The following is a 128,171-nucleotide window of genomic DNA, read 5'->3' on the forward strand; positions in this document are numbered from 1 at the left end:
AGAGTAATAAATATGTACAATCATAGTGCTTGGCACATAGTAGGCGCTTAATAAGTGCCATAATGATTATTAAAGGGGGGGGGAATGCAGAGTAATAAATATGTACATAGTGCTTGGCACATAGTAAGCGCTTAATAAATGCCATTATTATTATTAAAGGGGGGAATGCAGAGTAATAAATATGTACAAACATAGTGCTTGGCACATAGTAATGGCTTTATCAATGCCATTATTATTATTAACGGAGGGGGAGGGAGAGGCCTAGGAAGGGGAATGCAGAGTAATAAATATGTACATAGTGCTTGGCACATAGTAAGCGCTTAATAAATGCCATTATTATTATTAAGGGGGGGGGGAATGCAGAGTAATAAATATGTACAAAGATGGTGCTTGGCACATAGTAATGGCTTAATAAATGCCATTATTATTATTAAGGGGGGGGAATGCAGAGTAATAAATATGTACAATCATAGTGCTTGGCACATAGTAGGCGCTTAATAAGTGCCATTATCATTATTAAAAGGGGGGGGGCGAGGCCTAGGGAGGGGAATGCAGAGTAATAAATATGTACATAGTACTTGGCACATAGTAATGGCTTAATAAATGCCATTATTATTATTAAAGGGGGGGGAATGCAGAGTAATAAATATGTACAATCATAGTGCTTGGCACATAGTAGGCGCTTAATAAGTGCCATTATCATTATTAAAGGGGGGGAATGCAAAGTAATAAATATGCACATAGTGCTTGGCACATAGTAAGCGCTTAATAAACGCCATTATTATTATTAAAGGGGGGGAATGCAGAGTAACAAATATGTACAATCATAGTGCTTGGCACATAGTAATGGCTTAATAAATGCCGTTAGCATTATTAACGGAGGGGGAGGGAGAGGCCTAGGAAGGGGAATGCAGAGTAATAAATATGTACATAGTGCATGGCACATAATAAGCGCTTAATAAATGTCATTATTATTATTAAGGGGGGGAATGCTGAGTAATAAATATGTACAATCATAGTGCTTGGCACATAGTAATGGCTTAAAAAATGCCATTATTATTATTAAAGGGGGGGAATGCAGAGTAATAAATATGTACAATCATAGTGCTTGGCACATAGTAATGGCTTAAAAAATGCTATTATTATTAAAGGGGGGGAATGCAGAGTAATAAATATGTACAATCATAGTGCTTGGCACATAGTAGGCACTTAATAAGTGTCATTATCATTATTAAAGGGGGGGAATGCAAAGTAATAAATATGTACATAGTGCTTGGCCCATAGTAAGCGCTTAATAAATGCCATTATTATTATTAAAGGGGGGAATGCAGAGTAATAAATACGTACAAACATAGTGCTTGGCACATAGTAATGGCTTAATAAATGCCATTATCATTATTAAAAGGGGGGGGAATGCAGAGTAATAAATATGTACAAACATAGTGCTTGGCACATAGTAATGGCTTAATAAATGCCGTTATCATTATTAAAGGGGGGGGAATGCAAAGTAATAAATATGTACATAGTGCTTGGCACATAGTAAGCGCTTAATAAATGCCACTATTATTATTAAAGGGGGGGAATCAATCAATCAATCAACCGTATGTATTGAGCGCTTACTATGTGCAGAGCACTGTACTAAGCGCTTGGGAAGTACAAATTGGCATCACCTAGAGACAGTCCCTACCCAACAGTGGGCTCACAGTCTAAAAGGGGGAGACAGAGAACAGAACCGAACCTACCAACAAAATAAAATAAGTCGGATAGAAATGTACAAATAAAATAAATAAATAAATAGAGTAATAAATATGTATGCAGTGTATGTATGTAATGGATGTAATATGTAATGGCTTAATAAATGCCGTTATCCTTATTAAAAGGGGGGGGGAATGAAGGGAGAGAGGGATGAAGGGTGAGGGTGGGTGAGGAGGAGGAGGGTGAGTGACTGACCAGACCATGCCGTAGGCGCCCTCGCCGATGTAGGAGAGGTTGGTGTATCGCGGGCCGACGTCGAAGAGCTGCCCGCGGACCATCTCCGGTCCGGCGGCGGGGCCCCCCGCTCCCCCGGCCGGTCCTGTCAGCCCCGACGCCGCCATGATGGCCCTCTGTCTGCCGCGCTCGGCCTCCTCTTCCGGTCCTGCCTCGCCCGCCGGCGCCGCTGACGGCCACCGCGCATGCGCGCCCCCCCCCCACCCGCGAGAGGGAGGGGCACCGCGCATGCGCGCCCCCACCCGCGGGAGGGAGGGGGCCGGCGCGCGTGCGCGCCCCGCCCGGTGGGAGGGGGAGCGCGCGCCGGCGTCACGTGCCGGGGGGCGGCCCACGTGACGAGGCCGCGCAGCCGCAGACCGACCCCGCGGCCTCCCCCCCCCCCTCTCCTGAGCCCCAAATCAATCAATCAAGCGCTTACTGTGTGCAGAGCACTGTACTAAGCGCTTGGGAAGTACAAATTGGCAACATCTAGAGACGGTCCCTGCCCAACAGCGGGCTCACAGGCTAGAAGGGGGAGACAGACAACAAAACCAGATTAACAAAAGAAAATAAATGGAATAAACATGTACTAGTAAAATACATAAAGTAATCATCATCCTCATCAATCGTATTTATTGAGCGCTTACTAGGTGCAGAGCACTGCACTAAGCGCTTGGGAAGTACAAATTGGCAACATCTAGAGACGGACCCTACCCAACAGCGGGCTCACAGTCTAGAAGGGGGAGACAGACAACAAAACCAGATTAACAAAAGAAAATAAATGGAATAAACATGTACTAATAAAATACATAGAGTAATCATCGTCATCATCAATCGTATTTATTGAGCGCTTACTAGGTGCAGAGCACTGCACTAAGCGCTTGGGAAGTACAAGCTGGCAACATCTAGAGACGGTCCCTACCCAACAGCGGGCTCACAGTCTAGAAGGGGGAGACAGACAACAAAACCAGATTAACAAAAGAAAATAAATGGAATAAACATGTACTAATAAAATACATAGAGTAATTATCATCAATCGTATTTATTGAGCGCTTACTGTGTGCAGAGCACTGTACTAAGCGCTTGGGAAGTCCAAATTGGCAACATCTAGAGACGGACCCTACCCAACAGCGGGCTCACAGTCTAGAAGGGGGGAGACAGACAACAAAACCAGATTAACAAAAGAAAATAAATGGAATAAACATGTACTAGTAAAATACATAGAGTAATCATCATCCTCATCAATCGTATTTATTGAGCGCTTACTAGGTGCAGAGCACTGCACTAAGCGCTTGGGAAGTACAAATTGGCAACATCTAGAGACGGTCCCTACCCAACAGCGGGCTCACAGTCTAGAAGGGGGAGACAGACAACAAAACCAGATTAACAAAAGAAAATAAATGGAATAAACATGTACTAGTAAAATACATAGAGTAATCATCATCCTCATCAATCGTATTTATTGAGCGCTTACTAGGTGCAGAGCACTGCACTAAGCGCTTGGGAAGTACAAGCTGGCAACATCTAGAGACGGTCCCTACCCAACAGCGGGCTCACAGTCTAGAAGGGGGAGACAGACAACAAAACCAGATTAACAAAAGAAAATAAATGGAATAAACATGTACTAGTAAAATACATAGAGTAATCATCATCCTCATCAATCGTATTTATTGAGCGCTTACTAGGTGCAGAGCACTGCACTAAGCGCTTGGGAAGTACAAGCTGGCAACATCTAGACACGGTCCCTACCCAACAGCGGGCTCACAGTCTAGAAGGGGGAGACAGACAACAAAACCAGATTAACAAAAGAAAATAAATGGAATAAACATGTACTAGTAAAATACATAGAGTAATCATCATCCTCATCAATCGTATTTATTGAGCGCTTACTAGGTGCAGAGCACTGCACTAAGCGCTTGGGAAGTACAAGCTGGCAACATCTAGAGACGGTCCCTACCCAACAGCGGGCTCACAGTCTAGAAGGGGGAGACAGACAACAAAACCAAACAGATTAACAAAAGAAAATAAATGGAATAAACGTACTAATAAAATACATAGAGTAATCATCATCCTCATCAATCGTATTTATTGAGCGCTTACTAGGTGCAGACCACTGCACTAAGCGCTTGGGAAGTACAAATTGGCAACATCTAGAGACAGTCCCTACCCAACAGCGGGCTCACAGTCTAAAAGGGGGAGACAGAGAACAAAACCAAACATACTAACAAAATAAAATAAATAGAATAGATAGGTACAAGATAATAAATAGAGTAATAAATCTGTACAAACATGTGTACATATATACAGGTGCTGTGGGGAAGGGAAGGAGGTAAGATGGGGGGATGGAGAGGGGGACGAGGGGGAGAGGAAGGAAGGGGCTGAGTGTGGGAAGGCCTCCTGGAGGAGGTGAGCTCTCAGTAGGGCCTTGAAGGGAGGAAGAGAGAGAGATTGGCGGATGGGCAGAGGGATTGGGGGCATTCCAGGCCCGGGGGAGGAGGTGGGCCGGGGGTCAATCAATCCATCGTGTTTATTGAGCGCTTCCTGTGTGCAGAGCACTGTACTAAGCGCTTGGGAAGTACAAATTGGCAACATATAGAGACGGTCCCTGCCCAACAGCGGGCTCACAGTCTAGAAGGGGGAGACAGACAACAAAACCAGATTAACAAAAGAAAATAAATGGAATAAACATGTACTAATAAAATACATAGAGTAATCATCATCAATCGTATTTATTGAGCGCTTCCTAGGTGCAGAGCACTGCACTAAGCGCTTGGGAAGTCCAAATTGGCAACATCTAGAGACGGACCCTACCCAACAGCGGGCTCACAGTCTAGAAGGGGGAGACAGACAACAAAACCAGATTAACAAAAGAAAATAAATGGAATAAACATGTACTAGTAAAATACATAGAGTAATCATCATCCTCATCAATCGTATTTATTGAGCGCTTACTAGGTGCAGAGCACTGCACTAAGCGCTTGGGAAGTACAAGCTGGCAACATCTAGAGACGGTCCCTACCCAACAGCGGGCTCGCAGTCTAGAAGGGGGAGACAGACAACAAAACCAGATTAACAAAAGAAAATAAATGGAATAAACATGTACTAATAAAATACATAAGAGTAATCATCGTCATCATCAATCGTATTTATTGAGCGCTTCCCAGGTGCAGAGCACTGCACTAAGCGCTTGGGAAGTCCAAACATCTAGAGACGGACCCTACCCAACAGCGGGCTCACAGTCTAGAAGGGGGAGACAGACAACAAAACCAGATTAACAAAAGAAAATAAATGGAATAAACATGTACTAATAAAATACATAGAGTAATCATCGTCATCATCAATCGTATTTATTGAGCGCTTCCTAGGTGCAGAGCACTGCACTAAGCGCTTGGGAAGTACAAGCTGGCAACATCTAGAGACGGTCCCTACCCAACAGCGGGCTCACAGTCTAGAAGGGGGAGACAGACAACAAAACCAGATTAACAAAAGAAAATAAATGGAATAAACATGTACTAATAAAATACATAGAGTAATTATCATCAATCGTATTTATTGAGCGCTTACTGTGTGCAGAGCACTGTACTAAGCGCTTGGGAAGTCCAAATTGGCAACATCTAGAGACGGTCCCTACCCAACAGTGGGCTCACAGTCTAGAAGGGGGAGACAGACAACAAAACCAGATTAACAAAAGAAAATAAATGGAATAAACATGTACTAGTAAAATACATAGAGTAATCATCATCCTCATCAATCGTATTTATTGAGCGCTTACTAGGTGCAGAGCACTGTACTAAGCGCTTGGGAAGTCCAAATTGGCAACATCTAGAGACGGACCCTACCCAACAGCGGGCTCACAGTCTAGAAGGGGGAGACAGACAACAAAACCAGATTAACAAAAGAAAATAAATGGAATAAACATGTACTAATAAAATACATAGAGTAATCATCATCAATCGTATTTATTGAGCGCTTACTGTGTGCAGAGCACTGTACTAAGCGCTTGGGAAGTCCAAATTGGCAACATCTAGAGACGGACCCTACCCAACAGCGGGCTCACAGTCTAGAAGGGGGAGACAGACAACAAAACCAGATTAACAAAAGAAAATAAATGGAATAAACATGTACTAGTAAAATACATAGAGTAATCATCATCCTCATCAATCGTATTTATTGAGCGCTTACTAGGTGCAGAGCACTGCACTAAGCGCTTGGGAAGTACAAGCTGGCAACATCTAGAGACGGTCCCCTACCCAACAGCGGGCTCACAGTCTAGAAGGGGGGAGACAGACAACAAAACCAGATTAACAAAAGAAAATAAATGGAATAAACATGTACTAGTAAAATACATAGAGTAATCATCATCCTCATCAATCGTATTTATTGAGCGCTTACTAGGTGCAGAGCACTGCACTAAGCGCTTGGGAAGTACAAGCTGGCAACATCTAGAGACGGTCCCTACCCAACAGCGGGCTCACAGTCTAGAAGGGGGAGACAGACAACAAAACCAAACAGATTAACAAAAGAAAATAAATGGAATAAACGTACTAATAAAATACATAGAGTAATCATCATCCTCATCAATCGTATTTATTGAGCGCTTACTAGGTGCAGACCACTGCACTAAGCGCTTGGGAAGTACAAATTGGCAACATCTAGAGACAGTCCCTACCCAACAGCGGGCTCACAGTCTAAAAGGGGGAGACAGAGAACAAAACCAAACATACTAACAAAATAAAATAAATAGAATAGATAGGTACAAGATAATAAATAGAGTAATAAATCTGTACAAACATGTGTACATATATACAGGTGCTGTGGGGAAGGGAAGGAGGTAAGATGGGGGGATGGAGAGGGGGACGAGGGGGAGAGGAAGGAAGGGGCTGAGTGTGGGAAGGCCTCCTGGAGGAGGTGAGCTCTCAGTAGGGCCTTGAAGGGAGGAAGAGAGAGAGATTGGCGGATGGGCAGAGGGATTGGGGGCATTCCAGGCCCGGGGGAGGAGGTGGGCCGGGGGGTCAATCAATCCATCGTGTTTATTGAGCGCTTCCTGTGTGCAGAGCACTGTACTAAGCGCTTGGGAAGTACAAATTGGCAACATATAGAGAGAGTCCCTACCCAACAGTGGGCTCACAGTCTAGAAGGGGGAGACAGAAAACAAAACCAAACACACTAACAAAATAAAATAAATAGAATGGATATGTACAAGTAAGATAGAGTAATAAATATGTACAAACATATATACTATATACAGGTGCTGTGGGGAAGGGAAGGAGGTAAGATGGGGGGATGGAGAGGGGGACGAGGGGGAGAGGAAGGAATTGCTATTATTATAATAGTAATAATGGTGGCATTTATTAAGCACTGGGGAGGTGACAAGGGGATCAGGTTGTCCCACGGGGGGCTCCCAATCTTCATCCCCATTTTACAGAGGAGGGAACTGAAGTTAAGTGACATAATAATAATGATGGCATTTATTAAGCGCTTACTATGTGCAAAGCACCATTCTAAGTGCTGGGGAGGTGACAAGGAAGGTGACAAGACAATGAATGACAGCCTGTGTCCAACCTGATTTGCTTGTATCCACCGTACTGCTTGGCTCATAGTAAGCTCTTAATATTCATTACTCTATTTATTTTATTTGTACATATTTATTCTATTTATTTTATTTGTTAATATGTTTTGTTCTCTGTCTCCCCCTTCTAGACTGTGAGCCCGCCGTTGGGTAGGGACCGTCTCTATATGTTGCCAACTTGGACTTCCCAAGCGTTTAGTCCAGTGCTCTGCACACAGTAAGCGCTCAATAAATATGATTGAAGGAATGAATGAATGAATGAACAAGGGGATCAGGTTGTCCCACGGGGGGCTCACAGTCTTCATCCCCATTTTACAGAGGAGGGAACTGAGGCAGAGAGATGATAAATGACATAATAATAATAATAATAATGGCATTTATTAAGCGCTGACTATGTGCAAAGCCCCGTCCTAAGCGCTGGGGAGGTGACAAGGAGATCAGGTGTCCCACGGGGGGCTCACAGTCTTCATCCCCATTTTACAGAGGAGGGAACTGAGGCATGTTAAATGACATAATAATGGCACTTATTAAGCTTTTACTATGTGCAAAGCACCTTTCTAAGCGCTGGGGAGGTTACAAGGGGATCAGGTTGTCCCACGGGGCGCTCCCAGTCTTCATCCCCATTTTACAGAGGAGGGAACTGAGGCACAGAGAAGTTGTGACATAATAATAATGATGATGGCATTTATTAAGCGCTTACTATGTGCGAAGCACCGTTCTATTCATTCATTCATTCAGTTGTATTTATTGAGCGCTTACTGTGTGCAGAGCACTGTACTAAGCGCTCGGGATGTACAAGTTGGCAACATATAGAGACGGTCCCTACCCAACAGTGGGCTCACAGTCTAGAAGGGGGAGACAGAGAACAAGACAAAACATATTAACAGAATAAAATAAATAGAATAAATATGTACAAGTAAAAGAAATAGAGTAATAAATACGTACAAACATATATACATATATACAGGTTGTCCCACGGGGGGTTCACAGTCTTCATCCCCATTTTTCAGAGGAGGGAACTGAGGCAGAGAGAAGTTAAGTGAGTTATAATAATAATGATGGCATTTATTAAGCGCTTACTATGTGCTAAGCACTGTTCTAAGCGCTGAGGTGACAAGGTGATGTGGTTGTCCCACGGGGGGCTCACAGCCTTCATCCCCATTTTACATATGAAGGAACTGAGGCAGAGAGAAGTTGTGACATAATAATAATAATGATGGCATTTATTAAGCGCTTACTATGTGCAAAGCACCGTTCTAAGCGCTGGGGAGGTTACAAGGGGATCAGGTTGTCCCACGGGGGGCTCACAGGCTTCATCCCCATTTTACAGTTGAGGGAACTGAGGCTGAGGGAAGTTATGTGACATAATAATAATTATAATGATGGCATGTATTAAGCGCTTACTATGTGCAAAGCACCGTTCTAAGCGCTGGGGAGGTGACAAGGGGATCAGGTTGTCCCACGGGGGGCTCACAGTCTTCATCCCCATTTTACAAAGGTGGGAACTGAGGCAGAGAGAAGTTAAGTGACGCCGCAGCCTTCTCCCCTCCTGGCCCAAGTAATAATAACAATGATGGCATTTATTAAGCGCTTACTATGTGCAAAGCACTGTTCTAAGCGCTGGGGAGGATACAAGGTAATGCGGTTGTCCCACGGGGGGCTCACAGTCTTCATCCCCATTTTTCAGATGAGGTAACTGAGGCACAGAGAAGTTAAGTGACTTGCCGCGGCCTCCTCCCCTCCTGGCCCAAATAATAATAATAATGATGGCATTTATTAAGCGCTTACTACGTGCAAAGCACTGTTCTAAGCGCTGGGGAGGTTACAAGGTGATCAGGTTGTCCCACGTGGGGCTCACAGTCTTAATCCCCATTTTACAGATGAGGTAACTGAGGCCCAGAGAAGTTAAGTGACTTGCCCAAATCTGGGATCTCGGGGCCGGGATTTGAACCCATGACCTCTGACTCCAAAGCCCGGGCTCTCTCCACTGAGCCACGCTGCGTCTCATGAAATGAGCCATTCTAATTCATTCATTCATTTATTCAATCGTATTTATTGAGCGCTTCCTGTGTGCAGAGCACTGTACTAAGCGCTTGGGAAGTACAAGTTGGCAACAGATAGAGACGGTCCCTACCCAACAGCGGGCTCCCAGGCTAGAAGATGACGGGAATTATTATTAAGCGCTTTCTGGGCTGTACCAAGCGCTGGGGTGGATGGAGAAGCAGCGTGGCTCAGTGGAAAGAGCCCGGGCTTTGGAGGCAGAGGTCATGGGTTCAAATCCCGGCTCCGCCAATTGTCAGCTGGGTGACTTTGGGCAAGTCACTTCACTTCTCTGGGCCTCAGTTCCCTCATCTGGAAAATGGGGATTAAGACTGTGAGCCCCCTGTGGGACAGCCTGATCACCTTGTAGCCTCCCTAGCGCTTAGAACAGTGCTTTGCACATAGTAAGCGCTTAATAAATGCTATTAATAATAATAATCCTGGCTTCGCCACTTGTCATTCATTCATTCAATCGTATTTATTGAGCACTTACTATGTGCAGAGCACTGTACTAAGCGCTTGGGAAGTCCAAGTTGGCAACATCTAGAGACAGTCCCTACCCAACAGTGGGCTCACAGTCTAGAAGGGGGAGACAGACAGCAAAACAAGTAGACAGGTGGGCACTGACTATGTGCTGAGCACTGTAGTAAGCACTGGAGTAGATGCAAGCTAATCAGGTTGGACCCAATCCACATCCTCCAGGGAGCTCCCAGCCTTAATCCCCATTTTATAGATGAGGTAACTGAGGTACAGGGCAGTTATGTGACTCACCTTAATCCCCATTTTACAGATGAGGTAACTGAGGTACAGAGCAGTTATCATCATCATCATCATCAATCATATGTATTGAGCGCTTACTGTTTGCAGAGCACTGTACTAAGCGCTTGGGAAGTACAAATTGGCAACAAATAGAGACAGTCCCTACCCAACAGTGGGCTCACAGTCTAAAAGGGGGAGACAGAGAACAAAACCAAACATACTAACAAAATAAAATAAATAGAATAGATATGTACAAGTAAAATAGAGTAATATACATGTACATGCACATATACATATGTATATATACATGTACATATATACATGTACATATATATGTACATGTATATATGTACATATATGTATATATATGTATATATACATATATACAGGTATATATGACATCCAAGGTCACACATTAGACTCGTAGCGGAGCTGGGATTAAGAATAATAATAATAATAATAATGGCATTTATTAAGCGCTTACTATGTGAAAAGCACTGTTCTAAGCGCTGGGGAGTTCACAAGGTGATCAGGTTGTCCCACGGGGGGCTCACAGTCTTAATCCCATTTTACAGACGAGGTAACTGAGGCCCAGAGAAGTGAAGTGACTTGCCCAAAGTCACACAGCTGACAAGTGGCGGAGCCAGGATTTGAACCCATGACCTCTGACTCCAAAGCCCGGGCTCCTTCCACTGAGCCAGGTCCTCCTGACTCCCAAACCCAGGCTCTATCCATTAGGCTCCCCTGCTCCTCTGGCATTTGTTCCGCATTTGACTCTTACTTTCACTGCATCCATCTAGAGAAGCAGCGTGGCTCAGTGGAAAGAGCCCGGGCTTTGGAGTCAGAGGTCACGGGTTCAAATTCTGGCTCTGCCAATTGTCAGCTGGGTGACTTTGGGCAAGTTACTTCCCTCCTTCCTCTCCCCCTCCTCCCCCTGGCCTTACCTCCTTCCCCTCCGCACAGCACCTGTATATATGTATATATGTTTGTACATATTTATTACTCTATTTATTTCACTTGTACATATCTATTCTATTTATTTTATTTTGTTAATATGTTTGGTTTTGTTCTCTGTCTCCCCCTGCTAGACTGTGAGCCCGCTGTTGGGTAGGGACCGTCTCCATGTGTTGCCAACTTGGACTTCCCAAGCGCTTAGTCCAGTGCTCTGCACACCGGAAGCGCTCAATAAATACGATTGATTGATTGATTCTCTGGGCCTCAGTTCCCTCATCTGGAAAATGGAGGTAAGACTCTAAACCCCCCGTGGGACTTTGGGCAAGTCACTTAACTTCTCTAGGCCTCAGTTACCTCATCTGTAAAATGGGGATTATGACTCTGAGCCCCACATGGGACAACCTGATCACCTTGTAACCTCCCCAGCACTTAGAAAAGTGCTTTGCACATAGTAAGCGCCGAATAAATGCCATCATTATTATCCCCTCCCCATCCGCCCCACCCTACCTCCTTTCCCTCCCCACAGCACCTGTATATGTTTGTACAGATTTATTACTCTATTTATTTTACTTGTTCGTATTTATTATTCCATGTATTTTACTTGTACATATTTACTATTCTATATTTTATTTTGTTAATGTTTTGTTTTGTTGCCTGTCTCCCCCTTCTAGACTGTGAGCCCGCTGTCAGGTAGGGGCCGTCTTCACATGTTGCCGACTTGTACTTCCCAAGCACTTAGTCCAGTGCTCTGTACACAGTAAGCGCTCAATAAATACGGCTGAATTAATAATAATAATAATAATGATGGCATTTATTAAGTGCTTACTCTGTGCAAAGCACTGTTCTAAGCGCTGGGGAGGTTACAAGGTGATCAGGTTGTCCCACGTGGGGCTCACAGTCTTAATCCCCATTTTACAGATGAGGGAACTGAGGCACAGAGAAGTTAAGTGACTTGCCCAAAGTCACACAGCTGACAATTGGCAGAGCCAGGATTCGAACCCATGACCTCTGACTCCAAAGCCCGGGCTCCTTCCACTGAGCCATGCTGCTTCTCTGAATGAACCTCCACACCTGGGGCCTCCCCACAGCACCTGTTTATATGTATATATGTTTGTACATATTTATTACTCTAGTTATTTATTTCTTTATTTTACTTGTACATATCTATTCTATTTATTTTATTTTGTTAGTATGTTTGGTTTTGTTCTCTGCCTCCCCCTTCTAGACTGTGAGCCCGCTGTTGGGTAGGGACCGTCTCTAGATGTTGCCAACTTGGGCTTCCCAAGCGCTTAGTCCAGTGCTCTGCACACAGTAAGCGCTCAATAAATACGATTGATTGATTGATTGATTAATTGATTACACCCTGCTTCGGCACCTGTGTACTCCGCTGCTTTACTCTCTCTTCTTTCCGCACTTTATTTTCACGTCTGCTTTCCCACTGGGGCAGGGATGGATGCTACTCTGCTCTCCCGAGTGCTCGGGACGCTGCTTGGCCCGCAGAAGGTGTTCAAGTGTTGCTGATCGACAGATGGGGACGTGGACGGGCAGCCTGGCAGAGCGCTTAGTCCAGTGCTCTGCACACAGTAAGCACTCAATAAATACGATTGATTGATTGACTGATTGAAACACAGACAGGAGCACATTGACAGGCTGACACACACAGAACAGGCTTTTAGAACAGGCTTTTAGACTGTGAGCCCACTGTTGGGTAGGGACTGTCTCTCTATGTTGCCAATTTGTACTTCCCAAGTGCTTAGTACAGTGCTCTGCACATAGTAAGCGCTCAATAAATACGATTGATGATGAACAGGCGGACAGATGGAAACACCCACAGGTAAGCACCCAGAGACTGATAAACAGACAGACAGAGACCATGAGCCCACTGTTGGGTAGGGACCGTCTCTATATGTTGCCAACTTGGACTTCCCAAGCGCTTAGTACAGTGCTCTGCACACAGTAAGCGCTCAATAAATATGACTGATTGATTGATTGATCAAACAAAAACTCCTCACCACTGACTTTAAAGCTGTCCAACACCTTGCCCCCGCCTACCTTTCATTCATTGGCACTTAGTAAGCGCTTAATAAATGCTATTAAAAAAAAGTCCCTTCTCTGTGCCTCAGTTCCCTCATCTGGAAAGTGGGGATTAAGACTGTGAGCGCCCTGTGGGGCAACCTGATCACTCTGTAACCTCCCCAGCGCTTAGAACAGTGCTTTGCACACAGTAAGCACTCAATAAATACGACTGATTGATTGATTGATCAAACAAAAACTCCTCACCACTGACTTTAAAGCTGTCCAACACCTTGCCCCCTCCCACCTTTCATTCTTGGCACATAGTAAGCGCTTAATAAATGCTATTAAAAAAAAGTCCCTTCTCTGTGCCTCAGTTAGCTCATCTGTAATATGGGGATTAAGACTGTGAGCCCCCTGTGGGGCAACCTGATCACTCTGTAACCTCCCCAGCGCTTAGAACAGTGCTTTGCACACAGTAAGCACTTAATAAATACGACTGATTGATTGATTGATCAAACAAAAACTCCTCACCACTGACTTTAAAGCTGTCCAACACCTTGCCCCCTCCCACCTTTCATTCTTGGCACATAGTAAGCGCTTAATAAATGCTATTAAAAAAAAGTCCCTTCTCTGTGCCTCAGTTAGCTCATCTGTAATATGGGGATTAAGACTGTGAGCCCCCTGTGGGGCAACCTGATCACTCTGTAAACTCCCCAGTGCTTAGAACAGTGCTTTGCACACAGTAAGCACTCAATAAATACGATTGATTGATTGATTGATCAAACAAAAACTCCTCACCACTGACTTTAAAGCTGTCCAACACCTTGCCCCCTTCTACCTTTCATTCATTGGCACTTAGTAAGCGCTTAATAAGTGCTATTAAAAAAAAGTCCCTTCTCTGTGCCTCAGTTCCCTCATCTGGAAAATGGGGATTAAGACTGTGAGCGCCCTATGGGGCAACCTGATCACTCTGTAAACTCCCCAGCGCTTAGAACAGTGCTTTGCACATAGTAAGCGCTTAATAAATGCTATTGAAAAAAAGTCCCTTAACTTCTCTGTGCCTCAGTTCCCTCATCTGGAAAATGGGGATTAAGACTGTGAGCCCCCTGTGGGGCAACCTGATCACTCTGTAACCTCCCCAGCGCTTAGAACCGTGCTTTGCACATAGTAAGCGCTTAATAAATGCCATAAAAAGAACCCACCCTCATCCTCAGCCTCATTTGCAGCCGGATGGACCACGGACCGGCTTCCCGGGGGAAGGGGCGTCTTCCCCCTGCTGCCAAGAGGAACCCCATCCCGTGGCATCTGGTGGGCAGAATCAATCAATCAATCATATTTATTGAGCGCTTACTGTGTGCAGAGCACTGTACTAAGCGCTTGGGAAGTACAGTTACAGTACAAGTACAGTACAAGTACTTCTCCCCCTTTTAGACTGTAAGGCCACTGTTGGGTAGGGACTGTCTCTATATGTTGCCAATTTGTACTTCCCAAGCGCTTAGTACAGCGCTCTGCACACAGTAAGCGCTCAATAAATACGATTAAAAAAAAAAAAAGTACAGTACAAGTACAGAACCCCCGGGACAACCGTTAAAATCATCAATCCCACTTATTGAGCCAATTTCTACTTCCCAAGCGCTTAGTACAGTGCTCTGCACACAGTAAGCGCTCAATAAATACAATTACAAAAACAAATACAATTAAAAAAAAAAAGTACAGTACAAGTACAGAACCCCCGGGACAACCATTAAAATCATCAATCCCACTTATTGAGCCACGTTCCCTACCCACGGGGAGCTTCCGATCGACACGGAGAGACAGACATTCAACTCAACGTCGCACCCGCACCCAGGACCAGGCGGCGGGAAAGGTAAGTCTTTGCGCACGGTAAGTGCTCAGATAAGTACAGCGCCGTGCACACAGTAAGCGCTCAATAAATACGATTGATTGAAATACGGCGCCCGGCGGATGGAAGCAGCGGAACCGTCCGGAGTACAAAGCGTTTTTAATCCCGATCCAATGAAAATACGGTAACACTGCAAACCCCGGCTTCCCGCCCACGAGGCCGCCCGGGACGCCGATTCCCGGTTCCGACGTCCCACCCGCTTGAGGCCGGGGCCGGGAGCGATCCGGCCTGGCGGTTTTCCTGGGGCGGCCCCGAATGTGGGGAGACCCTGATGGCGGTGGGTGGGGGGGGGGTCTCCCCCGCGGCCCTGCCTCGTCGGCTGCTTCGGCCCGAACCCCTGAGACGCGGAAGCGCTGACCCTCTCCGGGCAACGCCGGGATCCGGATCCCGTCGCTCTGGATCCTGGTGGGAAAGAGGGGGAAGGAGGCCTCGCGGAGACCTGATGATGCCGACCGTGTGCTCGTTCGGCCCTCACTCCGTACCCCGCACTGTATTGTTCCCTCATCTGTAAAAATGGGGGTTAAGACTGTGAGCCCCGCGTGGGACAACTTGATCACATTGTATCCCCCCAGCGCTTAGTGCTTTGCACATAGTAAGCGCTTAACAAATGCCTTCATTATTATTATTATTATTATTGAGCGCCGGGGTGGATAAAAGCAACCGAGTCGGACACAGGCCCAGTCCCACGCGCCGGCTCGACCGTCTCTCGGCCGCAGAACCGAGGCGTCGGCCGGTCACGGGGCCCCCGCTCAGCGCCATCGAGGCAACTCTCACCCCGTCCCGCTTAGTACAGTGCTCTGCGCACAGTAAGCGCTCAATAAATACGCCCGGGCGGGAGAGAGGATCCATATCAGCAGCAACGAGGCCTCGCGAGGACCTCGGGAAAGCTAAAGGCCGCGACGGCCGGGGCTGCGGGCCCTGAGCCCCGAGGAGCTGGAAATTCAGCCGCTCTCTAGTGACTTCTGTTTTTCTTCTGAGTATTGTGTATTTGTCCGGTCCCTTTATAATAACGATGGTATTTGTTAAGCGCTTACTACGTGCAAAGCACTGTTCTAAGCGCTGGGGAGGTTGCAAGGTGATCGCGTTGTCCCCCCTTCTAGACTGTGAGCCCACTGTTGGGTAGGGGCCGTCTCTATATGTTGCCAACTTATACTTCCCAAGCGCTTAGTACGGCGCTCTGCACACCGTAAGCGCTCAATAAATACGACTGATTGGTTGAGTTGTCCCACAGGGTGCTCACAGTTTGAATCCCCATTTTCCAGATGAGGGAACAGTTTTAATCCCCATTTTCCGCTGAGAGAAGCGAAGTGACTTGCCCAAAGTGACGCAGCTGACAGGCGGCGGAGCCGGGATTTGAACCCATGACCTCCGACTCCGAAGCCCGGGCTCTTTCCACTGAGCCGCGCTGCTTTATGCCATTTTAACGCTTCGTTGCTCCTCCAGAGTCCGCCTCCGGTCCTCTCCCCCACTAATGTTCACAGTCCGGAAACCCCCGAAGGGACTTGTTTAATATAACACAGCGAAGCAGCGTGGCTCAGTGGAGAGAGCCCGGGCTTGGGAGTCAGAGGTCGTGGGTTCGAATCCCGGCTCCGCCACCTGTCAGCTGTGTGAGGTTGGACTCTCTGGGCCTCAGTTCCCTCATCTGTAAAATGGGGATTAAGACTGTGAGCCCCTTGTGGGACAACTTGATTACCTGGTATCCCCCAAAAGCTTAGAACACTGCTTTGCACATAGTAAGCGCTTAACAAATACCATTATTATTATATTATTAATTCCCTTCTAGACCGTGAGCCCGTTGCTGGGTAAAGACTGTCTCCATATGTTGCCAACTTGTACTTCCCAAGCGCTCAGCACAGCGCTCTGCACCCAGTAAGCGCTCCATAAATACGACTGAAGGAATTCCCACCTGCCTCCTCTTTCCCGGCGCTTACTACGCTGATCTGCCCCAGAGTGAGCGCCCAGTAGACACCATCACCGGTACTGCTGTCAAAGAGCGAGGACGGGTGTTTTCTCCCCGTTTTACAGGCGAGAAAACCGAGGCACGGAAGTCGAGCGGCAGGGCCAGAGTCGCGGGGAAGTGAAGCGGCCCGCCTTCGAAAGCTCCGAGACGGCAGGCCAAACGGCCGTTAGGTTATTCGCGGGGCGGCCGGCCGCCCTCGGCTCGTCCCCGTTTTACAGGCGAGAAGACCGAGGCGCAGAAGTTGAGTGGCAGGGCCAGGGTCAAGGAGACGTTAAGCGACCGGCCTTTGAAATGTCAGGGATGGCAGGCGGCGCTGCCGTTAGCTTATTCGTGAGTCGCCCCGCGCCGACCGCGGGTCGTGACCCCCTCTCCCCCCACCACCCGCCTCGATGACCCCGGGCCCGCGGCGGCCCTCATGGAGGGCTCGGGCCGGGGAACACCACCGGCGCCTCCCCCGGCTCCCCGCCGGCCAGGAGGTCGCGGGGGTCGCGGAGGAACGCCACCAGCACCGTGATGTTGTCGCCGGAGCCGCCCTCCCGGGCGGCGGCCACCAGGCCCTCGGCCACGCCGGCCTCCGCGCCTCCGCTCGTGGCCAGGTGCCGGCGGACCAGCTCGGCGGCCTCTTGGGGCTCGACGGCGTCGAAGAAGCCGTCGCAGGCCAGGAGGAGGTAGTCCTCGGAGCCGCTCAGCTCCCGCGTCGCGCTGTCCGCCTCGCCGGACACGTACGGCTTCTGGGACGCGTCCCCTGTGGCGGGGACAGCCCGGTCACCGCCGGCCCCCCGGGGGGGGGGGAAACTGAGCGAAGGACGGGACCGTGGGGGAGGCTCTTTTACAGTCCTCTAGTGAATTCTGTTTTCGTTCTATTGTGCGCTTGTCCTGTCCCTTTATACTAATCATCATCATCAATCGTATTTATTGAGCGCTTACTATGTGCGGAGCACTGTACAGAGCGCTTGGGAAGTACAAATTGGCAACCTATAGAGACAGTCCCTACCCAACAGTGGGCTCACGGTCTAGAATTGTTACTAATCATAACAATGGTGTTTGTTAAGCGCTTACGACGTGCAAAGCCCTGCTCGAAGCGCTGGGGAGGTTGCAAGGTGATCGCGCTGTCCCCCCCTTCTAGACTGTGAGCCCGCTGTTGGGTAGGGGCCGTCTCTAGACGTTGCCGACTTGGACTTCCCGAGCGCTTGGTACAGTGCTCTGCACACAGTAAGCGCTCAATAAATACGATTGATGATGATGATGATGATGATGAGGGGTCCGTGCTGGGTCCTGTCTCCGTGTTTGGTTTTGTTGCCCGTCTCCCCCTTCTAGACTGTGAGCCCACTGTTGGGTAGGGACCGTCTCTAGATGTTGCCCACTTGGACTTCCCGAGCGCTTAGTCCAGTGCTCTGCACACAGTAAGCGCTCAATAAATACGATTGATGATGATGATGATGATGAGGGGTCCGTGCTGGGTTCTGTCTCCGTGTTTGGTTTCGTTGCCCGTCTCCCCCTTCTAGACTGCAAGCCCGCTGTTGGGTAGGGACCGTCTCTAGATGTTGCCCACTTGGACTTCCCAAGCGCTTAGTCCAGTGCTCTGCACACAGTAAGCGCTCAATAAATATGATTGATGATGATGATGATGATGAGGGGTCCGTGCTGGGTCCTGTCTCCGTGTTTGGTTTTGTTGCCCGTCTCCCCCTTCTAGACTGTGAGCCCACTGTTGGGTAGGGACCGTCTCTAGATGTTGCCCACTTGGACTTCCCAAGCGCTTAGTCCAGTGCTCTGCACACAGTAAGCGCTCAATAAATACGATTGATGATGATGTTGATGATGAGGGGTCCGTGCTGGGTCCTGTCTCCACGTTTTGTTTCGTTGCCCATCTCCCCCTTCTAGACTGGGAGCCCGCTGCTGGGTAGGGACCGTCTCTAGATGTTGCCCACTTGGACTTCCCAAGCGCTTAGTCCAGTGCTCTGCGCGCAGTAAGCGCCCAATAAATGGGACTGAATGAATTGGGGACGGTCAGGGACGGAGGGGCAGAATCGGAGGGTGGGCTCACTGGGGGAGAGCCGGTCCCTCTCTAAAGACGGGGGTGGGCGTCCAGCAAGGCGGCCAGCACGTGGCTGCTCCCGGCATCCGGCTGCCCTAGCCACGGACGGGATCTTGGGCCGAGGGACGGGAGATGGGCCACCCAAGCCCACCGCCCTTTTCGACTGTGAGCCCACTGCTGGGTCGGGACTGTCTCTCTATGTTGCCAACTTGGACTTCCCAAGCGCTTAGTCCAGTGCTCTGCACGCAGTAAGCGCTCAATAAACGCGACTGATGATGCTGACGGCCTTACCGATGGCCCTGGACACGGCCAGCGTCCCGTTGACCCTCCAGCAGTCCACGTACGACACGAAGCCCCCGAGGGCCTCGACGCGCTCCTTCTCGTCCTGGGAGGAAGAGCCCGACCAGGCCCGGCGGCGACCAGCGGGACTTGGGTTCGGTTTCCGGTCCTCCTCCCCCACCCCGGGGGTCCCACCCCCGCCCCAGACCCCCCTCGCCCCGGCCGCCTGGCCCACCCGGGGGTCCCAGGTGGGGCGGGCGGACCCACCTGCCTCTCCGGCCTGTGCGGCTCCATGAGCGTCAGGGCCTCCCCGCGCCGCACGAGGACCACCTGCGAGTCGCCCAGCCAAGCCACGTGGACCGCGGGGCCCGCCAACAGGGCACAGACCCCCGTGCTGCCGCTCCGCAGGCCCTGTGGGCACAGGACGGGGCGTAAGGACCGGGTCACCCGGACGACCCAATAATAATATTCCCTTCAAAGCCTTACTGAGAGCTCACCTCCTCCAGGAGGCCTTCCCAGACTGAGCCCCCTCCTCCCCATCCTCCCCGCCTTACCTCCTTCCCCTCCCCACAGCACCTGTATATATGTTTGTACTTTTTATTACTCTATTTGTACACATTTATTCTATTTATTTTATTAATACGTTTTGTTTCGTTGCCTGTCTCCCCCTTCTAGACTGTGAGCCCACTGGTGGGTAGGGACCGTCTCCAGATGTTGCCAAATTGGACTTCCCAAGCGCTTAGTACAGTGCTCTGCACACAGTAAGCGCTCAATAAACACGAATGAATGAATGAATAAGGACCCCCTCACCCTCCCTCCCAAAACGCCCGTGGGCCTCAGTTTTCCTCATAATGATAACAATGATGATGGCATCTAGTAAGCGCTTACTACGTGCAAAGCCCCGTCCTAAGCGCTGGGGAGGTGACAAGGCGATCAAGTTGTCCCATGGGGGGCTCACAGTCTTCATCCCCATTTTCCAGACGAGCCCAGAAAAGTCAAGTGACTGGCCCAAAGTCACCCAGCTGGCAATTGGCGGAGTCAGCATTCGAACCCAGGACCTCTGACTCCAAAGCCCGGGCTCTTTCCACTGAGCCACGCTGCTTCGACAGCTTAATACCATCCTTATTATTATGCTCGAGCACTTACTGTGTGCACAGCAATGATAATGATAGCATTTATTAAGCGCTTACTATGTGCAAAGCACTGTTCTAAGCGCTGGGGAGGTTACAAGGTGACCAGGTTGTCCCAAGGGGGGTTCACAGTCTTAATCCCCATTTTACAGATGAGGTAACTGAGGCCCAGAGAAGTTAAGTGACTTGCCCCAAGTCACACAGCTGACATGTGGCGGAGCCGGGATTTGAACCCATGACCTCTGACTCCAAAGCCCGGGCTCTCTCCACTGAGCCACGCTGCTTCTCTAACTGTACTAAACATTCAGAAGAGTGCGATATAAGCAGAAGGCAGCACGGCCTAATGGGTGGAGCACGGGCCTGGGCATTGGACCCGGGTCCGCCCCTTGTCTGCTGCGTGACCTTGGGCAAGTCACTTCACTTCTCTGTGCCTCTGTTCCCTCATCTGTAAAATGGGGATTAAGAATGGGAGCCTCACGTGGGACAGGGACTGTGTTCAACCTGGTATAATAATAATGATAATAATAATAATAACAACGGCATTTATTAAGCACTTACTATGTGCCAAGCACTGTTCGAAGCGCTGGGGAGGTTACAGGGTGATCGGGTTGTCCCACGGGGGGCTCACAGTCTTAATCCCCATTTTCCAGATGAGGTAACTGAGGCACAGAGAAAGTGACTTGCCCAAAGTCACACAGCTTACTCATAATAATAAGAACGATGATGGCATTTAGTAAGTGCTAAAGAGTCTGGATTCGCTAAAGCGCTGGCAGAGTCGGGATTGTTGTATTCATTCATTCATTCAATCCTATTTACTGAGCGCTTACTGTGTGCAGAGCACTGTGCTAAGCACTTGGGAAGTACAAGTTGGCAACATATAGAGACTGTCCCTACTCAACAGCGGGCTCACCTCATTCATTCATTCATTCAATAATTCGTATTTATTGAATGTATTTATTGAATTTGAAATTGAATTTATTTATTGAATCGTATTTATTGAGCGCTTACTGTGGGCACGGCACTGTACTAAGCGCTTGGGAAGTACAAGTTGGCAACATTTAGAGACGGTCTCTACCCAACAATGGGCTCGCAATATCTATCCCATCCCTTCATATGCTGCCTGGCACATAGTAAGCGCCTAACAGATGCCATTTAAAAGAAAAATCCTTCTAAGTACAGTATAAAACCAGGGCAAAGAGCTGTATTAAGGGCTTGGGGGAGTCCAATAGTTGGAGGAAAGATGTTTTCTGCTCACGGACAAGGACGATCAGCCATCTAACTCAAACTGCCAAGTCAGGAATCAGTTAATTGTACATTAAATATAATGTAATGTAATTAAATGTAAATGTACATTAAATGTAATAAATTGTACATATTTATTACTCCATTTATTTATCTATTTATTTTACTTGTCCATATCTATTCTATTTATTTTATTTTGTTAGTACGTTTGGTTTTGTTCTCTGTCTCCCCCTTCTAGACTGTGAGCCCGCTGTTGGGTAGGGACCGTCTCTATGTGTTGCCGACTTGTACTTCCCAAGCGCTTAGTCCAGTGCTCTGCACACAGTAAGCGCTCAATAAATACGATTGATTGATTGATTGATACGCTGCCTGGCACACAGTAAGCGCCTAACAGATGCCATTTAAAAAAAAAATCCTTCTAAGTACAGTAGAAAACCAGGGCAAAGAGGTGTATCAAGGGCTTGGAGGAAAGATGTTTTCTGCTCACGGACAAGGAGGATCAGCCATCTACCTCAAACTGCCAAGTCGGGAATCAGTTAATTGTACATTAAATGTAATGTAATGTAATTAAATGTAAATGTACATTAAATGTAATAAATTGTACATATTTATTACTCTATTTATTGATCTTGCTTGTACATATCTATTTATTTTAATATTATTATTAAACATATTATTCTAATATGTTGCCAATTTGTACTTCCCAAGCGCTTAGTACAGTGCTCTGCACATAGTAAGCGCTCAATAAATACGATTGATGATGATGATGATGATTTATTTTATTTTGTTAATATGTTTGGTTTTGTTCTCTGTCTCCCCCTTCTAGACTGTGAGCCCGCTGTTGGGTAGGGACCATCTCTCTGTGTTGCCGACTTGGACTTCCCAAGCGCTTAGTCCAGTGCTCTGCACACAGTAAGCGCTCAATAAATACGATTGATTGATTGATTGATACGCTGCCTGGCACATAGTAAGCGCCTAACAGATGCCATTTAAAAAAAAAATCCTTCTAAGTACAATATAAAACCAGGGCAAAGAGCTGTATTAAGGGCTTGGGGGAGTCCAATAGTTGGAGGAAAGATGTTTTCTGCTCACGGACAAGGACGATCAGCCATCTAACTCAAACTTCCAAGTCGGGATCCGGCCCGCAAAACCAGAAGCAGCGTGGCTCAGTGGAAAGAGCCCGGGCTTTGGAGTCGGAGGTCATGGGTTCGAATCCCGGCTCCGCCACTTGTCAGCTGGGGGACTTTGGGCAAGCCGCCTCACTTCTCTGGGCCTCAGTTCCCTCACCTGGAAAACGGGGATGAAGTCTGTGAGCCCCCCGTGGGACAACTTGATTACCTTGTATCTACCCCAGCGCTGAGAACAGTGCTTTGCACCTAGTAAGCGCTTAATAAATGCCATCATTAAATGAATTATCAAAACCTGGAGGGTCGGCTGAAGTTGGAATGCCGCGGGAAATTTCAGACACCGGATCAGGCCCGCGCTCCCGTCCGTGGCCGGGGGGTCCTCACCTCCCGCTTGGCTTTCCGGAGGAACATGTCGTCGGTGAGGCGGAAGGCGGCCCGCAGGGCCCCGGCCGGGTCGGTGCCCAAATCCGGGTGCCTGGCAAGGTGGACGTGCAGCTGGGCGGCGGCAAAGTCGGCGGCGTCCGCGCCCCCGTGCCCGTCGAACACGGCCAAGTAAGCGCGCTCCGGCTCGTCCTGCGTGGGGTGGGAAAAGTCGGGAGGGTGGGGGATCAATCAATCAATCAATCGTATTTATTGAGCGCTTACTGTGTGCAGAGCACTGTACCAAGCGCTTGGGAAGTCATCATCAATCGTATTTATTGAGCGCTTACTATGTGCAGAGCACTGGACTAAGCGCTTGGGAAGTACGAGTTGAGGTACGAGGGATGGGAAAAGTTGGGAGGGTGGGGGATCGATCAATCAATCGTATTTATTGAGCGCTTACTGTGTGCAGAGCACTGGACTAAGCGCTTGGGAAGTCATCATCATCATCAATCGTATTTATTGAGCGCTTACTGTGTGCAGAGCACTGGACTAAGCGCTTGGGAAGTACAAATTGGCAACATATAGAGACGGTCCCTACCCGACAGTGGGCTCACAGTCTAAAAGGGGGAGACGAGTTCAAGTTGGGAAGACGGTCGGCAGTTCCCCCGGCACCGCAGTGCCACGGGGCTTCAGCCCTGGGGTCCCCCGGGCGACCCCCCAATGGCAGCACGGGGGGCCGTGGGGACACTCGGAAGGTGAGGGCCTCCCACCCCTCTCCCCCACCTCTGGGCAGACCCTCCCGGCCGGGGGCAGCATCCCAGAGATGGGGCTTGAAACGTGGGAAACTGAGGCACGGAGGAGAGGCTGCTTGTGGAGGAGGCGAGACGGAAAGGCAGGGTAAGAATCCCCCCACACCCCTTCTCCTCTCCAAGTGACCCTCGTGGGGGTGTGTACGTTAGCGTCGGGGGGCACGTGTCTGTGCATCTTCTCTCTCTGGGGCGCAGCGGCTGAGAGAGAGCGGGGGAGTTCCCCACATAGTAATAATAATAATGGCGTTTATTAAGCGCTTACTATGGGCACAGCACCGTTCTAAGCGCTGGGAAGGTTACAAGGTGATCAGGTGGTCCCTCGTGGGGCTCGCAATGGAGAAGCGGCGTGGCTCAGTGGAAAGAGCCCGGGCTTTGGAGTCGGAGGGCAGGGGTTCAAATCCCGGCTCCGCCACTTGTCAGCTGGGTGACTTTCGGCAAGTCACTTCACTTCTTTTAGACTGTGAGCCCACTGTTGGGTAGGGACTGTCTCTATATGTTGCCAACTTGGACTTCCCAAGCACTTAGTACAGTGCTCTGCACACAGTAAGCGCTCAATATATACGATTGATTGATTGATTCTCTGGGCCTCAGTTCCCTCATCTGTAAAATGGGGATTAAGACTGTGAGCCCCTTGGGACAACCTGATCACCTTGTAACCTCCCCAGCGCTTAGAACGGTGCTTTGCACAGAGTAAGCGCTTAACGCCCACTGTTGGGTAGGGACTGTCTCTATATGTTGCCAATGTGGACTTCCCAAGAGCTTAGTCCAGTGCTCTGCACACAATAAGCACTCAATAAATACGATTGACTGATCGATTGATTGATTCTCTGGGCCTCAGTTCCCTCATCTGTAAAATGGTGATTAAGACTGTGAGCCCCTTGGGACAACCTGATCACCTTGTAACCTCCCCAGCGCTTAGAACGGTGCTTTGCACATAGTAAGCGCTTAACGCCCACTGTTGGGTAGGGACCGTCTCTATATGTTGCCAACTTGTACTTCCCAAGCGCTTAGTACAGTGCTCTGCACACAGTAAGCACTCAATAAATATGATTGATTGATTGATTGGTTAATAAATGCCATTATTATTATTCACCCCCATTTTCCAGATGAGGTCACTGAGGCCCAGAGAAGTGAAGTGACTTGCCCCAAGCCACCCAGCTGACAATTGGCAGAGCCGGCATTTGAACCCGTGACCTCTGACTCCAAAGCCCCGGCTCTTCCCACCGAGCCCCGCCGCTTTGGGAGAAGCAGCGTGGCTCAGTGGAAAGAGCGCAGGCTTGGGATTCAGAGGTCACGGGTTCAAACCCCAGCTGGGTGACTTTGGGCAAGTCACTTCACTTCTCCGGGCCTCAGTTCCCTCATCTGGAAAATGGGGATGAAGAACGGGAGCCCCACGGGGGAGCCGGGTTGTTGGGTAGGGACCGTCTCTAGATGTTGCCAACTTGTCCTTCCCAAGCGCTTAGTCCAGTGCTCTGCACACGGTAAGCGCTCAATAAATATGATTGAATGAATGAATCCCGCCACTCCCACCCACCCGGGCCCACTTTGGCCTCTGGGATGGATGGTCGCCGGCGGGATTGTCCCGTCCCCCGGTCCCCCCGAGGCCGGGGCACCCCGCGTGTCCCAGCTCCGCCGCCGTGCTGGTTGGGCCCCCGCTTGGACCCCGGCGGCCGTCCTCTCCGGGGAGACGGGGCGGATTTTTCCCGCCCGCTCCCAGGAGAAGAGAGGCGGCGGCCGTGAGGACACGGCATCCCAGGCTCCTTCCTCGCGGAACGCCGCCCCCCCCGCCCCTCGGACACCGGAGGGGTCCACCCAAATGGGAAGCCCCGGGCCCCCGCCACGTACCGCCAAGCCGAAGAGCTGGTTGAAGGCGGGCAGGGCCACGTGCCGGTCCTCCATCTTGCGGCGGGAGTTGCGGATGGCGTGGACGGAGATGGGCAGGGGCCGGCCCGGGGCGGCCGGGGGCCCCGGGGCCCGCCACTGGCGACACACGTCCCACAGCTTGCTCAGGAAGCGGGCTTGCAGCGGTCCGGCCTCCAGCACTGGACACGGGATAATAACAATAATAATGACTGCATTTGTTAAGCGCTTACTATGTGCCAAGCATTGTTCTAAAGCGCTGGGGGGGATACAAGGTGATCAAGTTGTCCCACAGCTTGCTCAGGAAGCGGGCTCGCAGCGGTCCGGCCTCCAGCACTGGACACGGGATAATAATAATAATACTAATAATGATGGTATGTGTTAAGCGCTTACTATGTGCCAAGCACTGTTCTAAAGCGCTGGGGGGGATACAAGGTGATCAAGTTGTCCCACAGCTTGCTCAGGAAGCGGGCTCGCAGCGGTCCGGCCTCCAGCACTGGACACGGGATAATAATAATAATACTAATAATGATGGTATGTGTTAAGCGCTTACTATGTGCCAAGCACTGTTCTAAAGCGCTGGGGGGGATACAAGGTGATCAAGTTGTCCCACAGCTTGCTCGGGAAGCGGGCTGGCAGCGGTCCGGCCTCCAGCACTGGACACGGGATAATAACAATAATAATAATAATGATGGCATCTGTTAAGCGCTTACTATGTGCCAAGCACTGTTCTAAGCACTGGGGGGGATACAAGGTGATCAAGTTGTCCCACGGGGGGCTCACGGTCTTAATCCCCATTTTACGGATGAGGTAACTAAGGCTCAGAGAAGTCATCACTCGTATTTATTGAGCGCTGACTGTGTGCAGAGCACTGGACTAGGCGCTTGGGAAGTCCAAGTTGGCAACATAGAGAGACGGTCCCTACCCAACAGTGGGCTCACAGTCTAAAAGTGAAGCGACTCGCCCAAGGTCACACAGCAGACACGTGGCAGAGCCGGGATGAGGCAGACGGAGGGGATGGGTCACGGGGCTGCCCGGATTCCCGCCTCGGGGCGATGCTCCCAATCACTGCGCCCAGGACCGCCGGACGGCCTCTATGGCGGGGGGGTCCCGATGCCCCATAGGGTCCGTCCGGGTTGGCCCGGTGTTGGGCGCTCTGGGATGCAAGGCTGATACTGCATCAGCCTTCTCTCTGATCTCCCATCCTCGTGTCTCTCTCCACTTCAATCCATACTTCATGCTGCTGCCCGGATTATCTTTGTCCAGAAACGCTCTGGGCATGTTACTCCCCTCCTCAAAAACCTCCAGTGGCTACCAATCAATCTGCGCATCAGGCAGAAACTCCTCACCCTGGGCTTCCAGGCTGTCCATCCATCCCCTCGCCCCCTCCTACCTCACCTCCCTTCTCTCCTTCTCCGGCCCAGCCCGCACCCTCCGCTCCTCTGCCGCTAATCTCCTCACCGTACCTCGTTCTCGCCCGTCCCGCCATCGACCCCCGGCCCACATCCTCCCCCGGGCCTGGAATGCCCCCAATCCCTCTGCCCATCCGCCAAGCTCGCTCTCTTCCTCCCTTCAAGGCCCTATTGAGAGCTCACCTCCTCCAGGGGGTCTTCCCACACTGAGCCCCTTCCTTCCTCTCCCCCTCGTCCCCCTCTCCATCCCCCACACCTTACCTCCTTCCCTTCCCCACAGCACCTGTATATATGTATATATGTTTGTACAGATTTATTACTCTATTTATTTTACTTGTACATATCTATTCTATTTATTTTATTTTGTTAGTATGTTTGGTTTTGTTCTCTGTCTCCCCCTTTTAGACTGTGAGCCCACTGTTAGGTAGGGACCATCTCTATATGTTACCAATTTGTACTTTCCAAGCGCTTAGTACAGTGCTCTGCACATAGTAAGCGCTTAATAAATACGATTGATGATGATGATGATGATGATGCAAGGAGGCTCCACTGTGGTTTGGTGGGGGCATCTACGCTGGGACACCGGGGGACAGTCGGAGATGGGGCGGGTACAGTCCGGGATGCGGGATGGTCCATGCTGGGTCACTGAGGGACTGAGCCCCCTTTGTCCTCACAGCATGTCCCCATTCCCCCCCCTGCCCCACCTCCTTCCTCTCCCCACAGCTCCTGTATATATGTTTATACAGATTTATTACTCTATTTCATGTGCATATTTACTATTCGACTTATTTTGTTCATTCATTCATTCATTCAATCGTATTTATTGAGCGCTATACAGATTTATTACTCTATGTCATGTGCATATTTACTATTCTACTTATTTTGTTCATTCATTCATTCATTTAATCATATTTATTGAGCGCCTACTGTGTGCAGAGCACTGGGCTAAGCGCTTGGGAAGTCCAAGTTGGCAACATCTAGAGACGGGCCATACCTCACATTCATTCATATTTATTGAGCGCCTACTGTGTGCAGAGCACTGGACTAAGCGCTTGGGAAGTCCAAGTTGGCAACATCTAGAGGCGGTCCCTACCTAACATTCATTCATTCATTCAATGGTATTTATTGAGGGCCTACTGTGTGCAGAGCACTGGACTAAGCGCTTGGGAAGTCCAAGTTGGCAACGTATACAGACAGTCCCTACCTAACATTCATTCATTCATTCAATCATATTTACTGAGCACCCACTGTGTGCAGAGCACTGGACTAAGCACTTGGGAAGTACAAGTTGGCAACATCTAGAGGCAGTCCCTACCTAACATTCATTCATTCATTCAATCATATTTATTGAGCGCCTACTGTGTGCAGAGCACTGGACTAAACGCTTGGGAAGTCCAAGTTGGCAACATCTAGAGGCGGTCCCTACCTTTCATTCATTCATTCATTCATTCATTCATTCATTCATTCAATCGTATTTATTGAGCACCTACTGTGTGCAGAGCACTGGGCTAAGCGCTTGGGAAGTCCAAGTTGGCAACATCTAGAGGCGGTCCCTACCTAGCATTCATTCATTCATTCAATCGTATTTATTGAGCGCTTACTGTGTGCAGAGCACTGGGCTAAGCGCTTGGGAAGTCCAAGTTGGCAACATCTAGAGACGGTCCCTACCCGACAGCGGGCTCACAGTCCAGAAGCAGCAGCAGCAGCTGTAGAGAAGCAGCGTGGCTCAGTGGAAAGAGCCTGGGCTTTGGAGTCCGAGGTCACGGGTTCAAATCCCAGCTCCACCAATTGTCAGCTGTGTGACTTTGGACAAGTCACTTCGATTCTCCGGGTCCCAGTGACCTCATCTGTCAAATGGGGATGAAGACTGTGAGCCCCCCGAGGGACAACCTGATCACCTTGTATCCCCCCCAGCGCTTAGAACGGTGCTTTGCACATAGTAAGCGCTTAACAAATACCATCATTATTATTCTCAAGCGCTCAGTCCAGCGCTCTGCCCACGGCAAGCGCTCACTAAATCCGATTGAATGGATGAATGAGGGACAAGGAGCGGGCCTGGTGTCCGACAACGGCCACCCGCGCTGCCTCGGCACGTCCATCGCACCGGTCCCAACTGGGCCGTTTCTGTGCCCGCTCGTGGGCCGCCACAGAAACGGCTGTTGTCCCCCGCAGCTTCCAGTGGGCAGCTGTGCCCGGCCCGGCCGTGCCCGGCGGGCACAAGGAGGCCATTGAGGCCGTCCCCTGCGGCGGCGGCACAGGGAGGAGCCGGGCTCGGGCTGAGACAGCGGCTCTGTTGTGTCCTCCACCCACCGCGTGCCCACTGGACGTGGCATTGTGCCCTCGCCGGCCAACGCGGAGGGGGTGGGGGACCACCGTAAACACCCGGGACCCTCCCCCCGGCCCCGCACGGCCTGCATGTCCAGGGTTGGGGGGCCCGTCTGGGGCAAGGAACACGCGTCCGTTACACGGTACTCTCCCCAAGCGCTTAGTCCGGTGCTCTGCACACCGAATGCGCTCAATAAATACGACATTGATTCATTCACTCATTCAATCGTATTTATTGAGCGCTTACTGTGTGCAGAGCACTGTACTAAGCGCTTGGGAAGTCCAAGTTGGCAACAGAGAGACGGTCCCTACCCACCAGCGGGCTCAGAGTCTAGAAGGGGGAGACGGAGAACAAAACATATTAACAGAATAAAATAAATAGAACAAATACGTACAAGTGAAATAAATGGACAAGGGGGGGGCTTGGGGTCAGGAGGGGTGGCCGAACAGACTATAAACCCGTTGTGGGCAGGGATTGCCTCTCTTTACTGCTGTAATGTTCTTTCCCGGCGCTTAGTCCAGTGCTCTGCATACTGAATGCGCTCAATAAATATGACTGATTGATGGACACGGGGGGGGCTTGGGGCCAGGAAGGGTGGCCGAACAGACTGTAAACCCGTTGTGGGCAGGGATTGCCTCTCTTTACTGCTGTAATGGACTTTCCCAGCGCTTAGTCCAGTGCTCTGCACACCGAATGTGCTCAATAAATACGACTGATTGATGGACACGGGGGGACTTGAGGTCAGAAGGGGTGGCTGAACAGACTGTAAACCTGCTGTGGGCAGGGATTGCCTCTCTTTACTGCTGTAATGGACTTTCCCAGCACTTAGTAACTTTGATATTTGCTAAGTGCCTACTATGTGCAAAGCACTGTTCTAAGCACTGGGGAAGATACAAGGTGATCGGGTTGTCCCATGTGGGGCTCACAATCTTCATCCCCATTTTCCAGATGAGGTAACTGAGGCCCAGAGGAGTGAAGTGACCTGCCCAAAGTCACACAGCTGACAAGTGGCGGGGTGGGGATTTGAACCCATGACCTCTGACTCAAAAGCCCGGGCTCTTTCCACGGAGCCTTAGTTTATTCTGGATTTAAATTTTGCTTCCTGTGGAAGTTTCACAATTTGACCACCCAGTTGAGTGAGACAATGCAGGTTTGGACCTGGACCTCTTGCTGTAGTTTCTGTAATTAAAATGTAAAGGAGACCTTGTAAAATAGGTTTTACACACTACAGCGGGCAGAAGTTAACAAAACATATTAATGGAATAAAATAAATAGAACAAACACGTACAAGTAAAATAAATGGACAAGGGGGGGGCTTGGTGTCAGAAGGGGTAGCCGAACAGACTGTAAACCCGTTGTGGGCAGGGACTGCCTCTCTTTACTGCTGTAATGTTCTTTCCCGGCGCTTAGTCCAGTGCTCTGCACACCGAATGCGCTCAATAAATACGACTGATTGATGGACACGGGGGGGGCTTGGGGTCAGAAGGGGTGGCCGAACAGACTGCAAACCTGTTGTGGGCAGGGATTGCCTCTCTTTACTGTTGTAATGTTCTTTCCCAGCGCTTAGTACAGTGCTCTGCACACAGTAAGCGCTCAATAGATATGACTGAATGAAAGAACAGGGGGTGGCTGGCTCCGCTCTCCGGATGGCAGTTGGCGCCGACGGCCCAGGCCGGACCCGGAGCTCTCAGGGCCACATATTTACTATTCTATTTATTTTGTCAATGATGTCCATCTAGCTTTACCTCTATTTATTCTGACGACTTGACACCCGTCCACATGTTTTGTTTTGTTGCCTGTCTCCCCCTTCTAGACTGTGAGCCCGCTGTGGGGTAGGGATCGTCTCTAGATGTTGCCCACTTGGACTTCCCAAGTGCTTAGTACAGTGCTCTGCACACGGTAAGCGCTCAATAAATAAGACTGACTGAATGAATGAATATTTACTATTCTATTTATTCTATTAATTTTGTCAATGATGTCCATCTAGCTTTACTTCTATTTATTCTGAAGACTTGACACCCGTCCACATGTTTTGCTTTGTTGTCTGTCTCCCCCTTCTAGACCGTGAGCCCGCTGTCGGGTCGGGACCGTCTCTAGATGTTGCCGACTTGGACTTCCCAAGCGCTTAGTCCAGTGCTCGGCACACGGTAAGTGCTCAATAAATACGATCGAATGAATGAATATTTACTATTCTATTTATTTTGTCAATGATGTCCATCTAGCTTTACTTCTATGTATTCTGATGACTTGACACTTGACCACGTTTTGTTTTGTTGTCTGTCTCCCCCTTCTACACCGTCTGTCTCCCCCTTCTAGACCGTGAGCCCGCTGTTGGGTAGGGACCGTCTCTAGATGTTGCCGACTTGGACTTCCCAAGTGCTTAGTACAGTGTTCTGCACACGGTAAGTGCTCAATAAATAAGATTGAATGAATGAATGAATATTTACTATTCTATTCATTTTGTCAATGATGTCCCTCTAGCTTTACTTCTATTTATTCTGAAGACTTGACACCCGTCCACATGTTTTGTTTTGTTGTCTGTCTCCCCCTTCTAGACCGTAAGCCCGCTGTCGGGTAGGGACCATCTCCAGATGTTGCCGACTTGTACTTCCCAAGCGCTTAGTCCAGTGCTCTGCACACAGTAAGCGCTCAATAAATACGATTGAATGAATAAACGTTTACTATTCTATTTTGTCAATGATGTCCATCTAGCTTTACTTCTATTTATTCTGACGACTTGACACCTGTCCACATGTTTTGTTTTGTTGTCTGTCTCCCCCTTCTAGACCGTGAGCCCGCTGTCGGGTAGGGACTGTCTCTAGATGTTGCCGACTTGGACTTCCCAAGCGCTTAGTACAGTGCTCTGCACACACAGTAAGCGCTCAATAAATACGATTGAATGAAGGAACGAATGGTGCCTGGGACGCAGGCGCTGGCGAGGCCAGGGCCCAGGCAGGGGTCTGCGTGGATGGGACTTCTAGACTGTGAGCCCACTATTGGGTAGGGACCGTCTCTATATGTTGCCAGCTTGGACTTCCCAAGCGCTTAGTCCAGTGCTCTGCACACAGTAAGCGCTCAATCCATACGATTGAATGAATGACTGAATTACTCAATTTATTTTATCAATGATGTATATATAACTATACTTCTATTTATCATGCTTAGTACAGTGCTCTGCACACAGTAAGCGCTCAATACGACTGAATGAACGAATGAATTAATCTATTTTATCAACGATGTGTACATAGCTATACTTCTATTTATTATGCCTAGTCCAGTGCTTGGAACACAGTAAGCGCTCAATCAATATGATTGAATGAATGACTGAATTACTCAATTTATTTTATCAATGGTGTGTATATAGCTATACTTCTATTTATTAGGATGGTATTGACACCAGTCTACTTGTCTTGTTGTCTGTCTCCCCTTCTAGACTGTGAGCCCGCTGTTGGGTAGGGACCGGCTCTATATGTGCCAACTTGGACTTCCCAAGCGCTTAGTCCAGTGCTCTGCACACAGTAAGCGCTCAATCCATACGATTGAATGAATGACTGAATTGCTCAATTTATTTTATCAATGGTGTGTATATAGCTATACTTCTATTTATTATGATGGTATTGACACCTGTCTACTTGTCTTGTTGTCTGTCTCTCCCTTCTAGACTGTGAGCCCGCTGTTGGGTAGGGACCGGCTCTAGATGTTGCCAACTTGGACGTCCCAAGCGCTTAGTCCAGTGCTCTGCACACAGTAAGCGCTCAATCCATACGATTGAATGAATGAATTACTCAATTTATTTTATCAATGACATGTATATGCTATACTTCTATTTATTATGATGGTATTGACACCTATCTACTTGTCTTATTGTCTGTCTCCCCTTCTAGACTGTGAGCCCACTGTTGGGTAGGGACCGGCTCTAGATGTTGCCAACTTTGACTTCCCAAGCGCTTAGTCCAGTGCTCTGCACACAGTAAGCGCTCAATCAATACAATTGAATGAATGACTGAATTACTCAATTTATTTTATCAATGACGTGTATATAGCTATACTTCTATTTATTAGGATGGTATTGACACCTGTCTACTTGTCCTGTTGTCTGTCTCCCCCTTCTAGACTGTGAGCCCACTGTTGGGTAGGGACCATCTCTATGTGTTGCCAACTTGTGCTTCCCAAGCGCTTAGTCCAGTGCTCTGCACACAGTAAGCGCTCAATCCATACGACTGAATGACTGAATTACTCAATTTATTTTATCAATGATGTGTATATAGCTATACTTCTATTTATTAGGACGGTACCGACACCTGTCTACTTGTCTTGTTGTCTGTCTCCCCTTCTAGACTGTGAGCCCGCTGTTGGGTAGGGACCATCTCTAGATGTTGCCAACCTGGACGTCCCGAGCGCTTAGTCCAGTGCTCTGCACACAGTAAGCGCTCAATCAATACGATTGATTGATTGATTTCTTCATTCATTCATTCAATCGCATTTATTGAGCACTTACTGCGTGCAGAGCACCGGACTAAGCGCTCCCGCGAGAGCCAGATGACCACCCGACGCCACGGACGAAGCGAAGCAGGGAGCCCCCTGCCCCGGCCCCGCTAGGCGAGCCCACTCACGGACGCGGTCGTCGGGGTCCGGCTCGGGGGGCTCCTCGGCGGCCGGATCTGCCGGCGTCAGCTGGTCGACGGCGGCCCGGGTCAGCGACGCGGCGAGGCGCGGCGGGGCGTCCCTGCGGTGGGGACGGCACACGGGAGCGGGGGGTCGTCAGTACACTGCAATGGAGGCCGCGAGCGGCAGCGTCCGGGCACGCTGGGCCGACGGAGGGTGGGAGCCCGCCCCGATGCCCGCCCCCCTGGAGGGGACACCAGGGCCCCGGCGTGGCGAATAATAATAATAATAATGGTATTTGGTAAGCGCTTCTAAGCGCTGGGGGGGATACAAGGTGATCAAATGGTCCCACGTGGGGCTCACAGTCTTCATCCCCATTTTACAGATGAGGGAATTGAGGCTCAGAGAAACTAAGTGACTTGCCCAAGGTCACGCGGCGGACATGTGGTAGAGTCGGGATTCGAACCCTTGACCTCTGACTCCAAAGCCCGGGCTCTTTCCACTGAGCCACGCTGCCTGCTCCCCGGGGCTCCCAGGCGCGCACGATCCACGCCCGCTGTTGGGTAGGGCCCGTCTCTCTATGTCGCCAACTTGGACTTCCCAAGCGCTTAGTCCAGTGCTCTGCACACAGTAAGTGCTGACTTTGGGCAAGTCACTTCACTTCTCTGGGCCTCAGTTCCCTCATCTGTAAAATGGGGATGAAGACTGTGAGCCCCCCGTGGGACAACCTGATCACCTTGTAACACCCCCCCCAGCAATTACACTTCTCTGTGCCTCAGTTCCCTCATCTGCAAAATGGGGATGAAGACTGTGAGCCCCCCGTGGGACAACCTGATCACCTTGTAACCTCCCTGGTGCTTAGAACAGTGCTTTGCACTTAGTAAGCGCTTAATAAATGCCATTATTATTATTATTATATTATAAATACGATGGAATGAATGAATGAATGAATGATACCGTGCCAGCCGACCCGCCCCTCTGCCCAGACCGATAAGCTCGTTGCGGGCAGGGAACGTGTCTGTTTATCGCTGTCCTCTCCCAAGCGCTCGGTACCGTGCTCTGCACACAGTAAGCGCTCAATAAATACGACTGGACGAATTTATTGAGCGCTTACTGTGTGCAGAACACTGTGCTAAGCACTTGGAAAGTACAATTCGGCACCAAACAGAAAGGCAGAATGGCTCAATGGAAAGAGCCCGGGCTTTGGAGTCAGAGGTCGTGGGTTCAAGCCCCAGCTCCGCCAATTGTCAGCTGTGTGACTTTGGGCAAGTCACGTCACTTCTCTGGGCCTCAGTTACCTCATCTGGAAAATGGGGATGAAGACTGGGAGCCCCCCGTGGGGCAACCTGATCACCTTGTAACCTCCCCAGCGCTGAGAACAGTGCTTTGCACGTAGTAAGTGCTTAACAAATGCCGTCATTATTAAATAGAGGCAATCCCTCCCCACAGCGGGCTCACAGTCTAGACGGACCCGGGCCACACGCGGACCGGCTGGACCGTCTCTCTATGTCGCCAACTTGTCCTTCCCAAGCGCTTAGTACAGTGCTCTGCACCCAGTAAGCGCTCAATAAATACAACTGAATGAATCACCCGGCGCGGCATGGCTAGAGAAGCAGCGTGGCTCGGCGGAAGGAGCCCGGGCTTTGGAGTCAGAGGTCGTGGGTTCAAATCCCGGCGCCGCCGCTTGTCGGCTGGGTGACTTTGGACAAGCTCTGGGCCTCGGTGACCTCATCTGGAAAATGGGGTTGAAGACTGTGAGCCCCCGCCGTGGGACCACCTGATCACCTTGTAACCTCCCCAGCGCTTAGAACGGGGCTTTGCACGTAGTAAGCGCTTAATAAATGCCTTTATTATTATTATTTATTATTATTTATTATGTGATGCCAATTTGTACTTCCCAAGCGCTTAGTACAGTGCTCTGCACATAGTAAGCGCTCAATAAATACGATTGATTGATTGATTGATTATTATTAGATATTATTATTATTAGTAGTAGTAGTAGTCGTACAGTGCTCTGCACATAGTAAGCGCTCAATAAATACAATTGATGACGATTAGAAGAGTGCTTGGGGATCGGAGCCTCGGTGATGGGAGACTGGTAACGCTCCACAACTTTGTGGGGCGTCTCCGCGGAGCTTGGGGGTCCAGCGGCCGCCCCGACACAACCGCGGACCCCACAACCGCCAGCCGTCCTGGCGGCAGCCGGGGGTGAGTCAGTCCCCGGACCGGCCACCAAACAGGAAATCGGGGAACGGCCGGGAATTGTCTGGGGTCCGGAAACAGGAAGCCCCCACCCCCGGCCCTGCCCCGGACACGCGGATAACCGTCGGCCCGTCCCCGCCATCCCAGGGATCTCCGGCCCCCCGAGACTCTTGTAGGCCGGACCCCCAGCGGGCTGGGCGGCGGGCGAGGGGCTGGGCCTGGACTTTTTTTTTTAATAGCATTTATTAAGCGCTTACTATGTGCAAAGTACTGTTCTAATAATAATAATAATAATAATAATGATGGCATTTATTAAGCGCTTACTATGTGCAAAGCACTGCTCTAAGCGCTGGGGAGGTTACAAGGTGATCAGGTTGTCCCACGGGGGGCTCCCAGTCTTCATCCCCATTTTACAGATGAGGTCTCTGTGGCCCAGAGAAGCAAAGTGACTTGCCCAAAGTCACCCAGCTGACAAGTGGCGGAGCCGGGGTTTGAACCCATGACCTCTGACTCCAAAGCCCGGGCTCTTTTCCACTGAGCCACGCTGGTTATTTATTTATTTATTTTATTCGTGCATATTCCAGCGCTTAGAACAGTGCTCCAGCGCTTGGAACAGTGCTTTGCACATAGTAAGCACTTAATAAATGCCATTATTATTATATTTATTTGGTTAATATGTTTTGTTTTGTTCTCTGTCTCCCCCTTCTAGACTGTGAGCCCGCCGTTGGGTAGGGACCGTCTCTCGATGTTGCCGACTTGGACTTCCCAAGCGCTTAGTACGGTGCTCTGCACACAGTAAGTGCTCAATAAATACGACTGATTGATTGATTGACTGTTGGGTAGGGACCGTCTCTCTATGTTGCCAACTTGGACTTCCCAAGCGCTTAGTACGGTGCTCTGCACACGGTAAGCACTCAATAAATATGATTGATTGTTGGGTAGGGACCGTCTCTCTATGTTGCCAACTTGGACTTCCCAAGCGCTTAGTACGGTGCTCTGCACACAGTAAGCGCTTAATAAATACGACTGAATTCATTCATTCATTCATTCATTCGTATTTATTGAGCGCTTACTGTGTGCATACAAGGTGATCAGGTTGTCCCACGAGGGGGGGGGCTCACAGTCTTAATCTCCATTTTCCAGATGAGGGAACTGAGGCCCAGAGAAGTGAAGTGACTTGCCCAAAGTCACCCAGCTGACAAGTGGCGGAGCTGGGATTCGAACCCATGACCTCTGACTCCAAAGCCCGGGTTCTTTCCACTGAGCCACGCTGCTTCTCTTCTCTTAGGGCTCCTCCCGTTTGCAATGCGCTACGCAGAGCGCTGCGCTGGACACCTTCCACGCACAGGGCGCTGGACTGTACTGGCTGCCTGCCTTGAAAGGGCGCTGTACTGGATGCCTATGGCAGGCAGAGCGCTCTGTTGAGCTCCGAGAGCGTTCCCGCCATTAGAGAATCCAGATGCCAACCCCCACTTGGTGCCGATGTGTCTCCAATTCCCCTTCTGTCAGCCCTGCTCAGCAGACCGGAATAAATCTTCTAGACTGCGAGTCCGCTGTTGGGTAGGGACCGTCTATGTTGCCAACCTGTACTTCCCAAGCGCTTAGTACAGTGCTCTGCACACCGTAAGCGCTCAATAAACGACTGAATGAATGAATGAATGAACCACCCCGGTCTGAGGCAGGGAGGCCTAGTGGGGAGGGGGAATCACGAGACCCACCGGGCTGTAACCGTGGCTCTGCCCCTGGCAGACTGGGTGACCTTGGCTAAGTCACTTGCCTTCTCGGGGGGGTTCGGATCTGCAAAATCCCCGCTCTCCCGCCTTGGAGGCCAAAGCCCGGGCAGGCAGCAGTGTGCGGGTCCCTCCGTTTGGACGGAACCCACTCTCCAGTCGCCGCCGCCCGTCTCCCGGAGCCGACGGGGCCCGGCAGGCCAGACGTCGGATAATAATAATATTGGCATTTATTAAGCGCTTACTATGTGCAAAGCACTGGTCGGATCTCGGGGACGGACAAAATCCGCCGGACAGGGACCCCGGGGAGACGCCGGTCACCGGTCCTCAGTGGGGAAGAGACGCGGTCGGGGCCGGGAGAAGTCCGGCCCGGTCGTTGAGTTTGGTTTTCCTGCTGGCTGCTTCCTGGCCCACCCCCCGGGGACCACAGCCGTCCCCCACCTGGTGCCCCCGTCCCCACCGCGCGGCCCCTCCTACCTGCTGCCCAGTACGGTCAGCGCCAGCTCCACCAGGACGCCCTCCACCTCGTCGGGGGCCACGCGGGCATCCCGGAGCTTCCCGGGCAGGGGGCCCCCCGGGCCGGGCGGAGCGGGGAACTCCCGCAGGAAGGCTTCCAGGAAGGTCCGTTCATCCTCCGGCCCCCGGGCCATGGCCCCGCTGGTCACTCCGAGCCCACCCGGGGCCTGCGCGGGCCTTCTGTCCTGCCAACAGATGCGGGTGTCAGAGAGGATGGCGCCTGGCCCGTGCCCGCCCGCCCATCTACTGGGCAGAGCCCCAGGCCCCCGCCGGCTCCACCTCCTCTTCCTCCTCTCCACCCCTGGCTGCTGCCCACGGCTCAGAGGGGTCCGGGGCCCGGGCCGGCCCCCCGCGCGCCCCCCGGCCCCGGGGCACAGGCGCAGGCCCCCACCGAGGGAATCGGGTCGGGGTTTGGCCCCAGGTGGCGGGAGGCAAGAGGGAGGGCGGAAACCCGGCCCTAGGGAGCCGGTGGCGGCGGCAGCTGCGGGAGGGAGGGAGGTCTAAGAGGAGGAGGAGCAAGAGGAGAAGAAGAAGGAGGAGGATGAGGAAGAGGGAGGAGGAGGAGGACGAGGAAGAATGGGGGAAGAGAGGAGGAGGAGGAAGAGGAGGACGAGAAGAGAAGAAGGAGGAGGAGGAGGAAGAAGAAGGGGGACGGAGGAGGAAGAATGGGGGAAGAGGAGGAGGAGAGAAGAAGGAGGAGGAGGATGAGGAGGAGGACGAGGAAGAATGGGGGAGGAAGAGGAGGAGGAGAAGAGAAGAAGGAGGAGGAGGAGATGAGAAGTAGGAGGAGGAGAGGAGGAGAAGGAAGGGGGAAGGATGAGGAGGAGGAAAGAAGAAGAAAGAGGAGGATGAGGAAGAGGATGAGAAGGAGGAGGAGGAGGAGGAGGAGATAGAGGGGGAGAAGGACGAGAAGGAGGAGGAGAGAAGGAGGAGGAGAAGGAGGATGAGGAGGAGAGAAGAAGAAGGAGGAGGATGAGGAGGAGGACGAGGAGGAGGACGAGGAAGAACGGGGGAAGAGAGAAGGAGGAGGAAGAGGAGGAGAAGAGAAGAAGGAGGAGGAGGAGGAGGAAGAAGGGGGACGGAGGAGGAAGAATGGGGGAAGAGGAGGAGGAGAGAAGAAGGAGGAGGAGGAGAGAAGAAGGAGGAGGAGGAGGACGAGGAGGAGGAAGAATGGGGGAGGAAGAGGAGGACGAGAGAAGGAGGAGGAGGAGGAGGAGAAGAGAAGGAGGAGAAGAGGAGGAGGAGGAAGGGGGAAGGATGAGGAGGAGGAAAGAAGAAGAGGAGGATGAGGAGGAGAAAGGGGGAGAAGGACGAGGAGAGGGTGAAGGAGGAGGAGGAGGAAAGAAGAAGAAAGAGGAGGATGAGGATGAGGACGAGGAGGAGATAGAGGGGGAGGACGAGAAGGAGGAGGGGAGAAGGAGGAGGAGAAGGAGGATGAGGAGGAGAAGGAGGATGAGGAGCAGAAGGAGGATGAGGAGGAGAAGGAGGATGAGGAGGAGAGAAGAAGGAGGAGGATGAGGAGGAGGACGAGGAGGAGGAAGAAGGGGAGAAGGATGAGGAAGAACCGGAGGAGGAAGAGAGAAGGAGAAGGAAGAGGAGGAAGAAGAAGGGGGAAGGAGGAGGAAGAATGGGGGAAGAGGAGGAGGCGAAAAGGAGGAGGATGAGGATGAGGACGAGGAAGAATGGGGGGAGGAAGAGGAGGACGAGAGAAGGAGGAGGAGGAGGAGAAGAGAAGAAGGAGGAGGAGGAGGAGAAGAGACTGAGGAGGAGGAGGAAGGGGGAAGGATGAGGAGGAGGAAAGAAGAAGAAAGAGGAGGAGGAGGAGGAGGAAGAAGGGGAGAAGGACGAGGATGAGGAGAATGAATGGGGGAGGAAGAGGAGGACAGAAGAAGGAGGGGATGAGGAGGAGGACAAGGAGGAGGAAAAAAGGGAGAAGGACAAGGATGAGGACAAGGAAGAATGGGGGAGGAAGAGGAGGAGAGAAGGAGGAGGAAGATGGGGAGGGGGAAGGAGAGGAGGAGGAGGAGGGAGGAGAAGAGGAGGAAGGAAAGGAGGAGGAGAGGGGAGAAGAGGAGGAGGAGGAAGGAAAGGAGGAGGAGGAGGAAAGAGAATAGTGCTTTGCACATAGTAAGCACTTAATAAATGCCATCATTATTAAGGGGAGGAAGAGGAGGAGGAGGAAGAGGAAGCTCTGCATGAAACCTCAGGACTTCTTCCACTTTCAGTGGCCGCTCCCAAGTGCCCTGCACAGCGCTCAGCGCAGAGTGGTCGCCTGGCCCTGTGCTTGGCACACAGCAGGCCCTCGCCATAGCGCTTGGCACACGGTGGGAACCCGGCCCAGCGCTCTGCGCACATGGGCGGCCCATAGAGTGATCCGCACACAGCGGACGCTCAGCACAGCGTACCGCACTCGGAGTGAGCCAGGCACAGCGCTCTGCACACAGTGAGCGCCCAGCTCAGCATCCTGCAATCCCAAAGGGGCCCCTACTGCTTGCGGAGCCCCAACCGAGCTCCTGCGGAGATGTTATGAGCAGCATAGCCTAGTAATAGTAATAATAATAATAATAATAATAATAATAATAATGGCATTTATTAGGCGCTTACTATGTGCAAAGCACTGTTCTAAGCGCTGGGGAGGTTACAAGGTGATCAGGCTGTCCCACGGGGGGCTCACGGTCTTCACCCCCGATTTTACAGATGAGGGAACTGAGGCCCAGAGAAGTGAAGTGACTTGCCCAAAGTCACACAGCCGACAGTTGGCAGAGCCGGGATTTGAACCCATGACCTCTGACTCCAAAGCCTGGGCTCTTTCCACTGAGCCCCGCTGCTTCTTCTCAGGCCGCTGCTCCCTAGTACCTAGGGCCGGGCCTGGGGGTCTGAGGCCATGGGTTCTAATCCCGTCTCCGCCCCTTGTCTGCCGTGTGACCTTGGGCACATCGCTTCGCTTCTCTGGGCCTCAGTTGCCTCATCTGTAAAATGGGGGTTGAGACTGGGAGTCCCATGTGGGACGGGGAGTCTTCTAGACTGTGAGCCTGCTGTTGGGTAGGAACCGTCTCTATAATAATAATAATGACGGAATTTATTAAGCGCTTACTATGTGCAAAGTGCTGTTCTAAGCGCTGGGGAAGTTACATATACAACCGACTTATAATAACAATAATGATGGCATTTATTAAGCGCTTACTATGTGCAAAACACTGTTCTAAGCGCTGGGGAAGTTACATATACGTCCGACTTACAGTCTTTTAGACTGTGAGCCCACTGTTGGGTAGGGACTGTCTCTATATGTTGCCAACTTGTACTTCCCAAGCGCTTAGTACAGTGCTCTGCACACAGTAAGCGCTCAATAAATACGACTGACTGACATAATAATAATGATGGCATTTATTAAGCGCTTACTATGTGCAAAACACTTTTCTAAGCGCTGGGGAAGTTACATATACATCCGACTTACAGTCTTTTAGACTGTGAGCCCACTGTTGGGTAGGGACTGTCTCTATAAGTTGCCAACTTGTACTTCCCAAGCGCTTAGTACAGTGCTCTGCACACAGTAAGCGCTCAATACGATTGATTGATTGACTTATAATAATAATAATAATGATGGCATTTATTAAGCGCTTGCTATGTGCAAAGCGCTGGGGAAATTACATATACATCCGACTTATAATAATAATAATAATAATAATGGCATTTATTAAGCGCTTACTATGTGCAAAGCGCTGGGGAAATTACATACACATCCAACTTATAATAATAATAATAATAATAATGGCATTTATTAAGCGCTTACTGCGTGCAAAGCACTGTTCTAAGCGCTGGGGCGGTTACAAGGTGATTAGGTTGTCCCACGTGGGGCTCACAGTCTTCATCCCCATTTTCCAGACGAGGTCACTGAGGCCCAGAGCAGGGAAGTGACTTGCCCCAAGTCACCCAGCTGACAAGGGGCGGGGCCGGGATTCGAACCCACGACCTCTGACTCCCAAGCCCGGGCTCTTTCCACTGGGCCCCGCTGCTTCTCCATCCCAAGCGCTCAGTCCTGGCCTCTGCCCACAGAAAGCGCTCAATAAATCCGATCGAGCGAATGAGTAAATTCATCCACTCGTATTTATCGAAGCAGCGTGGCTCAGTGGAAAGAGCCCGGGCTTTGGAGTCGGAGGTCATGGGTTCAAATCCCGGCTCCGCCACTTGTCAGCTGGGTGCCTTTGGGCAAGTCACTTCACGTCTCTGGGCCTCATCTGTAAAATGGGGATGAAGACTGTGAGCCCCCCGTGGGACAACTAGATCACCTTGTCACCTCCCCAGCGCTTAGAACAGTGCTTTGCATATAGTAAGCGCTTAATAAATGCTATCATCATTATTACTGAGCGCTCACTGTGTGCAGAGCACTGTACTAAGCGCTTGGGAAGGACAAGTAAACATGGTCCATTCATTCAATTGTATTTATTACAGTGCTTCGCACATAGTAAGTGCTTAATAAATGCTATCATTATTATTACTGAGCGCTTACTGTGTGCAGAGCACTGTACTACACGCTTGGGAAGGACAAGTAAATGTAGTTCGTTCATTCATTCATTCAATCGTATTTATTGAGCGCATACAGTGTGCAGAGCACTGTACTAAGCGCTTGGGAAGGACAAGTAAATGTGGTCCATTCATTCACTCACTCATATATCCTGAGCGCTTACTGTGGGCAGAGCACTGTACTAAGCGCTTGGGAAGGACAAGTAAACGTGGTCCATTCATTCATTCAGTTGTATTTATTACAGTGCTTTGCACATAGTAAGCGCTTAATAAATGCTACCATTACTATTACTGAGCGCTCACTGTGTGCAGAGCACTGTACTAAGCGCTTGGGAAGGACAAGTAAACATGGTCCATTCATTCAATTGTATTTATTACAGTGCTTCGCATATAGTAAGTGCTTAATAAATGCTATCATTATTATTACTGAGCGCTTACTGTGTGCAGAGCACTGTACTACGCGCTTGGGAAGGACAAGTAAATGTAGTTCGTTCATTCATTCATTCAATCGTATTTATTGAGCGCATACAGTGTGCAGAGCACTGTACTAAGCGCTTGGGAAGGACAAGTAAATGTGGTCCATTCATTCACTCACTCATATATCCTGAGCGCTTACTGTGGGCAGAGCACTGTACTAAGCGCTTGGGAAGGACAAGTAAACGTGGTCCATTCATTCATTCAGTTGTATTTATTACAGTGCTTTGCACATAGTAAGCGCTTAATAAATGCTACCATTACTATTACTGAGCGCTCACTGTGTGCAGAGCACTGTACTAAGCGCTTGGGAAGGACAAGTAAACATGGTCCATTCATTCAATTGTATTTATTACAGTGCTTCGCATATAGTAAGTGCTTAATAAATGCTATCATTATTATTACTGAGCGCTTACTGTGTGCAGAGCACTGTACTACGCGCTTGGGAAGGACAAGTAAATGTAGTTCGTTCATTCATTCATTCAATCGTATTTATTGAGCGCATACAGTGTGCAGAGCACTGTACTAAGCGCTTGGGAAGGACAAGTAAATGTGGTCCATTCATTCACTCACTCATATATCCTGAGCGCTTACTGTGGGCAGAGCACTGTACTAAGCGCTTGGGAAGGACAAGTAAACGTGGTCCATTCATTCATTCAGTTGTATTTATTACAGTGCTTTGCACATAGTAAGCGCTTAATAAATGCTACCATTACTATTACTGAGCGCTCACTGTGTGCAGAGCACTGTACTAAGCGCTTGGGAAGGACAAGTAAACATGGTCCATTCATTCAATTGTATTTATTACAGTGCTTCGCATATAGTAAGTGCTTAATAAATGCTATCATTATTATTACTGAGCGCTTACTGTGTGCAGAGCACTGTACTACGCGCTTGGGAAGGACAAGTAAATGTAGTTCGTTCATTCATTCATTCAATCGTATTTATTGAGCGCATACAGTGTGCAGAGCACTGTACTAAGCGCTTGGGAAGGACAAGTAAATGTGGTCCACTCACTCATATATATTGAGCGCTTACTGTGGGCAGAGCACTGTACTAAGCGCTTGAAAAGGACAAGTAAACGTGGTCCATTCATTCATTCAGTTGTATTTATTACAGTGCTTTGCACATAGTAAGCGCTTAATAAATGCTACCATTACTATTACTGAGCGCTTACTGTGTGCAGAGCACTGTACTAAGCGCTTGGGAAGGACAAGTAAATGCGGTTCATTCATTCATTCAATCGTATTTATTGAGCACTTACTGTGTGCAGAGCACTGTAGCAAGCGCTTGGGAAGGACAAGTAAATCTGGTTCATTTATTCATTCATTCAATCGTATTTACTGAGCGCTTACTGTGGGCAGAGCACTGTACTAAGCGCTTGGGAAGGACAAGTAAATGTGGTTCATTCATTCAATCGTATTTATTGAGAGCTTACTGTGTGCAGAGCACTGTACTAAGCGCTTGGGAAGGACAAGTAAATGTGGTCCATTCATTCACTCACTCATATATCCTGAGCGCTTACTGTGGGCAGAGCACTGTACTAAGCGCTTGGGAAGGACAAGTAAACGTGGTCCATTCATTCATTCAGTTGTATTTATTACAGTGCTTTGCACATAGTAAGCGCTTAATAAATGCTACCATTACTATTACTGAGCGCTTACTGTGTGCAGAGCACTGTACTAAGCGCTTGGGAAGGACAAGTAAATGCGGTTCATTCATTCATTCAATCGTATTTATTGAGCACTTACTGTGTGCAGAGCACTGTAGCAAGCGCTTGGGAAGGACAAGTAAATCTGGTTCATTTATTCATTCATTCAATCGTATTTACTGAGCGCTTACTGTGGGCAGAGCACTGTACTAAGCGCTTGGGAAGGACAAGTAAATGTGGTTCATTCATTCAATCGTATTTATTGAGAGCTTACTGTGTGCAGAGCACTGTACTAAGCGCTTGGGAAGGACAAGTAAATGTGGTCCATTCATTCACTCACTCATATATCCTGAGCGCTTACTGTGGGCAGAGCACTGTACTAAGCGCTTGGGAAGGACAAGTAAACGTGGTCCATTCATTCCTTCAGCTGTATTTATTACAGTGCTTTGCACATAGTAAGCGCTTAATAAATGCTACCATTACTATTACTGAGCGCTTACTTTGTGCAGAGCACTGTACTAAGCGCTTGGGAAGGACAAGTAAATGCGGTTCATTCATTCATTCAATCGTATTTATTGAGCACTTACTGTGTGCAGAGCACTGTAGTAAGCGCTTGGGAAGGACAAGTAAATCTGGTTCATTCATTCATTCATTCAATCGTATTTACTGAGCGCTTACTGTGGGCAGAGCACTGTACTGAGCGCTTGGGAAGGACAAGTAAATGTGGTCCACTCATTCAATCGTATTTATTGAGCGCTTACTGTGGGCAGAGCACTGTACTAAGCGCTTGGGAAGGACAAGTAAATGTGGTCCATTCATTCACTCACTCGTATGTACTGAGCGCTTACTGCGGGCAGAGCACTGTACTAAGCGCTTGGGAAGGGCACATAAATGTGGTCCATTCATTCACTCACTCGTACGTATTGAGCGCTTACTGTGGGCAGAGTACTGTACTAAGCGCTTGGGAAGGACAAGTAAACGTGGTCCAGTCATTCAATCGTACTTATTGAGCGCTTACTGTGTGCAGAGCACTGTACTAAGCGCTTGGGAAGGACAAGTAAATGTGGTCCATTCATTCAATCGTATTTATTGAGCGCTTACTGTGTGCAGAGCACTGTACTAAGCGCTTGGGAAGGACAAGTAAATGTGGTCCATTCATTCACTCACTCGTATGTACTGAGCGCTTACTGTGGGCAGAGCACTGTACTAAGCGCTTAGGAAGGACAAGTAAATGTGGTCCATTCATTCACTCACTCACTCGTATGCACTAAGCGCTTGGGAAGGACAAGTAAATGTGGTCCATTCATTCAATCGTATTTATTGAGCGCTTACTGTGTGCAGAGCACTGTACTGAGCGCTTGGGAAGGACAAGTAAATGTGGTCCATTCATTCACTCACTCGTATGTACTGAGCGCTTACTGTGGGCAGAGCACTGTACTAAGCGCTTAGGAAGGACAAGTAAATGTGGTCCATTCATTCACTCACTCGTATGTACTGAGCGCTTACTGTGGGCAGAGCACTGTACTAAGCGCTTGGGAAGGACAAGTAAATGTGGTCCATTCATTCACTCACTCACTCGTATGCACTAAGCGCTTGGGAAGGACAAGTAAATGTGGTCCATTCATTCAATCGTATTTATTGAGCGCTTACTGTGTGCAGAGCACTGTACTGAGCGCTTGGGAAGGACAAGTAAATGTGGTCCATTCATTCACTCACTCGTATGTACTGAGCGCTTACTGTGGGCAGAGCACTGTACTAAACGCTTAGGAAGGACAAGTAAATGTCCATTCATTCACTCGTATGTACTGAGCGCTTACTGTGGGCAGAGCACTGTACTAAGCGCTTGGGAGGGACAAGTAAATGTGGTCCATTCACTCACTCACTCATATGTATTGAGTGCTTACTGTGGGCAGAGCACTGTACTAAGCGCTTGGGAAGGACAAGTAAATGTGGTCCACTCACTCATATATATTGAGCGCTTACTGTGGGCAGAGCACTGTACTAAGCGCTTGAAAAGGACAAGTAAATGTGGTCCATTCATTCACTCACTCGTATGTACTGAGCGCTTACTGTGGGCAGATACTGTACTAAGCGCTTGGGAAGGACAAGTAAATGTGGTCCATTCATTCAATCGTATTTATTGAGCGCTTACTGTGGGCAGAGCACTGTACTAAGCGCTTGGGAAGGACAAGTAAATGTGGTCCATTCACTCACTCACATGTATTGAACACTTACTATGTGCAGAGCACTGTACTAAGCGCTTGGGAAGGACAAGTAAATGTGGTCCATTCATTCACTCACTCGTACGTACTGAGCGCCTACTGTGTGCAGGGCACTGTACTAAGCGCTTGGGAAGGACAAGTAAATGTGGTTGCACTCAGGCCAGCGGCTAGCCCAGCGCCTGTCACGTAGTAAGCGCTCGCCAGCCTCCCCCAGTGTCGCGCCGGAGCAGGCCGGCGGGGTCAGGGGTCAAGGGTCAGGGGTCGCTCACCACATCCCCGTGGTCTCGCGCAGGACTCGGCGGCCGGGCAGGCCCCGCCCCCCCCCCCCCGCCTCCCGCGCGCACAAACCCACTTCCGGCGGAAGCGCCTCTCGGGCCCCCCCCGCGGGAGCCGTCGAGTCGAGCCCTCTCCCGCCCCCTGGCGGACACAGGAGGGAAGGTCGCGCCGCCGGGCCCCACTACCGCACTTTTTCCCTCTCTCCTTCCCTCTCCCCATCTTTCTCTCCCCCCCTTTCTTTCTTTCTTTCTCTCTCCATTTTCTCTCCCTCTCTAACTCTCCTTCCCTCTCCCCATCTTTCTCTCTCCTTTTTTTCTCCCCCCCTTTCTCTCTCCATTTTTAGACCTTTTAGTCCTTTTAGACTGTGAGCCCACTGTTGGGTAGGGACTGTCTCTATGTGATGCCAATTTGTACTTCCCAAGCGCTTAGTACAGTGCTCTGCACATAGTGAGCGCTCAATAAATACGATTGATTGATTGATTTTTCTCTCTCCCTCTCTCTCTCCTCCCATCTTTCTCTCCCTCTCCCGTTTTCTCTCCTTTTCTTTCTCTCGCCCTTTGTTTCTCTCCCCCACTCCCTCTCCCTCCATCTTTCTCTCTCCCTCTCTTCCCTTTTCTCCGCTTTTCTTTCTCTCCCTTTCTCTTTCCTCCTTTGTTTCTCTCTCCCTCTCCCCTTTTCTCTGCTTTTCTTTCTCTCCCTTTCTCTTTCCTCGTTTGTTTCTCTCTCCCTCTCTCCCCCACACTCTCTCCCTCCCCATCTTTCTGTCCCTCTTCCCCCTTCTCTCCCTTTCATTCTGTCCCTCTGCCCCACTCTTTCCCTCCCCCCCACTCTCTCTCCCTTTATTTCTCTTCCCCCTTCTCCTTCTCTCCCCCTTTACCTCCCTCCCGCCCCATCTCTCTTCTTTCTCCCTCTCCCCCACTCTCCCCTTCTCTCCCTCTCCCCCACTCTCTCTCCCCCCATCTTTCTCTTTCTCCCTCTCTCCCCCTCTCCTTTTCTCTCTCTCCCTCTCCCCTTTTTCATTCATTCATTCAATCGTATTCATTGAGCGCTTACTGTGTGCAGAGCACTGGATAAGCGCCTGGGAAGTCCAAGTCGGCAACATATAGAGACGGTCCTTACCCGACAACGGGCTCAGTCTAGAAGGGGGAGACAGACAACAAAACAAAATGTGGAGACAGATGTCAAAATCACCTTTTCTTTTTCTCCTTTCCCCCTCTCCCTCTCTCTCCCCGTCTTTCTTTCTCTTTTTCTCTCCCTCTTTCTCTTTCCCCCACTCTCTCTCCTCTCTCCTTCCAAGCAGCGTGGCTCAGTGGAAAGATCCCGGGGTTTGGAGTCAGAGGTCATGGGTTCAAATCCCAGCCCCACCAATTGTCAGCTGTGTGACTTTGGGCAAGTCACTTCACTGGACCTCGGTTACCTCACGTGTAAAATGGGGATGAAGACTGTGAGCCCCCCGTGGTACAACCTGATCACCTTGTAACCTCCCCAGCGCTTAGACCAGTGCTTGACACATAGTAAGTGCTTAATAAATGCCATTATTATTATTTCTCTCCCCCCTCCATCTTTCTATCTCTCCCCCTCTCCCTTTTTCTCTACCTCCCTCCCTTTCTCCCATTTCTCTCTCCTCCTTTCTTTCTCTCCGCCTCCCCTTTTCTCTCTCTCTCAGAGCAGAAGGCACAAGCCCTGCGCATTCTTCCACACCTCAAGCCGAAACTCCTGACTTCTGGCTTTGCTACACACTTTCCACTGCTCTGGGCCTCAGTTTCCTCATCCGTAAAATAGGGATGAAATCCCTGTGCTCCCTCTTCTTTCGTGGGTGAGCCCCTTGCGGGGCAGGGCATGTGACTGATCCGATTACCTTGTGCCTCTGGCAAACACTTAGCAAATACCATAATAATAATAATAATAATAAGCAGCGTGGCCTAGTGGAAAGGGGGCCTGGGTCTGAATTCCAACTCTGCCGGTGACCTTGGACGCGGGACTTCACTTCTCTGTGCCTCAGTTCCCTCACCTGTAAAATGGGGATTAGGACTGTGAGCCCCATGTGGGACCACCTTTCATTTCATTCCATCGTATTTACTGAGCGCTTACTGTGTGCAGAGCACTGGACTAAGCGCTTGGGAAGTCCAAGTTGGCAACATCTAGAGACGGTCCCTACCCAACAGTGGGCTCACAGTCTAGAAGGGGGAGACAGAGAACAAAACATATTAACAAAATAAAATAGAATATGTACAAATAAAATAAAGAGTAATAAATACGTACAAACATAAACCTGATTACCTTATAACTCCCCCAGCGCTTAGAACAGTGCTTGGCACATAGTAAGTGCTTAACAAATACCATTTTAAAAAATGGCACAACCTCTTCTTCGTCATCTTCGTTGCTGGTGACTCATTCTGGGGGCTCCCAGCTCCAACCTCTCACTCACTTCCTTCCCCCCTTAATTATTATTATTATCCTTCCCCCCATTATTATTACTATTATTGTATAACGATATAATTATTATCATTATTATTCCCCCCAGCTCAGACTGCATCCCTCCTTCCCACACACACACACACACATTTAAGTTCAGCTGACCACACTTCTCCCCATCTTCAAATCCCTTGCGAGATTCATGCAATCATATTTATTGGGCGCAGATGGTAAGCGCATAACAAATACCACCATTATTATTGTTCTTATGCTTTTAAAGGAAAAAAATAAAAGATCTCCAACAGGCCTGCAAAAAACATCTCGCTCCCTTCACTTCTCTGGGCCTCGGTTACCTCCTCTGTAAAATGGAGATTAAGTCTGTAAGCACCTGGTTGGATCTGATTACCTTTTATCTACTCTAGTGCCTGGAATACAGTAACAAATGCCACAAAAAATGAGGACTAAACCTATTATAATGATAATTATGGTATTTGTTAAGCGCTATGTGCCAAGCACTGTTCTAAACGCTGAACTGAACGTGTTTCTCTTTCAAAATACCTTCCCAAGCCCCTCAATCTCCTGCCCTATTCGCCCTCCCTTCCGCATTACTGTTGGATTTGGAGCTGTACCCAACTAAGCAATCGATCCGACATATTTACCGACTGCTCACTGCGTGCGGGGTGCTATACTAAGCGCTCGGGAGAGGACTTGTCCATATTTACTATTCTATTTATTTTATTAATACGTTTTGTTTTGTTCTCCGTCTCCCCCTTCTAGACTGTGAGCCCATTGTTGGGTAGGGACCGTCTCTATATGATGCCAACTTGGACTTCCCAAGCGCTCAGTCCAGTGCTCTGCACACAGTAAGCGCTCAATAAATACGATTGAGTGAATGACAATATAACAGAGCTGGTGGACCCGTTCCCTGCCCGCGATGAGCTTACCTGATGCGTGGGGGAGGTGGACATCTCTCGACCCCATCCGATTTTCTCGCCGTCATTTAAGCCTCCATACTACGCTACCTTCCCTTGACGACCCAAGAGACGTCCTCAACACCACCCTCTCTACTGGACTCCCTCCTCTGTCCCTTCGTCGCTGTCGTTCCACTAACCCGCGGCCCTGGATTTTCCGCCTCCTTCCCCCCGATTCCTCAATTTTTCAGAGCGTTGCTGCCGGAAATCTAGATAACGGGCCGACGTGGCCCGCTCCGGAGAAACAGCCTGGCTTAGTGGCAACATCCCGGGCTTGGGGGTCAGAGGACGTGGGTCCTAATCCCGGCTCCGCCGCTCGTCTGCTGTGTAACCTCGGGCGAGTCACTTCCCTTCTCTGTGCTTCGGTTACCTCATCTGTAAAACGGGGATTAAAAGGGTGAGCCCCACGGCGGGGTACGGTGCTCAAGAACAGTGCTCGGCACATAGTAAGCACTTAACACATACCATTATTATTATTATTACTACTTCAAATTAATCCTCAGGCGCTTTAACGCTGCCCGGCAAAATTATTTTTCCATCTTTAGTGGCTCCCGTGCCCACTGTCCTGAAGTTTCACCTCCTGCTTCCCTCTCCACCCATCACTTGCCCCTAATGACCTGGTTACCTATTTGATGGAAAAAATTGACACTATCAGGTGTGATCTCCCCAACATCTCTCCCGTTCCTCCCTTCCCTCTCCTACCCATTCAACTCTCCCAATCTTTCCCAGCAGTATCTCTAGAGGAGATCTCCTGTATACTCTCCAAATGCACCTCCAGCCCCATCCCTTCACACTTTATCAATACACTCGCCCCCCTCCCTCCTTTCCTCCCTGACGGCCACCTTCAACTGTTCTCTCTCTCCGACGGCTTCTTTCCCACTTTCAAACACGCTCACGTCAATCCACCCTAAAGAAATCCTCCCTTACCCCACCTCCCTCCTACCTTCCCTCTCCAGACTCCCCAAGCGAGTTGTCTACTCCCGCTCCAAAGTTCCTCTCCTCCAATTTTCTCCTTGATGCCCCTCCAATCCGCTCCAAAGTTCCTCTCTTCCAATTTTCTCCTCCAATCTGGCTTCCACCCCCTTCACTACATGGGACCCGCCTTCTCAAAACGCCACCGATGATCTCCTTTTTGCCAAATCCAACGGCCTCTACCCCATCCTAACCTTCCTCGACGGCTCAGCTGCCTGAGGAATCGTCGACCAACCCCTTCTCCTGGAAAAATTATCCAACCTTGGCTTCGTTGACCCCGTCCTCTCCCGGTTCCCCTCCTATCTCTCCGGCCGCTCATTCTCAGTCTCTTTCACGGGCTCCTCCTCTGCCTCCCGTCCCCTAACCGTGGATGTCCGTCGAGGTTCAGTTCTGGGTCTCCTATTCTCCATTCTACACCCACTCCCTTGGAAAACTCATTTGCTTCCACGGCTTCAACTGCCACCTCTTTGCGGACGATTCCCAAATCCGCATCTCGGCCCTGATCTCTCTCTCTCTCTGCAGTCTCACGTCTCTGTGTGTTGCCAACTTGGACTTCCCAAGCGCTTAGTACAGTGCTCTGCACACAGTAAGCGCTCAATAAATACGATTGATTGATTTCCTCCTGTCTTCAAGACATCTCTATTTGGCTGCCCCACCATCCCCTCCAACTTAACGTGGTCAAAACAGAACTCCTTATCTTCCCATATGATTGAAGGAATGAATGAATGAAAATCCTGTCCTCTCCTTGACTTGCTCATCACTGTAGACGACACCACTATCTCTCGTCTCACAAGTCCAAAACCTTGTTATATCTCTGACTCCTTTCTCTCATTGAACCCACATTTTCAGTCGCTAAATCCTGTCAGTTCAACCTTCTCGATATCCTGAAAATCCATCCCTTCCTCTCCTTAAAAGCTGTTACCGCAGTAGTCCAAGAACTTATCCTCTCCCGCCTTGATTAGCGCATCAGCCTCCTTGCTGGCCTCCCTGCCTCCCCTCTCTCCCCACTCCAAGCCATACCGCACTCTGCTGCTGGGTCATTTTTCTACAAAAACGTTCGGCCCGTGATTTTTGGATCATTCTTCCACAAAAAATGTTCAGTCCAGGTTTCCCCCCTCGTCAACAACCTCCCGTGGTTGCCCATCCACCTCCACCTCAAACAGAAACCCCTTTCCATCAGCTTTGAAGCCCTCAATCCCTGTAGGTTCCACCTTAATATCACTAAAATCCGCCCTTTTCGCTCCGTCCAAATTGCTAACACATTAATACATTCAAATCCCGGCCCTGCTGTGTGACTTTGGGCAAGTCATTTCACTTCTCTGGGCCTCATCTGTAAAATGGGGATGAAGACTGTGAGCCCCCCGTGGGACAACCTGATCACCTTGTAACCTCCCCAGCGCTTAGAACAGTGCTTTGCATATAGTAAGCACCTAATAAATGCCATCATTATTATTACTATTCACTCATCCTCTCCCACCTGGATTACCGCACCTGCCTCCTTGCTGACCTCCCTGCCTCCCGTCTCTCCCCACTCCAGGCCATACTTCACTGTTGCCCGGATCATTCTTCCACAAAAAATGTTCAGTCCAGGTTTCCCCACTCCTCAAGAACCTCCCGGGGATGCCCACCCATCTCCGCATCAAAAAACCCCCTCCTCACCGTCGGCTCTAAAGTACTCAATCACCTCACCCCCTCCTACCTTATCTCGCTGCTTTTCTATTACAGCCCAAACACTTCGTTCCTCTGACGCCAACACTGCACCTCAATTTCGTCCATCTCACCACCGACCTCCCACCAAAGTCCTGCCTCTCGCCTCCAACACCCTCCCTCTTCAGAGCCAACAGAGGATGGCTTACCCCACCTTCAAAGACGTGTTAAAGGCCCATCTCCTCCAAAAGACCTTCCCTAAGCCTTCATTTCCTCTTTTCCCACTCCCTTCTGCAGTCACCCGGACTTGCTCCCTTTATTTGGTTTAGTTTATTTATGCTCCCTTTATTTAGTACAGTGCTAAGCCCTTAGTACAGTGCTCTGCACACAGTAAGTGCTCAATAAATACGATTGATTGTTCAGCCCAACACTGCACCTCAATTTCGTCCATCTCGCCGCCGACCTCCCACCAAAGTCCTGCCTCTCGCCTCCAACACCCTCCCTCTTCAGAGCCAACAGAGGATGACTTTCCCCACCTTCAAAGACGTGTTAAAGGCCCATCTCCTCCAAAAGACCTTCCCTAAGCCTTCATTTCCTCTTTTCCCACTCCCTTCTGCAGTCACCCTGACTAGCTCCCTTTAATTTATGCTCCCTTTATTTAGCACAGTGCATAAGCCCTTAGTACAGTGCTCTGCACACAGTAAGCGCTCAATACGATTGATTGTTCAGCCCCCACAGCGTTTCTGTACATCTCTTTAATTCATTCATTTATATTAATCAATCAATATAATATTAATCAATGTTAATGTCTGTTGCCCTTACCCTAAGGTTGCTGTAAGCAAAGAATGTGTCTGTTATACTGCGTTGTACTCTCCCACTCAGTACAGAGCCCGGCACACAGTAAGCACTCAATAAATACAATTGATTCATTAATATAAATTAGGAGTCCATACGTAAGTGCTGCGGGGCTGAGGGAGGGGTGAATAAAGAGGGCAAATCAATCAATCAATCGTATTTACTGAGCGCTTACTGTGTGCAGAGCACTGTACTAAGCGCTTGGGAAGTACAAGTTGGCAACATATAGAGACAGTCCCTACCCAACAGTGCAAGGGTGACACAGAAGGGAGGGAGAAAAGAGGAAATTGAGGGCTTAGTCGGAGAAGGTTGGGGATGGGCACTTACTAAAGTTTTGAAGGTGGGGAGGGCGATCATCTGCCGGATATGAAGAGGGGAGGCCGTTCCAGGCCCGAGGCAGGGTGAGAGATGGGTAGCGAGATAAATGAGATGGAGGTACGGTGAGAATAACGCTGGCATTAGGAAGAGCAAAATGTGCGGGTTGGGCTGTAGTAGAAGAGTAGTGACGTGAGGTAGGAGGGGAGCAAGGTGACTGAGCACCTTAAAGCCAACGATGAGGAGTTTCTGTCTTGACGCGTAGGCGGAACTGGAAATTCTCAAGGAGACGTGAAACTGAACCATTTTTGTAGAACAGTAACCGGGGCAGCCAAGTATCCACTGGAGTGGGGAAGAGACAGAAGGCGGGGAGGTCGAGGCAGGGCAGGATAAATGCTTGGACTCACGTGGCAGCAGTGGGGACGGAGAGGAAAGGGTGGATTTGGGGGTTGTTGTGAAGGGAGGACCGAGATGACCTGCTGACATATTGAATTTGTGGGTGGAATTAGAGAGAGGAGTCAAGGGTACTTCCCAAGCTCTGCACACAGAAAGCGCTCAATAAATATGATTGAGTGAATGAATAAGACCACGGTTACAGGCTAGCAGACAGGGAGGAGGAGGATGTTGCCTACGGTGATGAGAAAGTCGCGGGGAGGACAGGGTTTGGGTGGGAAGATGAGGACTCCCGTTTCGGACACGTTAAGCGCGAGGGGATGGGAGGACGTCCAAGTTGAGATGCCTCGAAGGCACGGGGAGACGCGAGACTGCAGCGAGGGAGAGAGATGAGGGCTGGAGATTAGTACAGTGCTCTGCACACGGTAAGCGCTCAATAAATACGATTGATGATGATAATGACTGGGGAATCGTCTGCGGAGAGGTGGGAGTTGAAGCCGTGGGAGCAGATGAGTTGGAGAATAGAAGGGGATCTGGAACTGAGCCTCTGAACTAAGCACTCTGATTACTCAGAGAGAGAAAGAGAGAGAGAGCAGGCTGTGAAGAAGTCACACGGAAGCAGGGCGGCTTAGTGGACAGAGGACGGGCCTGGGAATCCGAAGGGCTTGAGTTCTAATCCCCGCTCCACCCCATCCCGGCTGAGTGTCCTTGGGAAAGTCACTTTGCTTCTCTGGGCTTCCGTTCCCTCATCTGTAAAAAGGGGATAAGAGTGTGAGCCCCACGTGGGACGGAGACGGTGTCCCATCTCATTACCTTGTATCTCCCCCAGTGCTTAGGACAGTGCCGGGCATTCGTCCATTCATTCAATCGTATTTATTGAGCGCTTACTGTGTGCAGAGCACTGGACTAAGCGCTTGGGAAGTACAAGTCGGCAACACGTAGAGACGGTCCCTGCCCAGCAACGGGCGGGCTCACAGTCTAGAAAATCAATCAATCAATCAATCGTATTTATTCATTCAATCGTATTTATGGAGCGCTTACTGTGTGCAGAGCACTGGACTAAGCGCTTGGGAAGTACAAGTCGGCAACACGTAGAGACGGTCCCTGCCCAGCAACGGGCGGGCTCACAGTCTAGAAAATCAATCAATCAATCAATCATATTTATTCATTCAATCGTATTTATGGAGCGCTTACTGTGTGCAGAGCACTGGACTAAGCGCTTGGGAAGTACAAGTTGGCAACACGTAGAGACGGTCCCTGCCCAGCAACGGGCGGGCTCACAGTCTAGAAAATCAATCAATCAATCAATCGTATTTATGGAGCGCTTACTGTGTGCAGAGCACTGGACTAAGCGCTTGGGAAGTACAAGTCGGCAACACGTAGAGACGGTCCCTGCCCAGCAACGGGCGGGCTCACCGTCTAGAAAGTCAATCAATCAATCGTATTTATTGAGCGCTTACTGTGTGCAGACCTTGGGAAGTCCAAGTTGGCAACAGAAAATCATAACGATGGCGTTTGTTAAGCGCCTACTACGTGCGAAGCACCGTCCTAAGCACTGGGGAGGACACAAGGTGATCAGGTTGTCCCACGTGGGGCTCCCCCCGTCTTAGTCCCCATTTTACAGACGGGGGGAACTGAGGCTCGGAGAAGTGACTCGCCCCAAGTCACAAGGCGGCAGAGCCGGGATCAGAAGTCCCAAGCCCGGGCTCTTTGCGCCGCGCCGCGCCGCCCTCCCCGCGGCGAGCGTTTAACAAGCGGCACCGCAGTTATCCTTACAGCGCGTCAGCGCTGTCGTTTAATGGCAGGCGAGGCCCGTCCTCCCGGGGAGGGCTATACGAAGTAGGCGGCCAGGGCGGCCATCTTATCCTTGGGCCTGCGGGGGTTGGGCCGGGGTCCGGGCCGGCGGCCCCGGCCCCGGCCCTGGCCCTGGCGCCTGCCGGCCCCGCGGTGGGCCGGGTGGCGGGCGGCGGCGTGCCGCAGCTCCACCAGGTCCTGGAAGACGGGGTCGCAGAACACGCAGCCGCAGTGCTGCGTCCGGCCGGCCGGCAGCGGCGAGCGGGCCTTGTTGAAGTCGACGAGCACCAGGGCGGCCTCGCAGGCCTCGCAGGCCTCGGGGGCCACCCGCACGCGGTGGGCGTTCTCGAAGAAGTGCACCACCACGCTGCAGCGGTTGCAGGCCATCTTCCACTTGGGGCCCGACGTGGGCTCCAGGACCAGCACGCCGCTCTCGCACTCCACGCACTGGCCGATGCCCAGCATGCCCAGGGAGTGCTGGCACGTCGGGTGCGTGCACTCGTTGCAGCCCCCGCCTGCGGGTTGGAGGGGGGAGCGGGCCGTGCCGCATCACCGGGAGAGAGTCCTCGCCCCGTCCCCTCGCCGCTCTTCTACTGCAACCCACCCCACGCACCTCACTCCCCGTCCCTCCTATCTCACCGCCGACCTCTCGCCCAATTCCTCCCCTCCTTCCTCTTCCCCTGAGCCACGCACGGAAAAGCAGCGTGGCTCGGTGGAAAGAGAGCCCGGGCTCTGGAGTCAGAGGTCACGGGTTCAAACCCCGGCTCTGCCTACTGGGCAAGTCATTTAACTTCTCTGGGCCTCAATTAGGACTGTGAGCCGCCCGTGGGACAACCCGATCACCTTGTAACCTCCCCAGCGCTTAGGACAGTGCTTTGCACGTAGTAAGCGCTTAATAAATGCCATCATCGTCATTATTATTACTATTATCATCCACCCGACCATCACTCTCCCCACCTTCCGGGCCTTATTCAAATCCCATCTCCTCCAAGAGGCCTTCCCTGACGGAAGCCTCGTTTCCTCCTGATCCCTCTCCTCTCTGTGTGGCCCTCGCGGTGGGATCTGCACCTTTCATCGCGCCTATGTCCACACGGGTAACCTATACTGTCTCCCTCCCTCTCCCGACCGTAAGCCCCTTGGGGAACGGGTCAACCGGCCCGGCTCCGCCGTCTTCTCCCAGAACGGCCGCCGGCGGGGCCCCCATTACCTTTCTTCATGTCCCGGAAGGGCGGGTGGTTGTAGCAGTAGGGGCACAGGGGGTAACTCTTGCCGCGGGAGCCCGAGGTCCAGAGCACCAGCTCGAACTCGTCCAGCGGGCAGCGCAGCTCCTTGTACAGCTTGACGGGGCCGTTGGGCGGCAGCGAGTAGGTGTCGTCGCAGTGGGAGCAGTGCAGGCGGCTCGGCCGGGCCTGGGGACGATCGGCGGGGCGGGGGCGGGTGCCCCGAGTCACGGCGGACCCGTTTCGGGGGGCCCAGAGAGAGCAAGGGCCCGGCCTGACGTCACCCGGGGCCCCGAGACCCCGGGCCCGCCGCGGCCCCCACCTGAATGTACTTCATGAAGCGGCGACATTTCCCACAGCGGGACAGCGGCTTGCCGGTGGCCGCCAGCGGGGAGAAGGACACTTCCATCAGCTCGTCCATCCCTGGGCGGGAGGGAGGGCGGGCGGGTGAACCGGGGAGCGAGCGGCTCCCTGCGCCCCTCTCCCCTCCCTCCGGGCGCCGACGCGGACGTGGCACGCCGGGGGGGCGAGGGGCCCGGGCCTCACCCGCGATGGAGTCAACGAAGTAGTGGAACTTGCGCTTGAAGATGTCCAGCGCGTGGTCCAGCACCTGGCGGAAGTCGGCCTGGCCCCGGGCGATGAGGCCGAGCTGCTTCTCCACGGCGCTGCGGATGGTCGGCAGCACCAGCTCCGCGTCTGCGGGAACCACGCGCTGGCACCCACGCCACGGCCGCCCATCCGGGCCTCCCCCGGGGCCGCTCACCCCGACCGACCCGCGCCGACCGGCGTGGGGATGCCCGGGCTCAGGAGGGACACGCTAACACGGAAACTCAGCCGTGAATGCCCCACACCCCCGACCCGATCTGTGACCCTCTCAGCCCATATACGCAGATAATAATAATAACAATATTTGTTACGCGCTTCCTATGTGCAAAGCACCGTTCTAAGCGCTGGGGTACAAACAAGGTGATCAGGTTGTCCCACGTGGGGCTTACAGTCTTAGTCCCCATTTTACTGACGAGGCAACTGAGGCCCATAGTCCCACATGGGGCTCACACTCTTAATGCCCAGTTTACAGATGAGGGAACCGAGGCCCAGAGAAGTTGCGTGACTTGCCCCAAGTCACCCAGCTGACAAGTGGCAGAGCCGGCATTCGAACCCACGACCTCTGATTCCAAAGCCCCGATCCCCGCAGATAAGAGAGGCAGCGTGGCCTAGTGGACAGGCTCAGGACTTGGGAGTCAGAAGGACCTGGGTTCTAATCCCGGCTCTGCCACATGTCTGCTGTGTGACTACGGGCAAGTCACCTAACTTCTCTGGGCCTCGGTTCCCTCACCTGTAAACTGGGCATTAAGAGCGTGAGCCCCGTGTGGGTCAGGGACTACGTCCAACCTGATTACTTTGTATCTACCCCAGATCTTGGAACGGTGCTTGGCACATAGTAAGCGATAATAAATCAATTAATCGTATTTATTAAGCGCTTACTGTGTGCAGAGCACTGTACTAAGCGCTTGGGAAGTACAAGTTGGCAACATATAGAGATAGTCCCTACCCAACAGTGGGCTCACAGTCTAAAAGGATAATAAAGTGACGGTAATGATAACAACGGTAAGGGCTGACGTGCCCCTTCGTTCCCCCGGTAAGGTCACGCACAATCACGGGCCGCCCCTTTCCGTGAGGGTCTCCCCTTTCCGGGGGCCGGCTTCGGCTCCGGGAGGGAGTACGGGCCGGGGGCCCGGGGGTCACTGACCGATCTTGTAGTAACCGTGCACGAGGACGATGCCGAGATTGGTGGGTTTGAGCCTGCGGCCGCTCTCCACCATCACATAGTTCCGCTGGCAGATGTTGTTGATGTGAACGGGGATGCTGGCGTCCGTCCCTGAAACCGCCAGCCACCCCCGCCATCAGCGGGACCCCACGTGCGGCCCCCAGACCGTCCCCCCCGGTGAACGGGACGCTGGCGCCCGTCCCGGAAAGCTCTCCCCGGCTCCCCTCCCACCGGGAAGTGGGGTCTCATCCCCGCCTCGCCCCCCAAGTGTCCGTCCACGAACGATCGCGCCAGTGCCCGCCCCGGGGTGGAGAGGCGGGTGTGGATGGCGACGCGCTGACGCCGGGCCCTCCGTGGGGCCCCGCGGGCCGTCTGCCGGCAGGGATCCAGCGCGAGGGTCCGGGGGTGGTCCCTACCGATGCCGTGCTTCTCCATGAGGGTGATGAGCTCGGCCTCCGTCAGGTAGTCGGGGGGGCCGGTCTGCTTCTCCAGCAGTTTGACCTCGCCCACCGTGGCCACGTCCCCGCGCTCGCAGGGCGGCAGGCTGTCCTCGGGGGGCACGCTCTGCCAGGGCATGATCTCCGTGTACCCTGCGGGGAGATACGGCGTTGCCGCGGGCGCCCTGGGGCGAGAGGACGGGGGGAGAGGGGGATCGGGGCGGGAAGCCACCTGCGGACAGCACGGTCTTGCCGGTGCAGGTGAAGCGCTCGGGGCCGAGGCTGAAGGAGATGGTGGTCTGCAGGAAGCGGCAGTCGGGGGCGAGGGTGGCGATGAAGTGCCGGGCGATGTACTCGTACAGGCGCCACGCGTCCCCGCCTGCGACGGGCACACATCGCCCCGTGCGCTGGTCGGCCGAGGGCGGCGGGACGCCCCCCTCCCAGCCGCCCCGCCCTCCCCTCGAACCCCGAGTCGGGACGGAGCCAGGGGGACCGTCAGACACGGACCCAACTCCGCCTCCGTGGCCGCCCGCATGGGCGTGATGGGGGGGTGGTCCCCGGCGTCGTGACCTTTCCGGGGGCGATTGATGCCTTCCGCCAGGAGCGCCTTCACCTGGGGGGAGAGGGCGGAGGTGAGCGGGAGCCCCTCTGGGCCTCGCCCGTCCACGGAGGCCGGTCATCGCGGGGCCCCGAGGGATGTGGGCGTCCGGTCCGCTTTTCATCAGCTAATTCTACTGTTCTCTCCCGGGGGCTCGGTGCTCTCCACGAGAGCTCCACGGCGAGGACGGGGCCGGCGACGGGACGACGGAGGGCCCCCGTAGGGCCCCCGGCCCCGGCCGTACTGACCGTGTCGGCCCAGTAAGGGTGGTTGGCCTGCAGGCGCAGGGCTCCTTTGAGGTCGAAGTTGTCGGGGTAGTGGGTGGTCTCGGTGCGAGGATAGCTGATGTAGCCCTGCGTGTAGAGCCGCTCGGCGATCTGCATGGTGTGCTGAGGCCCCAGCCCTGCCGCCCACCGAACCCCACCGCGGGGAGGGGGCGTCAGCGACCGCCACGGGGGCAGGGCCGCTGGCCTCCGCCTTCCGCCTCCTCCCGCCCTCCCTTCCCTCGGCTTTCCGCCCCCGGCCGACCCACCCCGGCCCCGTGGCTCACCCAGGGAGGCACTGGCCACTCTGAGCATCTCCACCGTGTTGAGGGCCAGGGGCCTCTGCTTGGCCTTTTCCTTCCTGCTGACCGACTCCACCTGAAAACCCGGGAAAGGGCGGAAACCCCGTCACCCCCAGGCTCCCCTCCACCCCCGCCCCACCTAATAATAATAACGGCATTTATTAAGCGTTTGCTCTGTGCAAAGCACTGTTCTAAGCGCTGGGGAGGTTACAAGGTGATCACGTTGTCCCACGGGGGGCTCATCTCTGGATTCCCCCCACCCCGCCCAGCCGGGGAGGGAGGGGCGGCCGGGGCCGGGCTGGAGCCGCTCCACGGGCTCCTGGCGGCGAGAGAGACCGTGCCCACCCCCCCCCCCCGCAATCCCCACCCTGCGTCCCCCGCGGCCACGGGCACCTGGGCTTTGGTCTCCAGCTTGGTGATGTTCAGGAACATCTGGGCGATCTCGCGGTCGAATACCCGCACGCGGTCCCAGTCCAGCGTGAGGACGTGATCGTCCTTGGTGGTCACCTGCCGCGGGGGCATACGAGGGGTGAACAGTCAACCCCGAGGCGGAGATGCCCACCCCTGCCCACACGGAAACGCCGTCCTTCGACCCCGCTGCAGCCCTCTCCCGCCCTCCGTCCTCCAGCCCCGGGCGAACCCCTCCTCCCCGCCAGGAGAATCCCCGGCCCCGACCTTGGCCTGAAGCACCCAGTACGTCTCGGGCTTGAAGGACTGGATTCTGTCGTGGCGCTCGACACAGAAGCCCAGTGTGGGGGTCTGGCAGGGCCCGAAGGAGATGAGGGAGCTGTCCAGGTCTCCGTATTTCCCCTGGAAGTACTTGGTCTGGAACCTGGGCCGGGAGCGGGAGCGACGGGGGAGGGCCCGGAGGGTTAGGGGGGACGGGCGGCCGCAGGCTCCCCTCCCTCCGCCCCTGGGGCGGGGGCCGAGCAAGCGTCCCGCCCACCTGGTGAAGGCACAGCCGATGCGCAGGTCCAGCTCCTGGCGGGCGTCCACAGACAGGGCCTCGTTCTGGTTGGGCTCCCCGAGCCGGGCCATGGCCCCGCAGATGTCCGTGTCCGTGATGGCGCTGAATTTGGCCCGGAACACGGTGCGCTCGGGGCCCCGCGCCTTGGTCATGACGGGCAGGACGGCGTCCAGCACCTGCGCCCGCCGCACCGGGAGCCCCCACGGGGACGCTGAGACCCCTCCCGGGGCGCAGCGGCCCGCCTCCCGCGCCCCCGTGGCTGAGGGTGCCCCCCCGGCAAGGGTCCGGGAGGGGAGGTGGCCGGAAACCTCACCTCAAAGCAGATGTTCTCCCCTTCCTTGTCGCAGTCGAGCCACAGGACGACGTAGTCGCAGCCGCGGCCCTCCGCCTCGGGAACCCGACCGGAGGGGGAGAGGTGGGATCCCGGCCCCGCCCTCGCCACCCCGTCGGAATCGCTTCCCGCCGACGGCGCCTCCCAACCCGCCTCCGGACGGATACCTGCAGGAACTTGACCATGTTCAGTTTGGGATTGGCTTCCTTCTTCTCCGTCTGGGCCTTGCTGAACAGCTCGGCGGGGTCCACCTTGTCCCAGCTGTTGTACTTGCCTGCGGCGGGGGGGGCCCCGCTCCGTCAGCCCCCGCCCCCCTCGAGAGCCAAGGCGGGACCCACCCCCCGCCCCCCGCGGGTACCCACCGATGAAATCCAGGGCCATGACGTGGCCGCAGACCGAGGTCATCTTGAAGCGGACGGACTGCCCGGCGAAGGAGCCGTGGTACTCGTGGACGGAGCAGGCCCCGTTCAGCCCCTTGCGGGACGTGGCGCTGCCTGGCCGGGGGGAAGGACGGGACACGGCCGCGGTGACGGGAGGGCCTCGCCCCGTCCCCCTCGCATTCGGGGGTCGCTCAGCGTTGGGGGGGTTATCGTCCTCGGCCCAGGAGCGGCGACACTTTGGCCAGCCCCCGGGACTCCTGGCCGCGACCGGACTCCCAAGCCGGCGGTGGGGCCCGTGACTATCCATCAATCAATCAATCGCATTGATCGAGCGCTTACTGTGTGCAGAGCACCGGACTAAGCGCTTGGGAAGTCCAAGTCGGCAACATACAGAGACAGTCCCGACCCAACAGCGGGCTCACAGTCTAAAAGGGGGAGACAGAGAACAAACCCAAACATACTAGCAAAATAAAATAAATAGAATAGATATGTTTGGTATGTTTGGTTATGTTCTCTGTCTCCCCCTTTTAGACTGTGAGCCCACTGTTGGGTAGGGACTGTCTCTATATGTTGCCAATTTGGACTTCCCAAGCGCTTAGTACAGTGCTCTGCACATAGTAAGCGCTCAATACATACGATTGATGATGATGATGATGATATGTATAGATAAACAGAGTAATAAATATGTACATGCATATATACGGGTGCTGTGGGGAAGGGAAGGAGGTAAGATGGGGGGGATGGAGAGGGGGACGAGGGGGAGAGGAAGGAAGGGGCTCAGTCTGGGAAGGCCTCCTGGAGGAGGTGACTAGCCCCTCTTACCCCTGGACAGGATCTTGGCTATGGACTGAGCCAGGGACGGCTTCTCGGCCACCATGAGCACGGTCTTCATCCTCGCGGCCGGCCCCCGGGCGCTCCGGCCCCGCCTGGCGAACGATCAGATGGCCGGGCACCGCCTCGGCCTCCGCCACCTGCAGAGAGGGGCCGGGCCAGGTGGGAAACTGAGGCAGACTTCCTGGCAGGGAGCAGGGTCACTTGGAATCTGGGGGGACAGGAGGTGGCAATACCTGTGGCACTGGAGAAGCAGCGGGGCTCAGCGGAAATCAATCAATCAATCAATCAATCGTATTTATTGAGCGCTTGAAGAGCCCGGGCTTGGGGGCCAGAGGTCGTGGGTTCTAATCCCGGCTCTGCCGCTTGTCAGCTGGGTGACTCGGGGCGAGTCACTTCACTTCTCTGTGTCTCGGCTGCCTCACCTGGAAAATGGGGATCAAGACTGTGAGCCCCAAGTGGGACAACCTAATAACCCTGTATCTATCCCGGCGCTTTTTTTTTTTTTAATGACATTTGTTAAGCACTTACTACGTGCCAAGCACTGTTCTAAGCGCTGGGGAGGTTACAAGTGCTTAGAACAGTGCTCGGCACATAGTAAGCGCTTAATAAGCGCTTATTAGTAAGCGCTTAATAGAAGCAGCGTGGCTCAATGGAAAGAGCACGGGCTTTGGAGTCAGAGGTCATGGGTTCGAATCCCGACCCCGCCACATGTCTGCTGTGTGACCTTGGGCAAGGGACTTAACTTCTCTGAGCCTCATTTATCTCATCTGTAAAATGGGGATTAAGACTGTGAACCCCACATGGGACAACCTGATCACTTTGTACTCCCCCACCAGCGCTTAGAACAGTGCTTTGCACATAGTAAGCGCTTAACAAATGCCAACATTATTATTATTATTAAATACCAAAATTATTATTATTACTTGTTAAAAGCTATGTCCCCAGCTCTACATGAACGGCGGGGGCCACTACAGCAAAATCAGATCAGAAAAGTTTGTGTTTTTCGGTTTCTCTTTTTTTGGTATTCATTTGACACTTACTAGTTGCCAAACAATGCCCTAGGCTCTGAGGTGGGTACACGCTAATTACGCTCGATACAGTTCCCGTCCCATATGAGACACCCAAACTAAGAGAAAGCCAGACAGGTATTTTATCCCCATTTTACAGATGTAGTAACGGAGGCGCAGAGAAGTGATTTGCCCAGTAAGCAGGTGGCAGAGCCGGGATTAGAACCCAGGGCCACCAGGCCCACACTCTACTAATGGGCCTACCAACTCTCTTGTACTGTCCTCTGCAAGCGCTTAGTATAGTGCTCTACACATAGAAAGCGCTCAATAAATACCATTGACCATTAGAGAAGCAGCGTGGCTCGGTGTAAAGAGCCCGGGCTTGGGAGTCAGCGGTCACGGGTTCCAATCCCGGCTCCGCCACTTATCAGCTGTGTGACTATTTATTTTTTTTTATTTGTACCTATTTATTTTATTTTGTTAATATCAATCAATCAATCGTATTTATTGAGCGCTTACTGTGTGCAGAGCACTGTACTAAGCGCTTGGGAAGTACAAGCTAGCAACATATAGAGACGGCACCTACCCAACAGTGGGCTCACGGTCTGAAAGGGGGAGACAGAGAACAAAACCAAACATATTAACAAAATAAAATAAATAGAATAGATATGTACAAGTAAAATAAATAAATAGAGTAATAAATACGTACAAACATATATACAGGTGCTGTGGGGAAGGGAAGGAGGTAAGTTCTCTGTCTCCCCTTTCTAGACTGTGAGCCCACTGTTGGGTAGGGACCGTCTCTATATGTTGCCAACTTGTTCCCAAGCGCTTAGTACAGTGCTCTGCACACAGTAAGCGCTCAATAAATACGATTGAGTGAATGAATGAATGACTATGGGCAACTTCTCTGAGCCTCAGTTACCTCATCTGTCGATCGGGGATTAAGACTACGAGCCCCGCGTGGGACAACCTGATTACCTTGTATCTCCCCCGGTGCTTAGAACAGTGCCTGGCACATAGTAAGCGCTTAATAAATGCCATCATTACTATTATTATTATTGACCGAAAGGCTGATAGACCCCCATCTGGAATATGGACAGGGAGGGCACAGCAGCAGCTGGGGTAGGGGGTCGGGAGTGGAAATCGGGGGCTGACGGATGGCACGGGCTTCCCACCACCCTCCACACCCAGCGGAAATGGAGTTTCTATCGCCGACCCCTCAGGACCACGATGAGGTCCAGGGACTCTGTCTAGTTAATAATAATAATAAATAATAATAATAACAACGGCATGCTAAGCACCTACTACGTGTCAAGCACTGTTCTAAGCGCTGGGGTAGATACAAGGTCATCAGGTTGACCCAGGTCAACAAACGTTGACTCGGTCTTCATTCATTCATTCAATTGTACACATCCCCATTGTACGGGTGAGGGAACTGAGGCACGGAAAAGTGATGTGGGAGCCCATTGTTGGGTAGGGCCCGTCTCTATCTGTTGCCGATTTGGACTTCCCAAGCGCTTAGTACAGTGCTCTCCACCCAGTAAGCACTCAATAAATACAACTGAATGAATGAATGAAGTGACTTGCATTCATTCACTCAACTGTACACATCCCCATTTTACAGGTGAGGGAACTGAGGCACGGAAAAGTGAAGTGTGAGCCCGTTGTTGGGTAGGGACCGTCTCTGTTGCCAATTTGGACTTCCCAAGCACTTAGTACAGTGCTCTCCACCCAGTAATTACTCAATAAATACAACTGAATGAATGAATGAAGTGACTTGCGTTCATTCATTCAACTGTATACATCCCCATTTTACAGGTGAGGGAACTGAGGCACAGAAAGGTGAAGTGTGAGCCCATTGTTGGGTAGGAACCGTCTCTATCTGTTGCCAATTTGGACTTCCCAAGCGCTCAGTACAGTGCTCTCCACCCAGTAAGCATCAATAAATACGACTGAATGAATGAATGAAGTGACTTGCGTTCATTCATTTAATAATAATAATAACGTTGGTATTTGTTAAGCGCTTACTATGTGCAAAGCATCCCCATTTTACAGGTGAGGGAACTGAGGCACAGAAAAGTGAAGTGTGAGCCCGTTGTTGGGTAGGGACCGTCTCTGTTGCCGATTTGGACTTCCCAAGCGCTTAGTACAGTGCTCTCCACCCAGTAAGTGCTCAATAAATACGATTGAATGAATGAATGAAGTGACTTGCATTCATTCATTCAATTGTACACATCCCCATTTTACAGGTGAGGGAACTGAGGCACAGAAAAGTGAAGTGTGAGCCCGTTGTTGGGTAGGGACCGTCACTGTTGCCGATTTGGACTTCCCAAGTGGTCTCCACCCGGTAAGCGCTCAATAAATATGACTGAATGAAGTGACTTGCCCAAGATCACCCAGCAGACAAGTAGCGGAGCCAGGATTAGAACCCACGCCCTCTGACTCCCAAGCCCGGGCTCCTGCCACTAAGCCACGTTGCTTCTCCAATTCCCACGCGTGCCTTCCTCACGGCCTTTAACACAGTGTTTTGTGCACACTAAAGCACTTAGTAAATGTTCATTCATCCAATCGTACTTATTGAGCGCTTACTGAGTGCAGAGCACTGTACTAAGCGCTTGGGGAGTAGAAGCCGGCAACATATGTTCCTGCTACTACTACCAGGAGAAGCAGCGTGGCTCAGTGGAAAGAGCCCGGGCTTTGGAGTCAGAGGTCACGGGTAAAAATCCCGACTCCGCCAACTGTCAGCTGTGTGACTTTGGGCAAGTCACTTCATTCATTCATTCAATCGTATTTATTGAGCGCTTACTGTGTGCAGAGCACTGTACTAAGCGCTTGGGAAGTCCAAGTTGGCAACATAGAGAGGCGGTCCCTACCCAACAACGGGCTCACGGTCTAGAAGGGGGAGACGGACAACGAAGCAAAACAGGTGGACGGTCGTCACGCCATCAGAATAAATAGATTCACTCTTCTGGGCCTCAGTTACCTCATCTGTAAAATGGGGGTGAAGACTGTGAGCCCCCCCCGTACTAAGCGCTTGGGAAGTCCAAGTTGGCAACATAGAGAGGCGGTCCCTACCCAACAACGGGCTCACAGTCTAGACGGGGGAGACGGAGAACGAAACAAAACATGTGAACGGGCGCCACGCCATCAGAATAAATAGATTCACTCTGCTGGGCCTCAGTTACCTCATCTGTAAAATGGGGATGAAGACTGTGAGCCCCCCGTGGGGCAACCTGATCACCCTGCGCACCTCCCCAGCGCTTAGACAGTGCTTTGCAATCGATCAATCGTATTTATTGAGCGCTTACTGTGTGCAGAGCACTGGACTAAGCGCTTGGGAAGTCCAAGTTGGCAACCTATAGAGACAGTCCCTACCCAACAGTGGGCTATTCACTCTTCTGGGCCTCAATTACCTCATCTGCAAAATGGGGATGAAGACTGTGTGCTCCCCGTGGGACAATTTTATCACCTTGTAACCTCCCCAGCGCTTAGAACAGTGCTTTGCACATAGTCAGCGCTTAATAAACGCTATTATTATTATTAGTAGTAGTAGTTTGGGACCCGAGAGTCCCCGCCGCCCGGCCCACCCTGAGGATACCACCAGGCCTCACCTTCAGCACAACTCAGGGCAAGGGCTGCCCATCCTCGGCGAACCACTTCCGGGTCAAGGGTCACCCCGTCAGGACGATGCCCCCCTCTAACCGTCCCCTTCCCCCGGGCGCTGCCGTTCCGCCTGCGGGCGGGCAGTCACTCACTCGTATTTATTGAGCGCTTACTGTGTGCAGGGCACTGTACTAAGCGCTTGGGAGGTCCATACAGAGGCGGCCCCTACGCAACAGCAGGCCGCAGGGACAGTTTCTGTCAGCAGGCCCGATTGCGCATGCGTACTAGGCCGCGGGGGCCGGTTTCTGTCGGGGAGACCCGAGTGCGCATGCGCACTTGGCCGCGGGGGCGGCCTCCACAGACGACGCGCCTGCGCCGTGCCGCGCGCGCCCGGAGCGTTGGTTGATTGACGGGTCGACACAAGGCGCGGGCTCCGCATTGCGCATGCGCACTCCCTGCACTGCGCAGGCGCGCCCCGACGCCCCAGTGCGGCGACGCCTGCCCCTTCATTCATTCATTCATTCATTCATTCATTCATTCATTCATTCATTCATTCAATCTCCCTGATTGGGCTCCTACTACGTGCGAAACACTGTATTAAGCACTGGGGAAAGTACAGTAGAACAATAAACAATAAGCCCACAACGACATCACAATCAAAAGTATTTATTGAGCACGTGGCTCTGTACTAAGCGTTCGGGAGCATACAGTCTGACACATTCCCTGCCCACAATGAGCTTACAGTCTAGAGGGGGAGACAGATATTTTTAAAAAATCAATTAATGACCGATATGAACAATAAGTGCTGTGGGGCTGGGGCGACTAAATGATGATGATGGTGATGATGATGATGGCATTTGTTAAGCGCTTACTATGTGCCAGGCACTGCTCATTCATTCAGTCATACTTATTGAGCGCTTACTGTGTGCGGAGCACTGTACTAAGCGCTTGGGAAGTCCAAGTTGGCAACATATAGGGACGGTCCCTACCCAACAGTGGGCTCACAGTCTAGAAGGGGGAGACAGAGAACAAAACATATTAACAAAATAAAATAAATAGAATAAATATGTACAAATAAAACTGTTCTAAACGCTGGGGAAGATGCAAGGTCATCGGGTTGTCCCACGTGGGGCTCACAGTCTTAATCCCCATTTTACAGATGAGATAACTGAGGCACAGAGAAGCGACTTGCCCAGAGTCACACGGCAGACAAGTCGTGGAGCGGGATTAGAACCCATGACCTCTGATTCCCAAGCCCAGGCTCTTTCCACTGAGCCACTCTGCTTTCAGTGTGAGGTTCAGTACCATTTTTTTAATGGTATTTGTTAAGCGCTTACTATGTGCCGGGCACTGTTCTAAGCGCTGGGGAAGATGCAAGGTCATCAGGTTGTCCCATGCGGGGCTCACAGTCCTAATCCCCATTTTACAGATGAGGTAACTGAGGCACAGAGAAGCGACTTGCCCGGAGTCACACAGCAGACAAGTGGCGGAGCTGGGATTTGAACCCACGACCTCTGACTCCCAAGCCCGGGCTCTTTCCACTGACCCACGCTGCTTTCAATCAATCAATCAACCAATCAATTGATCAATCGTATTTATTGAGCACTAACTTTCAGTGTGAGGTGGAAGGGAGTTCCTTTTTTTAACGGTATTTGTTAAGCGCTTACTATGTGCCAAGCACTGAGCACTGCGGGAGATACAAATTCATCAGGTTGGACACAGTCCGTGACCCACACGGGGCTCACCGTCTTAATCCCCATTGTACGGGAAAGGAAACTGAGGCACTGAGAAGTGAAGTGACTTGCCCAAGGTCACACAGCAGACCCGTAGCACAGTCAGGATTAGAACTCATATCCTTCGGACTCCCATACCTGAGCTGTCTACGTGAGGCTACTCTGCTGCTTCTTCTGAGGTTTCCTCAGTTTATCTTCTCAGTAGCCCTGGAAAGCTTTCAGACCTCAGTAGTACTGACATAAAGATCATATAATCAATCAATCAATCAATCAATCAATAATATACTTTATTAGTCCCTGTTACCGGTGATTTACAATATATTAATATCTGTCTCCTCCTCTAGACTGCGAGCTTGTTGTGAGCAGGGAATGTGTCTGCTTGTTGTTACACTGTACCCTCCCAAGCGTCTAAGACAGTGCTTCGCACACTGTAAGCGCTCAATAAATGTGATCGAATGAGTGAATGAATGAATAATAACTACTGTTATTTTTTAATAGCGTCCGATAAGCACTTATTACGTGCCCGGCACAGGACTATGGGCTGGGTAGAAACAAGTCAATCAGGTAGGACACGACCTAGGTCCCATATGGTGCTCACAGACTTAATCCCCATTTTACAGATGAGGAAAGTGAGGCGAAGTGAAATAACAATAATATAATAATGATAGCATTTATTAAGCGCTTACTATGTGCAAAGCACTGTTCTAAGCACTGGGGAGGTTACAGGGTGATCAGGTTGTCCCACGGGGGGCTAACAGTCTTCATCCCCGTTTTCCAGAAGAGGGAACTGAGGCCCAGAGACGTGAAGTGACTTGCCCAAAGTCACACAGCTTACAAGCGGTGGAGCCGGGATTTGAACCCACGACCTCTGACTCCAAAGCCCGGGCTCTTGCCACTGAGCCACGCTGAAATGAAGTGACTTGCCCAAAGCCACACAGCAGGCGAGGGCGTTTATTCAGCGTTATGTGCAACCGCCGCGCTAAACGCTGAGATAGACACTGTAATCAGATCAGACACAGCTTTTTCCCCACGTGGAGCTCAGGGTCAGAGAAGCAGCGTGGCTCAGTGGAAAAGAGCCCGGGCTTTGGAGTCAGAGGTCATGGGTTCGAATCCCTGCTCCACCACTTGTCAGCTGTGTGACTTTGGGCGAGTCACTTCACTTCTCTGGGCCTCAGTTCCCTCATCTGGAAAATGGGGATGAAAACTGTGAGCCCCCCGTGGGACAACCTGATTGCCTTGTAACCTCCCCAGCGCTTAGAACAGTGCTTTGCACATAGTAAGCGCTTAATAAATGCCATCGTTATTATTTATTATTAGAAGGGAGGTACTGACTCCCTGGATCACCGATGAGGAAATTGAGCTTCCCTTTATCACTGTCAATCAATCGATCGTATTTATTGAGCGCTTACTGTGTGCAGAGCACTGTACTAAGCGCTGTCCTGTCACTGTCCTGTTCCTGACCCAATCACGGCTCCTCTTTGCCATCGCTTTAGCGGCAGAGCCCGGATTAAAATCCAGATTTCCCATCTCCATGTCCCGTGCTTTTCCCACTAGGCCTTGCTGCTTCTTTATTCATTCTTTTAAGGGTCGGGATCTCCCGCTAGATTGTAAGCTCACTGAAGGCAGGGATTGTATCGACGCCTTCTATTGTACTTTGCACACAGTAGGTGGTGATCTGGACAGGAGAAAGCAGGATGGATTAAAGAACCCAAGACCCCAGTCTTTGAATCAATCAATCAATCAATCAATCGCATTTATTGAGCGCTTACTGTGTGCAAAGCACTGTACTAAGCGCTTGGTAAGTCCAAGTTGGCAACATATAGAGACAGACCGACTAGACTGTGAGCCCACTGTTGGGTAGGGACCGTCTCTAGATGTTGCCAACTTGGACTTCCCACGCGCTTAGTACAGTGCTCCGCACCCAGTAAGCGCTCGATAAATACGATTGATTGATTGATTGATTGACTAGACCCTCATTTTCCCTCCTCCCATCTCATTCATTCATTCATTCAATCGTATTTATTGAGCGCTTTCCGTGCGCAGAACACTGTACTAAGCGCTTGGGAAGTAGAAATCGGCAACGTATAGAGACGGTCCCTACCCAACAACGGGCTCACAGTCTGGAAGGGGGAGACAGACAACAAAACAAAACATGCAGACGGGTGTCAAGTTGTCATTCATTCAATCGTATTTATTGAGCGCTTACTGTGTGCAGAGCGCTGTACTAAGCGCTTGGGAAGTACAAGTTGGCAACATCTAGAGACGGTCCCTACCCAACAGTGGGCTCACAGTCTAGAAGGGGGAGACAGGGAACTAAACAAAACATATTAACAGAATAAAATAAATAGAATAAATATGTACAAATAAAGTTGTCTTGTGGCTAGAGCACGGGCCTGAAAATCAGCAGGACCTGGGTTCTAATCCCAGCTCTGCCACTTGTCTTCTTGGTGACCTTGGGCAAGTCACCTCACTTCTCCGGGCCTCAGTTCCCTCATCCGTAAAATGGGGATTGAGACTGTGAGCCCCATTCGGGACAGTTACTGTGTCCAACCTGATTAGCTTGTATCTCCCCCAGTGCTTAGTACAGTGTCTGGCACATACTGAGTGCTTAACATATGCCTTTTTTAAAAAAAAAACACCTCAAAGTGGAGCCAGGGGGACAGAAGTTGAAGGCAACCAGTAGTTGTACAAGTTGATGGTTTGGATTTCCAAGAAAGAGAGATCGATTTATCCACAGTATCGATTGAGCAAATACCCTGTGCATTCATTCATTCATTCAATCATATTTATTGAGCGCTTACTGTGTGCAGAGCACTGGACTAAGCGCTTGGGAAGTCCAAGTTGGCGACATATAGAGAAGCTGTGAGAGCAGCACTGAAGAGCAAGAAGAAATCGATCAATCAATTAATAGTATTTATTGAATGTTTGGAAAAATACAACAGACTGGTAGATGTGATTCACTCATTCATTCCATCGCATTTAGTGAGCGCTTACTGTGTACAAAGCACTTTTTCCATCGTATTTATTGAGCGCTTACTGTGTACAAAGCACTGTCATTCATACAAGTTGGCAACACATAGAGACGGTCCCTACCCGACAGTAATAAATAATAATAATAATAAGTACTCTATTTTACTTGTACATATTTACGTCGTCATTCATTGACTCAATCCGATTTATTGAGCGCTTACTGTGTGCAGAACCCTGTGCTTAAGCGCCTGGGAAGTACGGCAACATATAGAGACGGTCCCTACCCAACCGCGGGCTCACAGGCTAGAAGGGGGAGATGGACAACGAAACAAAACCTATTAACAAAATAAAATAAATAAATAAATAAATAAATAAAATGGGGACAGATGTCAAGTGGTCACAACCAATAGAATTAAAGCTAAATGCACATCATTAACCAAATAAATAGAATAGCAAATATGTACAAGTAAATAAATAAATAAGTAAATCATTAACAAAATAAATAGAACAGCAAACATGTACAGGTAAATAAATAAATAAATAAAATGTGGACAGATGTCAAGTCATCACAACAAATAGAATTAAAGCTAAATGCACATCATTAACCAAATAAATAGAATAGCAAATATGTACAAGTAAATAAATAAATAAGTAAATCATTAACCAAATAAATAGAATAGCAAATATGTACAAGTAAATAAATAAATAAATAAAATGCGGACAGATGTCAAGTGGTCACAACAAATAGAATTAAAGCTAAATGCACATCATTAACCAAATAAATAGAATAGCAAAACTGTACAAGTAAATAAATAAATAAGTTAATCATTAACCAAATAAATAGAATAGCAAATATGTACAGGTAAATAAATAAATAAATAAATAAAATGTGGACAGATGTCAAGTGGTCACAACCAATAGAATTAAAGCTAAATGCACATCATTAACCAAATAAATAGACTAGCAAATATGTACAAATAAATAAATAAGTAAATCATTAACCAAATAAATAGAATAGCAAATATGTACAAGTAAATAAATAAATACGTAAATCATTAACCAAATAAATAGAATAGCAAATATGTACAAGTAAATAAATAAATAAATAAAAGGTGGACAGATGTCAAGTCGTCACAACCAATAGAATTAAAGCTAAATGCACATCATTAACCAAATAAATAGAATAGCAGATATGTACAAGTAAATAAATAAATAAGTAAATCATTAACAAAATAAATATAATAGCATATATGTACAAGTAAATAAATAAATAAAATGTGGACAGATGTCAAGTGGTCACAACAAATAGAATTAAAGCTAAATGCACATCATTAACCAAATAAATAGAATAGCAAATATGTACAAGTAAAATAGATAGAGTAATAAATCGGTACAAACATATATACAGGTGCTGTGGCGGGAGGGGTGGGGAGGAGGAGAGGAAAAAGGGGGCTCAGTGTGGGAAGGCCTCCTGGAGGAGGTGAGATCTCAGTAAGGCTTGGAAGGGAGGAAGAGAGATAACTTGGCGAATGTGTGGAGGGAAGGTTTTTCAGGACGGGGGAAAACGTGGGCCGGGGGTCGACGAGTGGACAGGTGAGAAGAGAAGCAGTATGGCTCAGTGGAAAGAGCGTGGGCTTTGGAGTCAGAGGTCATGGGTTCAAATCCTGGCTCCGCCAACTGTCACACAGCTGACAATCGTCTTCCCACCCTCCCTTCTGCATTAGTGAATGCACTTGGTTGTGTCTCCCTTCGCCTCTTCGATCCACACCTGAGCCCCATTGATACTTATGTAAAAGATCCTTACACGCTAAGCGCTTACTACAGTGCCCTGCACATAGTAAGCGCTCAATAAATACGATTGATGATTTTGCCAATCCTTAATCTAATTTGATGACCCTCTCCCTGCCCTGCTGTGAGCAGAGATCAGGGCTACTCTTTTCCTCTCCCAATCGTTTAGTCTAATGCTCCGCAGGTGGTAAGCGCTCAATAAATACCATTAATTGACTGAATGCTTCCTCCTTCTCCTCCTAGCTATCAATTATCCATCATTGATATTTATTGAGCACATGCGGGCAGAGCACAATTTTGACAGTTTAGGAGACTCTAACACAGTAGAGTTGGTAAAAATGATCCTTGCTCTCAAGGAGCTAATGTCCCTCTAAACTGGAAACACTTTGCGGGCAGGGAATGGGTCTGTTTATTGTTACAGTGTACTCTCCCAAGCGCTTAGTACAGTGCTCTGCACAAAGTAAGTTTCAATAAATGTGACTGAATGAATGATTGGGTGAATCTGTCGTCCCAGCTGGGTAAGCGCTTTGAGGGTAGGGATGGCAGCTACTAACTCCAGAGGCAGCGTGGCTCAGTGGAAAGAGCCTGGGCTTGAGAGTCAGAGGTCATGGGTTCAAATCCCGGCTCTGCCACTTGTCAGCTGGGTGACTTTGGGCAAGTCACTTCACTTCTCTGGGCCTCAGTTCCCTCATCTGTAAAATGGGGATGCAGACTGTGAGCCCCCTGTGGGACAATCTGATCACCTTGTATCCTCCCCAGTGCTTAGAACAGTGCTTTGCACAGAGTAAGCGCTTAACAAAAGCCATTATTATTATTACTATTACTAACTTGAGTGGCAGCATGGCTTAGTGGAAAAAGCCCCGGCTTGGGAGTCAGAGGTCATGGGTTTTAACCCCGGCTCCGCCACTTGTCTGCTGTGTGACCTTGGGGAAGTCACTTCACTGGGCCTCAGTTTCCTCATCTGTCAAATGGGGATTAAGACTGTGAGCCCCACGTGGGACAACCTGGTTACCTTGTAACTACCCCAGCCCTTACAACAGTGCTTGGCACATAGTAAGCGCTTGACAAATACCATCATTCTTCTTATTATTATCCCTAGCGCTCAGCGCAGTGTTCTGCATCGAGTAGGAGTGCAATGAAGCAAAGTGGTTCAGTGGAAGGAGAGCGGGCTTTGGAGTCAGCAGTCATGGGTTCAAATCCCGCCTCTGCCCCTTGTCAGCTGGGTGACTTTGGGCAAGTCACTTCACTTCTCTGGGCTTCAGTTCCCTCATCTGTAAAATGGGGGTGAAGACGGTGAACCCCCCCGTGGGACAACCTGCTCACCTTGTAACCTCCCCAGCGCTTAGAACAGTGCTTTGCACATAGTAAGCGCTTAATCAATGCCGGTATTATTATTATTAATGAATAGCTGACTGTCCCAGGAGGCACAGACCCCATCAGTGACTTGCCCGAGGGCTCAAAGGGAGGACTGCTGACCTGGCCAGGATTAGTAGTCGGGTGTCTCTGTGCTTCTTCCCCCTCTGGGGATACCAGTGCACCTCCCTACCAGTCTTTGCCATGGTAGGGGGGTCCGGGGGCAGAGAGCAGTCATGCGGCCCCCCTGCGGGCTCTGTCTGGGTGGGCGAAGTCGGGGTGTGGACCAAGTTGGCATCCAGGCCCTGGTTCCAGTCCTCCCACGCACATACACACGAGCCCGGCAGTCGGAAGGACCTGGGTTCTAATCCCAGCTCCGCCCCACGTCTGCCGGGTGACCTAAGGCAAGTCACTTCCTTTCTCTGGGCCTCGGTTCCCTCGTCTGTAAAATGGGGGTTGAGCGTGAGCCCCGCGGGGGACAGGGATCGTGTCCAAACTGACTTGTGTATCAGCCCCAGCGCTTAGAACAGTGTGGAGGTGTCGAGGGTAGGAAAGGGGTCGCGGTGAAGTCCTGGGGGCCGCCCCGACACCGCCAAGTCCCTGACGGTGTCACGGCCCTGCTTGGACCCCCCAAGGCCGTCCCGTGCCGCCTCGCCCACGTCCACCCTCCAGCCTGGCCACCGGAGAGCAGGGACAAAGGGGAAAGACCCCTCTTTCCCAAGCCCCGGCCCCCCGGCCCTGCTTCCCTCCGACCACACGCTGGAGGCCCCAGGGCCAGCGTCTGAAGATTTAATGATCTCTGATCCTTAGCGTCGAGGGTCCGGGCTCCCAGGGTGTCGGGGTCCGGGGATGCGGAGGTCCGGGCCTGTTCAGTCGCTGTCTGCGTCATCCTTCGGGCGGGAGCCAGCGCTGGGGCCGGGGCTGGGACATCTGGGCACCGGTCAGGGAGCGAGGCCCACGCTTCTCCCCTTCCAAACCCTCCATCCTTGCCCGGCCTTCCCCGTGGCGAGCCCCCAGCCCCTCTCACACCTCTCCCACCCACCCTGGGGTCCGGGGGGCAGCGTACCGCGGATAGGTGCAGGGCCCGCGGGCCTTGTTGGGGCCGCCGGGCAGACGGGAGGAGCGGAAGCCTCCAGGGTAGAGAACCAGCGGGGTCAGGTTCAGTAGGCCGCTGTGGGACGTGGGAGGAATCAGGGGGTCGGCGGAGGCCAGGGCTGGGGCCGGGACACTGGGATCAGGGTCCGGAGAACCAGGGATGGGATCCGGGGGCCGGGGACAGTGGACGTCGGACCGGCCCCCGGCCCCAGCCCAACCCCGGTGCCACCGCCGAGCCCCCTCCGCACCCTGCCCAACCTCTGGGGGTGAGCTGAGGAGTTGGTGCAGGTCAGTTTCAGCTCTGGAAGGGATGCGTTCTCGCCCTGCGAGGAGGGAGAGAGGGACGGGAGGGAGAGCGGGGCAGAGAAGAGAAGGGGGGACACCCGGAAGGAGCATCCGGGGCGAAGCGGTGGGCAGGGAGGGAGAAGAGGACGGAGAGACGGAGGCAAGGAGGGAGGAAGAGAAACGGAGAGAGAGCCCAATTAATTCACTTGGCCTGTGAACCCCAGGAGGGGCAGGGCCTGTGTCCAACCTGATATTCCTACCTCTTCCCCACGGTACGTAGAAAATGCTTAACAAATGCCCCCATTCTTATTATTCTCAGCATGCCAAATCAAATAAAGCCATCTCTAGCCCTTTCTGATACCCTTCCTCAGCCCGAACGATTTTAAATATATAAATATATGTATAATCTCTTCAACCGTACATTGATGTTTTGATTACTCAGTGTATAAATACTTCTATGTCTAATAATAATAATAATGATGGCATTTATTAAGCACTTACTATGTGCAAAGCACCGTTCTAAGCTCTGGGGAGGTCACAAGGTGATCAGGTTGTCCCACGGGGGGCTCACAGTCTTAAACCTCCCATTTTACAGATGAGGGAACTGAGGCCCAGAGAAGTGAAGTGACTTGCCCAAAGTCACACAGCCGACAGTTGGCGGAGCTGGGATTTGAACCCACGACCTCTGACTCCAAAGCCCGTGCTCTTTCAACTGAGCCACGCTGCTTCTCTGTGTCCATCTTCCCCATTAGAGGATTGGGGAGGATGTATTTCTTACTCTATTTTATTTGTACATATTTATTCTATTCATTTTATTTTGTTAATATGTTTTGTTTTGTTCTCTGTCTCCCCCTTCTAGACTGTGAGCCCACTGTTGGGTAGGGACCGTCTCTAGATGTTGCCCACTTGGACTTCCCAAGCGCTTAGTACAGTGCTCTGCACACAGTAAGCGCTCAATAAACACAATTGATTGATCGATTGATTCCCAAGCGCTTAGTACAGTGCTCTGCACACGGTAAGTGCTCAATAAATACGATTGAATGATGAATGAATGAATTGGCTTCTTGTGGACGGGGATTGTGGACACTTGCTTGTTTTCTAGTTCCTAAGCAGTTAATATAAGGGCACATTGCATTCAGGGGGAAACTCAATAAATGCTATTACTATAACTAGGAGGGAGGGGGATGAGGGAGAAGGGAGCAGGGGAGAGGAGCAGAGGGAACAGGGAAGAGGGGAGCAGAGCTTGGAAGAGGGCGGTGGAGGGAGGAAGGAATAGGGAATAGGAGGGAGGAGGGAATGGGGAGAGGGGTGGAGGGAGCAGGGGAGCAGGGAACAGGGGAGAGTGGAGCAGAAGAGTCAGGAAGTAATAATAATAATAATAATGTTGGTATTTGTTATGCGCTTACTATATGCAAAGCACTGTTCTAAGCGCTGGGGTAGATACAAGGTAATCAGGTTGTCCCACGGGGGGCTCACAGTCTCAATCCCCATTTTCCAGATGAGGGAACTGAGGCCCAGAGAAGTGAAGTGACTTGCCCAAAGTCACACAGCTGACAAGTGACTGTTTTTAGACTGTGAGCCCACTGTTGGGTAGGGACTGTCTCTATATGTTGCCAATTTGTACTTCCCAAGCGCTTAATACAGTGCTCTGCACATAGCAAGCGCTCAATAAATACGATTGATGATTGATGAAGTGACGGAGCCGGGATTTGAACTCACAACCTCCGACTCCAAAGCCCATGCTCTTTCCACTGAGCCGCGCTGCTTCCCCTAGAGAAGGGGGAAGCAAGTAAGGAAGACTGGGAAAGGGGGGGCAAGAGAGTGGGACGGAGGGAGCAGAGGAGAGGGATTGGGGGGTGAGGCAGAGGGAACAGGGAAGAGTGGGGATCCCCTGGGGAAATAGAGGCTTCTCCAGACTCATGGATCCGGGCCAGAGATGGGATGGGAACCCAAGGAGGCAGACCTGCTGGTGGGTTGGCGGCGGGAAGGGGCCGAACACCTTTGGCATGAAGACCGGGGCTGGCACGCTGGAGGGCCCGGGTGGTGCCGGAGACAGCGTGGGGTCCGCGGCCGGCACAGCTCCCTGATGCCTCCGTCTCTTCCGACTGTGCCCCGGCTCTGCCGCGCAGAATAATCACAATAATGATGGTGTTAAGCGCTTACTATGTGCAAAGCACTGTTCTAAGCTCTGAGGGGATACAGGGTGATCAGGTTGTCCCACGTGGGGCTCCCGATCTTCATCCCCATTTTACAGATGAGGGAACCGAGGCCCAGAGAAGTGAAGTGACCGGCCCAAAGTCACACAGCCGATAAGCGGAGCGCCAGATGAGCCGGGCTGACCCCGAGCAGGTGTGGAGGACCGTGCAGGCCCGATCTCGGGGCAGGGAGGATGGGTGATGCAGTCGGGGAACCCCAGAGGATGTTCCATCACCCAAATCAGGCAGCGGTCGGGGCGGTCGGTGGCGGGGGGCGGTTTGGGGGCAACGCGGGGAGGTGTGGGGTGGTCACCTCGGGTGTAGATGTAGACTCTCTGCATCTCCCGCTTCAGCTGGTCCAGCCTCCAGCGCTCCTCGGCCGCGTCCATGCGGTTGCTGTAGTTGAAATCCCCCTGCAGGGCCTGGCACAGCCTGGCCTGGGGAGACGGGGAATGGGGCTAGGGGCGTCCCGGGGGCCGAAGCCCGGCCTCGACGCCCCCCCAACCGATCCGTCTGTCCAGGCCCGGGACCCCGGCCCGGAGGCCCGTGCACCTTGACGAAGGAGGCCCAGCCGCGGCCCTCCCGCTCCCGCTGCTTGTGCCACCGCACGACCCGCTCGGCCAGCGCGGGGTCGCGGTCCAGGCTACGGAAAAGGCGGCGCAGGGCCCGCTTCGTGTGGGTCGTCGCCTGCCGCTCGAAGGTTTCGGTGGAGATCAGCTGGCAGAACGTGGCCCGGAGCGGCACCGGAGCGTCGTATTCATCCAGAACCTCCATGGGCCCCGCCCTGCGGGGGCAAGCACGGGGGGCGGGATGAGAGAGCCAGGGCCGGGAGGACCGTGGGTGGGAAGGCCAGGGTTAGGAGGACCGGGGATAAGAGGACTGGGCCTGGGAGTGCTGGGAATGGGAGGGCCGGGACTGGGGGTACAAGGGATGGGAAGATGGGGATGAGAGGCCTGGGGATGAGAGGCCCTCGGATGATAGGGCCGGACCCGGAGGACTGGGAACGGGAGGGTTGGGAATGAGAGGGCCGGGGCTGGGAGGGCCGGGAGGACCATGGGTGGGAAGGCCAGGGATAGGAGGACCGGGGATAAGAGGACTGGGCCTGGGAGTGCTGGGAATGGGAGAGCTGGGGACCGGAGGACCGGGGATGGGAGGACTGGAACTGGGGGTACAAGGGATGGGAAGATGGAGATGAGAAGCCCCGGGGATAAGAGGCCCTCGGATGATAGGGCCGGACCCGGAAGACTGGGAATGGGAGGGTTGGGAATGAGAGGGCCGGGCCCAGGGATGGGAGGGCCGGAGCCGGGAGAGCTGGAGGTGGAAAGGTCGGGAGTAGGAGGGCCGGGAATGGGAGGTCTGGGGCTGGAAGGGCTGGAGATGGGCCGGAGCTGAGAAGGCTGGGACTGGGAACTTGTACTTGTAACTTGTACTTCCCAAGCTCTTAGTACAGTGCTCTGCACACAGTGAGCACTCAGTAAATACGATTGGATTGAATTGAATTGGGAAGGCTGAGGCCAGGAAAGCCGGGAATGGGGGAGCTGGGGCTGGGAATGGGAAGGCTGGGGATAGGAGGACCAGGAATGGGAGACTTGGGGATGGGAGGGCCGGAGATGAGAGGCTCGGGATGAGGAGGGAAGGGTGGGGAGAAATGGAGCGGCCAAAGAGGGGAAGGGGAAGGTCGGGGGGAGAGGGCACCTCAGGGTGGGGAGAAGTGGGGCACTGAGAGAAGGGGTCAGGGGTTGGGGCAGGGGCACCTGTTCCCCCCGGGGATCTTCAGGGCTAAATAGGTGGGCGGCTGCCACTGTGCCCTTGGGGTGGAAGCCCACCACCCCTCGGGGGGCCCCGGGCCAATCCAGCAGCCCGTGATGTGACAATGCCTAAGGGGTCATCGCCTGATTCAGACAGCACCCCTCTGCCCCCTCCCATTCATTCATTCAGTCATCCCATTGTATTTACTGAGCGCTTACTGTGTGCGGAGCACTGGACTAAGCGCTTGGGAGAAGACAGAACAACACCAAACAGATACATTCCCTGCCCTTGACGAGCTTACCATCTAGCGTGGCTCAGTGGAAAGAGCCCGGGCTTTGGAGTCGGGGGTCATGGGTTCTAATTCCGACTCCGCCAACTGTTATATGTATATACATATATACCTGTATATATGTATATATGTTTGTACATATTTATTACTCTATTTATTTATTTATTTTACTTGTACATATCTATTCTATTTATTTTATTGTGTTAGTATGTTTGGTTTTGTTCCCTGTCTCCCCCTTTTAGACTGTGAGCCCACTGTTGGGTAGGGACTGTCTCTATATGTTGCCAATTTGTACTTCCCAAGCGCTTAGCACAGTGCTCTGCACATAGTAAGCGCTCAATAAATACGATTGATGATGATGATGATGAGCTGTCAGCTGGGTGACTTGGGGCAAGTCACTTCGCTTCTCTGGGCCTCAGTGACCTCGTCTGGAAAATGGGGATTAAAACTTTGAGCCCCCCGGGGGACAACCTGATCACCCTGTAACCTCCCCAGTGCTTAGAACAGTGCTTTGCGCATAGTAAGCGCTTAATAAATGCCATCATTATTATTATTATTAGAGGGGGAGACGGATAGTAATAGAAATAAATATAGACATAAATGACAGATGTGGAGATAAGGGGTGTGGGGCTGGGGGAGGATGAATAAGTGCTTAGTACAGTGCTCTGCACACAGTAAGCGCTCAATAAATACGATTGATTGATTGAATAAAGGGAGTCTGGGTGACGCTGAAGGGAGTGGGAGGAGAGGAAAGGGGGGCTTAGTCAGGGAAGGCCTCTAAGAGGTGGTGGGCCTTCCTAGAGAAGCAGCGTGGCTTAGTGGGAAGAGCCCGGGCTTGGGAGCCAGAGGTCGTGGGTTCTAATCCCGGCTTCGCCGCTTGCCTGCTGTGTGACTTTGGGTAAGTCACTCACTTCTCTGTGCCTCAGTTACCTCGTCTGTAAAATGGGAATTAAGACTGTGAGCCCCACGTGGGACAACCTGATCACCTTGTATCTACCCCAGCACTTAGAACAGTGCTTGGCGCGTTGTAAGCGCTCAACAAATACCATCATTATTATAAGGCTTTGAAGCGGGGGACAGTCATTGTCTGTGGTGGTTGGGACGCCCCCGCAACGGTGGGATTTCCGATGCCTGGAGGCCCGCGTCTTCAGGCTCCAAGGACGCTGTGTGACCCTGGCCAAGGAATTTAACCTCTCTGGGCCTCAGTGGAAGAATAACCCCTGCCCCCCACCCCCCCAGCCCAACTCCCGAGTTTGAAAGCCACTTGTCTGCTGTGTGATCTTGGGCAAGTCACTTCACTTCTCTGGGCCTGTGACCTCATCTATAAAATAATAATAATAATAATGATGGCATTTGTTAAACACTTACTAGGTGCCAAGCACTGTCGGGGAGATACAAGGTCATCAGGTTGTCCCACATGGGGCTCGCAGTCTTTATCCCTATTTTACAGATGAGGTCACTGAGGCACAGAGAAGTGAAGTGACTTGACCAAAGTTACGCAGCTGACAAGCGGTGGAGTCGGGATTAGAACCCATGACCTCTGACTCCCAAGCCCGGGCTCTTTCCACTAAGCCAAGCTGCTTCTCTGGGGGGTTGAGACTGTGAGCCCCATGTGGGACAGGGACTGTGTCCAACCCGATTTGCTTGTATCCATCCCAGCGCTTAGTAATAATAATAATAATAATAATAATAATAATAATAATGGCAATTTATTAAGCGCTTACTACATGCAAAGCACTGTTCTAAGTGCTGGGGAGGTTACAAGGTGATCAGGTTGTCCCACGGGGGGCTCACAGTCTTAATCCCCATTTTACAGATGAGGGAACTGAGGCACAGAGAAGTGAGTGACTTGCCCAAAGTCACACAGCAGACAAGCGGCGGAGCCGGGATTAGAACCCACGACCTCTGACTCCCAAGCCCGGGCTCCCAGTCTCAATCCCCCTTTTACAGATGAGGTCAGTGAGGCCCAGAGAAGCGACTTGCCCAAAGTCACCCAGCTGACAATCGGCGGAGCCGGGATTAGAACCCACGACCTCTGACTCCCAAGCCCGGGCTCCCAGTCTTAATCCCCATTTTACAGATGAGGGAACTGAGGCACAGAGAAGTGAGTGACTTGCCCAAAGTCACACAGCAGACAAGCGGCGGAGCCAGGATTAGAACCCACGACCCCTAACTCCCAAGCCCGGGCTCCCAGTCTTAATCCCCATTTTACAGATGAGGTCAGTGAGGCCCAGAGAAGTGACTTGCCCAAAGTCACCCAGCTGACAATCGGCGGAGCCGGGATTTGAACCCAGGACCTCGGACTCCAAAGCCCGGGCTCTTTCCGCGGAGCCGCGCTGCTTTTCTAGTACAGTGCCTGGCACGTAATAAGCACTTAACAAATACCACTGTTAATACCAAATACCATAATAATAATAATAAAGTGCTTGGGGGTGGGAAATGGGGGGGATGAAATGCTCCAAAAAAGCGGTTACAAGTTTCAGCCCTTCGGGCCGGGCTGGGGGGGGGGGTCGCTGGACCACCCAGACGACTTTCCGGGCAATTTCTGTCCTTGGCACGGCCTCTGCCCGGCGAAGCCCCCTCCCTTGGGCATGGAGGGAGAGAGATAGAGGATGGGGTGTGTGTTTGTCTATAAGTGTGTACTGTGGGCATTGTTGCCCTCCTGGGTTTGGGTGGGCATGAGTGTGGAGTTTCTGGCTGCCTGGCTGGTGGGGGGAAGGGGCTCTCTCCGGGCCCGGGCGATCGCGGGCCCCCAGCTCCCGGCCCCCGGCCCCACATTCCTGGCATTCCGGTGTCGGCGGTGGGCCCGACGGCCTGCCCTTCCCTGCCCGGCAGGAATCTGTCGCTTTGAACTCCTTGGTGGGCTCCACCTCCATAGGCCTTTCGGGGGGCAGGGGCAGGAACAGGGGCGCAGCCAGGCCGGACCGGAGGGAGGTTGGCCCGGGGGTCTGGGAAGGGGGACCCGCCAGGCCCTTTTCATCCGCACCCCGGCAGATGTGCGCGTGATCAACCGGTTGATAGCGGTTGAGGGCCGCCACTAGCACGGACGTGCGAACGCAAGGCTTTGCACACGTGGTACCCACGGCCTCCATTTGCACACGCCAAGTTTGGTTCCGAGGCTGGCCTGGCCCCCTCTCTGAGGCTGTCCCCCTTCTCCGGCCCCCCGGGGTCCTGCCCACCCCCCGGCCACCGGGCCGTGGCCCTTCGGCCCCTGGAGGTCACGGTGGGCCGCCCACGTTGGGGGGCCTCGGGAGGGAGAGGCCCAGGCAGGGCGAAGGGGGGAGGTGTTTCCTTTTGATCTCCGCGGCCCCTCGGCCCCTCGGCCTGGGCTGAGCGGTTCCAGACCCTGAGCCGTTCCCACCTGGTTTGGGATTTCTCCCCCCATGGTCCTCCCGCCGGCTGCCCTCCCTCCCCTGCCCCGCCACGCGTGCAGAGGGGCCAGGATTTCGGGCCCGCTCCCACCTTGGGCAAGTCACTTAACTTCTCCGGGCCTCAGTTACCTCATCTGTAAAATGGGGGTTGACTGTGAGCCCCCCGGGGGACAACCTGATCACCTTGTATCCCCCCAGCGCTTAGAACAGTGCTTTGCACATAGTAAGCGCTTAATAAATGCCATCATCATCATCATCTCCCCGGGCGAGTCACGCGTGACAAAACCCCAACCCGGGGAGACTCCCCTTCCGTCAGCCTATAGATTACGAGAACTTGTACTTCCCAAGCGCTTAGTACGGTGCTCTGCACACAGTAAGCGCTCAATAAATATGATTGATTGATTGATTGATTGGTAAGCGCTCAATAAATACAACTGGATGAATGAGGGGACAGGCCCAGGCAGCGTGGCTCAGTGGAAAGAGCCCGGGCTTGGGAGCCGGAGGTCGCGGGGTCTCATCCCGGCTCGGCCGCGTATCAACTGCATGACTTTGAGCAATCACTTCACTTCTCTGGGCCTCAGTCACCTCATCTGGAAAATGGGGATGAAGTCTGTGAGCCCCACGTGGGACAACCTGCGTATCTACCCCGGCGCTTAGAACAGTGCTTGGCACATAGTAAGCGCTTAACAAATACCATCACCATCATTATTATTATTATTATTACTATCCCCAGCCTGACAACAGGCTTCCCCGGTGAACAGAGACCTCCCCGGCAAATAAACAGATGGACACCTCTGCGAACCACATCCCGGCTTTCCCCGTTTCTTTTCTCCGTGTGTCGTCCTCCCTGATTTTCCACCCTCTGGGACTCACAGTCACCCGCGGCAGGTTTGTATCTACCGACTTACACGTTCTGCTGTTTTGGAGCTCTTCTTCCTCATAACTGTAAATTATCGCGCGTTTGACTCCCTCTTTAGAACGGAGCTCTGGTGTCTCCTCCGGCTGCTGGACTCTCTCGGGTGCTCCATCCAGGGCTCTGTACTAAGTGCCCCACAAATACTACTGCTTGATTGCAATTCACCGAATGCTTAGAACAGTGCTTGGCACATAGTAAGCGCTTAATAACACATACCATTATAAAAAAAGTACCCGTATAGTGAGAAGGGAAAGGTGGTACTTATAATAATAGTAGTAACGGAACTTGTTAAGTGCTTACTATGTGCCAAGCACTGTTCTAAGCACTGGGGTAGATACAAGGTCATCAGTTTGTCCCACGTGGGGCTCACAGTCTTCATCCCCATTTTCCAGATGAGGGAACTGAAGTCCAGAGAAGTGGACATATCGACATGGGGCGGAGCCGGGATTAGAACACCCCGGTCCTTCTGATTCATTCAATCATATTTATTGAGCGCTTACCGTGTGCAGAGCACTGTACTAAGCGCTTGGGAATTACAAGTTGGCAACATATAGAGACGGCCCCTACCCACAGTCTAGATTCCCAGGCCTGGGATCTGTTCACTACGCCCCATTGCTTCTCTACATAACTGGTAAGAGGAAAAAGTAAGCAAATAATGAGCGAGTAAGTTAATTAATGAAATGACAGCCACAGGAGCTCTGAGGCTGGTGGATGGGGTGATGTGTCCTGGGAGGGGCCAGGGTAGCTATGGGGTGGGGGTCACAGCGCTTAGAACAGTGCTTTGCACATAGTAAGCGCTTAATAAATGCCTTTATTAAAAAAAAAAAATTCTGGTGGCCCCAGGGGCAAAGTTCGGGCCCAGGTGCCAAGACACGTGGCAGGCAGCTGCACAATGGAAAAATGTGGAAAAATGTGCGAATCCAAACCGGCAGGGCTCTGTGTCCAAGACAGCCAGTCGGTGGATCGTATTCCCCGAGCACATGCTGTGTGCCGAACACTGTACTTGTACTTAGCGCTTAGTACAGTGCTCTGTACACAGTAAGCGCTCAATAAATACGATTGATGATGCTGATGATGTACTAAGGGCTGGGGAAAATATAACAATAAACAGACACATTCCCCGCTCACAAAGCGCTTACTATCTAGGGAAGCGGCGCGGCTCGGAGGAAAGAGCCCGGGCTTCGGAGCCGGAGGTCATGGGTTCAAATTCCAGTTCCGCCAGTTGTCAGCTGTGTGACTTTGGGCAAGTCACATCCCTTCTCTGGGCCTCGGTGACCTCATCTGGAAAACGGGGATGAAGGCTGGGAGCCCCACGTGGGACGATCTGATCGCCCTGGAACCCCCCCAGCGCTCAGAACAGTGCTTTGGACTTAGTAAGCCGTCATTATTATTAGAGGGGGAGACAGACACAGAAAAAGAATTTACAACTGTGGACATGAGCCCACTGTTGGGTAGGGACTGTCTCTATATGTTGCCAATTTGTACTTCCCAAGCGCTTAGTACAGTGCTCTGCACACAGTAAGCGCTCAATAAATACGATTGATGATGATGAAGTCCAGTTCAGAGGCTTGGGCTCAAAGGCCCGGGGTTGGGCTGGGAATGAGGGACTGGGGCTGGGCTAGGACGGACCAGGCCGGGGCTACGATGGGGCTGAGCCGGGGTGGGATCGTATCAGGATCTGATCTGGATTCCGTGACCAGGGTTCGGCCCAGGCCCCCCGAGCCCCGCGCGGGTCACGATCCCTCCGGCCATTGGAGACCGAGGCCCCCGGAGACCCCAGCATCCCCCTGCCCCCCGACCCCGGCCTCTGGGGCTGAAAGGGGGCTTTGTCCAGGCTCCTCCTGGAGTCCGGGCTCGGGGAGGAGGACAACTCGTCTCCCGGCCTCTGCAACTGATTAATCCCAGGCCCCCACATTCCCACCAACCAGGAATCTCAGGATTGGGAGAGCAAGTCACCGTTCCCATGGCAACCCCGTGCCCCCGGCGAGCTTGACCCTTGGACCCTGTGTTCGGGGAGGGGGGAGGCAAGGGTTATCATTCATCTCAGGATGGGCCCGGCTTGGGGACACCCCCTCACCGCTCCCACCTTTAGCCCGCTTCCCAACCAGGAGCTGAGTTGGGCCTGGGGCTCCGTTGGGATCACTCTCCCCCCACTTCAAATCCTTTTTGAAAGCCCATCTTCTCCAGGAGGCCTTCCCTGACCCTCCTTTCCTCTTCTCCCACTCCCTTCTACATCCCCAGAGAAGCAGCGTGGCTCAGTATTAAGCGCTTACTATGTGCAAAGCACTGTTCTAAGCGCCGGGGAGGTTACCAGGTGATCAGGTTGCCCCACATGGGGCTCCCAGTCTTCATCCCCATTTTCCAGATGAGGTCACTGAGGCCCAGAGAAGTGAAGCGGCTTGCCCAAAGTCACACAGCTGACAGTTATCAGAGCCAGGATTTGAACCCATGACCTCTGACTCCAAATCCCGTGCTCTTTCCACTACACCAGGCTGCAGAACACTCTACGACTCTGTTGTATTGTACTTGCCCAAAATTTTAATAGAAATCTAATAATAATAATAATGGCATTTGTTAAGCACTTACTATGTGCAAAGCACTTTTTTAAAATAGCATTTATTAAGCGCTTACTATGTGCAAAGCACTGTTCTAAGCACTGGGATGGATACAAGGTGATCAGGTTGTCCCACGTGGGGCTCACAGTCTTAATCCCCATTTTCCAGATGAGGGAACTGAGGCCCAGAGAAGCTAAGTGACTCGCCCAAAGTCACCCAGCTGACTAGCGGCAGTGCCGGAATTAGAACCCATGACCTCTGACTCCCAAGCCCGGGCTCTTTCCACTGAGTCACGCTGCTTCTCAATCTAGACTGTGAGCTCGCAGTGGGCAGGGATTGTCAGTCCTTATTGCTATACCGTACTTTCCTACGCGCTTAGTACAGTGCTCTACAGAGAGTAAGTGCTTAATAAATATGATTGACTGAATGAATGAATAATAATAATAATAATAATGGCATTTATTAAGCGCTTACTATGTGCAAAGCAATGAATGAAAGTAGAGGTGACCTCCGCTCTCAAGGAGCGTGCAGTGGAGAGGGGGGAGAGACACTGAGAAGCAGCGTGGCTCAGTGGGAAGAGCCCAGGCTTTGGAGTCAGCGGTCATGGGTTCTAATCCCTGCTCCGCCATTTGTCAGCTGGGTGACTTTGGGCAAGTCACTTCACTTCTCTGGGCCTCAGTTCCCTCATCTATAAAATGGGGATGAAGACTGCGAGCCCCCCGTGGGACAACCCGATCACCTTGTAACCTCCCCAGCGCTTAGAACAGTGCTTGGCACATAGGAATCAATCGTATTTATTGAGCACTTACTGTGTGCAGAGCACTGTACTAAGCGCTTGGGAAGTACAAGCTGGCAACATAGGAAGTGCTTAATAAATTCCATTTTTTAAAAAAAAACTTCTCTGAGCCTCAGTTCCCTCATCTGTAAAATAGGGATTAAGACTGTGAGCCCCCCATGGGACAATCCAATCACCTTGTAACCTTCCCAGTGCTTAGAACAGTGCTTTGCACATAGGAAGCACTTAATAAATGCCATTTAAAAAACAAACTCTGTGCCTCAGTTCCCTCAACTGTAAAATGGGGATGAAGACTGTGAGCCCCCCCGTGGGACAACCCAATCACCTTGTAACCTCCCCAGCTCTTAGAACAGGGCTCTGCACATAGTAAGCGCTTAATAAATGCCATTAAAAAAACCTCTGTGCCTCAGTTCCCTCATCTGTAAAATGGGGATGAATCAATCAATCGTATTTATTGAGCGCTTACTGTGTGCAGAGCACTGTACTAAGCGCTTGAGAAGTACAAGTTGGCAACATATAGAGACAGTCCCTACCCAACAGTGGGCTCACGGTCTAGAGGTCTAGAAGGCGAGACAGAAAACGAAACCAAACATATTAACAAAATAAAATAGAATAGATACGTACAAGTAAAAAAACTGTGAGCCCCACGTGGGACAACCTGATGACCATGTATCTACCTCAGTGCTTAGAACAGTGCTTGGCACATAGTAAGCGCTTAGTAAATACCATTATTGTTATTATTATTACATAATAAGCGCTTCGAACAGTGCCTTGCACAAAGTAAGCGCTTAACAAATGCCAACATTAATTTTTTTAGCAAGTTCCCAGACTGAGCCCCCTCCTTCCTCTCCCCGTCTCCATCCCCCGTCTTACCTCCTTCCCTTCCGCACAGCACCTGTATATATGTATATATGTTTGTACATACTTATTACTCTATTTATTTATCCATTTATTGTAGTTGTACAAATCTATTCTATTTATTTTATTTTGTTAGTATGTTTGGTTTTGTTCTCTGTCTCCCCCTTCTAGACTGTGAGCCCACTGTTGGGTAGGGACCGTCTCTACAGGTTGCCAACTTGGACTTCCCAAGCGCTTAGTCCAGTGCTCTGCACACAGTAAGCGCTCAATAAATACGATTGATTGATTGATTGATTGATTACTATCACTCTGCTTCAAACCAGCTGCCCGTCTCTTGATTGCCGGCATCACGGTGGTCTCGCCCAGACAACTGACCCCCCAGTTTTTCAGTAAGGCTCCAACCCAGGCCCGACGCCAGGCCCGGATCAAACATTTCTGCGGCCTCCCAGTTGTGCCCCAAGGTGGGCCCAGGGAAACGCCATCTCTTCCCCAGAACAAAACCGTGGTTTCCGCCCCGCTGGTCAGGAATGCGGATTTCACAGGCCGCTGCCCCCCGCCCAACGCTGGGGCCCCTCCTGACCCTCCTTCCTCCCATCCCCTCTGTCCCAGAGCCAGGCCGGAGCGGGTCAGGCCCCGGGCCAGCTTCTGGACCCAACTCCGCATCCCCGGGGGGGAAGAGCTGGGGTGGTCCCGGGGGCCTCCGGGGGCGGGAGGGCAGAGAGGGGCACATGGAGAGGCGCACAGTTGGGGTGGAGAGCTTGGCAAGGGCAGGGAGAGGGGTAGAAAGCCTGGAAAGGGCAAGCAGAGGGGCAGAGAACTTGGCAAGGGCAGGGAGAGGGGCAGAGAGCCTGGAAAGAGCAGGGAGAGGGGCAGAGAGCTTGACAAGTGTAGGGAGAGGGGCAGAGAGCCTGGAAAGGGCAAGCAGAGGGGCAGAGAGCTTGGCAAGGGCAGGGAGAGTGGCACAGAACTTGGCAAGTGCAGGGAGAGGGTCAGAAAGCCTGGAAAGGGCAAGCAGAGGGTCAGAGAGCTTGGCAAGTGCAGGGAGAGGGGCAGAGAGCCTGGAAAGGGCAGGAAGAGGGGCAGAGAGCTTGGCAAGGGCAGGGCGAGAGGCAGAGAGATTGGCAAGTGCAGGGAGAGGGGCAGAAAGCCTGGAAAGGGCAAGCAGAGGGGCAGAGAGCTTGGCAAGGGCAGGGAGAGGGGCAGAGAGCTTGACAAGGGTAGGGAGAGGGGCAGAGAACTTGGCAAGTGCAGGGAGAGGGGCAGAAAGCCTGGAAAGGGCTAGCAGAAGGGCAGAGAGCTTGGCAAACACAGGGAGAGGGGCAGAGAGCTTGGCAAGGGCAGGGAGAGGGGCAGAGAGCTTGGCAAGTGCAGGGAGGGCAGGGAGAGGGGCAGAGAGCTTGGCAAGCGCAAGGAGAGAGGCAGAGAGCTTGGCAAGCGTAGGGAGAGAGGCAGAGAGATTGGCAAGCACAGGGAGAGGGGCAGGAAGCCTGGAAAGGGCATGCAGAGGGGCAGAGAGCTTGGCAAGCGCAGGGAAATGGGCAGAGAACTTGGCAAGCGCAGGGAAATGGGCAGAGAACTTGGCAAGCGCAGGGAGGGGGCAGAGAGCCTGGTAAGGGCAGGGAGAGGGGCAGAGAGCTTGACAAGCGCAGGGAGAGGGTCAGAAAGCCTGGAAAGGGCTAGCAGAAGGGCAGAGAGCTTGGCAAGCACAGGGAGAGGGGCAGAGAGCCTGGAAAGGTCAGGGAGAGGGGCAGAGAGCTTGGCAAGCGCGGGGAGAGAGGCAGAGAGATTGGCAAGCGCAGGGAGAGGGGCAGGAAGCCTGGAAAGTGCAAGCAGGGGGCAGAGAGCTTGGCAAGCGCAGGGAGAGGGCAGAGAAATTGGCAAGGGTAGGAAGAGGGGCAGAGAGCTTGGGAAGCACAGGAAGAGGGGCAGAGAGCTTGGCAAGTGCAGGGAGAGGGGCGGAGAGCTTGACAAGTGCAGGGAGAGGGGCAGAGAGCTTGGCAAGTGCAGGGAGAGGGGCAGAGAACTTGGCAAGTGCAGGGAGAGGGGCAGAAAGCCTGGAAAGGGCAAACAGAGGGGCAGAGAACTTGGCAAGGGCAGAGAGAGGGCAAAGAGCTTGGCAAGTGCCGGGAGAGGGGCAGAGAACTTGGGAAGCACAGGAAGAGGGGCAGAGAGCTTGGCAAGTGCAGGGAGAGGGGCGGAGAGCTTGGCAAGCGTAGGGAGAGGGCAGAGAAATTGGCAAGGGCAGAAAGAGGAGCAGGGAGCTTGGCAAGGGCATGGAGAGGGGCAGAGAGCTTGGCAAGCACAGGGAGAGGGGCAGAGAACTTGGCAAATGCAGGGAAAGGGGCAGAGAGCCTGGAAAGGGCAAGCAGAGGGGCAGAGAGCTTGGCAAGCACAGGGAGGGGGCGGAGAGCTTGGCAAGCGCAGGGAGAGGGGCAGAGAGCCTGGAAAGGGCAGGGAGAGGGGCGGAGAGCTTGGCAAGCGCAGGGAGAGGGGCAGAGAATTTGGCAAGTGCAGGGAGAGGGGCAGAAAGCCTGGAAAGGGCAAGCAGGGGGCAGAGAGGTTGGCAAGGGCAGGGAGTGGGGCAGAGAACTTGGCAAGCGCAGGGAGAGGGGCAGAGAGCCTGGAAAGGGCAGGGAGAGGGGCAGAGAGGCAGGAGCAGGGAAAGGGGCAGGGAGGAGGTGGGCAGGAAGAGACAGGACAGGGACAGAGGAGGAAAGGGACAACGGGGGAGGGAGACGGGAAGGGGCGGGAGCCAGCGGGGCTCAGTGCAAAGAGCCCGGGCTTGGGACTCATTCATTCATTCATTCATTCAATCGTATTTATTGAGCGCTTACTGTGTGCAGAGCACTGGACTAAGCGCTTGGGAAGTCCAAGTTGGCAACATAGAGAGACGGTCCCTACCCAACAGCGAGCTCGCAGCCTAGAAGGGGGAGACAGAGAACAAAACCAAACATATTAACAAAATAAAATGAATAAATATGTACAAATAAAGTACATAAATAGAGTAATACATCCGTACAAACATCTATACATATATACAGGTGATGTGGGGAGGGGAAGGAGATAAGGTGGGGGTGATGGAGAGGAGTCAGAAGTCATGGGTTCAAATCCCGGCTCCACCAACTGTCAGCTGGGTGACTTTGGGCAAGTCACTACACTTCTCTGGGCCTCAGTTCCCTCATCTGGAAAATGGGGATGAAAACCGTGAGCCCCCCCCGTGGGACAACCTGATCACCTTGTAACCTCCCCGGCGCTTAGAACAGTGCTTTGCTCAGAGTAAGTGCTTAACAAATACCAAGATTAATTAATTAATTAAGGCCAGGGCCTGAGGGGGGCTGGTCTGTGAAGTCGATAGGGTATCGGGGGGGCGGTTACAGAAAAATTATTCTGGTACTGAGGCAAGACAGACAGAGACAGAGAAAGAGAGAGATTTTTGTAAGGGAATGTTGAAAAGTCAACCAGCTTCACACACGTGGACACATTTCTCTCTCTCTCACACACACACACACACACACACACACACAGATTTCTCTTTCTCTCTCACACATTCTCACACACACACACACACACACACACAAATCTACACAAAGAGTCACACACAAATCCACCCAGAGTCTCCCACAAATTCGCACACAGAGTCACCCACAAATCCATTCATTCATTCATATTTATTAATAATAATAATAATGCTGATGGCATTTGTTAAGCACTTACTATGTGCAGAGCAGTCACCCACAAATCCATTCATTCATTCATTCGTATTTATGAATAATAATAATAATGATGATGGCATTTGTTAAGCGCTTACTATGTGCAGAGCAGAGTCACCCACAAATCCATTCATTCATTCATTCGTATTTATTAATAATAATAATAATGATGATGGCATTTGTTAAGCGCTTACTATGTGCAGACAGAGTCACCCACAAATCCATTCATTCATTCATTCGTATTTATTAATAATAATAATGATGATGATGGCATTTGTTAAGCGCTCACTATGTGCAGAGCAGAGTCACCCACAAATCCATTCATTCATTCATTCGTATTTATTAATAATAATAATAATAATAATGATGATGGCATTTGTTAAGCGCTTACTATGTGCAGAGCAGTCACCCACAAATCCATTCATTCATTCATTCGTATTTATTAAAAATAATAATAATGATGATGGCATTTTTTTAAGCACTTACTATGTGCAGAGCAGAGTCACCCACAAATCCATTCATTCATTCATTCGTATTTATTATTAATAATAATAATAATGGCATTTGTTAAGCGCTTACTATGTTCAGAGCAGTCACCCACAAATCCATTCTTTCATTCATTCGTATTTATTAATAATAATAACAATGATGATGGCATTTGTTAAGCGCTTACTATGTGCAGAGCAGAGTCGCCCACAAATCCATTCATTCATTCATTCGTATTTATTAATAATAATAATGATGATGGCATTTGTTAAGCGCTTACTATGTGCAGAGCAGTCACCCACAAATCCATTCATTCATTCAATCGTATTTATTAATAATAATAATAATAATGATGATGGCATTTGTTAAGCGCTTACTATGTGCACAGCAGTCACCCACAAATCCATTCATTCATTCAATCGCATTTATTAATAATAGTAATAATAATGATGGCATTTGTTAAGCGCTCACTGTGTGCAGAGCAGTCACCCACAAATCCATTCATTCATTCATTTGTATTTATTAATAATAATAATAATGATGATGGCATTTGTTAAGTGCTTACTATGTGCAGAGCACTGTACAAGGTGATCAGGTTGTCCCCCGTGGGGCTCACAGTCTTAATCCCCATTTTACAGATGAGGGAACTGAGGCTCAGAGAAGTTAAGGGACTTGCCCAAAGTCACACAGCAGACGCGTGGTGGAGACAGGATTCGAACCGATGACCGCTGACTCCAAAGCCCGGGCTCTTTCCACTGAGCCACGCTGCTTCTCTTATTGAGCGCTTACTGTGTGCAGAGCACTGTACTAAGCGCTTGGGAAGTCCAAGTTGGCAACATAGAGAGACGGTCCCTACCCAACTGCGGGCTCACAGTCTAGAAGGGGGAGACAGACAACAAAACAAAACAAAATAAATAGAATAAATATGTACAAATAAAATAGAGTAATAAATACGTACAAACATATATACATATATACACACCCAGAGTCACCCACAGATCCACACCCAGGGTCACCCACAAATCAGAAAAGCAGCGTGGCTCAGTGGAAAGAGCCCGGGCTTGGCAGTCAGAGGTCATGAGTTCTAATCCCGCCTCCGCCACTTGTCAGCTGTGTGACTTTGGGCAAGTCACTTCACTTCTCTGGGCCTCAGTGACCTCATCTGGAAAATGAGGATTAAGACTGTGAGCCCCCCGTGGGACAACCTCATCACCTCCCCAGCGCTTCGAACAGTGCTTTGCACGTAGTAAGCACTTAATAAACGCCATCATTATTATTATTATTATCTGTAATATGGGGACAAAGACTGTGAGGCCCCCGTGGGACAACCTGATCACCTTGTATCCCCCTCAACGCTTACAACAGTGCTTTGCACATAGTAAGCGCTTAATAAATACCATCACCATTATTATTATCTGTAAAATGGGGGCTAAGATTGTGAGCCCCCCGTGGAACAACCTGATCACCTTGTAACCTCCCAGCGCTTAGAACAGTGCTTTGCACATAGTAAGCACTTAATAAACGCCATCATTATTATCTGCAAAATGGGGACGAAGACTGTGAGCCCCCCGTGGGCCAACCTGATCACCTTGTAACCTTCCCAGCGCTTAGAACAGTGCTTTGCACATAGTAAGCATTTAATAAATGCCATCATTATTATCATTATCTGTACTATGGGGACTAAGACTGTGAGCCCCAGGTGGGACAGCCTGGTGACCTTGTATCACCCTCCGCTCCATAAATACGATAAATAATAAATAATAATATTCCGCTCCATAAATAATAGTAATAATGGCACACAGTAAGCGCTCCATAAATACGATGGAATGAATGAATGAATGAATGAGTGGAGAAAAGGCATCCAGTGCTTAATAAACGCCATCATTATTATTATTATTATCTGTAATATGGGGACGAAGACTGTGGCCCCAAGTGGAACAACCTGATCACCTTGAATCCCCCCCCCCCGCCCCAGCGCTTAGAACAGTGCTTGGCATGTAGTAATTGCTTAATAAATACCATCATCATTATTATTATCTGTAAAATGGGGGCTAGGACTGTAAGCCCCACGTGGGACAACCTAATCACCTTGTAACCTCCCCAGCGCTTAGAACAGTGCTTTGCACATAGTAAGCGCTTAATAAACGCCGTCACTATTATTACTATCTGTAATATGGGGACTAAGACTGTGAGCCCCATGTGGGACAGTCTGGTGACCTTGTAACCCCCCCAGCGCTTAGAACAGTGCTTTGCACGTAGTAAACGCTTAATAAATGCCATCATCATCATCATTATTATTATTGTAACCTCCCCAACGCTAAGAACAGTGCTTTGCACGTAGTAAGCGCTTAATAAATGCCATTATTATTATTATTGTAACCTCCCCAGCACTTAGAACAGTGCTTTGCACGTAGCAAGCACTTAACAAACGCCATCATTACTATTATTATTTCTCTATTCATTTATTCATTCAATCGTATCAATTGAGCACTAACTGTGTGCAGAGCACTGGACTAAGCGTTCCCATTCACAACCGGGACCGCGGCCCAAATGGCTGAGAACGGAGTACCTGTACTTCCCAAGCGCTTAGTGCTCTACACACAGTCAGCGCTCCACAAATACGATGGAATGAATGAATGAATGAGTGGAGAAAAGGCATCCAGTGCTCTGCACACAGTAAGCGTTCAATAAATACGATGGAATGAATGAATGAAAGAGTGGAGAAAAGGCATCCAGTGCTCTGCACACAGTAAGCGTTCAATAAATACGATGGAATGAATGAATGAATGAGTGGAGAAAAGGCGTCCAATGCTTTGCACACAGTAAGCGCTCCGTAAATACAATGGAATGAATGAGTGGAGAAAAGGCGTCCAGTGCTCTGCACAAAGTAAGTGCTCAATAAATACGACGGAATGAATGAATGAGTGGGGAAAAGGCGTCCAGTGCTTTGCACACAGTAAGCGCTCCATAAATACGAGGGGATGAATGAATGAGTAGAGAAAAGGCGTCCAGTGCTCTGCACACAGTAAGTGCTCCATAAATACGACGGAATGAATGAATGAGTGGAGAAAAGGCGTCCAGTGCTCTGCACACAGTAAGCGCTCAATAAATATGACGGAATGAATGAATGAGTGGAGAAAAGGCGTCCAGTGCTTTGCACACAGTAAGCGCTCCATAAATGCACACAGTAAGCGCTCCATAAATACGATGGAATGAATGAATGAATGAGTGGAGAAAAGGCGTCCAGTGCTCTGCACACAGCGCTCAATAAATATGACGGAATGAATGAATGAGTGTCTGCACACAGCTCTCACGAAATACAGTGGAATGAATGAATGAGTGGAGAAAAAAGGCGTCCAATGCTTTGCACACAGTAAGCGCTCCATAAATGCACACAGTAAGCGCTCCATAAATACAATGGAATGAATGAATGAATGAGTGGAGAAAAGGCGTCCAGTGCTGTGCACACAGTAAGCCCTCCATAAATACGAGGGGTTGAATGAATGAGTGGAGAAAAGGTGTCCAGTGCTCTGCACACAGTAAGCCCTCCATAAATACGACGGAATGAATGAATGAGTGGAGAATAGGCGTCCAGTGCTCTGCACACAGTAAGTGCTCCATAAATACGATGGAATGAATGAATGAATGAATGAGTGGAGAAAAGGCGTCCAGTGCTCTGCACACAGTAAGCGCTCCATAAATATGATGGAATGAATGAATGAATGAATGAGTGGAGAAAAGGCGCCCAGTGCTCTGCACACAGTAAGCGCTCAATACGATGGAATGAATGAATGAGTGGAGAAAAGGCGTCCAGTGCTCTGCACACAGTGAGCGCTCCATAAATACGATGGAATGAATGAATGAATGAGTGGAGAAAAGGCATCCAGTGCTCTGCTCACAGTAAGTGCTCCATAAATACGACGGGATGAATGAATGAATGAGTGGAGAAAAGGCATCCAGTGCTCTGCACACAGTAAGCGCTCAATAAACACGATGGAATGAATGAATGAATGCGTGGAAAAAAGGCGTCCAGTGCTCTGCACACAGTAAGCGCTCCATAAATACGATGGAATGAATGAATGAATGAATGAGTGGAGAAAAGGCGCCCAGTGCTCTGCACACAGTAAGCGCTCAATACGATGGAATGAATGAATGAGTGGAGAAAAGGCGTCCAGTGCTCTGCACACAGTAAGCGCTCAATAAATACGACGGAATGAATGAATGAGTGGAGAAAAGGCGTCCAGTGATGTGCACACAGTAAGCGCTCCATAAATACGAGGGGATGAATTAATGAATGAATGAGTGGAGAAAAGGCGGGCAAAGGGAGAGAGGGGAGGGGGGGAAGAAAAAAATTTGTGAATGGGAAGAATGTGTTCGCCAGCTTCATTGTTAAAAATCAAGGCCCGGGCGACTCCGCCAATCGGGGCCCGGCCGCTATTCGAATCGCTCCTCCGCGGGAGCCAATGGGGGAGGCGCGCGTCGGGGCGCGGCCAATGGGAGCGCCGCTATGCAAATGAGGGCCCGCTCGGCCCGGCGCTGCATGTCAACTAGTCAAAGATGGAGTCCGGAGCGGGGCGGCCATGCGGTGGGTGGGCGGGTGGGTGGATGGGTGGGTGGCGGGGGCTGCGGGGGAGACGCCCCTCTCCCCTCCCCCCGGCCCCGGAACCGAGGGAGGCCCCCCCAGCCCCGGGGCTGGGGGAGACGCCCCCCCAGGGCCCGGCCCGGGCGGAGACGGCGGGAGCGGGGCGCGAAGACCCGGCCGGGATTTAAATGGAGGGAGGCGCGGGAAATCCGGGGGTGGGGGGTGGGGGGGGCCTGGGCCTCAGTTTCCCCGGATGGCCGCCGGCCGGAGCCCTTTTGCCGTTGTGCTACTGAGCGTGAGGAGCAGTGCAATAGTAAAAGGGCATCGGCTGGCAGAGCAAGGCTGCCCTGCCCTGGCCTGCCCGCAGGTGAGTGACTCCTGCCAAGCCCCGCTTAGAGCTCACCTCCTCCAGGAGGCCTTCCCGCACTCAGCCCCCGCCTTACCTCCTTCCCAGCTCACCTCCTCCAGGAGGCCTTCCCACACTGATCCCCTCTTTCCACTCTCCCTTTCCCTCCCCACACCGCCTGTGTATCTGGATGCATGTTTGTACGGATTTATCACTCTATTTCATTTGTACATATTTGTTTTAGTGGGATAATAATAATAATGACATTTATTAAGCGCTTACTATGTGCAAAGCACTGTTCTAAGCGCTGGATGGTTTGTTCTCTATCTCCCCCTTCTAACTGTTGGAGGAGGCTTCCCACACTGAGCCCCCTCCTTCCTCTCCCCACACCGCCTGTGTATCTGGATGCATGTTTGTACGGATTTATCACTCTATTTTATTTGTACATATTTGTTTTATTGGGTTAATAATAATAATGGCATTTATTAAGCGCTTACTATGTGCAAAGCACTGTTCCAAGCGCTGGATTTTTGTTCTCTATCTCCCCCTTCTAACTGTTGGAGGAGGCTTCCCACACCCCCTCCTTCCCCTCCCCACACCGCCTGTATATCTGGATGCATGTTTGTACGGATTTATCACTCTATTTTATTTGCACATATTTGTTTTAGTGGGTTAATAATAATAATGGCATTTATTAAGCGCTTAATATGTACAAAGCACTGTTCTAAGCGCTGGATGGTTTGTTCTCTATCTCCCCCTTCTAACTGTTGGAGGAGGCTTCCCACACTGAGCCCCCTCCTTCCACTCTCCCTTTCCCTCCCCACACCGCCTCTATATCTGGATCATGTTTGTACGGATTTATCACTCTATTTTATTTGTACATATTTATTTTATTGGGTTAATAATAATAATGGCATTTATTAAGCGCTTACTATGTGCAAAGCACTGTTCTAAGCGCTGGATGGTTTGTTCTCTATCTCCCCCTTCTAGACTGTTGGAGGAGGCTTCCCACACTGAGCCCCCTCCTTCCTCTCCCCACGCCGCCTGTGTATCTGGATACATGTTTGTACGGATTTATCACTCTATTTTATTTGTACATATTTGTTTTAGTGGGTTAATAATAATAATGGCATTTATTAAGCGCTTAGTATGTGCAAAGCACTGTTCTAAGCGCTGGATGGTTTGTTCTGTATCTCCCCCTTCTAACTGTTGGAGGAGGCTTCCCACACTGAGCCCCCTCCTTTCCCTCCCCACACCGCCTGTGTATCTGGATGCATGTTTGTACGGATTTATCACTATTTTATTTGTACATATTTGTTTTAGTGGGTTAATAATAATAATAATGACATTTATTAAGCGCTTACTATGTGCAAAGCACTGTTCCAAGCGCTGGATTTTTGATCTCTATCTCCCCCTTCTAACTGTTGGAGGAGGCTTCCCACACTGAGCCCCCTCCTTTCCCTCCCCACACCGCCTGTATCTGGATGCATGTTTGTACGGATTTATCACTCTATTTTATTTGTACATATTTATTTTATTGGGTTAATAATAATAATGGCATTTATTAAGCGCTTACTATGTGCAAAGCACTGTTCTAAGCACTGGATTTTTGTTCTCTATCTCCCCTTTCTAACTGTTGGAGGAGGCTTCCCACACTGAGCCCCCTCCTTCCTCTCCCCACACCGCCTGTGTATCTGAATACATGTTTGTACGGATTTATTACTCTATTCTATTTGTACATATTTATTTTATTGGGTTAATAATAATAATGGCATTTATTAAGCGCTTACTATGTGCAAAGCACTGTTCTAAGCGCTGGATTTTTGTTCTCTATCTCCCCCTTCTAACTTGTTGGAGGAGGCTTCCCACACTGAGCACCCTCCTTCCTCTTCCCCTTTCCCTCCCCACACCGCCTGTGTATCTGGATGCATGCTTGTACGGATTTATTACTCTATTCTATTTGTACATTTTTATTTTATTGGGTTAATAATAATAATGGTATTTATTAAGCGCTTACTATGTGCAAAGCACTGTTCTAAGCACTGGATTTTTGTTCTCTATCTCCCCCTTCTAACTGTTGGAGGAGGCTTCCCACACTGAGCCCCCTCCTTCCTCTCCCCCTTTCCCTCCCCACACCGCCTATGGATCTGGATGCATGCTTGTACGGATTTATTACTCTATTCTATTTGTACATATTTATTTTATTGGGTTAATAATAATAATGGTATTTATTAAGCGCTTACTATGTGCAAAGCACTGTTCTAAGCACTGGATTTTTGTTCTCTATCTCCCCCTTCTAACTGTTGGAGGAGGCTTTCCACACTGAGCCCCCTCCTTCCCCTCCCCACACCGCCTGTATATCTGGATACATGTTTGTACGGATTTATTATTTGTTCTCTATCTCCCCCTTCTAGACTGTGAGCCCACTGTTGGAAGCGCTTAGTACAGTCAAGCACTTGGTACAGTGCTCTGCACACAGTAAGCGCTCAGTAAATACAATTGAATGAATGTTGGAGGAGGCCTTCCCACACTGAGCCCCCTCCTTCCTCTCCCCACACCCTGTATATCTGGATATATGTTTCTACGGATTTATTACTCTATTCTATTTGGACATATTTATTTTATTGGGCTAATAATGATAATAATAATGGCATTTATTAAATGCTTACTATGTGCAAAGCACTGTTCTAAGCGCGGGATGGTTTGTTCTCTATCTCCCCCTTCTAGACTGTTGGAGGAGGCCTTCCCACACTGAGCCCCCTCCTTCCTCTCCCCATCCCCTCCTCCTTACCTCCTTCCCCTCCCCACACCGCCTGTATAGATGGATATTCATTCATTCAGTCGTATTTATTGAGCGCTTACTGTGTGCAGAGCACTGTACTAAGCGCTTGGGAAGTCCAAGTGGGCAACATATAGAGACGGTCCCTACCCAACAGTGGGCTCACAGTCTAGAAGGGGGAGATATATATGATTGGACAGATTTATTACTCTATTTTATTTGTACCTATTTATTATATTTATTTTACTTGGTTAATAATAATAATGGCATTTATTAAGTGCTTACTATGTGCAAAGCACTGTTCTAAGCACTGGATGTTTTGTTCTCTATCTCCCCCTTCTAGACTGAGCCCACTGTTGGGTAGGGACCGTCTCTCTATGTTGCCAACTTGGACTTCCCAAGCGCTTAGTACAGTGCTCTGCACACAGTAAGCGCTCAATAAATACAATTGAATGAATAGATAATAATAATAATGATGGCATTTGTTAAGCACTTACTATGTGCAAAGCACTGTTCTAAGCGCTGGATGTTTTGTTCTCTATCTCCCCCTTCTAGACTGTGAGCCCACTGTTGGGTAGGGACCGTCTCTCTATGTTGCCAACTTGGACTTCCCAAGCGCTTAGTACAGTGCTCTGCACACAGTAAGCGCTCAATAAATACAATTGAATGAATAGATAATAATAATAATGATGGCATTTGTTAAGCACTTACTATGTGCAAAGCACTGTTCTAAGCGCTGGATGTTTTGTTCTCTATCTCCCCCTTCTAGACTGTGAGCCCACTGTTGGGTAGGGACCGTCTCTCTATGTTGCTAACTTGGACTTCCCAAGCGCTTAGTCCAGTGCTCTGCACACAGTAAGCGCTCAATAAATACGATTGAATGTTAAGCGCTTACTATGTGCAAAGCACTGTTCTAAGCGCTGGGGGGGGATACAAGGCGATCAGGTTGTCCCAAGGGGGGCTCACAGTCTTAATCCCCATTTTCTAGATGAGGTCACTGAGGACCAGAGAATAATAAATAATAATGGCATTGTTAAGTGCTTACTCTGTGCAAAGCACTGTTCTAAGTTCTGGGGAGGTTATGAGGTGATCAGGTTGTCCCATGGGGGGCTCACAGTCTTAATCCCCATTTTCCAGATAATAATAATAATAATAATGATAGCATTTATTAAGTGCTTACTATATGCAAAGCACTGTTCTAAGCGCTGGGAGGGGATACAAGGTGATCAGGTTATCCCACGGAGGGCTCACAGTCTTAATCCCCATTTTCCAGATGAGGTCACTGAGGCCCAGAGAATAATAATAATAATAATAATAATGGCATTGTTAAGTGCTTACTCTGTGCAAAGCACTGTTCTTAGCGCTGGGGAGGATACCAGGCGATCAGGTTGTCCCGTGGGGGGCTCACAGTCTTAATCCCCATTTTCCAGATGAGAGAACTGAGGCCCAGGGAAGTGAAGTGACTTGCCCGACGTTGCCAACCCTGCACACAGGAAGCGCTCAATAAATACGATGGAGTGGATGGATGGGTCGGCCTCTCTGCTGGGGCCGGCGGCTCTGACGATATTGCACTACTGTGTGCTCAGGGAAGCAGTGCAATAGTATTGTCAAAGCATCCGGCCCCAGCTCCTGGGGCTCCCCCGCCGCCCCTTCCCCTCCCCACCCTGTCTCCCGGCCTCCGGAGGGGCGGGATCCGCCCTTGGAATGGCTGGAATGCGGGGAGGGGGGTTGTGGGGGTGTCTATTTGTGTCTATGTGTGTCTACGTGTGTCTGCGTGTGTCTATGTGTGTGCCTTAGAGGCTGTGGGTGGGTGGGGGTCTTGCTTTGCATCAGCCAGGGATTCATTCATCCATTCATTCATTCATCCATCCATTCAGTCGTATTTACTGAGTGCTTCCTGTGTGCAGAGCACTGTACTAAGCGCTTGGGAAGTCCAAGTTGGCAACATCGAGAGACGGGCCCTACCCGACAGCGGGCTCACAGGATCAGCTTACAACTCTATTCCGGTCGAAGGTCAGGCCGGGGGTCCGGCGTTTCTAGACTGTGCGCCCGCTGTCGGGTCGGGACCACCTATGTTGCCAACTTGGACTTCCCAAGCGCTTAGTACAGCGCTCTGCACACAGGAAGCGCTCAATAAATACGATTGAATGCATGAATGAGTATCCCTTCTGCCAGGCAGAGGTCAGGTTGGGGGTCCGGCGTTTTTAGACCGTGAGCCCGGTGTTGGGTTGGGAACATCTATGTTGCCAACTTGGACTTCCCAAGCGCTTAGTACAGTGCTGTGCACACAGGAAGCCCTCAATAAATACGACTGAATGCATGAATGAATATCCCCTCGGCCAGGCAGAGGTCAGAGGTCCAGCGTTTCTAGACTGCGAGCCCGCTGTTGGGTCGGGACCGGCTCTCTATGTTGCCAACTTGGACTTCCCAAGCGCTTAGTACAGCGCTCTGCACCCAGGAAGCGCTCAATAAATATGATTGAATGCATGAATGAGTATCCCTTCTGCCAGGCAGAGGTCAGGCTGGGGGCCGGCGTTTTTAGACTGTGAGCCCGCTGTCGGGTCAGGACCATCTATGTTGCCAACTTGGACTTCCCAAGCGCTTAGTACAGCGCTCTGCACACAGGAAGCGCTCAATAAATACGATGGAATGAATGAATGAATAAAAACGATGGAATGAATGAATGGACACTGCAGACCCCCTAACTCCCACAGGACCAGGCTGACCTATCCCCCCCAAACCCCTGGCCAGCCCCCTCCCCACCATGGTGGAGGGGAGAGAGAGGGCACTGCTGCTGTCTCCCCCTTCTAGACTGTGAGCCCGCTGTTGGGTAGGGACCGTCTCTATAAGTTGCCAACTTGGACTTCCCAAGCGCTTAGCACAGTGCTCCGCACTCAGTAAGCGCTCAATAAATACGATTGAATGAATGACTGAATACATGCTGCCCACCTGTGCCTGCCCCAGGTGGGAGGGCCTGCGGCCAGGCGGAGGGGTGGGAGAAACGTCCGTCTCCCCCTTCTTGACTGGGAGCCCTCTGTTGGGTCGGGACCGTCTCTATAAGTCCAACTTGGACTTCCCAAGCGCTTAGTACAGTGCTCCGCACCCAGTAAGCGCTCAATAAATACGGTTGAATGAATGACTGAGTGCTGCCCATCTGTGCCTGCCCCTGCCTCGGGTGGGAGGGCCTGCAGTGGGAGAAGCATTCTCTGTCTCCCCCTTCTCATCATCATCATCAATCGTATTTATTGAGCGCTTACTATGTGCAGAGCACTGTACTAAGCGCTTGGGAAGTACAGATTGGCAACATATAGAGACGGTCCCTACCCAACAGTGGGCTCACAGTCTAAAAGGGGAAGACAGAGAACCAAACCAAACATACTAACAAAATAAAATAAATAGATATGTACAAGTAAAATAAATAGAGTAATAAATATGTACAAACATATATACATATATACAGGAAAATGGTCAAGGCCAGGGAGGCAGAGGCAGGGGAAGACCGTCAAGGCCAGGGAGGCAGGGGCAGACGGTCAGGGCCAAGGAGGCAGAGGGGCAGGGGCAGACAGTCAGGGCCAGGGAGGCAGGGGCAGGGGCAGACGGTCAGGGCCAGGGCAGCAGAGGGCAGGGGCAGGCGGTCAGGGCCAGGGCGGCAGGGACAGACGGTCAGGGCCAGGGAGGCAGAGGGGCAGGGGCAGACGGTCAGGGCCGGGGAGGCAGAGGGGCAGGGGCAAACGGACAAGGTCAGGTCGGCAGAGGGGCAGGGGTAAACGGCCAGGGCCAGGGAGGCGGAGGCAGAGGCAGGGGCAGATGGTCAGGGCCGGGGAGGCAGAGGCAGGGGCAGACGGTCAGGGCCGGGGAGGCAGAGGGACAGGGGCAGGCGGTCAGGGCCAGGGCCAGGGAGGCAGAGGGACAGGGGCAGATGGTCAGGGCCAGGGCGGCAGAGGGGCAGGGGCAGACGGTCAAGGCCAGGGAGGCAGGGGTAGGGGCAGACGGTCAGGGCCAGACGGTCAAGGCCAGGGAGGCAGGGGTAGGGGCAGACGGTCAGGGCCAGGGAGGCAGAGGCAGGGACAGACCGTCAGGGCCAGGGCGGCAGAGGGGCAGGGGCAGACCGTCAGGGGCAGGGGCAGATGGTCAGGGCCAGGGAGGCAGGGGAAGACAGTCAGGGCCGGGGAGGCAGAGGCAGGGGAAGACAGTCACGGCCAGGGTACCAGAGGGGCAGGGGAAGAGGGTCGGGGCCAGGGCAGCAGAGGGGCAGGGGCAGACGATCAGGGGCAGGGAGGCAGGGGCAGGGGCAGACGGTCAGGGCCAGGGCGGCAGGGGCAGGGGCAGGGAAGGACAGTCAGGGCCAGGGCAGCAGAGGGGCAGGGGAAGATGGTCAGGGCCAGGGAGGCAGACGGGCAGATGGTCAGGGCCAGGGAGGCAGGGGCAGGGGAAGATGGTCAGGGCCAGGGTACCAGAGGGGCAGGTGAAGAAGTTCAGGGCCAGGGTGGTAGAGGGGCAGGGGCAGACGGTCAGGGCCAGGGTGGCAGGGGCAGGGAAAGACGGTCAGGGCCAGGGCCAGGGAGGCAGGGGCAGACGGTTAGAGCCAGGGAGGCAGAGGGGCACGGGCAGACCGTCAGGGCCAGGGAGGCAGGGGCAGGGGAAAACGGTCTCGGTCAGGGCCAGAGGGGCAGGGGCAGGGGAAGACTGTCAGGGCCAGGGAGGCAGGGCCAGAGGAAGAGGGTCAGGGCCAGGGAGGCAGGGGCAGGGGAAGAGGGTCAGGGTCAGGGCCAGGGCAGCAGAGGGGCAGGGGCAGACGGTCAGGGCCAGGGCAGCAGAGGGGCAGGGGCAGGCGGTCAGGGCCAGGGCGGCAGAGGGGCAGGGGCAGACGGTCAGGGCCAGGGAGGCAGGGGCAGGGAAGGACAGTCAGGGCCAGGGCAGCAGAGGGGCAGGGGAAGAAGGTCAGGGCCAGGGAGGCAGGGGCAGATGGTCAGGGCCAGGGGGGCAGGGGCAGACGGTCAGGGCCAGGGAGGCAGGGGCAGACGGTCAGGGCCAGAGGGGCAGGGGAAAACGGTCAGGGCCAGGGAGGCAGGGGCAGGGGCAGACGGTCAGGGCCAGAGGGGCAGGGGAAAACGGTCAGGGCCAGGGAGGCAGGGGTAGACAGTCAGGACCAGGGAGGCAGGGTCAGGGGCAGACGGTCAGGGCGAGGGCAGGGGTAGGCGGTCAGGGCCAGGGCGGCAGAGGGGCAGGGGCAGACGGTCAGGATCAGGGAGGCAGAGGGGCAGGGGCAGACGGTCACGGCCCAGAGGGGCAGGGGAAGATGGTCAGGGCCAGGGCAGCAGAGGAGCAGGGGCAGACGATCAGGGCCAGGGAGGCAGGGGCAGACGGTCAGGGCCAGGGCGGCAGGGGCAGGCAAGGACAGTCAGGGCCAGGGAGGCAGGGGGGCAGGGGCAGATGGTCAGAGCCAGGGAGGCAGAGGGGCAGGGGCAGACGGTCAGGGCCAGGGAGGCAGGGGCAGACGGGGAGGGCCAGGGAGGCAGGGGCAGGGGAAGATGGTCAGGGCCAGGGTACCAGAGGGGCAGGTGAAGAAGTTCAGGGCCAGGGTGGTAGAGGGGCAGGGGCAGACAATCAGGGCCAGGGAGGCAGAAGGGCAGGGGCAGACGGTTAGGGCCAGGGCGGCAGGGGCAGACGGTCAGGGCCAGGGAGGCAGGGGCAGGGAAAGACGGTCAGGGCCGGGGAGGCAGAAGGGCAGGGGCAGACGATCAGGGCCAGGGTACCAGAGGGGCAGGTGAAGAAGTTCAGGGCCAGGGTGGCAGAGGGGCAGGGGCAGACGATCAGGGCCAGGGTACCAGAGGGGCAGGTGAAGAAGTTCAGGGCCAGGGTGGCAGAGGGGCAGGGGCAGACGATCAGGGCCAGGGCGGCAGGGCAGGGGCAGACGGTCAGGGCCAGGGCGGCAGGGGCAGGGGCAGACGGTCAGGGCCAGGGCGGCAGGGGCAGGGGCAGACGGTCAGGGCCGGGGAGGCAGGGGCAGACGGTTAGAGCCAGGAAGGCAGGGGCAGACGGTCAGGGCCAGGGAGGCAGAGGGGCAGGGGCAGATGGTCAGGGCCAGGGTGGCAGAGGGGCAGGGGCAGACGGTCAGGGCCAGGGAGGCAGGGGTAGGGGCAGACGTTCAGGGCCAGGGAGGCAGAGGCAGGGGCAGACGGTCAGGGCCAGGGCGGCAGAGGGGCAGGGGCAGTCAGGACAAGGGAGGCAGGGGCAGACGGTCAGGGCCAGGGCGGCAGAGGGGCAGGGGCAGACGGTCAGAGCCAGGGAGGCAGAAGGACAGGGGCAGATGGTCAGAGCCAGGGAGGCAGGGGCAGGTGGTCAGGGCCAGAGAGGCAGGGGCAGGGAAAGACTGTCAGGGCCAGGGAGGCAGAAGGGCAGGGGCAGACGGTCAGGGCCGGGGAGGGAGAAGGGCAGGGGCAGACGGTCAGGGCCAGGGAGGCAGAGGGGCGGGGCAGACGGTCAGAGGCAGGGAGGCAGAAGGGCAGGGGCAGACGGTCAGGGCCAGGGAGGCAGGGGCAGGGGAAGAAGGTCAGGGCCAGGGTGGCAGAGGGGCAGGGGCAGACGGTCATGGCCAGGGCGGCAGGGGCAGGGGCAGAAGGTCAGGGCCAGGGTGGCAGAGGGGCAGGGGCAGAAGGTCAGGGCCAGGGAGGCAGGGGCAGGGAAGGACAGTCAGGGCCAGGGTAGCAGAGGGGCAGGGGAAGAAGGTCAGGGCCAGGGAGGCAGACAGGCAGACGGTCAGGGCCAGGGAGGCAGGGGCAGGGGCAGACGATCAGGGCCAGGGCAGCAGGGGCAGGGGCAGACGGTCAGGGCCAGGGCGGCAGGGGAAGACAGTCAAGGCCAGGAAGGCAGGGGCAGACGGTCAGGGCCAGGGAGGCAGAGGGGCAGGGGCAGGCGGTCACGGTCAGGGCCGGGGAGGCAGTGGGGCAGGGGCAGACGGTAGGGGCCAGGGTGGCAGAGGGTCCGGGGCAGACGGTAGGGGCCAGGGTGGCAGAGGGTCAGGGGCAGACGGTCAAGGCCAGGGAGGCAGGGGTAGGGGTAGACGGTCAGGGCCAGGGGGACAGGGGCAGACGGTCAGGGCCAGGGTGGCAGAGGGGCAGGGGAAAACAGTCAGGGCCAGGGAGGCAGAGGGGCAGTGGCAGACGGTCAGGGCCAGGGGGGCAGAGGGGCAGGGGCAGACGATCAGGGGCAGGGAGGCAGGGGCAAGGACAGACGGTCAGGGCCAGGGCGGCAGGGGCAGGGGCAGACGGTCAGGGCCCGGGCAGCAGAGGGGCAGGGGAAGAAGGTCAGGGCCAGGGAGGCAGGGGCAGACGGTCAGGGCCAGGGAGGCAGGGGCAGATGGTGAGGGCCAGGGAGGCAGGGGCAGGGGAAGATGGTCAGGGCCAGGGTACCAGAGGGGCAGGTGAAGAAGTTCAGGGCCAAGGTGGTAGAGGGGCAGGGGCAGACGATCAGGGCCAGGGAGGCAGGGGAAGATGGTCAGGGCCAGGGAGGCAGGGGCAGATGGTCAGGGCCAGGGCGGCAGAGGGGCTGGGGCAGACGGTCAGGGCCAGGGAGGCAGGGGCAGGGGCAGACGGTCAGGGCCAGGGAGGCAGGGGCAGGGGAAGACGGTCAGGGCCAGGGAGGCAGGGGCAGGGGTAACGGTCAGGGCCAGGGAGGCAGGGGCAGGGGCAGACGGTCAGGGCCAGGGCGGCAGAGGGGCAGGGGCAGATGATCAGGGCCAAGGGGGCAGAGAGGCAGAGGCAGACGGTCAAGGCCAGGGAGGCAGGGATAGGGGCAGACGGTCAGAGTCAGGGAGGCAGAGGTAGGGGAAGACGATCAGGGCCAGGGAGGCAGAGGCAGGGGAAGACGGTCAGGGCCGGGGAGGCAGGGGCAGAGGGCCAGGGAGGCAGGGGCAGACGGTCAGGGCCAGGGAGGCAGGGACAGGGGCAGACGGTCAGGGCCAGGGAGGCAGGGGCAGGGGAAGACGGTCAGGGTCAGGGAGGCAGGGGCAGGGGAAGACGGTCAAGGCCAGGGAGGCAGGGGCAGACGTTCAGGGCCAGGGTGGCAGAGGGGTAGGGGCAGACGGTCAGGGCCAGGGAGGCAGAAGGGCAGGGGCAGGCGGTCGGGGCCAGGGAGGCAGAGGGGCAGGGGCAGACGGTCAGGGCCAGGGAGGCAGGGGCAGGGGAAGATGGTCAGGGCCAGGGTACCAGAGGGGCAGGTGAAGAAGTTCAGGGCCAGGGTGGTAGAGGGGCAGGGGCAGACGATCAGGGCCAGGGAGGCAGAAGGGCAGAGGCAGACGGTCAGGGCCAGGGCCAGGGAGGCAGAGGGGCAGGGGCAGACGGTCAGAGGCAGGGGCAGGGGAAGACGGTCGTGGTCAGGGCCAGAGGGGCAGGGGCAGGGGAAGACTGTCAGGGCCAGGGAGGCAGGGGCAGAGGCAGGCGGTCAGGGCCAGGGGGGCAGAGGGACAGGGGCAGGCGGTCAGGGCCAGGGAGGCAAAGGGGCAGGGGCAGACGTTCAGGGCCAGGGAGGCAGGGGCAGGGGCAGACGGTCAGGGCCAGGGAGGCAGGGGTAGACGGTCAGGACCAGGGAGGCAGGGTCAGGGGCAGACGGTCAGGGCCAGGGCAGCAGAGGGCAGGGGTAGGCGGTCAGGGCCAGGGCAGCAGAGGGCAGGGGTAGGCGGTCAGGGCCAGGGCAGCAGAGGGGCAGGGGCAGACGATCAGGGCCAGGGAGGCAGGGGCAGGGAAGGACGGTCAGGGCCAGGGGAGCTGAGGGGCAGGGGAAGAAGGTCAGGGCCAGGGAGGCAGGGGCAGGGGCAGATGGTCAGGGCCAGGGAGGCAGAGGGGCAGGGGCAGATGGTCAGGGCCGGGGAGGCAGGGGAAGACAGTCAGGGCCAGGAAGGCAGGGGCAGACGGTCAGGGCCAGGGAGGCAGAGGGGCACGGGCAGATGGTCAGGGCCAGGGAGGCAGGGGAAGACATTCAGGGCCAGGAAGGCAGGGGCAGACGGTCAGGGCCAGGGAGGCAGAGGGGCACGGGCAGATGGTCAGGGCCAGGGCGGCAGGGGCAGACGGTCAGGGCCAGGGAGGCAGAGGGGCACGGGCAGATGGTCAGGGCCAGGGAGGCAGGGGAAGACAGTCAGGGCCAGGAAGGCAGGGGCAGACGGTCAGGGCCAGGGAGGCAGAGGGGCACGGGCAGATGGTCAGGGCCAGGGAGGCAGGGGCAGGCGGTCAGGGCCAGGGGCAAACGGTCAGGGCCAGGGAGGCAGGGGCAGACCGCTGTTGGGTAGGGACCGTCTCTATATGTTGCCAACTTGGACTTCCTAAGTGCTTAGTCCAGTGCTCTGCACACAGTAAGCGCTCAATAAATATGACTGAATGAATGAATGAATGCTGCCCATCTGTTCCTGCCCCTACCTTGGGTGGGAGGGCCTGCGGCCAGGCCGAGGGGTGGGAGAAACGTTGTCTGTCTCCCCCTTCTCGACTGTGAGCCCTCTGTTGGGTAGGGACCGTCTCTATAAGTTGCCAACTTGGACTTCCCAAGCGCTTAGTACAGTGCTGTGCACCCAGTAAGCGCTCAATAAATACGATTGAATGAATGAATACCAGGGCCTGTGCCCCCCCAACCGGTCTGTCCCCCGCCACGTGCTGACCTTGGAGGAGTTGGGGCGGGCCCGCCTTGCCGCCTGCCTCGATGGGCGTCCTGGGGTCCGGCCAGTCCCTCTGTCCGCTTCGCGGGGTGTCCCGGGGGCTCGGCCGTGGGGGTCAGGGCAACAAGTAGCCGCCTGCCGCCCTTAATAATAATAATAATGGCATTTATTAAGCGCTTACTATGTGCAAAGCACTGTTCTAAGCGCTGGGGAGGTTACAAGGGGATCAGGTTGTCCCACGTGGGGCTCACAGTCTCAATCCCCATTTTCCAGATGAGGTAACTGAGGCCCAGAGAAGTGAAGTGACTTGCCCAAAGTCACCCAGCTGACAATTGGCGGAGCCGGGGTTTGAACCCATGACCTCGGACTCCAAAGCCCGGGCTCTTCTCCACTGAGCCCCGCTGCTCCTCTAAGCCCTTCCCCTACTGTGCTGCCGTCGGCCACGTGCCTGGCAGTGCGATGAAGCAGCGTGGCTCAGTGGAAAGAGCCCGGGCTTTGAGTCAGAGGTCATGGGTTCAAATCCCAGCTCCACCACATGCTGCTGTGTGACCTTGGGCAAGTCACTTAACTTCTCAGCGCCTCAGTTCCCTCATCTGTAAAACGGGGATTAAGACCGTGAGCCCCACGTGGGACAACCTGATCACCTTGTACCCTCCCCAGCGCTTAGAACAGTGCTTTGCACATAGTAAGCGCTTAGAGAAGCAGCGCGGCTCAGTGGAAAGAGCCCAGGCTTTGGAGACAGAGGTCATGGGTTGGACTCCTGGGCTCCGCCAATTGTCAGCTGGGTGACTCTGGGCAAGTCACTTCACTTCTCTGGGCCTCAGTTCCCTCATCTGTAAAATGGGGATGAAGACTGTGAGCCTCATGTGGGACAACCTGATCACCTTGTAACCTCCCCAGCGCTTAGAACAGTGCTTTGCACATAGTAAGCGCTTAACAAATGCCATTATTATTATTATTATTATAGTAAACGCTTAACAAATGCCATCATCATCATTATTATTATTATTATTATTATTATTATTATTATTATTATAGTCAGAGATCATGGGTTCAAATCCCTGCTCCACCAACTGTCAGCTGGGTGACTTTGGGCAAGTCACTTCACTTCTCTGGGCCTCAGTTCCCTCATCTGGAAAATGGGGATTAAGACCATGAGCCCCCCCTGGGACAACCTGATCACCTCGTAACCTCCCTGGTGCTTAGAACAGTGCTTTGCACATAGTAAGCGCTTAATAAATGCCATTATTATTATTATTATTATGAAGAAAAGGCGGCGGTCAGCACCCGTGCACCCCCTTGCCCGTCCTGCCCCAAAGGTCAGGACCCTTCCCCCTCACTTTCCCATCCATCTAGTAGGTAGCCCCCACTCACCCCATTCAGTCATTCCTTCCCTCCGGGCAGAACCGTGCTCGTGGCCCCTGTGGAGCCAAAGGGAGTCATGGGAGGGGTGGGGGGGGGTGGGGGGGGTACCATATAATAATAATAATGCTATTTATTAAGCGCTTACTATGTGCAAAGCACTGTTCTAAGCGCCGGATCTACCCAGCGAATTCCCCCTGGACTCGATCTTGGAGGAATACTGCCAGAGGGGAGAAGAATTCCATCCGTGTGTTGCCAGCTTGGACTTCCCAAGCGCTTAGTACAGCGCTCTGCACACTGTAAGCGCTTAATAAATACGAATGAATGAATCCCAGGCCTGGAAGGAGTTGCCCTCACGCTCCCCACCGCCCGCCCGGACTCTGGGAATATTTGTTTGAGCACGCAGATGTATCGGGAGGGGGCCAGCTAAAGGGCGGGACTAAAGCAGCGTGGCTCAGTGGAAAGAGCCCGGGCTTTGGAGTCAGAGGTCACGGGTTCAAATCCCAGCTCTGCCACTTGTCAGCTGGGTGGCTTTGGGCAAGTCCACTTCTCTGGGCCTCAGTGACCTCGTCTGTAAAATGGGGATTAAGACTGTGAGCCCCCCTCCGGGGGACAACCTGATCGCCTTGTAACCTCCCCGGCGCTTAGAACAGTGCTTTGCACATAGTAAGCGCTTAACAAATACCATCATTATTATTATTATTATTATTATTATTAATAAATGATTAAGTAGAGCAGGGTCGGGGCACAAAAGACCTTCAGATCCTCCTGTCCGCTGAAGACTGGCGGGGCAGGGATCACGTCTGCCGACTCTTCTGTACTTTCCTAGGTGCTTAGCACAGCGCGCCACACACGGTAAGTGCTCACAGCACCTGTATATATGTTTGTACGGATTTATTACTCTATTTATTTTACTTGTACATATCCTATTTATTTTATTCTGTTAATATATTTTGTTTTGTTCTCTGTCTTCCCCCTTCTAGACTGTGAGCCCGCTGTTGGGTAGGGACCGTCTCTATGTGTTGCCGACTTGGACTTCCCAAGCGCTTAGTCCAGTGCTCTGCACGCAATAAGCGCTCAATAAATACGATTGATGGCTCAATAAATGTCGGCGATTGATTGATTGAGCAGCTCTGCACTCCAACCCGACCTCGCTCTCTGCTTCAGGACGGACCACCGGGACAAGCCGAGGAACACGGAGGAGAGGGGACCGACGGGGCGAGTGCGGTTCCCGACACCACCCCAGACTGTGGGGAATGGGGCAGCTTTGGACGCCGCTTCCCTGCCGGTCATCATCGTCCCTGGCTGGGGGGAGGGTTGGCACGCAGTAAGCGCTCAGTAAATACGCCTAAATGAGTGAATAATAATAATAATAATAATAATAATGGCATTTATTAAGCGCTTACTATGTGCAAAGCACTGTTCTAAGCACTGGGGAGGATACAAGGTGATCAGGTTGTCCCACGTGGGGCTTACAGTCTTAATCCCCATTTTACAGATGAGGTCACTGAGGCACAGAGAAGTTAAGTGACTTGCCCACGTCACACAGCTGACAATTGGTGGAGTCGGGACTTGAACCCATGACTTCTGACTCCAATGCCCATGCTCTTTCCACTGAGCCATGCTGCTTCTCCCCCCTGCAGACTTTAACCCCACAGCCTACGGGGTTGAGCGTGCCCACGGTACGTGGCCTGGCTCAGTGGAGAGAGCCCGAAGTCATGGGTTCAAAACCCCGCTCCGCCACTTCAATCAATCAATCGTATTTATTGAGCGCTAACTGTGTGCGCAGAGCACTGGACTAAGCGATTGGGAAGTCCAAGTTGGCAACCTCTAGAGACGGTCCCTACCCAACAGCGGGCTCACAGTCTAGAAGGGGGAGACAGACAACAAAACCAAACATACTAACAAAATAAAATAAATAGAATAGATATGTACAAGTAAAATAAATAAATAGAGTAATAAATCCGTACAAACATATATCCATATATCCAGGTGCTGTGGGGAGAGGAAGGAGGTAAGGCGGGGGGGGGGGATGGAAAGGGGGAGGAGGGGGAGATGAAGGAGGGGGCTCAGTCTGGGAAGGCCACACTTGTCAGCTGTGTGACTTTGGGCAAGTCACTTCACTACTCTGGGCCTCAGTTCCCTCATCTGTAAAATGGGGACGAAGACCTTTATTTATTATTATTATTCATTTATTATTTATTTTACTTGTACATATCTATTCTATTTATTTTATTTTGTTAGTATGTTTGGTTTTGTTCTCTGTCTCCTCCTTTTAGACGGTGAGCCCACTGTTGGGTAGGGACTGTCTCTAGATGTTGCCAACTTGGACTTCCCAAGCGCTCAGTCCAGTGCCCTGCACACAGTAAGCGCTCAATAAATACGATTGATTGATTGATGGTGAGCCCCCCGTGGGACAACCTGATCACCTTGTTACCTCCCCAGTGCACATAGTAAGCGCTTAATAAATACTATCATTATTATTATCTCCTGCCTCAGAGGTGGATCAACTAGCCCCGAGCTCTCTGTGCCACCCAGACAGGGGGATGGGGCTGGTGGATACGGGGTGGCAATGATCGGGGTGGGCGACCTTTGGGGGCAAAGCCAGCACGGGCCATTCAACCCCCCAGCTCTGTCTTCTCCATCCCTGTCTCTCCCCTGATCAATCAATCAATCAATCATATTTATGGAGTGCTTACTGTGTGCAGAGCACTGTACAAAGCGCTTGGGAAGCCCAAGTTGGCAACACATAGAGCCGGTCCCTACCCAACAGTGGGCTCACAGTCTAGAAGGGGGAGACAGAGAACAAAACCAAACATATTAACAAAATAAAATAGATATGTACAAGTAAAATAGAGGAATAAATATGTACAAACATATAGGTGCAAAAAATATGTAATAATGGCATTTGTTAAGCACTTACTATGTGCAAAGCACTGTTCTGAGTGCTGGGGGGGATACAAGGTGATCAGGTTGTCCCACGTGGGGCTCACAGTCTTAATCCCCATTTTACAGATGAGGGAACTGAGGCTCAGAGAAGTTAAGTGACTTGCCCAAGGTCACAGAGCAGATATGTGGCAGAGCTGGGATTCAAACCCATGACCTCTGACTCCCAAGCCCGGGCTCTTTCCACTGAGCCACGCTGCTGATGACCCAGCATGGACCAGGCAACACCTCCGGTTAATAATAATAATAATAATGGCATTTGTTAAGCGTTTACTATGTGCAAAGCACTGTTCTAAGCACTGGGGGGATACAAGGTGATCAGGTTGTCCCTTGTGGGGCTCACAGTCATCACCCCCATTTTCCAGATGAGGGAACTGAGGCTCTGAGAAGTGAAGTGACTTGCCCAAGGTCACACAGCAGACATGTGGCGGAGTCAGGATTCGAACCCACGACCTCTGACTCCCAAGCCCGGGCTCTTTCCACTGAGCCACGCTGCTTCTCTATGGCTCTCCCCTCCCCATCCCACCCCCGACCCTCCCTCCTCTCCACCCACTCCCTTGTGAGCCCACTGTTGGGTAGGGACCGTCTCTCTATGTTGCCAACTTGGACTTCCCAAGCGCTTAGTACAGTGCTCTGCACACAGTAAGCGCTCAATAAATACGATTGAAGGAATGAATTATTCTCTCCCCCGCCTTCTATTTCCATCTCCACGCGGACGATTCCCATATCTGCCTCTCTCTGTCTTTGCGGTCTTGCATTTCCGGCTACTTTCAGGACATCTTTCTACCATGATGTCCTGTAGACACCTCCGACTTAACGCGTCCAAAACGGAACTCAGAGAAGCAACGGGGCTCAGTGGAAAGAGCCCGGGCTTTGGAGTCAGAGGGCATGGGTTCAAATCCTGGCTTCGCCAACTGTCAGCTGGGTGACTTTAGGCAAGTCACTTCACTTCTCTGGGCCTCAGTTACCTCATCTGTAAAATAGGGATTAAGACTGAGCCTCCCTGTGGGACAACCTGATCACCTTGTATCCTCCCCAGTGCTTAGAACAGTGCTTTGCACATAGTAAGCGCTTAATAAATGCCATTAAAAAAAAACCTCATCTCCCCCCACCCCAGTCCCACCCTGTCCTCCCTCTTTCTCCCCCATCGCTGTAGGCAATGCCACCACCCTCCCCGTCTCACAAACCCGTAACCTTGACTCCGCTCTCTCCTCCAACCCGCATCTTCGGTGTCATTCATGCATTCACTCAATCGCATTTATTGAGCGCTTACTGTGTGCAGAGCCCGTACTAAGCACTTGGGAAGTCCAAGTTGGCCACATAGAGAGACGGTCCCCACCCAACAGCGGGCCCACAGTCTAGAAAACAAATCCCGTCGGTTCAATCTTCACAACACGGCTAAAATCCATCCTTTCCTCTCCATTCCAACTGCTACCCAGGTACTTCTCCTGTATCAGCCTCCGTGCCGACCTTCCTTCATCCTCTCCCCACTCCGGCCCAATCTTCTGCCCAAATCCGTTTTCTAAAAAAAACCCCTCCGGCCACGTCTCCGCACTCCTCAAGAACCTCCAGTAGTCATCATCATCATCAGTCGTATTTATTGAGCGCTTACTGTGTGCAGAACACTGTACTAAGCGCTTGGGAAGTACAAATTGGCAACATAGAGACAGTCCCTACCCAACAGTGGGCTCACAGTCTAATGGGCTCATAGTTGCCCATCCGAATCCAACAGACTCCTTATCATTGGCTTTAGCGCAGTCACCTCCTTCCTCACCTCATTCCTTCATTCAATCGTATTTATTGAGCACTTACTGTGTGCAGAGCACTGTACTAAGCGCTTCGCTTGGGTGGCACCTCCCTGATGTACTACAACCCAGCCAGGACATCACTCCTATCTTTTCACCAACCATCACTTGCCCACATTTTCTTTCCGGCCTGGTGGGCCCCCCCGGCACCTTCCTATATGACCTTCAAAGCCTTATTAAAATCACACCTCCTCCAAGAGGCCTTCCCCACCTAAAACCTCATTTCCCTCACTCTCCCTTCTGAATTGCCCACGCAATTGGGCCTGCACCTCCGAAGCACCCGATATTCACCCTATCCTTAGCCCCATGGTCCTTAGGAACGTATCTCTAATGTAATAATAATAATAATGGCATTTATTAAGCGCCAAGCACTGTTCTAAGTGCCGGGGAGGTTACAAGGTGATCAGGTTGGCCCACGGGGGGCTCACAGTCTTCATCCCCATTTTGCAGATAATAATAATAATAATAATGATGGCATTTATTAAGTGCTTACTATGTTCAAAGCACTGTTCTAAGCGCTCGGGGAAGTTACAAGGTGATCAGGTTGGCCCACGGGGGGCTCACAGTCTTCATCCCCATTTTGCAGATAATAATAATAATAATAATTATGATGGCATTTATTAAGCGCTTACTATGTTCAAAGCACTGTTCTAAGCGCTAGGGGAGGTTACAAGGTGATCAGGTTGGCCCACGGGGGGCTCACAGTCTTAATCCCCATTTTGCAGATAATAATAATAATAATAATGATGGCATTTATTAAGCGCTTACTATGTGCAAAGCACTGTTTTATGCGCTAGGGGAGGTTACAAAGTGATCAGGTTGGCCCACGGGGGGCTCACAGTCTTAATCCCCATTTTACAGATAAGGTAACTGAGGCCCAGAGAAGTTAAGTTACTTGCCCAGAGTCACACAGCCGACAGATGTACATCCGTGTCCGCCTCCCCCTCTAGACCGTAAACTCGTGGCGGGCAGGGGACGCGTCAACCAACCTCTGTTATCTTGTTCTTTCCCAAGGGCTCAGTTCAGGTCTCTGTACACAGTAAATAATAATATAATAATAATAATAATGGCATTTGTTAAGCGCTTACTATGTGCAAAGCACTGTTCTAAGCGCTGGGGAGGATACAAGGTGATCAGGTTGTCCCACGTGGGGCTCACAGTCTTAATCCCCATTTTCCAGATGAGGTTGCTGAGGCCCAGAGAAGTGAAGTGACTTGCCCAAAGTCACCCAGCTGACAATTGGCGGAGCTGGGATTTGAACCCATGACCTCTGACTCCAATGCTCAATAAACACCACTCCCTGACTACACATCTCCCAGTGGGGAAAGAAACGTTTCCTGCTGTTCGCCTAACCTGCCCTGACACTTTTTCGTTGTTGCCTTTTTTATGGCATTTGTTTAGTTGTTACTATGTTCAAGCGCTGGGATAGAGGCAAGCTAAATCAGGTTGGACACGGTCCATGGCCCACTTGGGGCCCCCGGTCTTAATCCCCATTTTCCAGATGAGGCGACTGAGGCCCAGAGAAGTGAAGCGATTCGCCCGAGGTCACCCAGCAGACAAGTGGCAGATTTGAACCCCGCTCCTGACTCCCAAACACAGGCTCTACCTGCTAGGCCACACTGCTTCTTGCTGTAGTTCACACTCCTGGCCCTGGTGGGGTGGCATATTCATTCATTCATTCATTCATTCGTATTTATTGAGCGCTTACTATGTGCAGACCACTGTCCTAAGCGCTTGGGAATATAGAGGACGGCGATTCTGTATTCCCGCTATCCACCCCCTTCCTGGTTTTCTAGACTGTGCGCCTGTTGTTGGGTAGGGACCGTCTCCATATGCTGCCAACTTGGACTTCCCAAGCGCTTAGTACAGTGCTCTGCACACAGTAAGCGCCCAATAAATACGACTGAATGAATAATAGCATTAATAACATTCAGCATGATAGCCTGCTCTTTGCTGAGGACAATATTAAGCGCTTGGGAGAGTACAGAAGAGTTTGTAGATTCCTGCCCCTAAGGAACTTACAGTCTAGCGTGGGAAGCAGAGACATCTATTAAATAAAAATAGGAGGAAGCCATAGAGCCCAAAAATAATTATGTGCTAAGGGGGCTCTACTAAGTGTTTAGGTGGTGAAGGGGGATGCTTGGAGGCTAACAGGAGGAAGCAATAGAGTCTAAAAATAATTAAGTGCTACGGGGGCTCTAATAAGTGTTTAGGTGGTGAGAGAAAAGATGGAGCGATGCTTGGAGGCTAATAGGAGGAAGCAATAGAGTCTAAAATAATTAAGTGCTACGGGGGCTCTAATAAGTGTTTAGGTGGTGAGGGGAAAGATGGAGCGATGCTTGGAGGCTAATAGGAGGAAGCAATAGAGTCTAAAAATAATTAAGTGCTACGGGGGCTCTAATAAGTGTTTAGGTGGTGAGGGGAAAAGATGGAGCGATGCTTGGAAGCTAATAGGAAGAAGCAATAGAGTCTAAAAATAATTAAGTGCTACGGGGGCTCTAATAAGTGTTTAGGTGGTGAGGGAAAAGTTGGAGCGATACTAAGGCTAATAGGAGGAAGCAATAGAGTTTAAAAATAATTAAGTGCTACGGGCGCTCTAATAAGTGTTTAGGTGGTGAGGGAAAAGATGGAGCGATGCTTGGAGGCTAATAGGAGGAAGCAATAGAGTCTAAAAATAATTAAGTGCTACGGGCGCTCTAATAAGTGTTTAGGTGGTGAGGGAAAAGATGGAGCGATGCTTGGAAGCTAACAGGAAGAAGCAATAGAGTCTAAAAATAATTAAGTGCTACGGGGGCTCTAATAAGTGTTTAGGTGGTGAGGGAAAAGTTGGAGCGATACTAAGGCTAATAGGAGGAAGCAATAGAGTCTAAAAATAATTAAGTGCTACGGGGGCTCTAATAAGTATTTAGGTGGTGAGGGAAAAGATGGAGCGATGCTTGGAGGCTAATAGGAGGAAGCAATAGAGTCTAAAAATAATTAAGTGCTACGGGGGCTCTAATAAGTGTTTAGGTGGTGAGGGGAAAAGATGGAGCGATGCTTGGAAGCTAATAGGAAGAAGCAATAGAGTCTAAAAATAATTAAGTGCTACGGGGGCTCTAATAAGTGTTTAGGTGGTGAGGGAAAAGTTGGAGCGATACTAAGGCTAATAGGAGGAAGCAATAGAGTTTAAAAATAATTAAGTGCTACGGGGGCTCTAATAAGTGTTTAGGTGGTGAGGGAAAAGATGGAGCGATGCTTGGAGGCTAATAGGAGGAAGCAATAGAGTCTAAAAATAATTAAGTGCTACGGGGGCTCTAATAAGTATTTAGGTGGTGAGGGAAAAGATGGAGTGATGCTTGGAGGCTAATAGGAAGCAATAGAGTCTAAAAATAATTAAGTGCTACAGGGGCTCTATTAAGTGTTTAGGTGGTGAGGGGAAAAGATGGAGCGATGCTTGGAGGCTACTAGGAGGAAGCAATAGAGTCTAAAAATAATTAAGTGCTATGGGGGCTCTAATAAGTGTTTAGGTAGTGAGGGGAAAAGATGGAGCGATGCTTGGAGGCAAAAAAGACACAAAATTGATCAGGGAAGACTTCAGAGATCAATGAGGGCTATGGACAGAGCTCTGTAAGCAATAGAGTCTAAAATAATTAAGTGCTACAGGGGCTCTAATAAGTGCTTAGGTGGTGAGGGAAAAGATGGAGCGATGCTTGGAGGCTAATAGGAGGAAACAATAGAGTCTAAAAATAATTAAGTGCTACGGGGGCTCTAATAAGTGTTTAGGTGGTGAGGGAAAAAATGGAGCGATGCTTGGAAGCAATAGAGTCTAAAAATAATTAAGAGCTACGGGGGCTCTAATAAGTGTTTAGGTGGTGAGGGAAAAAATGGAGCGATGCTTGGAAGCTAAAAAGACATGAAATTAATCAGGGAAGACTTCAGAGATCAATGAGGGCTGTGGACAGAGCTCTGTAAGCAATAGAGTCTAAAATAATTAAGTGCTACGGGGGCTCTAATAAGTGTTTAGGTGGTGAGGGGAAAAGATGGAGCGATGCTTGGAGGCTAAAAGGAGGAAGCAATAGAGTCTAAAAATAATTAAGTGCTACGGGGGCTCTAATAACTGTTTAGGTGTTGAGGGAAAAGATGGAGCAATGCTTGGAGGCTAATAGGAGGACGCAATAGAGTCTAAAAATAATTAAGTGCTACGGGGGCTCTAATAAGTGTTTAGGTGGTGAGGGAAAAGATGGAGCGATGCTTGGAGGCTAAAAGGAGGAAGCAATAGAGTCTAAAAATAATTAAATGCTACGGGGGCTCTAATAAGTATTTAGGTGGTTAGGGAAAAGAAGGAGCGATGATTGGAGGCTAATAGCAGGAAGCAATAGAGTCTAAAAATAATTAAGTGCTACGGGGGCTCTAATAACTGTTTAGGTGTTGAGGGAAAAGATGGAGCAATGCTTGGAGGCTAATAGGAGGATGCAATAGAGTCTAAAAATAATTAAATGCTACGGGGGCTCTAATAAGTATTTAGGTGGTGAGGGAAAAGATGGAGCGATGATTGGAGGCTAATAGCAGGAAGCAATAGAGTCTAAAAATAATTAAGTGCTACGGGGGCTCTAATAAGTGTTTAGGTGGTGAGGGAGAAGATGGAGCGATGCTTGGAGGCTAATAGGAGGAAGCAATAGAGTCTAAAAATAATTAAGTGCTACGGGGGCAATAATAAGTGTTTAGGTGGTGAGGGAAAAGTTGGAGCGATACTAAGGCTAATAGGAGGAAGCAATAGAGTTTAAAAATAATTAAGTGCTACGGGCGCTCTAATAAGTGTTTAGGTGGTGAGGGAAAAGATGGAGCGATGCTTGGAGGCTAATAGGAGGAAGCAATAGAGTCTAAAAATAATTAAGTGCTACGGGCGCTCTAATAAGTGTTTAGGTGGTGAGGGAAAAGATGGAGCGATGCTTGGAAGCTAACAGGAAGAAGCAATAGAGTCTAAAAATAATTAAGTGCTACGGGGGCTCTAATAAGTGTTTAGGTGGTGAGGGAAAAGTTGGAGCGATACTAAGGCTAATAGGAGGAAGCAATAGAGTCTAAAAATAATTAAGTGCTACGGGGGCTCTAATAAGTGTTTAGGTGGTGAGGGAAAAGATGGAGCGATGCTTGGAGGCTAATAGGAAGCAATAGTCTAAAAATAATTAAGTGCTACGGGGGCTCTAATAAGTGTTTACGTGGTGAGGGAAAAGATGGAGCGATGCTTGGAGGCTAATAGGAGGAAGCAATAGAGCCGGAGCAGGCCTGGGGTGACCACCCGCTTTGACGGCCAAAAAGTTCCCCTCGTCCCCCAAGGGAGGGTGTAGAAGACGCTCGGCTCCCCTTGCGTTTTGGGAATGGCTACTGTCCATCTCTGCCGGGCGGCCCCTGCGGAGGAGGCGACGGACCACAGGCGGGGGAAAGGCCCCTGCCCTTGGGTTGCCGGCAACAAGCCGACACTAGGTGCAGAGCACTGCACTAAGCGCTTGGGAAGTACAAGTTGGCAACATATAGAGACAGTCCCTACTCAACAGTGGGCTCACAGTCTCAAATGGGCCTTAGTTCCCTCATCTGTAAAATGGGGATGAAGACCGTGAGCCCCCCATGGGACAACCTGATCACCTTGTAACCTCCCCAGCGCTTAGAACGGTGCTTTGCACAGAGTAAGCGCTTAATAAATGCCATCATTATTAGGTCAGAGAGCAACTGCAGTGCTAACAGTCTGTGTTAAAAAACAACTCACCATTAACTTTGAAGCCGTCCATCACATCTCCAGCCCAGCCCGCACCCTCCGCTCCTCTGGCGCCGCTCACCTCCTCACTGGGCCTCGCCTGTCTCACAGCCGACCCCCTCAGGCCTCCAACACCCTCCCTCCTCAAATAATAATAATAATAATAATAATGATGGCATTTGTTAAGCGCTTACTATGTGCAGGGCACTGTTCTAAGCGCTGAATAATAATGGCATTTATTAAGCGCTTACTATTGTTCCAAGCGCTGGATAATAATGTCATTTATTAAGTGCTTACTATTGTTCCAAGCGCTGAATAATAATAATGGCATTTATTAAGCACTTACTATGTGCAGGGCACTGTTCCAAGCGCTGGATAATAATGGCATTTATTAAGCGCTTGCTATGTGCAAGGCACTGTTCCAAGCGCTGAATAATAATGGCATTTATTAAGCGCTTACTATGTGCAGGGCACTGTTCCAAGCGCTGAATAATGGATAATAATAATAATAATGGACAATAATAAAGAATAATAATATTAAGCGCTTACTCTGTGCAAAGCACCGTTCTAAGTGCTGGGGAGGTTACAAGGTGATCAGGTTGTCCCGCGGGGGGGTGCTCCCAGTCTTCATCCCCATTTCACAGATGAGGGAACTGAGGCCCAGAGAAGCGAAGTGACTTGCCCAAAGTCACATGGCTGATGATTGGCGCAGCCAGGATTCGAACCCACAACCTCTGACTCCAAAACCCAGTCTGTTTCCACTGAGCCACGCCGCTGCAATCGGACAGTTTCTCTCCCCTCCGTCAAAGCCTCAGTGAAGGCCCATCTCCTCCAGGAGGCCTTCCCAGACTAAGCCCCGCTTTTCCTCCTCTTCCCATTCCCTTCCGCATCATCGCCTCGTTCTCACTGCTCTTCCCCCCGCTCCCGGCCCCGCACCACCTATGTACGTACCTGTAATTTTATTTCTTCGGATCGACGTCTGTCTCCCCCCTGCCTAGACTGGAAGCTCGTCGCGGGCAGGAACATCACCGTTTACTGTCGTACCATAATAATAATAATAATAAACGATGGCATTTATTAAGCACTTACTCTGTGCAAAGCACTGTTCTAAGCGCTGGGGAGGTGACACGGTGATCAGGCTGTCCCATGGGGGGCTCACCGTCTTCATCCCCATTATCCAGATGAGGGAACTGAGGCCCAGAGAAGTGACATGCCCGAAGTCACACAGCTGACAAGAGGCAGCGTGGCTCAGTGGAAAGAGCCTGGGCTTTGGAGTCGGAGGTCATGGGTTCCAATCCTGGCTCTGCCGCGTGTCAGCTGGGTGACTCTGGGCAAGTCACTTCACTTCTCTGGGCCTCAGTGACCTCATCTGGAAAATGGGGATGAAGATCGTGAGCCCCACATGGGACAACCTGATCACCTTGTGTCCTCCCCAGCGCTTAGAACAGTGCTTTGCACAGAGTAAGCGCTTAATAAATGCCATTATTACTATTAAGTGGCAGAGCCGGCATTTGAACCCATGACCTCTGACTCCAAAGCCCGGGCTCTTTCCACCGAGCCACGCTGCTACTTTCCCAAATGCTTAGCACAGCGCTCTGCACACAGTAAGTGGTCAATAAATATGACTGGCAAATAACAGTATTAATTGTGGTATTTGTTAAGCACTCACTACGTGCCAGGCACTGTACTAAGTTCTACTGTCCTCGCCCAACTACTTAGTACAATGCTCTGTAATAATAATAATAATAATGATGGCATTTGTTAAGCGCTTACTATGTGCAAAGCACTGTTCTAAGCACTGGAGGAGATATAAGGTGATCCGGTTGTCCCACAGGGGGCTGACGGTCTTCATCCCCATTTTCCAGATGAGGCAACTGAGGCCCGGAGAAGCGAGGCGACTCGCCCCAAGTCACCCAGCTGACAGTTGGCGGAGCCGGGATTTGACCCCACGACTTCTGTCTCCAAATAATAATAATGATGGCATTTGTTAAGCGCTTACTATGTGCAAAGCACTGTTCTAAGCGCTGGGGGGGATACAGTGGGATCAAGTTGTCCCACGTAGGGCTCACAGTCTTAATCCCCATTTTTACAGATGAGGTAACAGGCTCAGAGAAGTGACTTGCCCAAGGTCACACAGCAGACTTGTGGCGGAGCTGGGATTCGAACCCACGACCTTTGACTCCAAAGCCCGGGCTCTTACCACTGAGCCACGCTGCCCGGGCTCTTTCTGCTGAGCCTCGCTGTGAGCGCTCAATAAATCCAACTGACCGCCCACTGTTGGGTAGGGACTGTCTCTATATGTTGCCAACTTGTACTTCCCAAGCGCTTAGTACAGTGCTCTGCACACAGTAAGCGCTCAATAAATACAACTGATTGATAAATCCGACCGACCGACCAGCGGGGCCCCCACGCCCAGTCCCCGAGCCCCGGTCACACCTCCCCTCCGCGTGCGGGACCAATCAATTAATCAATCAATCAATCGGATAGAGAAGTTACTAGAGTGGCTCAGCGGAAAGAGCACGGGCTTGGGAGTCAGAGGTCATGGGTTCGAATCCCGCCTCCCCCACACGCCTGCCGTGTGACCCTGGGCAAGTCACTTCACTTCTCTGGGCCTCAGTTCCGTCATCTGTCAAATGGGGATGAAGACTGTGAGCCCCACGTGGGACAACCTCATCTCCTTGTGTTCCCCCCAGCGCTTAGAACGGTGCTTTGCACATAGTAAGCGCTTAACAAATACCAACATTATCATCATCATTATTATTATTATTATTGTTGCCAACTTGTACTTCCCAAGCGCTTAGTACAGTGCTCTGCACACAGTAAGCACTCAATAAATATGATTGATGATGATGATGATTATTATTTATTGAGCGCTTACCTTGGGATAATAATGATAATAATAACGGCATTTATTAAGCGCTCACTATGTGCAAAGCACCGTTTTAAGCGCTGGGGGATACAAGGTCATGAGGTTGCCCCACGGGGGGCTCCCAGTCTTCACCCCCATTTGCCAGATGAGGGGACTGAGGCCCAGAGAAGTGAAGTGACTTCCCTTTTAGACTGTGAGCCCACTGTCGGGTAGGGGACCGTCTCTAGATGTTGCCAACTTGGACTTCCCAAGCGCTCAGTCCAGTGCTCTGCACACCGGAAGCGCTCCATAAATAGAGAAGCAGCTTGGCTCAGTGGAAAGAGCCCGGGCTTTGGAGTCAAGAGGTCATGGGTTCGAATCCCGCCTCCGCCACCTCTCTGCCGTGTGACTTGGGGCAAGTCACTTCACTTCTCTGGGCCTCAGTTCCCTCATCTGTAAAATGGGGATGAAGACTGTGAGCCCCCCCGTGGGACAACCTGATCACCTTGTATTTCCCCAGCGCTTAGAACAGTGCAGCGTGGCTCAGTGGAAAGAGCCCGGGCTTTGGAGTCAGAGGTCATGGGTTCAAATCCCGGCTCGGCCAACTGTCAGCTGCGTGACTCTGGGCAAGTCACCTAACTTCTCTGTGCCTCAGTTACCTCATCTGTAAAATGTAAAAAGACTGTGAGCCCCATGTGGGACAACCCGATCACCTCGTAATTTCCCCAGCGCTTAGAACGGTGCTTTGCACATAGTAAGCGCTTAACAAATGCCATTATTATTATCATTATTAACAGTGCTTTGCACATAGTAAGCGCTTAACAAATGCCATTATTATTATTATTATAAATACGACTGATGATGATGAAGTGGCAGAGCCGGGATCTGAACCCACGACCTCGGACTCCAAAGCCCGGGCTCTTTTCCACCGAGCCACGCGGTGCTTCTCTGATGGGGAC

General features: G+C 51.8%; 3 protein-coding genes across 8 annotated transcripts; all 3 read right to left on the reverse strand.

Annotated features, from left to right (window-relative positions):
* Positions 1 to 17,513: 17,513 nt before the first annotated feature.
* Positions 17,514 to 47,992, reverse strand: PPM1F (protein phosphatase, Mg2+/Mn2+ dependent 1F). Its single transcript, XM_038763318.1, has 8 exons — positions 47,943 to 47,992; positions 38,767 to 38,990; positions 34,366 to 34,478; positions 26,000 to 26,196; positions 23,367 to 23,555; positions 19,751 to 19,894; positions 19,496 to 19,589; positions 17,514 to 17,914 (listed from the first exon to the last, which is right to left on the reverse strand). Exons 2-8 carry the CDS (start codon positions 38,937 to 38,939, stop codon positions 17,583 to 17,585), a joined length of 1,242 nt encoding a protein of 413 aa, XP_038619246.1. The 5' UTR covers positions 38,940 to 38,990; positions 47,943 to 47,992; the 3' UTR covers positions 17,514 to 17,582.
* A 9,191-nt stretch (positions 47,993 to 57,183) lies between these two features.
* On the reverse strand, positions 57,184 to 64,682 carry TOP3B (DNA topoisomerase III beta). 2 transcript variants are annotated; one of them, XM_038763580.1, is made up of 18 exons: positions 64,645 to 64,682; positions 64,400 to 64,548; positions 63,560 to 63,691; positions 63,365 to 63,471; positions 63,180 to 63,254; positions 62,846 to 63,042; positions 62,575 to 62,731; positions 62,293 to 62,406; positions 61,885 to 61,975; positions 61,583 to 61,737; positions 61,244 to 61,349; positions 60,969 to 61,115; positions 60,716 to 60,889; positions 60,282 to 60,410; positions 59,078 to 59,227; positions 58,854 to 58,954; positions 58,519 to 58,720; positions 57,184 to 57,826 (listed from the first exon to the last, which is right to left on the reverse strand). In XM_038763580.1, exons 2-18 carry the CDS (start codon positions 64,467 to 64,469, stop codon positions 57,348 to 57,350), a joined length of 2,586 nt encoding a protein of 861 aa, XP_038619508.1. In that variant the 5' UTR covers positions 64,470 to 64,548; positions 64,645 to 64,682; the 3' UTR covers positions 57,184 to 57,347. The 2 variants fall into 2 exon arrangements, with proteins under 2 accessions (XP_038619508.1, XP_038619509.1); XM_038763581.1 differs by lacking the exon at positions 63,180 to 63,254.
* Positions 64,683 to 77,643: 12,961 nt separating this feature from the next.
* On the reverse strand, positions 77,644 to 82,269 carry LOC119942699 (protein png1-like). Of its 5 annotated transcripts, none has more exons than XM_038763595.1 (7): positions 82,198 to 82,269; positions 80,996 to 81,227; positions 80,757 to 80,880; positions 80,212 to 80,366; positions 78,222 to 78,286; positions 77,935 to 78,039; positions 77,644 to 77,789 (listed from the first exon to the last, which is right to left on the reverse strand). In XM_038763595.1, the coding sequence occupies exons 2-7, from the start codon at positions 81,215 to 81,217 to the stop codon at positions 77,738 to 77,740; spliced, it is 723 nt and encodes a 240-aa protein (XP_038619523.1). In that variant the 5' UTR covers positions 81,218 to 81,227; positions 82,198 to 82,269; the 3' UTR covers positions 77,644 to 77,737. The 5 variants fall into 5 exon arrangements, with proteins under 5 accessions (XP_038619523.1, XP_038619522.1, XP_038619521.1 ...); XM_038763594.1 differs by having other exon boundaries at positions 77,644 to 77,798; XM_038763593.1 differs by having other exon boundaries at positions 77,935 to 78,082.
* Between the last annotated feature and the right edge of the window lie 45,902 nt (positions 82,270 to 128,171).

The sequence above is a fragment of the Tachyglossus aculeatus genome, chromosome 21 (genome assembly GCF_015852505.1).
Source record: "Tachyglossus aculeatus isolate mTacAcu1 chromosome 21, mTacAcu1.pri, whole genome shotgun sequence".
NCBI lineage: Eukaryota > Metazoa > Chordata > Mammalia > Monotremata > Tachyglossidae > Tachyglossus > Tachyglossus aculeatus.

Coding starts and splice junctions, on each gene's coding strand:
- PPM1F (XM_038763318.1), bottom strand. CDS start 38,939: ATGGCCCGGGGGCCGGAGGATGAACGGACCTTCCTGGAAGCCTTCCTG. Junction 26,197..34,365: donor GGACCCCGACGACCGCGTCC/GTGAGTGGGCTC, acceptor TCCCGTGTCCAG/TGCTGGAGGCCGGACCGCTG. Junction 19,590..19,750: donor CGCACAGGCCGGAGAGGCAG/GTGGGTCCGCCC, acceptor TCTTCCTCCCAG/GACGAGAAGGAGCGCGTCGA.
- TOP3B (XM_038763580.1), bottom strand. CDS start 64,469: ATGAAGACCGTGCTCATGGTGGCCGAGAAGCCGTCCCTGGCTCAGTCC. Junction 63,255..63,364: donor ACATGGTCAAGTTCCTGCAG/GTATCCGTCCGG, acceptor CGGGTTCCCGAG/GCGGAGGGCCGCGGCTGCGA. Junction 58,721..58,853: donor GCTTCATGAAGTACATTCAG/GTGGGGGCCGCG, acceptor GATCGTCCCCAG/GCCCGGCCGAGCCGCCTGCA.
- LOC119942699 (XM_038763592.1), bottom strand. CDS start 81,217: ATGGAGGTTCTGGATGAATACGACGCTCCGGTGCCGCTCCGGGCCACG. Junction 80,881..80,995: donor GCTGGGCCTCCTTCGTCAAG/GTGCACGGGCCT, acceptor CCGTCTCCCCAG/GCCAGGCTGTGCCAGGCCCT. Junction 78,287..80,211: donor CGCCGCCAACCCACCAGCAG/GTCTGCCTCCTT, acceptor CCCTCCTCGCAG/GGCGAGAACGCATCCCTTCC.